Genomic DNA, 121,896 nt, shown 5'->3' with positions numbered 1-121,896 from the left:
TAGGGGTCTGAGCACTGAGACCCCCACCAATCGCTAAAACGAAGCGGCAGAAGTGCTCGTGTGTGCTGAGCCGCTTAGTTTCTGTTCGGCTTTTTCCGGAAAGCTGATGTAGCGGAGTACGGGCTCATAGACTTTCTATTGCGCCTGTAGATCACTACATTGATTTCCGTAAAAAGCTGAACAGAAAAGAAGCGGCTGAGCCCTTACACGAGCACGTCTGCCACTTCGTTTTAGCAATTGGCGGTGTTCTCAGTGCTCGGACACCCACCAATCAAAACTTCTGACATGTCACTATGACGTGTCAGAAGTTTGTTGAACGTTTAGTTACCACTTAATTCATCCCATTTTTTCCCCCACAATAGTATTAATTTTGTTATTACAACATGAATAAGAAAAACAAACATTTGTCAAATGGGCATTAGTGCAATTTTAAAATATACAGTTAGTGCAAATGTGTAACTTTTTTACATTGGTTACATCAGTTTTATTAACAGGGATGCATTTTCTTTGGTCCTGGTTTCTTGCCTGTAACGTAAACAGAAAATACAGTAAATTCTGTAAAGTTGTACAGTAAGTATTGTGGTGGTTAAGAAAGGAGTATTCCCACTTTAGACGTTTATGGCATATCCACGGTAGTATGTCATAAACGTATGATAGATGCGGTCCTAACTCTGGGACCCACACCTATCACGAGAACAGGTGAGGATGCAGCCGCATCCAGGCGGAGATTGAAGCGGCTCGACTATTTCCGTAAGGTCGAATTTAGACGACCATGGTATACATCCGTGTGACGGCCGTTAAAACAACGGTCGTCACACGGACGCATGTATTTCAATTTGGCCGTTCACATGGCCGTTGTTTCAATGGACCGTGTGAAGGGTCCGTTGAAAAATAGAACATATCTTATTTTGTTCTGTTTTCACAGATCCCTCGATAGACTCAAGTCTATGGGGATCCGTGAAAACGGGACCCGCACGGCAGTAACTCAGTCTCCCCACGTTCGTCTGAATTCGGCCTAACTTCCATAGGAATCAATGGAGAGTTCTCGAAAAAAGTGTGGACCCGGTGGAACCCACATCTAACAGACATTTATGGCATATCCCGTGGATATGCCATTAATATATCAGGTGGGAATAAGCCTTTCATATAATTTGCAAGCAACTATTTGTAATATCTTAGGAGAGGTTGTCATAGCACATTATATACGCAATCTACACATTTATGTTTGAGTTCATAAATTATTGTAAGGCTCCAGCTTTGTGCCATTAGATATTATATAAAGAATTGCAGAAATAGCAGTTCCCTATTATATTATAAACGATTCCCTACACTATCTTTGCAGCTTGGTCAGTTTATGGCAGCCTGTAGTCTGTCAGTGTACTGCAGACACATGTCATCACAAACCTGCCTGAATCTGCTGACTTATCTATGGAATCTAAAATTCACCACAGTCCGGCAGTTCATTACTGGGAATAAGGCCTAATGCCCACGACCGTAGTGGTTTTGCAGGCCAGCAAGACCACGGATCCGTTGTGGTCCATTTGTCTGCAAAAAAAACTTTTGTTGTACATCCGTGTGTCATGAGGATTCACAGATCCGCAACAAAAAAACCTGATGGAAACTTGATAGGTCTATTATGAGTCAATGTGGTCTGTCATGATTTGTTGGGATCTGTTTGATAATGTGTCAGGCAAAGCTGTCAAGGCTCCAAAAAGAACGGAAGTCATGACACTAATGTAAATATAGCACTAGCTGTAATTTTGGTTGTCACTGATGTGTACTGGTATCTTAAAGGAGAAGGAGTTTTCCAGTTTTATGTAAATAGAGATTGAGCACATTATAAATGGAAACCTGTGTGATTTTCTAACAGTACTTTCTGTTTTAGATCTCCACCATTTTCAAGATCCATGCTTGCTGCCAGTGAATTGAAAAATTATTGGTTACATCCAGGGACTGAAAACCTCTATGTCTCATTACTAAATGTTTGCTGCAGATGTATCTAGTCGAGACAATCCTATGTGAACTAAATACATCAGTAGCATAAATTGCCCTCCTGTCCAGTATTAGTGTAGCTAAGGCTTCGTTCACACCTGCGTCAGGTTCCGTCAGACCTTTCCATCAGGGGAACCCATGAATGGAAACCAAACGGACACCATAGCTTTCGGCTTGCATTACCATTCTTTTCAATGCTTCCGTTGCTAATAGTTTCCGTTTGTCTCCGTTCCATAAGGTTTCAGTTTTTTTGGTGGAAACAATAGAGCAGTCGACTACGCTATTGATTGCGCCCAAAAAAAATGGAATCCTTTCAGTTTGGTTTCCGTTCATGGGTTCCCCTGACGGAAAGGTCTGATGGAACCCATGAACGGAACCCCCGACACGGATGTGAACAAAGCATAAGATGTATCAGCCAAGAGTCCAAGCTTTTTAGCTGACAGAAGATTGCCCAGAGAGGAAACTTTGTAGGAAACTCTCAGCTGGTAAAAATATTAATTCTGCATGAGTTTTCTGGCTCTTACTATAAACGGGAATGTTTTCTTTCACTGGCAGCAAGAAGATCCTGAAAATTGTGAGGCATTTTAACCCAAAGTATACTAGAAATTTTTATAGCTTTTCATTATTTTATAAAACTGCAAAACCACCTTTAGGCTGTGTTCATGCTCTAATGTGACGCTGCACCACAACCACAGTGAAAACTACAACAACAAAAAAAAGAGGAATGGGGAAAGTACACTATAAAAAAAACTTGCAAGTAAATGTTCCCTTTTCTTTTTTTACAGGCAGTGCTAAGCGGTTGCTAAAGAAACTTTGGAATGCACAAGATATATTATATATATAATAAAACAGTTTACCTGATCAACCAATGAAAAGACAGCTGATTCGTGAATCTCGCTGCTGTAGACGCTGTAGAGTGGCATGAGGAATGGTCCTACTATACATCCTGCAGAGATACAAAATCACAAGACTGTATGAAGGGTCACAATTATTAATAATTTTTACTTTTATAGCATCGACAGATCTCTTTGTAGAGAACGTGCAGTGAAAAGAGATGCAGGGAGAACATACAAAGTGTAACCATATTTCACCCTAGTGGGATTTTTATCAAACCTTGTACTGCAAGGCATCACGGCTTGTTGCTGTCCTCCAATATTTTCTATCAGTGCGATAACTGTTTACTAACAAAATTCTGCGCTCACCAGACATACCGTTAGTTCAAAATCACAATCTACAAGCTATGGGATCATGGGGTAAAGGCTGGATTCACATGTTTTCTAGTTACGTCTTTAGTCGTTTTTTTTGTTACTAGAAATGCAGTGGGCAGACATTTGCTGGTAGTCAGTAGGAGAATATGAATTTCTCTACACCCAGTGTGTTTTTGTATATTCTTTTAGAAAAAAACTGCAACTGCTTGTGACCTGTATTCTAGATTTGTAACAGATTTTCATGGCATTTTTGGTGTGTTTTTTTCTCTCCCAAAGAAGAGGTGATAACTGTATGGTTGCTGGTGATCTCACCACTTATATGTCCGCAGTCACTAGTACAGAGGTCCTGAGTCCACTGTTCCTCTTAGACAGAACATCCACAGTAAGAGCCCCTCTGTGTTCTTATATCTGCCATACAGTTGTAAGGAGCGGCTGTGCACATAAAAAGTCCTCCTCACGAGGCAGCGTGGCTAGCGGAGCAACGGAGCGGACGCATCTGGAGGGAGCTCCGAGAATAAGTTACATACTTACCCCAATCACACGGAGAAAAAGGGTCTTCTAGCCCCAAAAAACGAACCGGAAAGGGTCAAGGAGTACATACCTGCTCCGAGGATACTTTTTAGAGCGGCCGAGACAGATTGTGCCGCCGCAGCCTAACAACGACCGGAGACCAGGGAGTAAATTTGGAGCCGCACTCGGCCGGAAAGCGTGCACGCAGCTGAAATAACAACAGGAGCTCCAGGACATCGCGCTTCTTGCCACATCTCAGCTCAGGAGAGCCCTCAGGTACCAATAAAGCCATTAGGCCTTTGGTAGAATCGCTTCAAGTAGAAGCCGGGGACTAGATTTGCTAAGAAAAAAAGAAAAAGGAGGGAGGAAGAGAGAAAAAAAAAACGAAAAAAAAAAAAAAACGCCTTCAGGCCGTTGGACAGGAAGTGCCTACTCTCCTGAAACAAAGGACTCAACTCAATATAAGAGCAAGGTGAAAGATACTCAACAGGAACAAAATACCCCTTGCATAAACATAAAGGCCTAACGGTATCTGAATGTACCTGAATATGAACATTCATACATAGATTTATAACCTTAAATAACAAGAAATAGCAAGGCTCTTCCCCTGCTAGACCACATACCTTCTGACTAACTACATAAACCAAACATCTGGATGCTAGTGTAATACTGCACTCAGGACTTGAATTAAAATACAATCTAATTGCACAAACCAATTAACATTTGGAACCTAATAACCCACAGCTCCGAAGGACATTACCTAAAAGAAACCCAGGTCATGTGTTGCTATAGGACTCCTGAAATGCCCTAATCTCATAATACCTTCTTCCAGCAAGTTGAATAAGGGGAATACAGATCACAATGGGGAAACCCATGAAAGGTCCAAATGAAGAACAAGCCAGGACTGGTAAAACTCCAAAAAAAGGACAAGAGGTTGAAACCACCAGTAAAAAGCTGACCTTTGAAGAAAATCCTAGCTCTAGATCGGAAAGGAAGGATAAAACTAAAGATAATTTCGCCATTTCAAGCTGGTCAGACAGTGAGGAAGAACAACCAACGACACATGATGCAGCTGACCTCAAAGAATATATAAAAGCACTATATACAACAGACTGCATAAGGGGACTATTTAAAGAATTCACCCAGACAGTAAAAGAGGAAATATCGGAAATGAGGAACGACGTCAAACAAGCCTTCACTAGAATACAATCACTGGAGGACACTTGTACTCAAGTCATCTCACATGCCAAAAGAATATCTGAGATACTCATTGATAAACAAAAAGAATCATATTTACAAAGGTTACATATAGATGACCTTGAAAATAGGTCTAGAAGAAATAATCTAAGAATAAGAGGTATTCCCGAAACAGTCGCAGACAAAGAAATCACTAATGTACTCACACATATATTCAACGAACTTCTGGGGAAAGAAGGAAATACCGAAGTAGGTCTTGAAAGAGCTCACAGGGTTTTTACACTCAGATCGGTTGGACCGGACAAACCAAGAGACATTCTTTGTTGCTTACAAAGCTTCAGATTAAAAGAGGAAATACTGCACAAAGCAAGATATGCGAGGAAAATAGAATACGAGGAATGCGAAATTGTCATATTTCAAGACCTCTCCAAACTAACTTTGGACCTAAGACGGCAATTACAACCTCTAACTAAAACACTAAGAGAGAGAAACATTCCATACAGGTGGATGTTCCCCTTTGGCCTTGCTATATCGCTACACAATAAAACACTGACCATCAAAACACCAGAAGACTTGGAATTTGTTCTCAACAAATTAGACCTCTCTCATCTACAAATACCAGACTGGACTCGCCCAGAAGATGAATTCAACTTCCCACAACTTCCAAAACAGGATAACTGGGAAACAGCTACCCCAAAGAAAACAAAGAAGATGAAAAAGACCGAGCTGGAAGCTGGGAAAACTCCGAAAAGATGAGGAAGATAGAAAATTACTTCAATATCCTTTTGCGAAATTTAATTGATATGGTTATATCTGTATGTTTATTATAATTCTTTAGACTTGCTGGAAGAATTTTGGTTCTAAAATGTAAATGACTTCTCTTGCTACGCAAACTTTTTCAGGTTTAGATACCACCCCGCCCCCGGGAAATTTGATTTATGCTATAAACCCCGGTCGAGATTGGAATGATTTCCAATAGATCTCCACCGGCAGCATATTTGTGTTGGATATATACAAATATATCAACAATCATACGTTCACCATATCTAAAACACACCCAATTGTTTAAGATGTGTTTAATTCTTGTTATCGTTATTACTGTTCTGTCTCTGCTGAATTTTACTATCATAACAAATTATATGTACTATTTAAATAATGGCTGAACTTAAAATAGCTACGTACAATGTTAAAGGCATCAATGTCCCTAGTAAGAGACTACAAATACTTCAATTCTTAGAAAAGGAGAAAATAGACATAGCATTTCTACAAGAAACCCACTTCAAAAAAGAATTATACCCCATTAACAAAAAATAAAATCTTCACGAAATGGTACAACTCTTCAACACCCCTTAAAAGATCTAAGGGTGTCGCCATCATCATTAATAAAAAAGTTCCCTTCACCTGTAAAGATGTGTTACTGGATACTGAAGGTAGATATGTTCTTTTGAAGGGGTATATACTTGGTAAAATATTCACATTCGCAAATCTATACGTGCCTAATAATAACCAAGAGAAGTTAATCAAACAATTGATGCAAAAATTGGAACAATTCAAGGAAGGTGAATTGATTCTAGGAGGCGACTTTAATATTCCACTCCAAACCTCAATAGACACTTCTAACAACAGTTCATCAATTTCATAAAAAAAACTTAAATGTATAAAAAAACTACTTGCAGAAGCTCACTTGGTAGACGCATGGAGAATTAAAAATCCTTCTAGCCGAGATTATTAATTTTACTCGGCGGTCCACAAAAAATATTCTAGAATAGACTACCTATTTGTACCTCACTCTCTTATCAACACAATAACGCAAGTAAAATATGGTTCTATCACACAGTCGGACCATGCTCCACTCTTGTTACTCCTTTCTTTCACCCAAAAACAAAATGGCAACTATTTTAATTGGAAATTAAACGACAGTTTGCTCACCAACAAAGAAGACAAAACCTACATACTCTCACGTATAAAAGACTATTTCCTAGACAACTGTCCAGACAACATATGTAACTCGAATATCTGGGAAGCTCATAAAGCCGTAATCAGAGGCTTTCTAATTGAACTAGGCGCTAGGGAAAAAAAAGAAACAAACAAACAAATTACAAACATTTTAGAAAAAATAAAAGTATTGGAATTGAAACATAAAAAATCATTATGTATAAAATCAGAAAAGGATCTATTCAAATTTCGTGCAGAACTGAAGGAGCTACTGAACTATAATACCGAAAAAAACTTCTACTTCGCGAAGTTCAAAAGGTACATGGCAGCAGACAAATGTGGAAAGAGACTACCCAATTTAATCAGAAAAGAACATTCAAATACATTTATACCTAAAATAAAAGATAAAAGAAACAAACTACTGCATACAACGGAAGATATATCCAGGGAATTCTGTGGCTTCTACTCAGAATTATACCACTTCAAAAACCAAGACCAAACACTGATCAAAAAAACGGATCTAATAAATAAACTACTCGACAATATAAACCTCCCTCACATTTCAGAGACTCAAAGTCAAGTACTAACCTCTCCTTTCACAAAACAAGAAATAGAGAACGCCATAAATAATAGCCCGAAAGGTAAAAGCCCAGGTCCGGGCGGGTACTCTATGGCATACTATAAAATATTTAGAGACACTATATCCCCCTTTCTGACACAGTATTTTAACACCATAGATCTTAATAACCCATTCTGTAAAGAGTCACTGACTGCTCATATTACCCTAATACCCAAAGAAGGAAAAGATCCCACCCTCTGCGGTAGTTACAGGCCCATCTCTCTGATAAATAATGATGTAAAACTTTTTGCAAAAATAATCGCAAATAGAATTAAACAATTTCTACCAAACATAATTAACCTAGAACAAGTGGGCTTTACACCAGGCAGGGAAGCTAAAGATAACAAAGTTAGGATTCTGAATGTGATTCAAATAGCCAAGAGTAAAAACGTTCCTATCGCTCTGCTGACTACTGATGCCGAAAAGGCATTTGACAGAGTAGACTGGTTGTTCCTAAAATTGACACTACAAAAATTTGGCCTTCCATCTACATTTATAGACAAAATTATGGCTTTGTACAAAAATCCATCCGCGAAACTCAAAATAAACGGAGAATTCTCACACCAAATAGAAATAAAGAACGGCACAAGACAAGGATGTCCATTGTCTCCATTGTTATTTATAATGACCATGGAAGTCCTGGCCCAAAAGATTAGGGAAAACAAGGAGATTACTGGACTTATGTGTAATAAAGTAGAACACAAGACCGCCGCATTTGCAGACGATATGTTAACCCCTTAAGGACGCAGCCTAGTTTTGGCCTTAAGGCTCAGAGCCCATTTTTCAAATCTGACATAATTCACTTTATGTGGTAATAACGTCGGAATGCTTAAAACTACCCAAGCGATTCTGAGATTGTTTTCTCGTGACACATTGGGCTTCATGTTCGTGGTAAAATTTGGTCGATATATTCAGTGTTTATTGGTGAAAAATTGCAAAATGTAGAGAAAATTTTGAAAAAATTGCATTTTTCAGAATTGAAATGCATCTGCTTGTAAAACAGACGGTTATACCACCCAAAATAGTTACTAGTTCACATTTCCCATATGTCTACTTTAGATTGGCATCGTTTTTTGAATATTCTTTTATTTTTCTTGGACGTTACAAGGCTTAGAACATAAACAGCAATTTCTCATATTTTTAAGAAAATTTCAAAAGCCTTTTTTTTAAGGTACCTCTTGAGTTCTGAAGTGGCTTTGTGGGGCCTATGTATTAGAAACCCTGATAAAACACCCCATTTTAAAAACTAGACCCCTCAAAGTATTCAAAACAGCAGTTAGAAAGTTTTTTAACCCTTCAGGCATTTCACAGGAATTAAAGCAAAGTGGAGGTGAAATTTGCAAATTTCATTTTTCTTGCTGAATTTTAATTTTATTCATTTTTTTTTCTGTAACACAGAAGGTTTTACCAGAGAAACACTACTAAATATGTATTGTCCAGATTCTGCAGTTTTTATAAATGTCCCACATGTGGCCCTACTGCGCTCGTGGACTAAAACACAAGCCCTAGAAGCAAAGAAGCACCTAGTGCATTTTGAGTCCTCTTTTTTATTAGAATATATTTTAGGCAGCATGCCAGGTTTGAAGAGGTGTTGAGGTGTCAAAACAGTAGGAATCCCCCAATAGTGACCCCATTTTGGAAACTACACCCCTCAAGGAATTCATTTAGGGTTGTTGTTACCATTTTGACCGCACAGTTTTTTCACAGCACGTATTTGAATTGGGCTCTGAAATGAAAAAAAATGTCATTTTTTCCAATAAAATGTCATTTGTGATCAAAATTTCTTATTTTCACAGGGAACAAAATACCCCATTTTGTTGCCCAATTTGTCCTTAGTGTGGCAATACCCCATTTGTGGTGATAAACTGCCGTTTGGGCCCATGGGAGGGCTCAGAAGGAAAGGAGCGCTATATGTTTGTTGGAGTCCAGATTTTGTTGGATTGGTTTTCGGGTGCCATGTCGCATTTGCAGAGCCTCAGAGGTATCAAAGCAATGGAAACCCACCAAAAGTGACCCCATTTTGGAAACTACACCCCTCAAGGAATTCATTTATGGTTGTTGTTAGCATTTTGACCACACAGTTTTTTCACAGCACCTATTTCAATTGGGCTGTGACATTAAAAAAATGACATTTTTTCCAATAAGATGTAATTTTTTACCAAAATTTCTTATTTTCACAGGGAACAAAATACTCAATTTTGTTGCCCAATTTCTCCTGAGTGCATCAATACCCCATTTGTGGCAATAAACTGCCGTTTGGGCCCATGGGAGGCCTCAGAAGGGAAGGAGCGCTGTGTGTTCTTTGGAGTACAGATTTTGCTGGTTTGGTTTTCGGGTGCCATGTCGCATTTGCAGAGCCCCAGAGGTATCAAAGCAATGGAAACCCACCAGAAGTGACCCCATTTTGGAAACTACACCCCTCAAGGAATTCATTTATGGGTAATGTGACCATTTAGACTCCATAGTTTCTTCACAGAACTTATTTGAATTGGGCTGGGAATTAAAAAAATATATATTTTTTCCAATAATATGTCATTTTAGCTCAAAAATTCTTATTTTCACAAGAAATAAAATACTCCATTTTGTTGCCCAATTTGTCCTGAGTGCGGCAATACCCCATTTGTGGTGATAAACTGCCGTTTGGGCCCATGGGAGGGCTCAGAAGGAAAGGAGCGCTGTGTGTTCTTTGGAGTACAGATTTTGCTGGATTGGTTTTCGGGTGCCATGTCGCATTTGCAGAGCCCCAGAGGTATCAAAGCAATAGAAACCAATCACAAATGACCCCATTTTGGAAACTACACCCCTCAAGGAATTCATTTATGGGTGTTGTGACCATTTTGACCCCATAGTTTTTTCACAGAACTTATTTGAATTGGGCTGGGAATGAAAACAAAATTATTTTTTTAAAATAATATGTAGTTTTGGCTGAAAATTTCTTATTTTCACAAGAAACAAAATACCCCATTCTGTTGCGCAATTTGTTCTGAGTGCCGCAATACCCCATTTGTTGTGATAAACTGCCGTTTGGGCCCATGGGAGGGCTCAGAAGGAAAGGACCACCATTTGGCCTACTGGGGATTTTCTAGTGCGAAGTCATGTATGCAGAAGCCCCTGAGGTACCAGTACAGTTGAAACCCGCAAGAAGTGACCCCGTTTTAAAAACTACACCCTTAAGGCATTCATCTAGAGGTGTAGTGAGCATTTTGACCGGAGACCTACACCCCATAAACTGTAATGTGGGTTCTCCCGGGTATGGCAATACCCTACATGTGGCTGTTATCAGCTGCCTGGACACACAGCAGGGCCCAGAGGGGAAAGACGAGGGGTGATAAGCTGTGTGGAGTGCATCAGGGTAAGTAAAATTGGGGTAAATTATAAACCAAGGGATGTATGATAAATTTTAAAACACTTTCATACAGAGCTCTGGTTATTCGGGACACGTGTCACATTGATATATTGTGTCATCCATTATCGCCCTCTTATAGCAGACTTTGCACCTCTTTTGACTTTTTCCCTTCTTGCCAGTTTGGGGAACTTCTCCTGGAAAGTGTTGCCCTGGTACGATGCGTGTGGGCTCGCTTCCAGAAGTACTGGGTGCCCCCCCTTCTTGGTCCCTAAAGATTAGGTTCTTGATAATCACCTCTTGAAATTCCAGGAAAGTTCCCGTCTGGCCTGCACATCGACGTAGCATGTACGCATTGTACAATGCCATCTGTATGATGTGCCCGGCCAGCTTCTTATACCACACTGCATGGCGCTGTAGGGCTTCAGGGCTTGATCTTACAAGTCCATCCCTCCCATGTACCTATTGTAGTCCAGGATGCAGTCTGGTTTGGGGGTGGCCTTTCCTTCATATATCCTAAACCTGTAGGTATACCCTGATGCACTCTCACAGCTTATACATCTTCACGCCATACCTTGCCCTCTTACCCGGCAGGTACTCGCGGAATTGAACCCTCCCTTTAAAATGTACCAGGGACTCATCAATAGAAATACACTTCTCGGGGGTGTATGCTTGGGAAAACCGGGCACTGGAACGGTCTAATAGGGGTCTCTGTTTATACAAACGGTCAAAACTGGGGTCATCTCGGGGTGGGCACGGCTCATTATCAGTATAATGTAAGAAATTAAGTATTGCCTAATTTATTTATTTTTTTAGGTTACAGTTCAGTTCTGAAGTTGCTTTGAGAGGCCCATATATTAGAAGCCCCTATCAAATACCCCATTTTAGAAACTAGACCCCTCAAAGTATTCACAACAGCATTTAGAAAGTTTATGAACCCTTTAGGTGTTTCACAAAAATTTAGAGCAAAGTAGAGGTGAAATTTACATTTTTTTTTTGTCAGAAAATCCTCTTTATACCATTTTTTTTATAACACAAAAGGATTTATCAGAGAAACGCAACTTAATACTTATTGCCCAGATTCTGCAGTTTTGAGAAATATCCCACATGTGGCCCTAGTGCGGTAATGGACTGAAGCGCCGGCCTCCGAAGCAAAGGAGCACTTAGTGGATTTTGAAGCCTCTTTTTTATTAGGCACCATGTCCGGTTTGAAGAGGTCTTGTGGTGCCAAAACATTGGGAACCCCCCAAAAGTGACCCCAATTTGGAAACTAGACCCCTTGAGGAATCCATTGTAGTTTTCTTGGGGTGCATGCGGCTTTTTGATCAGTTTTTATCCTATTTTTAGGTGGCGTGGTGACTAAAAAACAGCAATTGTACGATTGTTTTTTTTTTCTTTTTTTTTTTACGGCGTTCACCGTGCGCTATAATTGACATGTTCACTTTATTCTGCGGGGCGATACGATTACGTCGATAACAGATGTTTATGGTTTTTTTTTATGTCTTATGGCGTTTGCACAATAAAATACGTTTTGTAAACAATCATTCACTTTTTGTGTTACCTTATTCTAAGAGCCAGAACTTTTTTATTTTTCAATCAATAAAGCCGTGCGAGGACTTATTTTTTGCGTAACGAACTGTAGTTTCGATCAGTACCATTTTTAGGTACATGCGACTTTTTGATCTCTTTTTATTCCATTTTTTGGGAGGTGAAGTGACCAAAGAATTGTGATTGTGGTTCGGTTTATTATTATTTTATTTTACGGCGTTCACCGTGCGGGATAAATAATAAAATAATTTTGTAGTTCAGGCCGTTACGGACGCGGCGATACCAATTATGTATAGTTTATTTGTTTGTTTATATATTTTTACTAATAATAAATGACTGATAAGGTAAAAAGGGGGATTTTTACTTTTAAATCTTTTATTTTCTTATTTTTACACATCTTTTTTTAACTTTTTTTTAACTTTATTACTTTGTCCCACTAGGGGACTTGAGAGCAGGAGGCCCTGATCGCTATTCTAATACACTGCACTACATGCGTAGTGCAGTGTATTAGAACTGTCAGCTACTCACTGACAGCAAGCATAGTGGGTCCTGACGTTGTCAGGACCCACTAGGCTTCCGTCTATGGCATAGCCGGACGCCATTGTTTGGTGTCCGGTTGCCATAGTCACCATCGCCGGCCGCTGTCGCGTAGCAGGCCGGCGATGGCAGCTTAACCCCTAAAAAGCAGCGATCTCTATAGAACGCGGCTTTTAAGGGGTTAATCAGCGGGGACACAGCGATCAGTCCCCGCTGTAGGAGCTGTGACAGCTGCTGAACAAGACAGCAGCGTCACAGCTCCTGTATGTGTCGGGAGGATGGCCGAAACGGCCGTTACTCCCGAGACGTACTATTACGGCATGGAGCGCGAACGATACAGCTGCCATGACGTAATAGTACGTCAAGGAGCGGGAAGGGGTTAATCATCTTATCCAATCCAAGAAAATCGATTAAAGCCCTATTACAAGAGTTCAAAATATTTGGAGAGGTTTCTAACTTCAAAGTTAATACAACAAAATCAGAATTATTAAACATAAACATAGACCCCAAAAAGTGGAAGGAAATGTCTAAGAACTTCCCCTTTAAAAACAACTGTTCTCACATTACATACCTGGGTACGAAGATAAATAATTCCTATAAAGATCTCTTCGACTTAAATTACAAGCCACTGCTGGCTAAAATAGAAGCGGATTTGGAGAAATCGAATACCTTACCAATCTCGTGGTTCGGAAGAAATAACATTATAAAAATGGTAATACTACCAAAAATACTTTATCTACTACAAGTGCTACCAATTGACATCCCTTTGACATTTTTCAATAAACTGAAAAAGATAATAACGAAATTTATATGGCAAGCTAAAGGATGTAGAATTAAATATTCAACACTCGTAAAAAACAAAAATGCAGGTGGAATTGGCCTACCAGACATAGAAAACTACAAAAACGCTGTTCACCTATGCAGATATATGGAGTGGCAAAGCCCTACGAAACGCAAACTCTGGGTCGATCTCGAGCTGAGTTTACTAAAAAATAAAGTTGAAGATATCATATGGCCAACACCTTATAATAGATTCAAATATTCTGATATACTCAATCCTTTAACTAACCAAACTATCAGAATATGGCACAAATTGAACAAAAAACACCATTTTATACGTAATATAAGTATTCACACACCAATCTATTATCTGATACCGAATAAACTCAATAAAATTAAGAAGAAATTATCCACGAACACGAAAGAAGCTTTACTCTCAACAAGTAAATTTATTTTAAACAAGAAACTGATTACAATGGAAGAAATGGAAATTGCATTTCCTAACATTAAGTTGGATGAGCAGACATTCAATATAATCGCCGATTCAATTAAGGCCTTTCTGCCGTATATTCTGGATACAAATTCAGTTAGTTTGTTCACTAACTTTTACACCTCATAGATTGTTCCCAAAAAGGCAATTTCAAAAATTTATCAACTTCTCATTGCTAACTCGGAAATACCCTCATTCATGACAAAATGGGAAAGCGAATTAGGTAAAAAGTTCACTAAGGAACAGACAGACCGAATATTTAAAAACTCGCAGTCCACTTCCAGTTCTACAAAAATACAAGAGCTAAATTATAAAGTAATAGCACGTTGGTGCAAAACGCCAGAGCTTCTGAATAGAATAGATCCCAACCAAAGCCCAATATGCTGGCGCTGCAAAAAAGAAACAGGGAATCTGTCACACATCTGGTTTAACTGTGATCTAATCAAGCCATTCTGGGAGAAAATAGAAACAATCGTAAATACTGTTGAAGATATCAATATCACTTTGACATTAGACATTAGCAATCCTAAATCTGGACATGTCATACCGGATCATAAACCACAATTCCTTAATTCCCCACCTTCTAAATGCAGCAAAACTTATAATTGCTAGACACTGGAAGGAGACAGACACGCCATCCACCTCGGAATGGATTGCCGAGGTCTGTTCGGTACAGTCATTCGAAAAAACTAAATGGTCAATTGAACAAAATCTAGTTAAATATTACAGGACTTGGAATAGATGGATAGATACTCAGAACACAGATGCTTTGTATAACATAATGGGTTAGATCACATTACAAACTTTCAAACCAAAACTAAATTGGTAACATTAACCAAATATGCATAACTTGAAGTACATGTAAACTTATGTGGAGAGTATATATGTAGCTTTCTGATTTTGATATAATACAGCAGAGACAACCATTAAATGTTATTTTATTTCTTTGTATTTGCTTATTATGTTACCCCTGATCCCCATCCATTCCTTTCTGTACCCTTATCCCTCTTCCCTCCTTACTATGTCTCAAAAATGTAAACAAATAAAAAATGTACAAAAAAAAAAAGTCCTCCTTACTGCGGTTGTGCTGCTGATGAGGGACAGGGACTCAAGACCCCCAAACTAGTGACTGGGGGTTGACTCCCAGCTTTACCAAACACATATATATAACTAAGGAATACCTGGATGGTCCCACTGCTTTTGAAGAAACATTTATATCTAAGAAGATGGCTGAATAAATCGACTAATGACTCAAATGAAGAGAACTCAAGGATCTATGTTTAACGATAATTTGTTCATGGATTTTAACTTAATGCAATCAAACTTCTTTCCTCGAGGATCAGTCCAGGTATATCACACTTTCTCATTACACCTAATTCATGTAATGTTCATTTTATATACTAGAAATATGTCTCTGCATTATGTATTGTTAACAGTAGATGGCGCTATTTCCTTACACCACAATAACCCATGCACATACCTTAGACTTCTAATTTTAGGACACTTCTGAAGACTTGCTGCAAGATTTTCAGCTCCAGTACGTGTGATACTGTTGCAATCCAAACTTTATAAAAAAAATATATAGATATTAATATTCATATTTAAAACATTTGGGAAAATCAGACATATATTTAAATTAAGCACTGTAGTACGTTTAGTACATTTTCATTTTTCTTGCCGTGCTGCACTGTATAATTCTACTGTAATACGGAGGTCCCCATAAGCACAGTTATAATAGGACCATGTGCATAAACCCTAATAGTTTATAATAAAGTGTGTATCTAGTATATTGTATAGAATTTGGCATTTTTAGATGTACTGAAGAATGTAAAGCTAAACACTTCTTTGTTGCTATTGAGATCTATAGGGGGGAAGCCACCATACCAAGAACAAGTTGTGTCCTTCAACATCTGCCTGCTGCCTTCCTACGGTAGGTATAGATTTAGCACCCTAAATTATTGATCAGAGATTGCTCATTGCATCTCCTTCCTAAATTTTCAGTATACACTGATTTATGTTCTCTTCTCCGGAAGTAGAAGTTCCCTTTTACTGTTTTGTGTTGTAACTGCTAGTTCTCTCTTTCTCTATTGTTTCTGAAAACTATTGTATAAATATTATGTCTGCCAGTCACCCCAGATTACATGCTGCTGTACAGTGCTTAAAGCTATCCTCTAGTTAAAGAGAACCTGTCACAGACCTATTAAAACAATGACATCTGTGTGATGCCCTAATAGTTTTACTAGTGGATACAATTACACCAACTAAACAGCCCCCTAAAGTGGCAAACAGGGGTACCCAAAGGAAAGCACTTCCGGGCCCTGAGGAGTTACATTGTATATCTAATAATCCCTCTCAGCCGCTTATTGCTAGAACGAAGTGTCAGCAGCCTTGCAGCTCCACTCAGCTTTACCCAGATGCCATATTGTCTGCCATTGACTATAGTGGGATGACCATGCAGCCTCCAAAAAAAGCAGAGCTGAGCTGACCGGACACAAAAAGTGGTTCAACATTTTCCTAGCTCCCCTGCCACTTCATTCTAGCGATCAACAAGGGTTATAGCAGTTGGACACCCACCAATTGGAAATTGATGGCAGATCCTAGCGATATGCCACCAATTAAATCCCCTTTAATCATACGTGTTTTTGTCCCTATGTACTTACTCTAATGCCTCGAGTGATGTCATATCAGGAAATATATTGGCTAACTGTTCCGCTCCCATATCACAGACATTGTTATCAAATAGGCTGGAAATAATAAAAACAGCATTTTTTTATTTTTTTTACTTAACTCAATTAAAGAATGAAAGCCATTGTTAAACTTTTGAATCACCAAAACTTTACAAAGCAAAACATGTTCCTTGAGGTGTACCCCCAGTTAAAAAAAGAAAACGTCAACGTGCTCTTAAAGAGTTGTGTACAGTAACTTGTGGATCCTTTCCCTTTATGGCTGAGCTCTTCCTCCTAATTCACTAACATTAAGTTGTTATCAATGTTTGCCATGTTACAGATGCAGCCCGGTCCTGGTCACTGTTTCTACAGGCCTGCTTGCTCAGATTACACTTCCCCTTTCTCCCCCTCACACTGCAGAGAGAAAGTCTAACTTGAATCAATGCTGATGCTGCTGTGATCACATGACTTTATTAGCTAGCATGTGCTCTTTACAGACAGACAGCTTGTCATTCCCTTTTTGGGTAAGATATTCGAATTATTTTAGCTGTGACTCTCTTTTATCTAGCCATCTATTTCTCTCTGATCAGGGAGGAAGTTTAGGGCTGCAATAATTTGTTTCCACTTTTTACTGAAATGAATGGAGAGTGCAGCCTTCAAGTAAATAAACCTAATAAACAGCATATATCATTTAGCTTTTTATACTAGATTAGAAATGTAAATTTACACACTGAGATGAATATATTAAGCCTCTGAAGCGGAGTACTGGAGGTACTGTATAAGTTAATAAACCATAGACATCGGCCGATATTGACTCCCATGATTATTAACCAGTAATCTGTCAGACAGACCGATAATCTCTTTAACTTTTCTGATCTGTCATGTTAGGTCTTTTTGGCTAATAGTCGGCCATAACATGTATGATTAAGGGTTTTATTTTTTTACATGCTGCATTTTACTTTATATTTTACTGCATGTTGTAGTGGTATAGGCTGAATGTACAGTCAGATGACCAATTGGATAATAATCTGTCAGTCACTAGTAATATCATGTCTACAGCCGGCTTTAAAGCCATCCACCTTGCATTATACATCATTCTACAATGCAGGTGTACAATGATGATAATCTGCCAAAATAAATATTCCATCTGTTAAACGGTTTGTAAAATTTGTTATAACTGATAGCAAGGTTTTATGATATGTAAGCTCATTCTGAAAGACAGATACGGGAAATACAGTGTATCAAGTACTGGCATGTATAGAAATATGATTTGAAGGTTTCACAATGAATCATATAGAGAAGACTGCTCACTTTGACAGTTTACTTCATTCATTCTCCATTTACCTCAGTGTCTGTAATGAGTGCAGAGTTGGTAGAGCAGCTGCTAGCTTCTTAGCCCCCACACCAGAAATGTTGTTCTGTGACAGACTGGATACAACATATAGATTGTTATTTTATGGAATACAATGTTACAGATTTTATGGACATTTAGTCATGGATTTTTTATTCTTGTCAAACGATGATGAAACTATGCACTCAAACAGCTATTTCCTAAAACAAGTTGTGGTATTGCTTCCTTTTGGCAATGGGAACATTTCACATGCAACTTTTGCCCATATAGCTATCAGCAGACTCAAAGCTGCAGAATATGGCAGCCTGTAGTCTGTTAATGCAGGACCTGCATTTGGTAAAACAATCTCCATGGAAGATATACTGTATATGCTCTCAATGAATTTATCACATCCATATATGCTGCCTATAACAAAGTTAAGCACCAAAGTTACAGGGGGATACCTGGCAAATAGTCTGTGGGTAACAACAAACAATGGCGAGGAGTCAAACCATTTTTAAAAAGTGGGAGAAGGATTTAAGGTTTAGGGAGAGAAGTCAATATTTGGGGTCCTCCCCCATTGAGATTTCCATCAATGAATTTCACACCCTGTATACTGGTACTTCTGGGCATGCCCCCAATAGATAGAAGAACATTACAATATATCTAATTTTTACACAACCACATGAATGTTGCTAGATAACATTTCTATTTATATTCAAGTAACTACAGGAGAGGTAGTACAAAGTTCTGCTGGTAATTGTGTAGAAAAAGGGCTGTTACCCAAACAAAATAATATAATATATCTTCTTCCAGGGAGAAACTTTTCGAGCGAAACAGAGCTGCATACACTAAACTGCATCACCATAATTTTACATGACCTTGAAAATGTCACACCACTGGCCAAAGGCCCAAATCAACATCCCTTTCCTCTAGTTTTGTAAATTTTCGGAACACTTCCTCTCTCTTATTAATGATTCTCTAATACTTACTCCAGGGTTTGAAGACATTGCAGTTCTGGAAATTTCTCTGCCAGTTTCTCCACTCCTTTATCGCCAATGTGATTCTCTGTCAGATTGTTCACACTAGGGACATTTTTAAGAGAAAAAAAATAAATAATAATAATATTATTAGCACATGGACAATATGGTAACAAAGTTATTCTTGACATCTGTTCTTCACTGCTATTAACACATCACAGTCTACAACGTGATCATTTACTTCCTGATATTATCAGCTCGGAAGAAAGAATAACACATAACATCTCCGATCTATTCTGCACATGCCTGAGACAGCCTCATGTACTGTTCCTCCTTATTGCAAGTAAGCAAAGTCTGGTTTGTCCATAATAAAAAAAGCAAAGAAAACGTATGTATTTTAGAACACTGTTTCAACAAAGTACCCCCAACTCAAATAAATTACATCAAAATTCTCTCTAGGCTTTCATCATACACTGTACCCCACCTACTAAAAGAACAGCAGAAGGACAGTGTGAGTACCCCCAAGTGGGGTACACATACCACAGGTTGGGAACCTAGGTGTTTGACTGCGGGTGTCTGTATTAATAGTATGATTAATTGGTTTATGCCTTATATAACTTTTCCACTCAGCTGACCTGCATTCTATATGCACACTTTTGGTCAGAGCTTAATTTACCTATAGAACTGCCTAAAAGCAGCACTGGGGGAAGGGCATCTGCTGAAAGAAGCATTTACATATGAATAAAATGAAAACAGTATATTCATATGTATATTGTGGGTATGTTAATTAGACAGTACTGTACGAGTAAGAGGAGGATATCAAGGAAGGGACATTTGGAAAGCTGCGGAGGGTGCGTACTGCAATGCTCTCTATTATTTTGTAAAAGTAGACAAATTTTAAGGACATACGTGACTTAAGGTGTGGTCTTGTTGATGGGCAGAGTCTAAGGTGCCAGACAATCTGTGCCTACAAGCTTCTGAGATGTAAATCCAGTACTCCTTCTGCTCTGAGTTGTATAGATCATTATCGCTTACATTATCACTTTTTTTTCTGAGTCACTATACTTATCATTTATGGTGTTCAATGCCCAACTACAACTTTTTGATTCATACACACATTGTTTCCGTCACTGTACCTCTTTACGTATACTATTTAGATTCATTTTCCAGGACATTGTATTGCTTACTCTAAGTGTTGAAGAGCAGGTAGTTTGGGAAGTATTTCTACAAGTCTCAGGAAGCCATCTTGTCCATGTTTCTTGCCGAGCCTAAGACACATAAATATGGTCACTGAATTAAACACTGTACATAAATGGTTTAATTGAGTGTAGCAAAGCATGCAAGATTTTCTGGGCACCTTGATCACACCCCTAAAATGCTCCGATCCCGCAACATGCAGAACTGATTGTGATAATCATACAGGAACTAAGGATAATATAATTGGTGACTATCACTGTGAATCTTGGATACCCATATCTGAATAAGATAAGGAAAGGGATAACGTGATAATGGATAAAGAACAAAAGAGGATTTGGAAGCAAGAGAGAACACAGAACACGGATGATGGGGGTAAAAAATGAGGGATGACTACAGTCTTATAAGGACCACAAACAATGATGGACATCAGAAGCGAGTTTAAAAAGGGAAGTTTTACATAGTGAAGGGCAGCAGATAATATAAGGGAATTCAGGAAAAGAAAAAAAATTGCAAAAGGAGTAAAATAGTATACCCCTAGCCTCCGCTGCTGTGTCAATGATTCCCAATCCTATTACTACGAGGGAGCCCTGAACAATTTTTCCATTCCCAGGGAACACTTATGTCCATTCCTACCCTAAAGAACCTTGGTGTAGCGGCCAGTAAATCATTCTATAATTCTTGCGCACAAGTCCTGCATGTTCTGGTTTAGATGTGTTGACTATTTTGCCAACCATCTTTAAACCCTTCAGGACCAAGCCTATTTTGGCCTCCAAGACCGCAGGATTTTTTTTTTAGTTTTTACATCGCTGCGATCCGAGCGCCATAACTTTTACGTTTTCCCGTCGATGTAGCTGTATGAGAGCTTGTTTTTTTGCTGGATACGTTGTTTTTTTAACAGCACCATTTTGGTGTACGTATAACTTATTAACTTTTATTAACTGTTTCTGCGGGGGATAGAAAAATTCCAGCAATTCCACCATATTTTTGTCGTTATAAATTTTGCACCTTTATTCAATGGGTAAAAAATTGAGGGGGGTTTGTAGTGCCTCTGTGAGGTTCAGGGAAAAAAATCTAGTTAAAGGCTTTTTTTGCCACTACTAGGAAGAGTAGTAGTAGTAAATAGTTATAAAAGTATCAGGGACACCGGAGACATGTCCCCTGAGTTACTTTACAAAATCACAACATTTCTTCAACACTTTCTTAGAATGTTATATGAATGCTCATTTGAATGTTTATATAATCCCTTTGCTTTCCTCATCGCACAGTATGTACCAAACTTCATTATACACAACTCTGATAATTTGCTCATATTTTTTAGGCACAAGTTGATTTTAGATGACTCATGACACGACTACGAATAGTTACTTATAACGTGAGAGGCTGGAATTCACCCCCAAACAGAGGGCAGATATTACACAGCTTCCACAAAAAACAAGCACAGATTTGTTTCATGCTGGAGACTCATTTCAAACACCATCACACTCCTAACCTTACCATCTCGGCTTTCCTTATTTGGATAAACTGCAGGTCTCCATCAGCAGCCAGAATGGGAGTTAGTGTAGGATTTCACAAGAATTTGGATATATCAGTACTAGATCAGATTGTTAACCCGGGTGGCAGATATCTGTTTGTTAAGGGAGCTATTGACGACTAGCTCTACACCTTTGGGAATTTTTACGCCCCAAATATTTCCCAATTCACTTGGTAGAATCAGACTCTTAATAAATTCGGGGAATTCAGAGAAGGTACCGCTATAGTTGCAGGCAACTTTAACATAACTCTCAATCCCACAGTAGACTCGTGTTCAGATAAATCAGCACTGTCCTACATGACACTAGTATGTATTAAAAAGCTTCTCCACAAAGTCTCTCTGATAGATTCTTGGTGATACCTTAACCCCAAAAGTAAAGACTATATACACTACTCAGCACCCCACAACTCCTACCAATGCTTGGATTACATTTTCCTCCCCTCTCAGTGCCTGAGACAATGTATATATGTGTCCATATAACCTATGGTACACTCCGACCACTCTCCAGTACTTCTCCCTTTAGATTCACCCGCACAGACCTCAAAGTCCTATAATTGGAGATTAAATTAAACATTACTAGACCTCCCTGGAGTTAAAAATAGGATTAAATTTAGATTAGCCTAATTTCTCGGCAGATGCCTCGCCTCATATCCTGTGGGAAGCACACAAAACAGTTATACGAGGTGAACTCATAGCCTTGGCTTCATATCATAAGAAATTGAGGTAGAAGAAATCTGAAGATCTGTTAGACAAAATACATCACTTAGAAGCTCTACACAAAAGATTACTTACTGATACCCATCTTGTTCCAACTATGTACTTTGAGGGAAGAACTTAAGGATTTACTGAACTCCTACTCAGCCAAACTATATCTATCCACCTCACAGAAATGTTTTGCTCATGGCAACAAATTGACCAAATTCATGTTAAATAAACTGAGACAGAGGAAATATAAATCTAAGATCAAGTCGATTAAAGATAGGGATAGTATAGAGATATCAGAGGTCGATCACATTGCCAAGGTCTTTCTAAAGTATTACACGGACCTATACAATATCAATGAACAAGACAATGATGACATTATTGCTGAGAAAGAATCCGCTTTAACATCCTTCTTGGAAGGTTTAACTCTCCCCACTGTCACCGAAGCACATGCCTCGCACTTATCTGGTCCAATCACTCTGGAAGAACTTAAAGCCGCATTGAAAGCCTCACCTAGAGGTAAAGCACCGGGCCCAGATGGACTTCCTTTATATTACTATTCTAGCTTCTTTGAGACACTGGCACCACACACACACTGGCCTCATTTAACCTTGCTTTGGATGGTACACCATATTTACCCCAAACATTAAAAGCATACATTTCTTTGATTCATAAAACAGGCAAAGACCTTGCAATATGTGCCAATTATCGTCCCATAGCTCTGCTTAATCTGGATTTGAAATTGTATGCAAAGATTTTGGCTATTAGGATGCAATCCACTCTACCATACCTTATACATACAGATCAAACTTGATTTGTGCCAGGACCTGAATCTTTGCAGACATACAATAAAAATGCAGCTGGATACACCCGTGGGAAAACACCTCTCTGGACCAGATCACAGTTTGGCAGATTTAAAGGTCCTAATTCTAAAGGGTCATTTTAAAAAGAACAGAGAAAGCAAAATTTGGGAATTCAAGCTGATGATAAAATTCCAGGCATTGACACAAGGCCTCAATCTAACACCTGGATTTATAAGCCACTACATGGACACACATCACATCCCCCATCAGACTGACTCCAGATGCCTTAACTCCTAAGTCATCACCCCTATAACCTCAGTTTTATTGCCCCGGCTTCTCTTAATGATGTATCACCTCATGTGCTAATTTTCTTTGTGAAATATCTTAAATGTTGTGCTTTTTTCTAAGTCATTCATTTGTAAACTGCCTGAAGAAGGAGCCTGTGTGCTCTGAAAGCTGCATATAGAACTTTTATGGTTAGCCAATAAAGGTATCATACCTACTATACTTTTGTCTTTTTTGACACAAAAGTATTTTACATTACATATTGTTTCTGGCTAACACGGTGCTACACTATTTTTTACTGTACTTCGAGTCTCTTCAAAAAATATTAGCAATTATTGGCTGTATATCCAATTTTTTTAATTAATGCGTCTAAATCGTAAGCCTTAAATATATCATTAGCCCCTCACAAATAGAACCTTTAAAACAAAGATTTCTGTATATGTGAACAACTGAATCGATCAAATTCTTATGTCTTAATATCTCTCCTAATCCAGGACAGCTATATTCCCTTAACTATAAGAAGCTTCTAAAGTGCCTTCCCAATATCCTCAAATCTTGGTCTCCAGCCTTCCTATCGTGGATAGGCAGAACAAACATGCTAAACTGTCTGATCACTCTGAAGATAACTTATCTACTTCAAACTCTTCCTATCCACTTGCTAATCTTTGAAAGAAGTTTCATAGGTGTTGGAGCTTGTGTCCACAGTTCTTCGAACAAAGACATTTGTCTGTATTTCCCAGTGGGTGGGAGAAAACCGCGGATGTGTTTCATGATAAATGTGTTTTGAAGGATATTTAGCGAAGGACACTTTAAGATATTTCTCATGGCATCAGTGGATGGAAGGCACCTGTCTTGGTCCAAAAGTTCCGTAGGTGCACTTGTGCTGCGTTGCTATTGGTAAGGCGTGGTATGCTGGATCGAATGCTGGTAAACAGTCTCTTATTTGAATTAATGGAGAAGGAAGGGGCGAGCAGATAGATCTGAGATTTGAATCTTTCCAAGTTCTGAAAGTTGCCTGCATAATGATAACTGTAGAGAGGGAGGTATCAGTTTTGGGGTCTGACAGAAGAAGTTGACGTAGAGGCCTTTGTGCAATTTGTTCTTCCATAGCAATCCAGTGTTTGTGGGGGGGGGGGGGGTGGCGTAGTTGTCTGAACCAGTCAACAATTCTACTCAAGTGTACGGCAGTGTAATATTTGGTTACAGAAGGAAACCCAATTCCACCTTTGTTAGAGGGTAATTGAAGAAAAAAGAGCAAAAAACACTGCGCCACCTTGTGCGGGTCAATGGGTTAGATAGGTGAGGAGGAAAAACATTACCATGCTCACCTAGGCCAATTGTATAAATCGCAAAAGTAAGTCCACATGTGCTGCTGCCAGATCCGGACCGGTTCCCGAAGGGGACCGCTTAGCAAAACGAATTAAGGGATGAAAAGAAGTGGATCATCTAAAGGCGCTGCTGCTCGGTGAAATCAACGGAATAGCAGAGAGGTATGGTTCAGGTATAAAATATATTTTATTAGAACAAGACGTGGCTACGCGTTTCGAAGCTGAACAAGCGTCTTCCTCAGGCCATGTACACATTAGACTTCTGACCCTTATATATCAGAATGAATTAGAATTAGCAGGAACGAAAAAACCGCCAAGTCTGCCGGGGTCAGAGTGTGACCGTGACGTCACAACCGGTTCTTTTTAAAAAGCATTAAAACATTTTAAAAAGCATTAAAACATAAAACCACAATCAGAAGCACATTGATAAAACAAATACAATGAATGGTTTGTTTAGAAACATAAAAACTTGATGATAGTGATACATTAGAGTGATGCGTAAAACTAGTATTGTTTAAAAGACAGATGACGAAGATACAAAGGGAAATATATTCTCATATAGAACCAATTAAAACCAATTCAAACAAACATTTTATTATAAATGATTGATAAAACTTCTGATGTTGTTGAAAAGTTAAATTGACTTTAGAATGAACGTAATTGTGAAAGGTTGCTAGGTTACACAGAGGACGCTTGAACGCGTCTCTGTGACCTAGACAACCAATTGAGCTACGGAAGCCGAGGATGTTCATAACATCAGGTGAAAAGGAGCGTGATGGACCGCGAGGACTGCAAAGGGTAAGTTGCAGAAGAGGAGCTATATTTGTATGTGTATGTATTTACCTTTTACCTTTTATTAAATGAACAGTTTGTAGGCATGTGAAACATAGTTAATAGTACACATAATTAAATGAAAAACCTTTGTATAGCACACCAGGTAATTTAAATAGATCTTGACATTTATATATGATAATCAATATGTCAAACAGGAAGATATATACAATACCTATCAAAAATAGATATGTTTGAGACTAGTTCCTTTTTTCAAAAATAATATTTGCAAAATAGCATTTTAGTCTATCGACTGATGTGTGCAAGAAGGATAATGAAAAAAACTACTTTTGTTATTATGAATGCCTAAAATTGGGATACATTAGTCCAATGTAGACTCAGAAATATAATTAAGGCCCCCTGGGTGTAGTGTTTGCAGTCTGAATATCCAGTAGTTTTCTCTCTGTTTGAGTTTGCTAAACCTATTGGGAACATCTGGATGGATGTCTTCAATAGGGGTAATGTTCATTTTATTAAATTGGCAATTATGTACGTGTGCGCAGTGACGGGAAACGCTGTGTTTTAGAAAACCTGTATTAACGTTAAATCGATGTTTATTTATTCTGGAGTGCAGGCATTGTGTGGTCCTCCCTATATATTGTAATTGACATGAGCACTCCATAAGATAGATCACATAGGAGCTACTGCAGTTGAGGAATGATTTGATTGGAAATGATTCCTTAGTAACGGTAAATGTATAGGTATATTTCTTGTGGGTGATGCTGTTACAACAAAGACACCGTGAATGACCACACTTAAAGGAGCCATTTAATTTAGACAGAAAATTCGTATGGGGCAATTTCAATTTCCGAACCCTACTAGGAGCTAAAATATTTTTCAAAGTTAGAGAGCGTCTAAACGTAATGCTCGGTTGGGCCGGTATTATATCCTTCAGATATGGGTCATTTTTTATGATATGCCAATATTTGTGTAGAATGGCCCTAACCGCTTTGTTCCCTTTGTTATAAGTGGTGATGAAATTTGTATTGTGTTCCTTAGATTCGGGTTTCTTGTGTGTTGAATTTACACAGGAATCTTGGGATAACTCTATGGCTTTGCGGCGTGCACCTTTAATGAGATTCAAAGGAAAATTATTCTCTTTGAATCTTTTTTCCAGGATGTTACATTCTTTTTTGAAATTTTCCTCAGTACTACAATTTTTTCTGACCCTTCTAAACTGCCCAAAGGGTACATTTTTCAGCCAGGGGCGGTAATGTGCGCTCTTAAAATCAATATAGCTGTTGACGTCTACAGACTTGAAATGGGTTTTAGTGGTGAATTTGTTAATATTAGTGTCATAGCTGATTGTCAAATCTAAAAAGTCTATAGAGGTGGCGGAAATGTATGTGTGAAGGATAAATCATAATTGTTATTATTTAAGATTTCAATAAAACTGGAGGCTTCATTCTCATTTCCCTTCCACACAAAGAACAGGTCATCTATATAACGTTTGTATAGTAAAATATTGTTTTTAAAAGGATGTTCTCCATAGATGTATTCCTCCTCGAAGGCTCCCATATAGAGGTTCGCATATGCAGGTGCGAAATGGGTGCCCATTGCACAGCCTTTAATTTGGTTGTAAAAACTGTGATTGAAGCTAAATGTGTTATGTTGGAGAATAAATTCAATACAGTTAATTAAAAATAGGACCTGCCTATCGGGAATTAAGATATTCGATGATAAAAATGAATTGGCTACTTCTAAACCTCTGTCATGTGGGATGTTGCTGTAGAGTGCAGTCACATCGGCTGTCAGAAAATGTATTTGAGATATGGAGGGATCGACTTTCAAATCAAATAAATCTTTAATTAATTGGGTGGAATCTTTTAAATATGATGGTAGAGTGAGTACAAAGGGTTGAAGGTGCAGGTCTACAAAGTGGGAAAGGTTACGAGTAAGTGAACCTATACCCAAAATAATTGGACGTCCAGGGGGATTTGTAAGTGACTTATGGATTTTTGGGAGATGGTAAAAAAAAGGGCATATTGGGAAAAGGAACATACAAAAACCGCTTTTCTTTTTTCGTGAGCAGTCCATCTCGGGCAGCTGCCTCTATCAGAGTTTTGTATTCACATGTATAGGTGGGGAGTGGGTTCATAGCCAATTTACAATAAAAGGTATTGTCACTTAAAATTCTCAGTGTTTCCTCTAAGTATTTATTTTTATCTTGAATTACAATACCACCCCCTTTGTCTGCGGGGCGGATTACAATTTCCCCATTTTTTTGGAGTGATTTGATGGCCCTTCTTTCATGTATAGTGAGATTATCTGGATGATTGCGTGGGTTCTCTAGTGTCCTGAACTCATTGCTGACTAAGGTGGAAAAGGTTTCTACGAGGGAGCCTTGATGATGGGCTGGATAAAAATCAGACATAGAGTGAACATCCACTGAAATAGCAGTTAGAATTGGGTTAGTTGTATATTGATCCATTATAGGTGTTGGTGCTGTGATAGGTTTCTCTATGGCAAAATGTCTGATTAAAGTGAGCTTCCTTATGAACCTATTGAGATCCATAAATTGTTCAAAATTGTCTGGTGAGGCTGTGGGGCAAAAAGATAAACCTTTATTTAATAAGTTTGATTCATAGATATTTAAAGTGTATGATGAGAGATTAAAAAGTTTTATTGTCTGATCCGATTTCTCTTTGTATTCAGTGTTGGGAAATGATTTGTTGCGTTTTTTGCCTCCTCTCCGTCCTCTGTATCTGTATCTAATTTTCTTTTCGTGGATATTTTCTGAATTTTTGGAAAGAAGTTGGTAATTGTTTGTGCTTTTGGGCTGATAATGAATGGTATTAGTACATCGTTGCTGATGACTATAGGGGTTAATGGGGGTCTGGTCAGCTGAGACGGAAGACCTAAATAAGAAGTTGCCGCATAAGTGATATCTAAAGAAGATGTAGCTAAATCTGTTTTTGAGTTGGCATTGGTAAACCGTTGAGGTGTGGTTTGGCTCCAAAGGGGGCTGTTTAACAAACCAGTGGATAAAGGATGATTGGGAGAAAGTGGGGTATTATGTACTGACAACTGTAGTAAAGACGTCAGGCTATCTTCGATGGAGTCATTAAGTAGAAAAGTGGGAGAATCTAAAATGGGGGGAACTTCCATTGATTCTGATGTAGAAAATAGCCGAGAGAGGTGAGTTTCTAAGTCTGATGCCTTAAATGCATTCATAGGTACATATGAATTTACATGTATTAATGGTGAGGAATTAGTTTGTGCAGTGATGGAACGCTGGACAGGGGTATCATCTATACTTGTATAGTTGGATTTGGAAATTACTGTCCTTACAGGAGTGTTTGTCAAGCGACCTTTGATCGTGTCGATTTTGGGAGTCATTGCCAATGGTCTTTCATAGGTGGATTTATGATTAAATCTAAATTTAGAATTATTTTTGAAAGATCTACTGTAAGTAGTGACTTCATCAAGCGAGGCCCGGGATTTAGACGAGGCCATTGGTACAGAATGATTAGCTGAAACCACTGATTGATTTTTTTGAAAGGTACTATATTCGGATACGGTACTGTCTTTTTTAGATGTGTGGAGCGTATTGGATCTTCAATCTCCTAGGGTATTAAGGGCATAATCTGCACGATCACTTTTTAATTTTTTAGCTTTTTTTAAAATGAGATCTTTTTCATACAAGGCCAGTCTGTTACTGGTGGAGATCTCTAGTTTGTGAAAATCACAGTGATCAATAAAATATGATAGTTGTTCCTTAATTACGGAGATTTCCAAAATGAGTGATTTGCTTAAAGGGAACCTGTCACCAGAATTTCACCTATTGAACTTCACTTATCCCTCACTGGCCGCTGCTATCAAAAGTTCATTGCCATTATCCCCTCTCCTAAACTCCTCCCCCGACTGTAAATAACGGTCTGCAAACATTTTGCGCTTTTTATCGTAATAATCCGGCGTCCCTTTGTGCGCACACACCAGAAGAGGACATCAATGCACAAGCGCAGGATTTTGTGTGCTGGGGGAAGGCGACGAGCTGTCAATCAAAAGTAAGGAGGCCGGAGAAACGCGGAAAGACTTGAGGAATGAAAATATGACTTTTTTCAAACGAAAATTTGACTCTTTTCAAGAGAAGATCTGACTCTTTTCTGCTCATTAGCATACGGTGTGGGAACACTAAAAAGCTGAATACTAAAGCTACAGAGCCGACTAAGAAGAGAATTATAGGTTATATAGAAACGATTTTTCACCCACTACCACCAGGTATAGTCGGTTTAATAGGTGAAATGCTGGTGACAGGTTCCCTTTAATGCTGTGCGTTTATTAAGCAGCCTTTCCAAAAAGCCTGAGTGGCACTGATCCGTGAACTCTTTCCAATCAGTGCTAAAAATGGTGTCTGTGGGATAAGGATTATGGATTAGTAACCTTAAACACTACACCCAGGGGGCCTTAATTATATTTCTGAGTCTACATTGGACTAATGTATCCCAATTTTAGGCATTCATAATAACAAAAGTAGTTTTTTTCATTATCCTTCTTGCACACATCAGTCGATAGACTAAAATGCTATTTTGCAAATATTATTTTTGAAAAAAGGAACTAGTCTCAAACATATCTATTTTTGATAGGTATTGTATATATCTTCCTGTTTGACATATTGATTATCATATATAAATGTCAAGATCTATTTAAATTACCTGGTGTGCTATACAAAGGTTTTTCATTTAATTATGTGTACTATTAACTATGTTTCACATGCCTACAAACTGTTCATTTAATAAAAGGTAAAAGGTAAATACATACACATACAAATATAGCTCCTCTTCTGCAACTTACCCTTTGCAGTCCTCGCGGTCCATCACGCTCCTTTTCACCTGATGTTATGAACATCCTCGGCTTCCGTAGCTCAATTGGTTGTCTAGGTCACAGAGACGCGTTCAAGCGTCCTCTGTGTAACCTAGCAACCTTTCACAATTACGTTCATTCTAAAGTCAATTTAACTTTTCAACAACATCAGAAGTTTTATCAATCATTTATAATAAAATGTTTGTTTGAATTGGTTTTAATTGGTTCTATATGAGAATATATTTCCCTTTGTATCTTCGTCATCTGTCTTTTAAACAATACTATTTTTACGCATCACTCTATTGTATCACTATCATCAAGTTTTTATGTTTCTAAACAAACCATTCATTGTATTTGTTTTATCAATGTGCTTCTGATTGTGGTTTTATGTTTTAATGCTTTTTAAAAAGAACCGGTTGTGACATCACGGTCACACTCTGACCCCGGCAGACTTGGTGGTTTTTTCGTTCCTGCTAATTCTAATTCATTCTGATATATAAGGGTCAGAAGTCTAATGTGTACATGGCCTGAGGAAGACGCTTGTTCAGCGTCGAAACGCGTAGCCACGTCTTGTTCTAATAAAAGATATTTTATACCTGGACCATACCTCTTTGCTATTCCGTTGATTTCACCACGCAGCAGCGCCTTTAGATGATCCACTTCTTTTCATCCCTTCATTCGTTTTGCTAAGCGGTCCCCTTCGGGAACCGGTCCGGATCTGGCAGCAGCACATGTGGACTTACTTTTGCGATTTATACAATTGGCCTAGGTGAGAATGGTAATGTTTTTCCTCCTCACCTATCTAACCAATTGACCCGCACAAGGTGGTGCCGTGTTTTTTGCTCTTTTTTCTTCAATTACCCTCTAACAAAGGTGGAATTGGGTTTCCTTCTGTAACCAAATATTACACTGCCGTACACTTGAGTAGAATTGTTGACTGGTTCAGACAACTACTCCCCCCCCACACAAACACTGGATTGCTATGGAAGAACAAATTGCACAAAGGCCTCTACGTCAACTTCTTCTGTCAGACCCCAAAACTGATACCTCCCTATCTACAGTTATCATTATGCAGGCAACTTTAAGAACTTGGAAAGATTCAAATCTCAGATCTATCTGCTCGCCCTTTCCTTCTCCATTAATTCAAATAAGAGACTGTTTACCAGCATTCGATCCAGCATACCACGCCTTACCAATACCAACGCAGCACAAGTGCACCTACGGAACTTTTGGACCAAGACAGGTGCCTTCCATCCCCTGATGCCATGAGAAATATCTTAAAGTGTCCTTCGCTAAATATACTTCAAAACACATTTATCATGAAACACATCCGCGGTTTTCACCCACCCACTGGGAAATACAGACAAATGTCTTTGTTCGAAGAACTGTGGACACAAGCTCCAACACCTATGAAACTTCTTTCAAAGATTAGCAAGTGGATAGCTCTACCCGGAATCTCAGACACACTGTATTACATAACAGATTAGGAAGCAGACTTAAATAAGAAATTCTCCACTGCTGATGTAGTCAAGATGATGAGAGCTCCTAGATGGTATCTGACCCCAGTCAGATTAAATCGAATGTATAGTACTACATCAGATACGTGTTGGAGATGCGGTAGGGATTTGGGCACCTTCCTACATATCTGGTGGGAATGTCCTGACCTCTTGTTCTGGCAACAAATTTTTACACAAATAAATAAGTTCTGAGACAAGGGGAGATCCCAGCCTCTCCCGAAGTAGCTCTCCTTGCCTTGATTCTGCATAGCACACCTAGCTACTCTTTAAAGCTGATTCGGATACTTCTAGCTACAGCACGATTACTAATACCAATTCACTGGAAATCCCCATCTCTCCAACGCCGGTTGCACAAAGTTGACCAAATTGCTAGATTGGAGGAACTGGGAGCTTAGGACCCATCACTCTTAGATCAGACTTTGGAAGGGCTGGTGGAAAAAGAAATCCCAGATTTATGGTTTGGTGAGCAGTTGACCCCTCACATATTTTTGTTGCTGATCTGAAATAGTAGTGAATAATATAATGGCTTAATATCAGGTACATGTGAGCGCATAACGTTATACTGGTACATACTCGTTAAACACTTCTATCTGCACCCCCCGCTTCGGTTTCCCCCACCCCTCCCTCCTTTCTTCCCCTGGGTTACTATGTTTCTTTGGCTCACTGATACAGCTGGATTGGTGTTCTATTATGCACGGTGTCCATGGGATGATTCACAAGAGATTTTCCATTGGTCCTCTGAAATTCTGCATAGATTGTCCTAGATAATTTGCTCTGCTATGCTGGTCCTTTAATAGTCGTTCAATAATTATATTAACGATGAAACATTTCTAATCGAGGTTATCAATGGTTTGAATGTGCCATGCCTATGTACTATGTTTAAATGTACACCATCCATATAGAATTATTTTTTTTTGTAAATGTCAATAAAAAGATATTTGAAAAGAATAAAGTTAACATGTCATTTTTACTGAACGGTGGACGCCATAAAATTCCCCCAAAAAATAGAGGAATAGCTGTTTTTTTCCAATTCCACCCTACAAAGACTTTGTTTCAAGTTTCCTAGTACATTATAATACAATAAATGGTGCCATGAAAAACTACAACTCAACCTGCAAAAATCAAGCCCTCATACAGCTATATCGACAGAAAAATAAAAAAGTTAAGGCTTTTGGAAGGTCGAAACGAAAATCAAAGTCCAAATAATAGCTGCGGAGGGAAGGGGTTTAAATTTCCCTATGTAGTGAACTCCCCCTAGTGGTTGTTGCAGGAATACAGTTTTTTTTATTATGTTACACTATACCAGTGTTTCCAAAACTGTGGGTCGCAACCCCCTGGGGGGTCGTGAGCCACTCACTGATGGCCCGGGCCCACTGAGATGGTGGGGAAGAGGGCCATCTCCCCAATGGTGGCATGTCCTGGTTCCAACTGTATCTGGGTCCTCGGGACGCAGATGCAGTTGAATCCAATGCTGGAGCAGGGAGTTGACAGCTCCTTGCTCCGGCATTCACTATGTATTGCCAGCAGTGAACTGCTCGGCGCAGACAGGCGTGATGTAGTGTTGTCATTGCACCTGTCTGTGCCAAGCCACATACTGCCCAACCCGGAGGAGCAGAGGGAACTCCTCCACTCATCGTGGGAACAGGGATAGGTGACTTTTTTTTTATCAGCCACGAAATGGGGCTAAGTACGGTAGTGAGGGGTCCCAAACAAAAGTCTCGGCCATAACTGGGTGCCGGTCTCAGAAAGTTTGGGAATCACTGCACTATTCAATGCATTCGGAAAGTCTTCAAACCCTTTACATTTTTTCACATTTTGTTACGTTAAGGGCCTTGGGCTGAAATAAAACAAAAATTCATGTTTTTCCCTATTATTCTGCACTCAATATCCCATAATGACAAAGTGAAAACAGAATGTTAGTAATCTTTGCTAACTTATTGAAAAGGAAAAACGAAAATATTGCATTGACATAAGTATTCAGACCCTTTACTGAGTACTTGTAGTTGAAGCACCTTTGGCAGAAATAACAGCCTCAAGTTTTCTTGGGTGTGATGCCACAAGGTTTGCACACCTGGATTTGGGGATTTTCTGCCATTCTTCTCTGCAGATCCTCTCAAGCTCTGTCAGATTGGATGGGGAGCGTAGGTGGACAGTTATTTTCTGGTCTGTCCAGAGATGTTCGATCAGGTTCAAGTTAGGGCTCTGGCTGGGCCACTCAAGGACATTCACAGAGTTGTCCCTAAGTCACTTCTGTGTTGTCTTGGCTATGTGCTTAGGGTCATTTTCTTGTTGGAAGATGAACCTTCGACCCAGTCTGAGGTCCAGAGCACTCTGGATCAGATTTTTATTAAAGTGTAGCTAAACGTTTGATAAACTTATGACATGTCGTTTGTGGATGTCTTGACAATAAAACCACTTTGATGATTTGAAGACGTGTGCTGTTGTCCTACTACTTCTTTGAAATTTACATCATGCCGGAGTGGGTTTGCCTGGCTTGACAGCGTGCACCGCATCATACTCGGGATTAGTGCTGCTACAAAAATCCTTTTTCTCATGTCATAGTGACATGTCATAAGTTTGGATTGGTGGGGGTCCGAGCACTGAAAACCCCACCAATCGCAAGAATGAAGCAGCTGAAGCACTCGTGTGAGCGCTCAGCCGCTTCGTGTCTGTTCGGCTTTTTCCGGAAAGCCAATGTATCGAAGTACGGGCTTATAGACTTTATATTGTGTCCGTACACTGATACATTTATTTCCGGAAAAAGACGAACAGACACGAAGCGGCTGGGCGCTCACACGAGCGCTTCAGCTGCTTAGTTTTAGCTCGGACCTCCACCAATCCAAACTTCTGACATGTCACTATCACAAGTCAGAAGTTTGTCAAACGTTTAGCTACACTTTAAGAATATGTCTGTATTTTGCTCCATTCATTTGTCCCACAACCCTGACCAGTCTCCCTGTCCCAGACGCTGAAAATCACCCCCACAGCATGATGCTGGCACCGCCATGATTCACTGTAGGGATGGTATTTGGTAGGTGATGAGCAGTGCCTGGTTTTCCCTAGAAAATGTTGCTGAGAATTGAGGCCAATAATTTCAATCTTGTTTTTATCAGACCACAGGTTGTTGTTTCTTATAGTATTAGAGTCCTTTAGGTGTTTTTTTGCAAACTCCAGATGGGTTTTCATGTGTCTTTTACAGGAGAGTACTCTGCTACTCTGGACCAATGCACTTTGAAACGCCCCCCTGAAAATCCTGCATTTGCCCTTGTTCAGCCCCCTAGTCCTACATAAGTGACACATGACTGTTGTTAAAGTCTCCTCTCATGACTGAGAACAATGATTAAAGGGATTATCCCAAGATACACAGATTAATGGATAAATGTCTGATTGCTGGGGCCACGACACACCGATCCCTAGTATAAAAGTGATATTACACGGCCCAACGTAGGCCATGCAAACAAGCGCCGATCAACGACACAGCATGTCGATCTGCGGTCGTTTGCTCCTTTCACAAGGAACTAGTATGGGGACGAGCGCTCGTTACTCCGACCGCTTGTCCCCATACATTTTTATTATGTTGGCAGCGCATCTCCCTGTTTACACAAGGAGATGTGCTGCTGACAACCATAAGTTTAGGCATTTAAAATGATGCAATCAGCCAAGATCGTTGCCCTGTTTATACAGGGCAATTATCGGGAACGAGCATTCTGTGAATGCTCGTTTGCCTGATAATTGGCCAGTGTAAAAGGGCCCTAAAGCTGGTATTACACGGCCCGACGTGGGCTGTGTAAACAAGCGCCGATCAACGAGACAGCTCAATGATCGGTGCTCGTTTGCTCTTTTCACAGCGAGCTAGTATGGGAACAGGCGCTCGTTACTCCGATCGCTAGTCCCCATACCATTTTTATCATGTCGACAGCACATCTCCCTATTTACACAAGGAGATGGGCTGCCGACAACGATAATAGTTTAGGCATTTAAAACGATGCAATCAGCTGATGAACGAGCGTTTGCTCCTTCATCGGCTCTTCGTTGCCCTGTTTCTGTGAACGCTCATTTGCCCGATAATTGGCCGGTATAAAAGGGCCTTAAGGGTCCGGAGCCCCCCATTCCTCTGCACTAAACGTTCGCAGTGAGGAGTACCTTAAATGTTTGGTGCTGCTATATTGAAAATCTATGGGACTAACGAAGTGCAGCGCTCGGTTGTTCCTGTCAGCCCCGTACACATTGAATGGAGCAGCGGGTCGCATGGTCGATCGCCACTCCATTTAAGTCCCTCCTCCAGGAGGTGCCATTAGGAGGAACGAGTGCTCGGGACCCCATGTTCTAGCGATCTGACATTTATCCCCTATCCTGTGGATAAGTGATAAATGTGGAGACAGAAATTCAAAGCGCTGTCTCTCCTCCTGTGTTCTGAATATGACATCATTCCGCACACAGCAGGGCAGTCATGTGGAGACCCTGGGCAGTGAATTCCAGCTAATGTTTTACTATCTGTAAATATACAACCAAATCCAAATTTATGGGGAAAATGGTTTGCTTCAGGTGGTTAGCCATTAACTTGAGCATTACACAGATCTGAAAAAAACTGCAAATAATAAGGATATTTACTATTTGCTGTTGTCATTCGTTGCAGTTAATAAAGTTCATGAGTAATATTAGCCATCCCACATACAGTGGCACTATTTATATAATGTAATATACCAGATGTCCTTGAATCATTTCACCGACTTACCCAAATATGACGCTCTTCAGATTTTTCACAGCAGGAACTTCTTTAATATCAAGTGATGAATCTGGAGAGCTGGAAATAAATGTAATCGGTGCACCATTAGAAAGTGAAGGATTTCCTAATGGCACTATAGTTTGAAAGGAGTCTGTCAGCAGTTTTTACCCCCCCCCCCACCCCACCCCCAACCACTACCACTACCAGCGCTAGTTAGCTTAAGTGAAAAGCAGTGGTAACATATCTATGTTTATGATCCTAGTTCTTGCATAATCGCCTATGTAACATATCCAAATCAGCTTGCAAGTGTCCACCAAACTGGTAAGTGTCCTGCATCCTGAGCAGTATCCCATCCCCTCCCCTCTGCAGTTGACTGACAGCTCCACTGGTCTGGAATGATGTAGGACACCGTTAACAGTGAATAAACATTAACAGCAGGAACAATGAACTCTTTGTTTATCAAGTTTTAGCTGCTTTTTTAAATCGAATAGTCTGCCGTGCTACATTTGATTGTAAAAATAGACCCCCATATAAGTCAAAAAGAATTCGTTAGGATCCGTTACACAACAGATCCATCATGGCTCCTGTAATAACGGAACACAGCCTAATAGAAATTCTTACCAGTTACAAATGTCATTCTGAATGTCTACAAGGGTTATCAGATCAGTGACATCTTTAAGGCTTTCAACTTTGAAAGGTTCTAACGTGAATTTCCTGACGCACTTCTTAAGTAGTATATTCTGTCCATCAGCTAGCAACAGCTTCCAAAGGTTAACCGTATCACTCAGGGAGGCTCTGTAGACAAAACATAAAACAGAAGTTTGATAAATGTAATTTCTTGCTATCGTTCCTAGTGGTATATACAAAGCTCAAGTGCATATAAAGTGCAAAATTGAGACTGGTAAGTAAGTGGCACATATGTCTCAGTTTGGTGCTTACTGCTATACAGAAAACCTCAAAATATACTAAAGGAAAGGGGGAAGGGGTGAAAGTGTGTAACTTAAAGAGATAATGACAAATAAAAATAAAAAAGTTTTATTATTAATGTTGATTAAGATCCAATGTATTGTAACCGAGGAGTGCAGATGTCCCCTATTTCTGTACTCTGGACCGATACGTCCGTGTATAACAAGAACCCGTTTTATGAGGAGCCCCGTATATCTGTTGTGCCCCCTACCCTTTAACTCTGTACAGAAAATTTAGAGACTGTCTAATCAGTTCCTGTATATAAAGTAGACTGCACAAGTGCTATTGTATGAATAGTGGTCTATTATATAAACACTGGCACATGAACTCACCGTTTTCCACGTCCGCTGCACGGAGGTTCCGTGGAGCATGGCTGACGGCATTTAGGTCATCTCTTACCAGAGTTCTTCCGGTTCTCTCCTAACTGTTTTCTGGCCACCTTCTCACAACACTGCGGGCGGTGAGCTAGTTGTCATCTGTCGCGAGGTACGTCAACTGCTTGTTCCTATGCAGGTCCGAACACGGACGACACTTGTGATTGCGGTGCATCCTATCACTGTTCAGTGGGGCCTCTCCACTGCTGGGCTTTATTTTACAGCCCGGTGAAGAGACCTGGTTTCATAGCAGACACCAGTCGTACGTCCACTATGCATGATTCAGCACCGGACTTAGCAATCTATATAAACAGTTAACATGACATAGGCTTTGTACTCACATAGCACCCGTGTTTATATAATAGACCACTATTCATACAATAGCACTTGTGCAGTCTACTTTATATACAGGAACTGATTAGACAGCTTCTAAATTTTCTGTACAGATTTAAAGGGTAGGGGGCACAACAGATATACGGGGCTCCTCATAATACATTGGATCTTAATCAACATTAATAATAAAACTTTTTTATTTTTATTTGTCATTATCTCTTTCAGTCACACACTTTTCCCCCTTCCCCCTTTCCCTTAGTATATTTTGACATTATCATTGGTGGTGTACACCTAGTGTGACTCTTCTACTACAGTATAATTTAAATTGTAATTGATTAAAGGGCAGTTGCCTACTTTATCTATAGATATACAGAAAACCTAAATTGTGGAATTGTACAGCCTCTGGTATCCATTAGTGTCATGTATTATGTCAAGTATTTAGTAATGGAAGCCTGTGGCAATTCTAGGTTCGTCGCCCAATACAGGACACCAGCAACATCATTTTATTATCTATAACCCTTATTTCTCAGTCTTATTATTTCCAAACAAAACAGCACAAAAACTGGAGATGCAATGCCATATACAAATCAGCTCTAGGAGACGTGAAGAAGTTTGTGTACAGTACTGTGCAAATGTAATGGCAGGAAGGAGGTGAAGGGAAAGTGAGCCCTAATCTACCCACCGCCCTGTCCCTGCCTACTTGCAACGACCCGCCCTAGGCGACGAGGTACAACTGGGCGGCGGTCCCTACGCTGGCTAAGTGCACAGGAAGACAAACAGGGAACACGCAAGGGAAGGGGCAGTAGCCACGGAACGCCACGAGGAAACGGGGCGGCGAACGAACAGTCAGGACCAGGACGAAGTGAGTACACCCGAGCGGACACGGAGACAGAAGCAAGCCAGGGCAAGCAAAGCAGGTCAAGCAGAACTGCAGCAAGGCAGAAGCACGGCAGAAGCAGGCTGGAGCAAGCAGCAGTGGGGCCAGGAATCCAAAAGAATTACAAGCACTGAGGGAGAGCACAGGGCAGGTAATAAAGGGCAGGGGGCGGAGCTAACTCCGAGAGACCAGGCCGCGATAGGCTCTCCCACTCCTGAGCCTGCCACCCTGGTTGGTGGGAGAAGGTGTCAGTCGAACAGGTCTGGCCTCAGGTGTGGATTGATTAATCCCAGGAGTGTAGCTAGATGAAGTACCTGGCAGATCCCTAACAGTACTCCCCCTTTTATGAGGGGCCACCGGACCCTTACTAAGGGGACCCGGTTTAGTGGGGAAGAGGAGGTGGAACCTCCTGATCAATACCCCAGCGTGAACATCACGGGCAGGTACCCAAGTCCTCTCCTCCGGCCCGTATCCTCTCCAATGGACCAGGTACTGGAGGGAGCCCTGGACCATCCTACTGTCCATAATCTTGGCCACCTCGAATTCCACCCCCTCAGGGGTGAGAACGGGAACAGGAGGTATCCTCGAGGGGGACCAGGACAGGGAGCAGCGTTTAAGGAGGGAGGCATGGAAGACGTCATGTATGCGAAAGGATGGGGGGAGCTCCAGACGGAAGGATACAGGGTTGAGGACTTCAATGATCTTATAAGGTCCAATAAATCGGGGAGCAAACTTCCTGGACGGGACCTTAAGGCGCAAGTTCCTGGACGACAACCAGACCAAATCCCCGACGACAAACCGGGGGTTAGCAGAACGTCTACTATCCGCCTGAATCTTTTGTGCGCTCTGGGACGCCTCTAGGTTCTTCTGAACCTGGGCCCAGACAGTGCACAGTTCCCGATGAACCTCCTCTACCTCAGGATTATTGGAACAACCAGGGGAGACGGAGGAGAACCTAGGGTTAAACCCGAAATTACAGAAAAACGGGGAGACCCCTGACGAGTTACTGACCCGGTTATTCAGGGAAAATTCAGCAAGGGGAAGGAATGAGACCCAATCGAATTGACAGTCAGAGATGAAACACCTTAAATATTGTTCCAGGGATTGGTTGGTCCTTTCCGTTTGGCCATTGGTTTCGGGATGGAAGGCGGAGGAGAAGGACAGATCAATCTCCAACTTTTTACAAAAAGCTCTCCAAAATAAGGAAACAAATTGTACCCCTCTGTCAGAAACGATATTGACTGGGGCCCCATGGAGACGCAGGATGTGTTTCACAAACAAAGAAGCTAACGTCTTGGCGTTAGGTAGCTTCTTAAGGGGCACAAAGTGGCACATCTTGCTGAAGCGGTCGACTACCACCCACACCACCGACTTGCCCTGAGATGGAGGCAAATCGGTGATAAAATCCATGGAGATATGGGTCCAAGGTCTCTGGGGAATGGGCAAGGAACGTAGTAGGCCCGCAGGTCGGGACCTAGGGGTTTTGGACCTAGCGCAAACCTCACAAGCGGCGACGTAAGCCCTAACATCTTTAGGCAACCCAGGCCACCAATAGTTTCTGGTAATGAGGTGTTTGGTGCCCAAGATGCCAGGATGACCGGATAGAGCGGAGTCATGGTTTTCCCTGAGTACCCTCAGCCGGTATTGCAGGGGAACAAACAGTTTGTCCCCAGGGACGTTCCCGGGAGCTGCACCCTGATCAGCCGCGATATCAGAAGCTAAATCAGAATCCGTGGCAGAGACGATTATACCAGGGGGTAAAATACAAGCGGGATCCTTCTCGGAAGGAGGATTGGCCATGAAACTACGTGACAGAGCGTCAGCCTTAATATTCTTGGACCCAGCCCTATAGGTAACCAAGAAATTAAATCTGGTAAAGAATAGTGCCCACCGAGCTTGTCTAGGATTAAGCCTCCGGGCCGATTCTAGGAAAACCAGATTCTTGTGATCCGTAAGGACCGTTACCTGGTGTCTGGCCCCCTCCAGGAAGTGCCGCCACTCCTCAAAAGCCCATTTAATGGCTAGAAGTTCGCGGTTGCCAATATCATAGTTACTCTCCGTGGGCGAAAACTTCCTAGAGAAGTAAGCACAGGGGCGGAGATGGGTGAGGGAGCTGGTACCCTGGGACAGGACGGCCCCCACTCCCACCTCGGAAGCGTCAACCTCCACAATAAATGGCTCCTCTTGGTTGGGCTGAATCAGCACGGGGGCCGAGATAAAGCACTTCTTGAGAGTCTCAAAGGCCTGGACGGCCTCAGGGGGCCAATGGAGGACATCGGCACCCTTGCGGGTAAGGTCCGTAAGAGGCTTAGCGACGACCGAGAAGTTGGCAATAAATCTCCTGTAATAGTTGGCGAACCCTAAAAAACACTGTAACGCCTTAAGGGAGGCAGGTTGGACCCATTCCGCCACAGCTTGAACCTTGGCAGGGTCCATGCGGAATTCATGAGGAGTGAGGATTTGCCCTAAAAATGGTATCTCCTGTACCCCAAAGACACATTTTTCAGTCTTAGCAAACAGATTATTCTCCCGAAGGACCTGGAGCACCTTCCTGACATGCTCCACGTGGGAGGACCAGTCCTTGGAAAACACCAGTATGTCATCAAGGTACACAACAAGAAAATTACCCAGGTACTCTCTCAGGATTTCATTAATAAAATTCTGGAAGACAGCAGGGGCATTACACAACCCAAAGGGCATGACCAGGTATTCGAAATGACCCTCGGGTGTGTTGAACGCAGTTTTCCACTCATCCCCCTCTTTGATGCGGATAAGGTTATATGCCCCCCGTAGATCGAACTTAGAAAACCATTGGGCTCCCTGAACCTGATTAAAAAGATCCGGAATCAAAGGAAGTGGGTACTGGTTCCTTACGGTGACCTTATTCAGGTTACGATAATCAATGCACGGCCTAAGACCACCATCCTTCTTCCCCACGAAGAAGAAGCCAGCACCTACAGGAGAAGTCGAGGGGCGAATGAAACCCTTGGCCAGGCATTCTTGGATATACACCCTCATCGCTTCACGTTCAGGACATGAAAGATTAAATATCCTACCCTTAGGAAGCTTGGCACCAGGCACCAAATCGATAGCGCAATCGTAATCTCTATGGGGGGGCAACACCTCGGAGGCCTCCTTAGAAAACACATCGGCGAAGTCCTGAACAAACTCAGGAAGTGTGTTTACCTCCTCCCGGGGAGAAATAGAGTTAACAGAAAGACATGACATCAGACATTCATTACCCCATTTGGTGAGATCCCCAGTATTCCAATCAAATGTGGGATTATGCAACTGCAACCAGGGAAGGCCTAAAACCAGATCAGACGATAATCCCTGCATCACCAGTACAGAGCACTGCTCCAAATGCATGGAGCCAACCAGGAGTTCAAAAACAGGAGTATGCTGAGTAAAATAACCATTAGCAAGGGGTGTTGAGTCGATTCCTACTACAGGGATAGGATAAGGTAAATCAATACAAGGCATCTTTAGAGACATAGCAAATTCCACAGACATGATATTAGCAGATGAGCCAGAATCCACGAAAGCACTGCCCGTGGCAGACCGGCCAGCAAACGAGACCTGAAAGGGAAGCAAAATTTTATTGCGTTTCACATTAACGGGAAATACCTGTGCGCCCAAGTGACCTCCCCGATGATCACTTAGGCGCGGAAGTTTTCCGGCTTCTTATTCTTGCGCCTGGGACAGGTGTTCAGTAGATGCTTGTCGTCCCCACAGTAGAAGCAGAGACCATTCATTCTGCGAAACTCCCTACGTTGTCGAGGGGACATGGAGGCCCCGAGTTGCATAGGTACCTCCGAGTCCTCCGTGGAGGGGCGAGGAGACGGGACCTCGGGGGGAATCGCAGAAAAGTCAGAGGGGAGCACACTGAAGCGTTCTAGCTGACGTTCCCTGAGACGTCGGTCAAGTCGTACTGCTAGGGCCATAACCTGGTCAAGGGAGTCAGGCGAGGGGTAGCTAACCAGCAGATCCTTCAGGGCGTCAGATAATCCTAACCTAAACTGGCACCTTAGGGCCGGATCGTTCCACTGAGAAGCTACGCACCACTTCCTAAAATCAGAACAGTATTCCTCAACCGGTCTTCTACCCTGACGTAAGGTCACCAGCTGACTCTCGGCTAAAGCAGTCCTGTCAGTCTCGTCGTAAATGAGTCCGAGGGCAGAGAAAAAACGATCAACAGAGAAAAGTTCAGGGGCGTCAGGAGCCAAGGAGAAGGCCCACTCTTGGGGCCCTTCCTGGAGTCGGGATATGATGATACCCACCCGCTGGTTCTCGGAACCTGAGGAGTGGGGCTTTAGGCGGAAATACAGTCTGCAACTCTCCCGGAAGGAGAGAAACGTCTTACGGTCCCCTGAAAACCGGTCAGGTAACTTGAGGTCGGGTTCTAGAGGTGAGGTGAGGGGTACTACTAAAGCAGCGTCACCCTGATTGACCCTTTGGGCCAGGGCCTGGACCTGTAGGGAGAGGCCCTGCATCTGCTGGGTCAGGGTCTCAAGGGGGTCCATGATAGCGTCAGCGTAGGAGAAATGGTAGACTAGGTAAGGGCTTGTAATTATGTAATGGCAGGAAGGAGGTGAAGGGAAAGTGAGCCCTAATCTACCCACCGCCCTGTCCCTGCCTACTTGCAACGACCCGCCCTAGGCGACGAGGTACAACTGGGCGGCGGTCCCTACGCTGGCTAAGTGCACAGGAAGACAAACAGGGAACACGCAAGGGAAGGGGCAGTAGCCACGGAATGCCACGAGGAAACGGGGCGGCGAACGAACAGTCAGGACCAGGACGAAGTGAGTACACCCGAGCGGACACGGAGACAGAAGCAAGCCAGGGCAAGCAAAGCAGGTCAAGCAGAACTGCAGCAAGGCAGAAGCACGGCAGAAGCAGGCTGGAGCAAGCAGCAGTGGGGCCAGGAATCCAAAAGAATTACAAGCACTGAGGGAGAGCACAGGGCAGGTAATAAAGGGCAGGGGGCGGAGCTAACTCCGAGAGACCAGGCCGCGATAGGCTCTCCCACTCCTGAGCCTGCCACCCTGGTTGGTGGGAGAAGGTGTCAGTCGAACAGGTCTGGCCTCAGGTGTGGATTGATTAATCCCAGGAGTGTAGCTAGATGAAGTACCTGGCAGATCCCTAACAGCAAATGTTTTAGGCTGTTCAGGAAAAATGCTGCAAGGTAAGAATGCTTTCAAAAACAGAAGAAGTGATAATAGTTTTTTTAACAATTAACAAAACGCAAAGTGGATGAACAGAAGAGAAATCTAAATCAAATCAAATTCTGTATGACCACCCTTTGCTTTCAAAACAGCATCAATTCTTATAGGTATACTTGCACATTTTGTAGGATTATAGTCAGGTGTATGATTGACGATTTACAGGTGATAATGATAATCATTTTCATATGTAGGTTAAAAACATTCATTAACTGTAACAGAAACAACTGTGTAGGAGGCTTAAAACTGGGTGTGGAAGTGCCAAACTCTGCTACAAAGGTGAGGTTGTGGAAGACAGATTCAAGCCACAGGTCCACTATGGCATGACTGAGCACAGCAGCAAGACACAAGGTAATTACACTGCATCAGCAAGGTCTCTCCCAGGCAAAGATTCCAAAGCAGGCTGGGGTTTCAAGATGTGCTGTTCAAGCCCTTTTGAAGACGCACAATAAAACGCCCAACGTTGAGGACTGTAGACGCAGAGGTCGGCCAGAGAAACTTAGTGCAGCAGATCAAAGACACATCATGTTACTTCCCTTCAAAATCAGATGTCCAGCAGTGCCATCAGCTCAGAACTAGCAGAAACCAGTGGAACACAGGTACATCCAGCTACTGTTCGGAGAAGTCTGGCCAGGAGTGGTCTAAATAGAAGAATTGTAGCCAAAAAGCCATGCCTAGTTAAAATTTGAAATACTTGGCTGTAACAGAAGGCAGTTTGTTCTCTGAAGGGCTGGAGAGCCGTACAATAATGATTGTCTGCAGGCAACAGTGAAGCATGAAAGAGGTTTCTTGCAAGTTTGAGGCTGAATTTCAGCAAATGGAGTTGGGGATTTGGACAGGATTAATGGTGTCCTCAATGCTGAAAAATAGAGGTAGATACTTATCCATCATGCAATACCATCAGGGAGACGTCTGATTGGCTCTGAATTTATTCTGCAACAGGACAACGACCCCAAACATACAGTCAATGTCATTAAGAACTATCTTCAACGTAAATGAGAACAAGGAGCCCTAAAAGTGATGATGTGGCCTCCACAGATCTCTGATCTCAACATCATCGAGTCTGTCTGGAATGTCATGAAGAGTCAGAAGGATTTGAGAAAGCCTATGTCCCACAGAAGATCTGTGGTTAGTTATCCAAGATGTTTGTAACAACCTCCCTGCCGAGTTCCTTCAAAAACTGTGTGCAAGTGTACCTAAAAGAATTGATGCTGCTTTGAAGGCAAAGGGTGGTCACACCAAATATTGATTTGATTTAGATTTCTCCTCTGTTTATTCACTTTGCATTTTGTTAATTGATAAAAAAAACTATTAATACTCCTATTTTTGAAAGCATTCTTGCATTGCAGCATTTTTCCACAACTGCGTAAAACTTTTGCACAGCACTGTATACATACAATTCACACATGAAGCAGTAGAGTACAATCAGAAATGAACTATGAGATGTATATAGTTGTAGTGAAAACAGAAACATGAAAATGCTGCACTCTACAATAACCTAATATACTTTCATTAGTCCAATCACTTATACCAAAAGCAAAATTTTGCAGCTAGAGAAGGGAGGTCATGAGGTAAAGAAATTCCCTGCAGTCCCTCAACACATCTGACTTTTTAAGAAATTGTGAACTTGAAAATCGGAAGTATACTTTAAATGCTATTAGTAAAAAGTACAGTAATTTGAAATGTAAGATCTTAGTTAAAAACAAAATAACTTTTTTTTACAACTAGTTAACTTGGACGTGATGTCCCTATCTGGAAGACTGGCAGCGAGTGAAGCAATGGGCCGCAGTGCTGGAAACATTCTTTTTTCAAAGACTGTGGGTTCAAAATATTTTTGCTTCACTACATCCAGCACAGTTAAGGGGTTTTTCAAAATGCACCCGGATCTTGAAAAAATAAAATCTTGATGTGATGCTTGTTTAAATTGGCATACAATTGTTTTTTTTTGTTTGTTTTTCAGAATGAAACATAAAATAATCGAGACAATGAGATTCTGAGCTATAAGTAAAACAAATACTTTATTACCCCTAGAACATACCTGAAAGATGTGATGCTTTTTAAACGCACCAGTTCTTTTAAATCTTTCCGATCAATGCTCGTCTTCCGAAGGTCTAAGCAAATCTTTGCTTTTGACGTTTCCAAAACTTTCTTTAATACAAACACATCAGGTGGGGTAAGGCGGGTGTCCACAAATGAGAGTTTTTCATTCAGTGTTACAACCAAACAATGCATAAGACGTGGGTTATTTGTTCCATATACACAATGAAAAACTTCAAGCAGTCTGTGAGGGCAGAGCTCCGAAAACTGCAATGTTCGAAAATATTCAGTCATTTTCTTCTGTTTTTTTAAATGTTTGGTGAACTTTGTACTGGAACTTCCACTGTCATGAAACAAGAGACCAATCAGAAACCTCCGTACCATGTCTGGACAACTTTCTTGGTTTCGTCTCTTTTTATGGTCAAAAGAAACATATCTGACCAAGTTTCTGTCATTTATACTGTCAAGTATATGAAGTGCTGTAGAAAAGTTCTGGACCAGTGCATTGAAAGGCATATGCTGCATGATATTGTCAGAAGGTAGTTTTTGAGTTTGTAATTTTAATTTAGTTTTGTCAGATTCAAAATCAAGACCTGTGCAGTTTTGTATGGCTGCCCCTTCACCAAAACAAGAACCAGGAGCATGCAAGTTTTTCTGAAACAAGTCATAGTATAATGCAGCTAAAGACAAAGGTAATTCTTTGTTTCGAGTTTTTAAGTTTGCTTCTGCAAATAAGCACATCATCTTACACATAAAAGGAATATAACAGAAGCTGAACCCATACTGGTAATCTTTAATCCATTCTAGGGCATTACTGAAATCTGGCCTTTCCTTAAAATACTCTTTTATGTACCATTCCACCTGACTGGGAGAAAATCCCATCATCTCTATGATTTTGTCAACTTTTGCGAAGTACTGATTAAGTTTTTCTCTGACTCTTGCAGTTATCATCAGGGTGCACCCACGTAGTACCTTTTTCTGGAAAAGGCCGGTAAATAAGTCTTTTACTTTATTGGTTTTACTTGGTGATGAAGTAAAGGAACCATGAAGAAGACATTCTGGGTCCTGAAATTCATCAAAACCGTCAAAGATGAGGAGAACCTTCTCTGGATTTCTCAGAATGTACTGGTAGACATCAATGTTCTTCTCTGGAGCACAAGAAGACAACTTGAAAAGGAAATCTTTAAAACTGTACTGCTTATATACATCCAGATTTCTACACTCAAAATAAAAAACAAAGCTAAAACTTCCGAACTTCCCAGCTGACCATTCGTGGCAGACCTTCTTGACAAGTAGAGTTTTACCGATTCCTGATTGTCCAAGTAGTGCAATAATTTTAGTCTCCATTTCTTTTTGGTCTTTGTTCTGAAACAGATTCAATAGTTCAAGGGTCTCTCTTTTCTTTTCAGCCAAGTCATAATTGAATAATTCCTTCTCTGCTGTTTTGCTAACAACCTTTCCAGTTTTAGGATTGATCCCACTGTTTACAAGGTCAGTTTCAGTATACAGGAAATCCCTTTCCGATGCAAATGTTTTCTGGTATAATTGTTTCTGTGCTTCAATAAATGAGTTTACAAGTTCTGAGGGAAAGATAATAAAAATAGTGAGTGACATTAAACACGTGAAATTTATGTAAGGCATTTAAAGGGGTTGTTCCACAACACATTTTTTTTCCAAAAGCTCCCAAACACATACAAAAGAGCATATGAACTGTTTCAAGTATTCTACTTGAAAATACACAGTTTTTGGTTGCTTGCTGACTTCATTTCCCCCCTATGCACCTCACCGAACTGGAACAATTGTGGGAGGGATTCAGGATAGGCACACGTAATGGCAATAGACAGGCTGTTTACTAAAGTCCCATAAGTCATTATGTGTGCCCTTCCTTCATTGGTCCTCCACCAGCCTCTGAATCACAGCTTTCGCTGTCTCCTTCCACCCTAATGTGTTGCATACCAAACATCTATAATTGTAGCGTCTGCATACTGGTATAGCAGGGATCCCTTATTTTCTTTGTAATAATGACTGTGAGCGCTAATCCTCCCCCCACCAATGTTTCTAAAAGTCCATTTCCAAAAACATACTGGGGCAGGATTACTTTTGCCGCGGCAGAATTCTGGCTTAAGTTGTGCCTTTTTTTGGGAGCAAATCAACTTTATTGTTTGATTTGCGCCAAAAAGAACAGATGTTTGCGCCTCACTAGACACTTTTCAAAAGTGTCTATAAAAGAGGCGTGGACAAGCATAAATGGGGTGTCGCTTAAAATGTGCCATTGCACGTCAAAATGTTGACATAAAAAACTGGCGTGAACTAAGCCAACTAAGAGGTGGTATAAGGAAGGTGCACCAAATATATCATACAGCACACCCTCTCTCTACCAGTGCCTCCCCATACCCAGGTCACCACAACTACCTTAGCCTCAATACGCATTACCCAATGAATGCTCCTAGACATGCTGACACAGCTTCAGGGAAAGAAATACTGCAAATTCCAAAAGACTGACAAAACTATAAAGTCATAAAGGGTTTTTTATGAACACAATAACAAATGCAGATGGTTTTTAGCCAATGCCCTTAAGGTACAGTCACATGTGGCAGATTTTGTTGCAAACATCTTCTGTGACTGAAAATCAGTTCCATTTATCTGAATGGGGATGTATCTGCAGCAGGTGCATGGATTTCTGCAAGTTTCATTCAGATGAATGGAACTGATTTTTAGTGACAGAAAATTTCTGCAACAAAATCTGCCACGTGTGACTGCATCCTTTGAGTGAGATGATCCCAAACATACGTACATCTCAGAGATCAAGCTCCCTGTGCGCCACACCTTCACCACCCGTACAAAAATTGCTCTTGCTCAGCAGCCTTGTGCAACCTCTAGCCCTCCACACCATCCAAAATAGAGCTCACTAGGAAACATTTAAGATGTCAAGCTGTTCAATAAAATACTGATAAACCAGATTGAAACTACAACATTCTGATACTCCATACATTGATCAAGTGCTATTCTGAGAGGTTAGAGAAAACTCTAAAATAGCTCTCAGCCTTACTCCTGAAACCCCTTTCTATTCCTGTCCACAAGCACTAAATAGGTACTTTAGAAGGGTTAATTGGTATGGTGATAGTATAGATATTAAAAAATATTGGTCTCAGTCGTTGTTGCAAGTGCAGGACCGATGCCAGTGGTCAAGGTGCATGGATGGCTTTCTGACATATAATGCCACTCTTTATGGCTGTTCTGTGTCACCCCTTCTATTTATTCCTAGAGCTTTTCCTGTAGCCAGTGACAGCAAACTTGGATAACTCGGATCTTCAGACTGCTTATGCAGAAGACATCATTTTTTTCACGTCGCAATCTCTTAGCTAGTTACCAGTCCTAAAGGGAATTGAGTAGCAAGGCTACAATAAGTACAAAGAGATGGCGCTACACAATATTGACATGCTGGTAAAGAGTCTTCATGGTTGGCTAAATTTAGACACCCTACAAAAGTGAAGAGTAAAATGGAAGGACAGGTACACTTACTATACTTTTTGTTCTCCTGTTGTAGAGGTTGAACTTGTGTCTGCTTCCACAGGTCTGGATTCTCTGTAACCATTTCTAAGAATAAACATATTTATAAATATGTATTGTATACATTTTGAAAGTGTATCAGGGTTAGGTCCTGTTCACACCTACTTAGGAGGCTCCCGTTTGGGGCCTCGGCCTCGCAGATCCGGTCGAAAATACCGGAAGCAGAGCATGCTACGCTACTGTTTTAAAAAACCACAGAAACCCCGACGGAACCCATTAAAGACAATGGGTTGCGTCGGCAGCCGGTGGTGTCCTTGGTTCAATGGAATCGGCGTGTCCGGTTATTTCCTTGTTCTGCTCCTCTGACGGAGCTGAACAACAGAATTTCAAGCACAGGTGTGTACCGGCCTGACTGAGTAGAAAAAAAAAAGACAAAACAGTAATTCTGGAAGAAGCAGTTTTTTTTTTATAGTATTAAACCTGAAATCTGGTCAAGAAAACTATCAATGTTGATCTTTTTGTATAACCAATCTCTTACGTCCATATTAACTGTTAAATGGGTACTCGCATCTTAGACATTTATTCCATAGAGGTGCGCGACCACTTCTCCATTCATTTACACGTGGATGTGGCAGCTGCAGGACAGGGTCAAGGGGCACACTGTTCTGAAGATAGGTGCGGGTCCCAGAGGTCACACTCCTGTGGGTATGCCATATATGTCTATGATGGGAATAACCCTTTAACTATAACCAGCCTGCAGACTTTTTAAAATATATCAAAGCCAATTTCCAGCAAAAAAATAATTAACTGTTCAGTTTAAAAACGATGGAACCAAAAAATACCTTTTGTGGGGTAGTGGCACATAGAAGCCGCTTCTGGTGAGTTTGGCAAATCAGCTGCACTCGGTGCAAAAGGACTGCAGGAGCCATTCCTATCAGGAGACGGTGGAGTGCTTGTATTTGCAGAAAGTGCAGGGCACTCTAGGTCAAACAACAGACAACATATTCAGTTAGTGCTGTATTATTACAATAGACTTTGCATTACAGATATAAAAACAAAAGAAGTTTAGAAAAAAAATAGACTAGAACTGAGAGTTTTTCTCAATATTAAGGAAAGTATCTTATTTTGTCTTAGGGCCTGTTCACATCAGTGTTCGGTTTCCGTTGATGGGTTCCATCAGACCTTTCCGTCGAGGGAACCGATCTACGGAAACGCAAACGTAAACCATAGCTTCCCTTTGCATTACCTTTAATTTCAATGGTAATGCTTCTGTTGCTAAGGGTATGTGCACACACACTAATTACGTCCGTAATTGACGGACGTATTTCGGCCGCAAGTCCCGGACCGAACACAGTGCAGGGAGCCGGGCTCCTAGCATCATACTTATGTACGATGCTAGGAGTCCCTGCCTCGCTGCAGGACAACTGTCCCGTACTGAAAACATGATTACAGTACGGGACAGTTGTCCTGCAGAGAGGCAGGGACTCCTAGTATCGTACATAAGTATGATGCTAGGAGCCCGGCTCCCTGCACTGTGTTCGGTCCGGTACATGCGGCCGAAATACGTCCGTCAATTACGGACGTAATTAGTGTGTGTGCACATACCCTAATGGTTTCTATTTGTCTCCGTTTCATAAGGTTTCAGTTTCTTTGACGGAATCAATAGCACAGTTGACTGTGCTAGTGTTTCTGCCAAAAAAAATGGAAACCTTACGGAACAGGGACAAACAGAAACCATTAGCATCGGAAGCATTACCATTGAAATTAAAGGTAATGCAAACAGAAGCTATGGTTTCCGTTTGCCTTTCTGTTGATGGGTTCCTCCGACAGAAAGGTCTGACGAACCCATCAACGGAAACCGAACACTGATGTGAACAGGCCCTAAGCCCTATAGGATTTAAGGCCTCAGTAATGCGATATCACCAAGCTACATAGAAAGAAAAGCGCTAACTCAGGATTTACCGCACCACCTGTATTTACCAGAACACCAGTAACTCTTGCTGCTACTGGGTATTATGGTTTCAGAAAATAAAGCTTATTCTTTGTATAATGAATAGTTATACAATTTTCCAATACACTCTTTATGTAAGCCGTGCACTGGTGTGTCCATCACATAACCAGGACAGATTTTTATCCACTTGAAGTAAACAATAAATGTTTGTATTAAATGACAGCAAGCAAAGATCTTGAAAACCATGAAGAATTGATATAGAAAGTATATTAGAATTTTGTTAACTTTTCATTATACAAAGAATAACTTTTGCTGAAACAAACCATGATACCCATTTAATCTCAATTGCTGGGCAACCTCTGAGCATATTTTGGACATAAATAAAAGGTTTATTTTTATTTTTTTCATTAAATAATTGTACTTTTTTTTTTATTTTTATTAGCTGATCTGGTGAACCAAATGCTGGCAGCAAGAAGTCCCAGTATCCACATGGATACCAATAGATCAGTTACCCATTCACCTCTCTGTGCCTGGTCAAAGTGTCACACAGCGTCAAGTTCACCACAAGTAAACTAACACTAGTAAAGTAGAAAATCCACTTTTTTTGGGGGAATAGCTGCACAAGAGTTCTGTTAGGCCAATTTCATATACAGAGTAATGATGCATCTTCATTGGCGGTTTTTGTGCTTTTTTTGGGGTAGGGGGCAGATGGTAATTTATAGTTTATGGTAAAATATCAAAAACCTACATACACAGAGTTTTGGTTTGTGTAATTTTTTGGAGCATTTTTGGGGCGAGTGCCAGACAAAAAAAAAAACACACACAAAAGCCTTGTTTGAAGGAGGCCTGTTATTCATTTTTTTTGTATGATGATTAAATAGTAAATAGCTTAGATATCAATAAAAAAATAGAAACATAAAAGCGACAAACTAAAAAACACTGGTAATGTACACGATCAAAGAGATAGACCAGAACTAATGGGTTAATGATATCTAGCTCATGTTCTTCCTCCAGTTGCTGTCTTGGATATAAGAAGTTAAAAATGTACAGTCTCATTTGCACTCCATTGTAAATTGTACTATTATTATACTGTTAATTATTCAAATACAAACCCTCACCAAGTATGGGGGTGGGAGGTGTAGTTGGTACACATGCCAATACTGATCCGGGTGCAGGTGCTAGGAAGCAAATCACAAAACAACATATTTTAGACAAGTGTATGAATACCATGGCATTTGATATTGAATAATGTGAAGATCATTTGACGATTACTGATTTCAATACTATGAAATTCTTCTGGGCCCCCACTCTCACAGGGCCGCATTGTCCGCCTTTATGGTATGTATGTCTTTGGTCATCAGCGCTTCCTATACAGGGCTGATAGCAAGCTAAATCCCAATGTGTCCTGTGCTAACCTCGTACATAGCCAGGCTTTATTTATAAGAGCTGCGTGGGTTAATAATGATACTATGTTATTTACCCAATTATCAGTACTGTGTAGAAAGCATGATACAGGCAGATTAACCCCTTAATGACCGCCGATACGTCTTTTTACGGCGGTCATTAGTGGGCTTTATTCTAGAGCGCCGCTATTCAACGTCGCTGCTGTAGAATAAAGTAAACAGAGCAGGGAGCCGTGAAATCTCCCTGCTCTCAGCTGCCAGAGGCAGCTGAGGGCTGGGGGCGTCCCTGCTCTGCCGGGTGAGATCGATATTAGTATCGATCTCACCCGTTTAACCCTTCAGATGCGGTGCGCAATAGCGAGCACCGCATCTGAGTGGTTTTGGAGAGAGGGAGGGAGCTCCCTCTCATCTCACTGACACCCGGCGATAAAATCGCCGAGTGTCTGTGTCTTCTATGGCAGCCGGGGGTCTAATAAAGACCCCCAGGTCTGCCTGGAGCGAATGCCTGCTAGATCATGCCGCAGGCATGACCTAGCAGATGCCTGTCCGTTTTAAACGGACAGGCTAATACACTGCAATACAAAAGTATTGCAGTGTATTATAATAGCGATCGGAGGATAGTGAAGTCCCCTAGTGGGACTAGTAAAAAAGTAAAAAAGTTTAATAAAGTTAATAAAAAAAAAAAAAGTGAAACAAAAAAAATGAAAAACCCAGCTTTTCCCCTTACAAAATGCTTTACTACGGTATTAAAAAAAACTACAATAAAGCAAAAAAGTTACACATATTTGGTATCGCCGCGTCCGTAACGACCCCGACTATAAAGCTGTTACATTATTTAACCCGCACTGTGAACGCCGTAAAAAATAAAATAAAAAACAATGGAAAAATTGCTGTTTTCTGTTAATCCTGACTTAAAAAAAACGTGATAAAAAGTGATCAAAAAGTCGCATCTACTCTCAAATGGTACCAATAAAAACTGCAAGTCGTCCCGCAAAAAAACAAGACCTTATACAGCTATGGCGACACAAAAATAAAAAAGTTACAGCTCTTCGAATGTGACAATGGAAAAATGTAAAAAATGGCTTGGACATTAGGGCCCAGAATGCAAGCAGGGGGAAGGGGTTAATACATTGTTTTCAATAATGGGAGACCTGACACAGGTAATACTGGGAGTGGGGGTATTATTCTACAAAGTATTTTCAGCTTTGCATGGAAGTCAACAAACATGTCAATCATTTTTAATAAAACATCATAGGTTTGTTCACATTTTTGTGGTTCACAGAAAAATTCCACCTAAATAATATTCACACAAGGGTCCATTCATAGAAATAAACAATTGATTTATGTAAAATAGCTTGTAAATGTGTTTTGAATGATACTGAAGTCCATGGCTATTATCCTTTCTGCCAAGAGGCTGCATTTAAGTATATCTGAGGTTTGATGGCTGTGCTGCCCGGACTAGAAAAACTCTGTACCCCTCACTGCCATGACCAGGAAGGAAAGTGAAGTCATGTTTCAGTTCAAAAAAACAAAACAACATAAAATAATACATATATAATACATATTTTCTTGTTGGTATATACATTTTCGGCACCTACCACTGGCCAACCTCAATTATTAGTTGAATCCTAGAAGACTATATAGCTATTTAGAGACAACAGACAAAAACATGAATTACCTGGGCATAATATTACGTTTGCGATAAATTGAAAACTGGGAGCTGGAACCACAGGAAAAGGATGGCATGTGTTTCCTTAAAAAGAGAAAGAGGAAATTGCTTCATCTGAACGTAAGTAACGAATGAACGTTGTGCCAGTGTAACACTTACCTGGTCCTACAAGAGATCCTGCAGTGCTAAATAAGTAGGGAATTTTTGCTGAGCTTAAAGAATAGGGTGTTCCATTTCCAATGAAGCTTTCATTTAATGCTGGGGTTTCTGTTGAATGAATAACAGACCTACTTTACAGAATATACATACACATTTTTATATATATATATATATATATATATATATATATATATATATATATATATATATATATATTACAAGGTAGGATGGAGTCTGCATATTAATGTACAGTTCTCCACAGCCTATGAACATTATTTACATGTAACTAATATGAACTGATGTAATTTTCAGAAATCTTATGATACATCACTGTACTTATAGTGTGGTAGAGATGGACAAATGCATATGTACAGCTTGGAGTAGCCAGGCTGCCTAGTGTTATGTGTACTGTAAATGCAAATCACACTGTAATATACTTGTAAAATATTGTATGAAGCAATGGTGTTCTGTTGTTTGTAATAGACACACAATTAGATTCGGTAGTGCGCCTAGAAGACTTTGCACCAGGCAGCAACAAACTACACATTAGATCAGAACCTTGCTACTGAGATGTACTGTAGAACACGAAGAGCACACCTCTCATCATTGAATTCAGGTGCTTCATTCAGTCCCATTGCCACATGTATATAAAATCCACCACCTAGCAATGTAGTCTGCCTGTACAAACATTTGTGAAGAAATGGGTCGTTCTAAAGAGCTCACTGAATTCCAGCGTGGTGCTGTAATATAACAAGTGCCTCCTAGATATTCCACGATCAACGGTGAGTGTTATTATTGCAAAGTCCCAATCCTCCTCTGGTACGAACATCAGCACAAAAACGGCACCGGGAGCATCATGGCATGGGTTTCCATGGTGAGCAGCTGCATACAAACCTTACATCACCAAACACAATGTCAAGTGTCGGATGGAGTGGTGTAAAGAACGCCGCCACTGGACTCTGGAGCAGTGGAAACGTGTTCTGTGGAGTGATGAATCACGCTTATCTATCGCAGTCTGATGGACGAGTCTGGGTTTGGTGAATGCCAGGAGAACATTACCTGCCTGACTGCATTGTGCAAACGGTAAAGTTTGATGGATGAGGGATAATGTTATGGGGTTGTTTTTCAGGGGTTGGCCCTGGCCCCTTAGTTCCAGTGAAGGAAAATCTTAAAGCTTCAGGATACTAAGACATTTTGGACAATTGTATGCTTCCAACTTGTGGGAACAGTTTGGGGAAGGATCTTTTCTGTTCCAACTTGACTGTGCCCCCGGGCGCAAAGCAAGGTCCATAAAGGCATGGTTGGGTGGGTGGGTTATTTGGGTATGGAAGAACTTTACTGGCCCACACAGAACCTTGACCTCAATGACCTCAACTCCATCGAACACCTTTAGGATGAATTACAATTGAGTTTGAGAGCCAGGTCCTCTCATCCAACATCAGTGTCTGACCCCAAAAATGCTCTTGTAGAAAGCCTTCCCAAAAGAGTGGAAGCTGTTTTAGCTATAAAGGGGGGACCAACTCCATATTAAAGCCTATGGATTTAGAATGGGATTTCAGAAAAGCTCCTGTAGGTTTAGTGTGGAAGCGTCCCAATACTTCTGTCCTTATAGTGTATGTAAAGATGCAAAAATTAACCCAAATGATATGCATTAAAAGATATATTTAAAAATTATTTTAAAACGCACACGTCATCTGTTATACGTGTTTCTTCTACAGAATTTGTTTGTGTAGGTGAGGCCTTCATTATTCCGACGGAAACCTAAAGAAAACCTCCCTCTTGTGTGATAGTTACTTTATGTCACTTCTGATGCATCCAATATTCACCTGAACCTTTCTTCTTTCTCTTCTGTCTTGGTTTTTGAGAACGAGGACTTTTTATTTTAGGACCTTGAATAAGAATACAAATAATAATGTAATATGGGTGGCACAGTGGTTAGCACTACAGTTTGCACGGTTGGTTGTTCCTGCTTGCCAATGACTTTAGATTAATAATTTTGACTGCTGTGACTCCTAATACAACCAGTGACAAAATTGCATTTCTAACTTTTGATTCTTGACTCAATTCGGCTATGCTTTTCAATACAAGGGGATTCCTCATAACAATGTGTACTGCGTCATATACATTTTCTAAGAATTAAATAGTAGACATATGCAACTGTATAGGCATACAGTTGCATATGTCTGAGGCATACGTTCGCCAGCATACTTTAAATGTGCCTGGTAAGCAGTGTGCAAAGAGCCTTACTCGAATAACTGTAGACGTAAAATAATAAACAGCAGTTCCACCTGGCATTGCTGCATTAACCCCTTAATGACCAGCCTATTTTAGACCTTAATGATCGTCTCATTCAAAGAGCTATAACTTTTTTATTTTTGCGTCGACATAGCTGTATAAGGTCTTGTTTTTTTGCGGGACAAGTTCTAATTTTTAATAGCACCATTTTGGGGTACATAGAATTTATTGATCAACTTTTATTAACTTTTTTTTGGGGGGGGAAAAGAAAAAAAAACTGCAATTTCGCCACACTTTTTTGCGTCATAAATTTACGCCGTTTACCATGTGGTATAAATAACACAATAACTTTATTCAGCGGGTTGTTACGATTGCAACAATATCAAATTTATATAGATTTTGTATGATTTACTACTTTTATACAGTGAAAACACTTTTTTTTCAAAATTATTTGTTTTTGTGTCTCCATATTTGAAGAGCCATAACTTTTTTATTTTTTCGCCGATGTAGTTTTTTTTTTGCGGCACGAATCGTAGTTTTTATCGGTAACATTATGGAGTAAATGCGACTTTTTGATCACTTTTTATCACATTTTTTTTAAGGCAGGATTCAAAGAAAACAGCTATTTTTGCATTGTTTTCTATTTTACGACGTTCACCGTGCGGGTTAAATGATGTAATATCTTTATAGTGGGGGTCGTTACGGACGTGACAATACCAAACATGTGTAACTTTTTAACTTTATTTTGTTTTTAAATAATAAAGCAGTTTGTAAGGGGAAAAGGTGGAAAGGTGGGTTTTTCTTTTTTTGTTTCACTTTTTATGAAACTTTTTTTTTAAACTTTTTTATTAGCTCCAGTAGGGGACTTCACTATGCGATCCTACGATCGCATTTATAATACACTGCAATACTTCTGTATTGCAGTGTGTTATGCCTGCCCGTGCAAAACGGATAGGCATCTGCTAGGCCATGCCTCAGTCATATACTACAGGCAGACCTGGGGGCCTTTATTAGGCCCCCGGTTGCCATCGGAGACACAGACACGGGTGTCAGTGAGATGAGAGGGAGCTCCCTCCCTCTACCCAAAACCACTCAGATGCGGCGCTCGCTATTGAGCGCCGCATCTGAGGGGTTAAACGGGTGAGATTGATGCTTATATACCCGGTCGAGCAGGGATGCCCCAAGCCCTCAGCTACTTCGGATAGCTGAGAGCAGGGAGATTTAACGGCTTCCTGCTCTGTTTAGTTAATCTGAGGCAGCACCGTAAGAAGGCTATTGCATTGGAATAAAGCCCGTTAGTGGCCGCCGTAAAAACACTATGGGGCGATCGCTAATGGGTTAAATATTGATTGTGCAATGTGAAAGTGATAGCCCCAGAGGAAAAAAAGTGACAAACCAAATGAATGCCAAATTGTGAACATATACATTACCATTTACCTCATCTCACATATGATTAATGGGGAAGATAGAGCACCTAGCCAAGCAGAAGACTGGCTGAATTGGGAGCAATCTCCAAATTTGAAATATAAATATTATTCACCCCTTCCCGCTGCAGCCACTTTTGACGATTCTGACAAAGCCTTATTTTTCAAATCTGACATGTGTCACTTTATGTGGTAATAACTTTGGAATGCTTTTACCTATCCAAGCGATTCTGAGATTGTTTTCTCATTACACATTGTACTTTAAGTTAGTGGTAAAATTTGGTCGATACATTCAGTATTTAATTGTGAAAAACACAAAAATTTCGCGAAAAATTGCAAAAAATAGCATTTTTCTAAAATTAAATGTATCTGCTTGTAAAAAAGAAATAGTAATACCACACAAAATAGTTGCTGATTAACATTTCCCATATGTCTACTTTATGTTTGTTAAATTTTTTTAAACATCCTTTTATTTTTCTAGGACGTTACAAGGCTTAGAACTTTAGCAGAGATTTCTCAAATTTTCAATAAAATTTCAAAAGGCTATTTTTACAGGGACCAGTTCAGTTGTGAAGTTACTTTGAGGGGCCTATACAATACAAACCCCCATAAGTCACCCCATTTTAAAAACCGCACCTCTCAAAGTATTCAAAACAGCATTTAGAAAGTTTCTTAACCCTTTAGGCGTTTCACAAGAATTAAAGCAAAGTGGAGGTGACATTTACAAATTATTATTTTTTTTGCATAAATTCATATTTAATCCTTTTTTTTCAGTAACACTGAAGGTTTTACCACAGAAACAAAACTCAATATTAATTGCCCAGATTCTGCAGTTTTTATAAACACCCCACATGTGGCCCTAGTGTGCTAATAGACTGAAACACAGGTCTCAGAAGCAAAGGAGCACCTAGTGGATTTTGGGGCCTTCTTTTCATTAGAATATATTTTAGGCCCCATGTCAGGTTTGAAGAGGTCTTGTGATGCCAAAACAAAGGAAACACCCTAAAAATAGACCCTATTTTGGAAACTACACCCCACAAGGAATACATCTAGGGGTGTTGTGAATATTTTGACCCCACAGGTGTTTCATAGATTTTATTAGAATTTTAAAGTGAAAATGAAAAATAGAATTTTTTTTCAATTAGATGTCATTTTAGCTAAAAAAAAAAACATCAAATTCCACAAGGAATTAAGAAAAATAAGCCCCCTAACATTTGTAAGGCAACTTCTATGGAGTATGTAAATACCACATATGTGGACGTAAACTGCTGTTTGGGCACACGGCAAGGCCTAGGAGAGGGAGCGCCATTTGGCTTTTTGAGTACAGATTTTGCTGGATTGGTAGTTTCGGCACCATGTCGCATTTGCAAAGCGCCTGAGGTACCAGTAGAGTGGAAACTACCCAAAAGTGACTCCATTTACGAAACTACACCCCTTGAGAAATTCATCCTGGGGTGTAGTGAGCATTTTGACCTCACAGGTGTTTCATAGATTTTATTAGAATTGGGCAGTGAAAATGAAGCATGTTAACCCCGCAGGTGTTTTCCAGAAATTAGTGTGCACTCGATGTTACAGAGTGAAAATGGGAATTTTTCCATAGATATGCCAATATGTGGTGCCCATTTTTTAAATAAAAATGTGTATCAGTGTATTTAGCTGAACTTTCTAATTACTTTTATTAAAAATTATATTTACTTTTTGAGATACAGCTGCTTTGTATCCTCTATACATAGCAGCTGTATCTTGCGTTGAATACGGTATCCGTCAGGTCCACGGGACTGACGGGTTCAGTGTCAGCAGGTCCTGTGTGGAGAGAGTTTTCTTTTTAGATCACCTCTGATGCAGTATTTACTCAGGGATTCTGGTTGCAACACTGCATAAATACTATTTATTTAAAAAAATATACTTTAACTGCTACAGAATTCTGCAGTGGACGAACATCTAACCATTAGTTTGCAGATAATACAACACTTTTTTTACACTCACAATTTTTTCTTGATCGTTTGCTTGCTGGTTCTTCTTTATACTCTCCTGGTTCCGTTAATCTATCTGTAAATAAATATAATCATTACATATAGATAGATAGTATATTATTTTCTGGGTATAGCTTTCATCACTCAAATAAAAAAATAAAATAAACAAATATATATATATATATATACACACACACACACACACACACACACACACACACACACACACACACACACACACACACACACACAGTGCATTCGGAAAGTCTTCAGAACCTTTCACTTTTTTTTACATTTTGCTGAGACCTTGTGCTAAAAGAAAAAAAAAATCAAGTTGTTACCCATCCTTCTGCCATCAATTCCCCATAATGACAAAGCGAAAACAAAATGTTAGAAATGTTTGCAAATGTTTTCAAAATTATTAAAAATGAAAAACTAAAATTTTGCATGGACATAAAAAATTTAGCTCTGGGCATCTCATTTTTCCAGATCACCTTTGAAATGTTTCTTCACCTTGATTGGAGTCCACCTGTGGTAAATTCATTTTAAAGACATGATTTGGAGACACACCTCTGTCTATATAAGGTCTATCAGCTGACAATGCATATCAGAGCAAAAACCAAGCCGTGAAGAGCAAAGAACTGCCTCTTGAGCTCAGAAACAGGATTGTGTGGAAACACAGATCTGGAGAAGGGTACAAAAAAAATTCTGCAGCACTGAAAGTTCCCAAAAGCACAGTGACCTCCATAATTGCAAATAATGGAAGAACTTTGAAACAACCAGGACTCTTCCTAGAGCTGGCCGTCACACCAAACTAAGTAATTGGGGGAAAGGGCAATGGTAAGGTGACCAAGTACCCAATGGTCACTCTGGCTAAGCTCCATAGATCCTGTATGGAGATGCGAGAAAGTTCCAGAAGGTCAGCTATCACTGCAGCACTCCACCAATCTGTGCTTTATGGCAGAAAGTATCTCAGAAAGACACATGAAAGCCCACCTGGAGTTTGCACTCCTAAAGGACTCTCAGACTGTGAGAAACAAGATTCTGTGGTCTGATGAAACCATGATTTAACTTTTTTGCCGCAATTCTAAGCATCATGTCATGACAGGGAGACTTGTTGGGGTTGAGGGAAAGATGAATGAAACAAAAGTACAGAGATATTCTTAATGAAAACCTGATCCAGAATGCTCTGGATATCAGAATGGGCTAAAGGTTAACCTTCCAACACGACAATGACCCTAAGCACACAGCCAAGACAACACAGGAGTGGCTTAGGGACAACTCTGTGAATGTCCTTGAGTGGCCCAGCCAGAGCTTTGACTTGAAGACAATCGAACATCTCTGAAAAGACCAGAAAATGGCTGTGTACTGACGGTCCCCATTCAACCTGACGGAGCTTGAGAGGATCTGCAGAGAATAATGGCAGAAAATCCTCAAATCCAGGTGTGTAAACTGTGTGGCATAATACCCAAGAAGACTGGAGGCTGTTATAGCTGCCAAAAGTGCTTCAACTAAGTACTGAGTAAAGGGTCTGAATACTTATGTCCGTGCAATATTTTAGTTTTTCCTGTCCAAGAAATTAGCAAAGGTTACTAACATTCTGTTTTCACTTTGTCATTTTGGGGTATTGAGTGCAGAATGATTTTAGCACAAGGCCTCAACATAACAAAATGTGGAAAAATTGAAAGGGTCTGAAGACTTTCCGAATGCATTGTATATATTTATATATAATTCCTGATTTAAGAACAAAGCAATAAAACATTTTTTTTATAGCTTCAGTCCTATTTTAACAGATATTTCATGCTGATCGCATCCCTGTTTAAGTACCTTTTGAAATATGTTGTAGTCTGGCCTTTCAACTACATATTACAGTTTATCTTAATGTGTCTTACGCTTAAAAAGGTTGTAGAACCTAAAAAGGTCAGAGCTTTCTCACCAGGGGTAAATTATAATGGAGATTTCTCATAACCCTTCACATTATTCAGAGGTCCAGGACTTTCCCATTAGATCCCACTGAAATAAGAATAACCTTATGACCAAGTATTCTTGAAACTAAATTGTGTATAAAGCTAGTAGTGTGATGATGATGATGATGATAATATGTGTGTCAGCATGAATAGACAAGAATAGTGCTACAATAGCGCTTCAGATAAGGTAGGAAAATGATTGTTAAATTTCCCACCAGGGCTCTGAAAGTTACATTTTTCCATAGAACAACAATTTTTTTGTTTTTTCCAAAATCCACATAGTTAATGTAGGTAGTGGCTGCATCATTTATCCCACTAGATTCTGTGAGCGAGACAAAACAAACATGTTACATACATTTCAGAATATTTTAACATTTGCCCCCTTTAAGTTCAACTTACTCAGCAGATCATCCATATGATTATTCCCATCACCATTTGTGTAATTTACTAATTCTTCAATATCTGAAAAAGAGAAATATGTTAATATTATGTGAAGCACCAGGACATGAGTTTTACATGAATAGAGAGCCTGGAATCATTTCAATAGCACCTTGCTAAGATAAACACCTGGTAAAGTAAATCTAAAAATTATATGTCTGAAAGTGGACAACCATTAAGAACTGGAGAATTTGTCACTATGACCAAGAAAAATAAAATCCTATACATTAGTCATATCAATAGGCAGAGTATGTATATGTCCTAAGGGAACCCGTCACCCCTTTCTACTCTCCAAAGAACAGCATGTACAAGAAGGGAATGCATGCTGGTCCTCACAATCCATCGGCTCATTTACATATGATGCAGGAAAACGTTATAATACAATTGAAGAGGCGTTGTGCATCTTTCTATGGGATGGATAGTGAGAATCAACATGTATTCTATGTTTGTACATGCCAGTGTAAGTGGTTTATAGATTAGAAAGGAGGTGACAGGCTCCCTTTAATAAAAAAAAAATTCTGCTCGCGTAATATTTGACATTGGTTTATGCATATCTACAGCTGAACTTGAAAATTTTAAAGATACAGATATAAAGGCTATGGAAACCCTGGAACACCTTTAAATAAAACAATGTATTATGATGTTTTAAGCAACTTTGTAATTGTTCTTTATTAAAAAATCTATTTACTTTTTCAGGTACAGCTTCTATGTATCCTGGATACATACAAGCAGTATCCTACACTCAGAGCCAAATCTGTAATGTCAGCGGGACTGACGGCTTCGGTGACAGTGGGTCCACCTGTTTTCGATCACTTCTAAGTTTAATAAAAAAAACAATTACAAAGTTGCTTAAAACACCATAATACATTGTTTTATTTAAAATCCAAAAAAGAGAACGTGAAGCAGTACTCAAATAAAGTGAATTTCGTTGTGGTTCCATGTTGGATGAATAAATTCACTTTATTTGAGTGCTGCTTCACGTTCTCTTTTTTGGATATCTAATACATAAGGAGAGGTCACTCCTTTATTTTTGAAGCTTTGCACCAGCCTAGTCAGGCATTTGTTCACAGTGCTGCTCCAATCCTTTGCTTTTTTCTTGTTTTATTTAAAGGTGTTCCAGGGTTTCCATAGCCTTTAAATCTGTATCTTTAAAATTTTTAAGTTCAGCTGTAGATATGCAGAAGCCAATGACAAATATTACACGAGCAGAAAAATGTATTTAATAAAAAAAAAAAAAGTGTTCAAAGGTTTACATAGCCTTTAAGGCGATTCCCGTTGGCCAATTAACGTTATGATACGCTCATTTCCAAGTGATCCTAACATTAATTGGCCAGCATCTATGCAGATCTTGCGTAAACATGCTGCGGTAAAAATTGTTATCAGTGGCACGATTGGTAAGTGTAAATGCCACTCATAGTGACATCAACATTTACACACGGCATTCCTGCTTAGTGCACGCTCTTGTAAGAGCCATTGTTAGGCAACTAGAAAAGCCCCAAGGTGCCATCGTATAGATTCCATGACTTATCTGACATTTATTGACATGGTGCATTATTTGCATTGATGAAAATGAGATTTGTTGTTTTCACCACCATATTACATACAGCCTGTTGTCTCTCACTTTAAAAATACTTGATGGCTGTGAAATCTAGGGATCATGCAGGAAACCATGATAATAGCACCGATGGTGGACATCTTTGCTAAAAGTATCTATTACGGAATGGTTGGCATCACTCTGTTGATGTTGGAGACATTCATTTTTTTAAAGAGAAGGGTTTATCTAATACTTGATAAAACACGGTAACAGCTCTTAAAACTTTCTAGCTATCACTCTTCAAAGAATCTAGATAGTATTTATTGTATGTATCCAGACACAAACAATACTTATCCCTGGGTCACCAACTAGAGTGGAAAAAGAAATGTATCCTAAACTATCATTCTAAGGGCTTATTCACATTGTGTGGTCAAATCCCGGTTTCTTGCAGCGATTACCACAAAATTACGACAAAATGCACCACACCGTATAAATATACCCATGTTGCTTTTCCTGTAGTGAACTTTCCTGCTCAACCAATTAGAGAGCTAGTTGCACTATTTAAATCCCCTGTAAATAGTCTTTTGCACCCTGAACCTGGTTGTACTGACATCTTGTACCTGAACCTGTTCTACTTTTGTTAAGATTAGTTTGTTCTTAAACCCTCTGAACTGCAGACCTGGTTTTTCATTAGCTCTACATCACCGTTACCGAATCCTGAATTGCCTAACTCCCTTTCTGTTTACCACTTCTGTTTCACGTACCCAGTTTTACGACATCATCACTACCGAATCCTGAATGGCTGTTACCTGTAGCAACCATATCTTTAACCTTTCACATATTGGTCTGGTTCCCCTGTCGCATATCTAGAGAACTAATTACAGGGCAAGTTAGGGGCACCAAAGTCCTGGTGCCAGCGTAGTGCTTTATACCCAAACTGAAGTCAAGGGAAAAGGGGATGCTATAGGTGAATTGTGCCAACCAGTAGATTCTTTCTCTGGGTATTGTAACAGTTCCAAAATTATTAACCCATTCTGGTCTATTAAAAGCAAAACTAGACATTTTAATAGATAGCATTCCAGCTACGTCATACTCTCAATCCAATAACAAAAGCTTCCAAACAAAAACAAGAAAAAACAACTCACCCACTGTTGTCAATGTGCTTACAAAATCATCTGAAAAAGAAAATTTGTATCAGTTTTACATCATTCAGAGATTCAGTACTGACAACTGGAGAAGTATCCCCCCTATATAACTGAGAGGATATGTTGTACAATGACAGCCAAAAACAAAGACATGTTAATCATTAAGGATAAAATTTACGTCGCAGACCACCGCCATTCCTTACCTGGCAACGCCCGCTACCACAGTCCATTGACTTCCTGCCAGAGTCTCCCTCCTAGGAGATGCCAGCACTTGCGACTGGCAGGCCCTGCTCTTCCTGTTAAGGTGCGCACCCTCGACCCCGGCCTTAAAGGACTAGTGCGCGCGCACATGTAAAAAGTTCCCTAATTAAACCCTGTCCATCCTGGACTATGAGAAAGGCTCCGCCCTTACACTCCCTGCCTAAGCGTTGTTGTAGTTACCCCATGTCTGTCTTGCAAATAGTCCCTTGGTATTTTCCTGCTCCCAGTGTTCCTGTGTCCTGCCTCCTATTTACTGTATCCCATGCTGTGCCTTGCTCACGAGCCTGTATCGTACCTGAGCCGTCCCTTGCCTCACCTGGTGGAATACTCCACGTGTGCAGACGCCCGTATTCCGGGATACCATCCGCCACGTCTGGCACAACCCACCACCTCCAGCCCCATCTGTGCCAGAGCCCTTGCCGCCATCCGGACTATCCCAGGTCCCCTTCTGCTACACTCCTACCATAGACTATGTGCATAGACTGTGAGTTGGTCAGCTGCCTCTCCGCTACGACGGAGCGGCCTAGTGGGTCCACATACCCCTAGATCGTGACAATGTCCATACATAAACAACATTCTGTTAAACCAAATAGCAATTTCCTAGATCTCTTTTTATGATCCACCTAATTAGATTATTATTGGCAGTTTGCCTATTTTCCCAGCACATATAGACTATAGTTAGGTCAAGTGTCTGATATCAACTCCAACACTTCAACATACTGTATATGATTAATTTACGGTTGCATGCAGCAATAGTGAGTAATGTCAATCTTTAAAGCTAAACTCAGGTAGTGTTTGATGTTAACATTCTGATATATCGACAGATGAATGCAACTGTATGCTTGTACAGTTGCATATGCCATTCACTACCATTAAAAAGAAATCTATATTGTGTTGGAGCCGCGAGTTACCGGCATACTCTAACCAAATATATGCCAAATTGGCACCCTCTTTGCATATGTTTGCTCATTACATTCTACAGGCACGGCAACATTTATGTCAGCAGATTTTCCACGCGAACAAGGCAACAGTGCAGCACAGGTGTGGTGTGAATCGATCCTAAACTGTTCTGAGTAGTATTTGAAGCATGCATCAAACACAGCCTTAGATGCCATTAAATAGGTTTTCCCACTAAAGCAACCGTAGCTTGTTTAATATATAATGCAAAGTTAGCAAGTTTTACAAATATAAGTAAATACAAATTTTGTGACTGAGTGAACTTAGTATTTTTGGACTGCAACATGTTATTCAGATCCGGAGAACAGAGTAAAATATTCTATTGGCTACTTACCTGTGAAAAGGTCTTTACAGTCAGGAAAAATCTCAAAATCTAGAGGAAAAAATAGGTTAAATGTTAAAGAGACTTTGTCACCACATTATAAGTGCCCTGTCTCCTACATAAGGAGATGGGCGCTGTAATGTAGGTGACAGTAATGCTTTTTATTTAGAAAAACGATCTTTTTTCACAAAGTTAGGAGCGATTTAAGTTTATGCTAATGAGCTTTCTTAATGCCCAAGTGGGCGTACTTTTACTTTCGACCAAGTGGGCGTTGTACAGAGGAGTGCATAACGCTGACCAATCGGCATCATGCACTCCTCTCCATTCATTTACACTGCACTAGCGATATAGATATATCGCTATGTGCAGCCTCATACACAAACCCTAACATTACTACAGTGTCCTGATAATGAATACACATGAAATCCAGCCTGGACGTCATGTGTACTCAGAATCCTGACACTTATGACTCTTTTTTTGTGAGATTCCAGCAAAGGATATGAAATCTCGCGAGATCTTGGAGCTAAACGAGATTTGGTTTCACTTGCCGGAATCTCACAAAAAAAGATTCAGAAGTGTCAGGATTCTGACTACACATGACGTCCAGGCTGGATGGTCATGTGTATTCATTATCAGGACACTGTAGTAATGTTAGGGCTTGTGTATGAGGCTGCACATAGCGATATATCTATATCGCTAGTGCAGTGTAAATGAATGGAGAGGAGTGCATGATGCTGATTGGTCAGCGTCATGCACTCCTCTGTACAACGCCCACTTGGTCAAAAGTAAAAGTATGCACACTTGGGCATTAAGAAAGCTCATTAGCATAAACTTAAATCGCTCCTAACTTTGTGAAAAAAGATCGGTTTTTTTAAATAAAAAGCATTACTGTCACCTACATTACAGCGCCCATCTACTTATATAGGAGACAGGGCACTTATAATGTGGTGACAGAGTCTCTTTAATGTGTATTTGTCTTAGGTCTGTTCATGCTGCTAAAACCAATCTTCAGTTCCTGCATATAAGAAATAGACTCAATTTTAAAATAGACACAAAAAGTTGGTGGTCTAGGTTGCACCAGCGAAGCTTCAGCTTTTGTGTTAATGCATTTACATTCTGCTTTAAGTTAAACCGGTACTGCAGGAGATTTGGAGTATTATATGGCGGCCATACAAATTCATGGCTGTCTATGTAATACATGGATAGACCTGGTGCGCCACAGTTAGATCCACTCTATGTAACCAGCTCTCAGCCCATGAAGGGGTGTCCCAAGCAGGAGACACGTGTATGATATTCATATGCCCTAACTAAACCATCTCACTAAGACAACCCCTATGAAGATTATATTAAAGAAATGCATATAGAACTGTTCCCTGATAAAATGTTATTGGAGTCTTCCAATAATAAAGACCTGCATGACTACGATGATTTTCAACATTCCCCCTAAACCTCTGGCACCCAGCCAGAGGGAACTTTGAAGTCCATTACTTAACTTTTTTAAGCTGTTCACTGAAGAAGTTCAAAATCTTCACATAATAATGCAATTCTGATACCAGGAAGTTGGACTTGAAATATAATGTTTCCTCATTTTAACCACAGGTGTAATCATGATAAACACACGGTAGGTAAATAAAAAGTAGACTTTGTTCAGATTAAAATATATTTTAATTGTTTTGCTTATATCCACTCAAACTAGCAATTGAATATATCCTAAAATGCTACTGACCTTCCATATCCATGTCCTGTAATGGACATGCTATATCTATATCATCGTATAACAGCTTCAGGAAGCCCTCTGTTGAATGCAGGACTGATAATTCATCAACTGTAAAAATAAAGCATATAAAATACATCAATATCAGTGTTCATTTTAGGAATTCTATGCACAGTGTAAAGCGGACCTATCCTGTCGAACATGTTGTGCTACCTGCTAAGCAGCATGTTATAGAGCAGGATGAGCTGAGCAGATTCATATATATTTTTATGCAAAGAAAATCACTATGATTTTTAGTTTATTGATATAAATTTTTAGATCTGTTTTTCCCTCGCGTCCATATACAAAATAAAGATATTCCATTTGTAATAGAATCGGTTTTTGAAATGGTTCTAATATTCACCTGTCTTATCTTGTCCTTCAAGACCGGTGGACGGTCTAAGCAACAATAGCGCAGTATTAGCAGACGAGCTAAAAACAATAATCGTAAAAGCAGTTTATGACATCTTAACAGAAATCCTCTGGTTAATGGATCCGAAAGTCACAAAGCCACAGCACTGGTTCAACACTAATCACCTGATCAAAGACTTTTTCCGATCCATTACAGTAGCTCCCTCCAGTATCTGTGCAATTTTATACATTTCCATAACAGGTGAATAAGGCCAGCATTGGGCAATAAACATCTACAGCAGGCAGAGGTATCAGAGGAATAACACTTGTTCGGTAACTCTGGAGTGTAATGTAGTGCATGGTTTATCATGAACTGTGATATGTTGTGTGCATAGTTTAGGGGGACGTGCATAGTGCCCCTATGGACATTTTTCCAATTTACCTCCACAATCTCCCCTTTTTACCTTAGCCCATCTATTCTTACTCTTGTGGACGTGTCATTTATGAAAAACAGTCAACATAATTTTATATTAAGCAGATATCAAACCTTTTATTTTAATCTGCTTGCTCAATAATTTGTTTATTAAAAATTCTTTTGTCACAAATTTCAACTTATTTTAAAAAAAATTTAAACAAGTGAAATATTAGAATTAATAATAAAAAAAAGAAAAATTATATCAAATAACATCCAATAAGTTATGTACTCCCTCTATATTCTTAGCAGTATTCCATCTTAGCAATATTTCAAACTTTATGTTGTAGTTCATATCGTAAATATCTAATCGGTGGGGGACTGACTCTCAGAACCCCTGCCGATCAGCTGTTTTGAAAGGTCTGTGGAGCTCGTGCTAGCGCTGCTTGCCCTTCATCGATCAAAATGATCACTACTCTAAAACGCGGACACACGTATAGCGGCAGTTCACAGTATTACAGCCGTCTCCCATTCAAGGGATTGCAGAGGCTCTGAGGTCAAATAGTAAAACTATAAAAAAAAATCAATTTTGGAAACTACAGCCCTCAAGTCATTTATCAAGGAACGTAGTGAGCATTTTGACCCCACAGGTGTTTTCCAGAAATGAATGCACTGCGGATAGTGTAAAGTGAAAATGGCAGACATGCCATTTCAGTGCCCAAATATGTTGTGCCCAGCTGGTATCACCCCTAAAATTGTTAAGATGATTCTCACGGGTATGGTTATACCATATATGTGGATGTAAACTGCTTTTTGGGCACACTGTAGGGCCCAGAAGAGACGACGCACCATTCGGCTTTAGTAGCTCGGATTTTGCTTGGTAGTAGTTCTGTTTGGGGTTTTACTGGTATTAACCTTTTGTAAACACTCTGCACCTTTGCAGTTTAGGGAATTTCGCTGGGAAAGTTTTGCCCTGATACAATACGGGCACCCTCGCTTCCGATTTATGTGCTTGGGTCCTCCCCTTCCTGGTTTCCAAATATTAGGGCCTTGATAACCACTTCTTGAAACAGAAGAAATATTCTCTGGCCTGCACATCAGGATGTTTTTTCATCCCCAACTTACAGGAGCTATAACTGTTTTATTTTTCCGTTGACGCTCTGTGAGGGCTTGTTTTTTTGAGGCAACCAAAAAAACAGCAATTGTGGCATTGCTTTTTAGTTGTTGGCTTTTTTTTTTTTTTACAGCATTCAACGTAGGGAATAAATGACATTTTTATATTTCGGGTCATTATGGACACAGCGATACCAATTATGTATAGTGTATTTAACGTTTTCTTTTTCTTCCAATGTTAAAGGAGTTGATAAGGAAAGAGGCAATTTGTTATTTTATTAATTGAAACTGATTTTTCTAAAACATTTTTTTTATTTTTTGTTTAGTCACACTAGAAGGCTAGAAGGCCTGAGCCCTTGCGCGCACCAAGTATAAGTACTAAATACCCCTAAACTACTTTTTTCAATAAAATAATTTTTCTTAAAGGCATTATACGGGTTATTTCAATTGATGGCCTATCCTGGCCATCAAGATTAAATTCGTGGAGGTCCGACTGTCGGCACCCACACCGATCAGCTGTTTTAAGGGGCCGTGGCATTCGTACTAGCGGTGCAACCTCTTCATTGTTTCAAATTAATAGGACAGTGGTACGAGTGCTGCGGCCCCTTCAAACAGCAGATCGGCTGAGATGCTGACAGTTGTCCGCCGATCTAATATCGATGGCATATCTTTAAGAATAGGCCATCAATTTTAATAACCCAAATAAATCCTTTAAGCTTTTGAAATTGTACAAATTACAGACAAAATTAAGAAATCCCAACAATCCCCCCATGACTATAGCAGCAATAAAGTCAAAGCAATATCCCGTATAATAGTAATCATAATCACGCGTTACCCATCTGGAGGAGAAATAAAGCAGCAAACAGAAAGGAGGAGTCATACACCGTCCTTTGCCAGCTACACCTGTACCAATGAGAGTCCTACAAGCCGACCTCTAGCGAGATCAGATGAGTCTAACCACGCCCCCCATACATCATCAAATTCCTTGACACAATTACTTTTCAAATACACAAACATTTCCAGATGAAGATATAGATTTACTCTACAATGAATTCTGCCAAAACAGGCAGGTCTTGTGATTTCCAATGAAATGCACTCAATTTGTGTGCAAGTTATAGCAACCAGATAATGGCCAAGCGATGACTCTCCTGTACAGGTACTTCTGACACCACCCCGAGCATTGAGCTTAATTGAAAAAAACTCATATCTAACATCCATTACATCCACTTAGTTGCTCCGCAATCGCGGACAATTCCATACAAGATGAATCAATCCTGCCCCTGGCGATTGACATCTTGTACATAAATCATTGGATTAGAATCTATTAGAACCAGCAAAGCTGGGGTTCCGTGCACCCTATGTAATAAGTAAACTTGTGACAGTGTGTGAGCAGCTTCTCTGACCACTACTTTAGGGACATTTTAAAGAGCGTCATGCCCAGGTGCGTAACGAGGAAAAACTAGGCCCCATAGCAAACTTTTGACTGAGTTCCTCCTCCCCTGTGTGCCACACATAGCCCCCCTTGTAGATAGTACCCCCTGTAGATTGTGCCATACAGTCCCCCCTGTAAATTTTGCCATAAAGCTCCCCTTGTAGATTCTGCCATACAGCCCCCCTGTAGATTGTGCCAACAGCCCACCTGTAGACAGTGCTATACAGCCCCCTAAAGACAGTGTCACCCCACTCGTAGACAGTGCCCCCTTCCCCCTTGTAGAGAGTGCCATAAAGCCCCCCTGTAGACAGTGCCCCCTACCTCCCCCTTGTAGATGGTGTCATACAGCCCCTCTGTAGATAGTGCCCCCCTCCTTGTAGATTGTGCCAACAGCCCACCTGTAGACAGTGCTATACAGCCCCCTAAAGACAGTGTCACCCCACTCGTAGACAGTGCCCCCTTCCCCCTTGTAGAGAGTGCCATAAAGCCCCCTTGTAGACAGTGCCCCCTACCTCCCCCTTGTAGATAGTGCCATACAGCCCCCTGTATATAGTGCCAAAATGCCCCCCTTGTAGATAACGCCCCACCTCCCCTGTAGATAGCATCATACTCCACCCTGTAGATAGTGCCATACAGCCCCCCTGTAGATAGCTCCATACAGCCCCCTCTGTAGATAGCACCATACAGGCCCCCTGCAGATAGCGCCATACAGCCACCCTGTAGATAACGCCACACAGCCCCCCTGTAGGTAACGCCACACAGCCCCCTGTAGATAGCGCCACACAGCCCCCCTGTAGATCGCGCCATACAGCCCCCCATAGATAGTGCCATACAGCCCCCCTGTTGATATCACCATATAGCCCCCCCCTGTAGATAGCGCCTTCCAAACAAATAAAACATACTCACCTAGGCCCTGTTCCTGCAATGAACGGAGCTATTCCAAAGCATCAACGCCAATGGGATCCTTGCGTAGGCCGCCATGATCCAGTGACGTCATCATGCAGATACTATTGAATGTGGCATTGCTACCACTGTAAAAGCGATAGCGACGCCACTAGGCATGGTGCAGATGCCACCGGACAACGGCCCCTTCATGCCGCGAGACGTTTAGCAGCCGCTATGGCTTCCACAGCGGTAGTTAAACCACTGGTCATGCCGCTGATCCTCCAAGATTGTTACAAGCTTCTAAACTACATAAAGCTACCCTCCGGTCCCAGGACAACATTTTAAATATGATGAGTAATATTACATGGTGCCCTCCAGTTGTGCCCCTATGCCGTGGATCCGCTGTTTTAAGGTCCCCTCTGTACTGTCTCAAAATGGCTGCAGCACTTCTTTTTTTAATGTAAAGTTTTTTTATTTTCAATTTAACAAATAAACAAAAAACAGAGTTACAAATGTGTATCCAACATGTATATCCCCCCCCCCCCACAATTAATACCACCCGAGAAAAAAAAAGAAAAAGAAAAAAGAAGCCCATAACTCTTGTCAGGGATCATTACCATGTATATTATTTGCAAAAATATTATCCTCGCATATATGTATGTATATATCAGTATATTACACAAAGAACTGGAATCTAATAAATGGAGAATATATCAGGGGCACGCCTATGGAGACACCGCCCCTGGAATGCAGGAGTGTACAGATGAACTCACAGCTGAGGAGCCAATGGGGCTTAAGCACGTCCCACATCTCTAGGGAGGAGTTTTATGTTTCTTTTCTTTGTTCAATAAAAAGGTTCAGTTCACTTCCTACTTGACTGAGGGAAAGATGTCTACCAACGCTTGTCTGTCTGGTGTACTTTTTTCCATGCATGCTTTCAGTTTTCAATTTACAGAGGTGGTTATTCGGTGTGAGATAACAGGGGAAAAGGAAGTTTTACCCTGTAATTTGGCCCCCGCAGCGTGGGGCCATACTTGAGGGGATTTCGGAATCCGGACAACCGTCAATCACAGGGTGAAACAGACGACACAGGACTGCCCACTAAAGGAGCCTGATCACCTCCACAATAACACGGTAAGTCAGTTGATTTTATTAATATTCGACTTATCTGTGTTAGTGGACGGTCTTTTGGTAGTCTATAGAACCCTGGTCGATTGCCTGGATTATCTCAGGCGACAGAGGCGACATCCCCGCTTTGTGGTCACGAACCCGTAAGAAATTAGTCGCGCCCGACTAACCATCCTCTGGGTAATTAGGGACTAGATAGAAAATATAACCTGTTTTATACAGGTGCACGCGGGGTGTGTATAAACACTGATAAGTCGTGGATAGTATTATAACCTGTCTTATACAGGCGCATTCGGGCACAATACGTGTGATAAGTCGTGGATAGTATTATAACCTGTCTTATACGCGGGCATGCGGGCACGGTAAAATGTGTAAAATGTGCGATAAGTCGTGTGATAAGTCGTGGGACAGGCTCACGCGGGGTGCAACGCACTGATAAGTCGTGTAATAAGTCGTACGTAATATGTTGGCCAGACCTCGGTAAAACTAGAAGGTTGCAGACCAAAGGTGTTATATAAATTCCGTGTATAATATAGACTGTTAGAATGGATGGTTTACGGTCCATATTCAAATAATCAGGATCACCCGTACCCGCACGATCCTATTCGTATGATTTGGTGAAGCAAATGGAAGTTAGGAAAAAGAAAGGTATTGTATGTTATATGTATTAGAAACCACAGGACCAGCCGCCGCCCTGTAATGGCGTCCGTACCTCATGGTGAGTGTGTCGTCATTGTGGGCAGCAAAACCCCCCTCACAGCTGAGCACTGTGCTTCCTGTGGGAGAGGCTGCCCCCCCCCACCCCTGATGAGGTCACGCCCGGCCCAATCAAATCAGTATGAAATGATAGCCTTGTTAATTTTCTCATTTCCCTCAGTAACACATGCTGCAGTGTTTTTTTTCTATTCTAGATTCCGTCCCAGCTGTGAACTGGTGTAAAGACACGTCATCATAATATAGAGATAGTGGCCGACAGATTGGACACTGTTACAGATTATGTGGTTGATGTTTTGAACGTAGAAAATTCCTATACAATAGTGTGATGAATGATTGCAGATACGTACGTTGTTTTGCTGGCATTGAAATTGTTAAGAGTGTGAGAATAGAAGCTGTGAGGAGTGAGTGTGTGACCCCCTCCTGTAGAATTCGGTTGGAAGGGGGAGGGGGGCTGTGTGCTGTCTGCAGTGTGAAAAGCAGACTGAGGCCTCATGCACACGACCATAAAAACTCCCGTTATTACGGGTCGTAATTACGACCCGTAATAACGGGCTCATAGACTTCTATTGACCACGGGTACATTCCCGTTTTCTTATGGGAAGGTGCCCGTGCCGTTGAGAAAGATAGAACATTTCAGGCCGTAATAACGGCACGGACAGCCCATAGAAGTCTATGGAGCTCCCGTAATGACGGGTGGCTACATGTGTGCACCCGTCATTACGGCAGCGTTGCTAGGCGACGTCAGTAAATAGTCACTGTCCAGGGTGCTGAAAGAGTTAACTGCTGAAAGAGTTAACTGATCGGCAGTAACTCTTTCAGCACCCTGGACAGTGAATTCCGATCAGAATATAGAGCAACCTGTAAAAAAAAAAAAAAAAAAGACGTTCATACTTACCGAGAACTTCCTGCTTCTTCCTCCAGTCCGGTCTCCCGGCCGTTGCCTTGGTGACGCGTCCCTCTCGACATCCGGCCCGACACTCCTGGATGACGTTTCAGCCCATGTGACCGCTGCAGCCAATCACATGCTGCAGCGGTCACATGGACTGCCGCGTCATCCAGGGATGTCGGGCTGGATGTCAAGAGAGGGACGCGTCACCAAGACAACGGCCGGGTAAGTATGAATTTCTTTTACTTTTACCTCGGAAAGGGCTGCCCCTTCTTTCTATCCTGCACTGATAGAGAGAAGGGGCTGCCGATTAGTGCAGTGCAATTTTGCATCGAAAACGTGCCCGTAAATACGGGTGGAATACTGGTGACACCGGAACCGTATTTATGGGCACGGGTCCGTAAATACTGGTGCAAAACGGGTCGAATACGTGTGACACCGGACCTGTATTTACGCCAGTATTTACGGGTGGGAAAAAATACGGTCGTGTGCATGAGGCCTGACTGATATACAGGGCGTGAATGAGATGAGACAAGGGGATTACAATGTTGCACTGATTTTGGATCTAAATTGTATGCTCTTATTGTTAACAGAAGTAATGTCTAAAAACAAAAATTCTTAGTGTTTTAGGTATGGGGTTAAAATCAGTTTCTTTTTTTCTATGTACAGGAAAGTTTCTTATCATTGCGCATGCGCTGTTGTTGATAAAAGTTACTGTAAAGGATCTGCCAGACACAGCTTCTGTGTCAACGCCCATAGGTAATCAGTCTGTACCTGCTTCTATGTCTGTGAGACTGACTCCATCTTCCACCACTCAGGATAGCAGGCTTAGGAGTGGGAGAGCCTATCACAGCCTGGCCAGACGGAGCTAGCTCCCGCCCTCTGTCTATTTATACCTGCCTTTCCTGTTCCTCCTTTGCTTGTGATTCTTCTCTGCTGGTTTCCTGGACCTGCTGCAGCTTCTTGAACTACTGACCCTCTGCTTGTTAATGACGTTGGCTTTACTGACCACTCTACTGCTCCGCGTTTTGTACCTCGCTCATCTCCTGGTTTGACTCGGCTCGTTCACCTTGCTTGTTGCTCACGGTGTTCCCGTGGGCAACTTCCCCATTTCCCCGGCTTCTTTGTACCCTTGTCTGTTTGTCTGTCTTGCACCTATTGAGTGTAGGGACCGTCGCCCAATTGTACCAGTTGTCGCCTAGGGTGGGTCGTTGCAAGTAGGCAGGGACTGAGTGGTGGGTAGATTAGGGCTCACCTGTCTGTCTCCCTACCCCATCATTACATAATCACAAGCCCAGGTCCCTGACACTCTATGGACCCCCTTGAGACCCTGGCTCAGCAAATGCAGGGCCTCTCCCTACAGGTCCAGGCCCTGGCTCAGAGGGACAACCAGCCTGATGCTAGCCTGATAGTGCCCCTCACCTCACCTCTTGAACCCCACCTCAAGTTGACTGACCGGTTCTCAGGGGACCGGAAGACTTTTTTCTCCTTTCGGGAGAGTTGTAGTCTCTATTTTCGCTTAAAGCCCCACTCCTCTAGTTCTGAGAGCCAGCGGGTGGATATAATTATGTCCCGGCTCCAGGACGGGCCCCAAGAATGGGCCTTCTCCTTGGCTCCTGAACTTTCCTCCGTTGATCTTTTCTTTTCTGCTCTTGGGCTCATTTATGACGAGACTGACAAGACTGCCTTTGCCGAGAGTCAGCTGGTGACCTTACGTCAGGGTGAGAGACCTGTTGAGGAGTATTGTTCTGACTTTAGGAAGTGGTGTGTAGCTTCTCGGTGGAATGACTCTGCCTTAAGGTGCCAGTTTAGATTGGGTCTGTCGAACGCCCTGAAAGACCTGCTAGTTAGCTATCCCTCTTCTGACTCCCTAGATCAGGTTATGGCTTTAGCGGTACGACTTGACCGACGTCTCAGGGAACGACGACTTGAACGTTTTTGTGTTTTCTCCTCTGACTCCCCCATGATGCCTCCCGAGGTTCCGTTGCTTCGTTCTTCCACGGAAGACTCGGAGGTACCTATGCAACTCGGGGCCTCAGTGTCCCCCCAACAACGTAGAGAGTTCCGCAGGAAGAATGGTCTCTGCTTCTACTGTGGGGATGACAAGCATCAAGTGAACAAATGTCCTAGGCGTAAGAATAACCAGTCGGAGGAACTTCCGCGCCTAAGTGACCTTCGGGGAGGTCACTTGGTCGCACAGGTATTTCCCGTAAATATGAAACGTAATAAAATCTTGCTTCCCTTTCAGGTCTCTTTTGGTGGTAGGTCTGCTACCGGCAGTGCCTTCGTGGATTCAGGGTCTTCTGCTAATATTATGTCTGTGGAATTTTCTATGTCTCTAGCTATGCCATTGATTGATTTGCCTAAACCTGTCCCGGTAGTGGGTATCGACTCCACTCCTCTTGCTAATGGTTATTTTACACAGCATACCCCTGTTTTTGAAATCCTTGTTGGCTCCATGCATTTGGAGCAGTGCTCTGTACTGGTGAGGCAGGGATTATCGTCCGATTTGGTTTTAGGCCTTCCCTGGTTGCAGTTGCATAATCCCACGTTTGACTGGAATACTGGGGATCTTACCAAATGGGGTAATGAATGCATGACGTCATGTTTTTCTGTTAATTCTATTTCTCCCCCTGAGAAGGTGAACACTCTACCTGAGTTTGTTCAGGACTTCGCTGATGTTTTCTCTAAAGAGGCCTCCGAAGTGTTACCTCCTCATAGAGAATACGATTGCGCAATTGATTTGGTACCAGGAGCTAAGCTCCCTAAGGGTAGGGCTGGGTCTAAAAATATTAAGGCTGATGCACTGTCGCGTAGCTTCATGGCCAGCCCTCCTTTGGAGGAAGATCCTGCTTGTGTTTTGCCTCCAGGTATAATCATTTCCTCTATTGATTCTGATTTAGTCTCTGAAATTGCGGCTGATCAAGGTTCAGCTCCCGGGAACCTTCCTGAGAACAAGTTGTTTGTTCTCCTGCAATTCCGGCTAAGGGTACTTAGGGAAAATCATGACTCTGCACTATCTGGTCATCCAGGCATCCTGGGTACCAAGCACCTCATTGTCAGAAACTATTGGTGGCCTGTGTTGCCTAAAGACGTTAAGGCCTACGTCGCCGCTTGTGAATTTTGTGCTAGGTCCAAGACTCCCAGGTCCCGACCAGTGGGCTTACTATGTTCTTTGCCCATTCCCCAGAGACCTTGGACCCATATCTCCATGGATTTTATCACCGATTTGCCTCCATCTCAAGGCAAGTCGGTGGTGTGGGTTGTAGTAGACCGCTTCAGTAAGATGTGCCACTTTGTGCCCCTCAAGAAACTACCCAATGCTAAGACGTTAGCTACCTTGTTTGTCAAACACATCCTGCGTCTCCATGGGGTCCCTGTCAATATTGTTTCTGACAGAGGGGTACAATTTGTTTCATTGTTTTGGAGAGCCTTCTGTAAAAAGTTGGAGATTGATCTGTCCTTTTCCTCTGCCTTCCATCCTGAAACTAATGGCCAAACTGAGAGGACTAATCAGTCTCTAGAACAATATTTAAGGTGTTTTATCTCTGACTGTCAATATGATTGGGTCTCATTCATTCCCCTCGCCGAATTTTCCCTTAATAACCGGGTCAGTAACTTGTCAGGGGTCTCCCCCTTTTTCTGTAATTTTGGGTTTAATCCACGGTTCTCCTCCGTTTCACCTGGTAGTTCCAACAATCCCGAGGTAGAGGTCGTACATCGGGAACTGTGCACTGTCTGGGCCCAGGTTCAGAAGAACCTAGAGGAGTCCCAGAGCATACAAAAGATCTGGTGTGGCTATCGTCAAAAAATTTGCGCCTTAAAGTCCCATCCAAGAAGTTTGCTCCCCGGTTTATAGGGCCGTACAAGGTCATTGAAGTCCTCAACCCTGTCTCCTTCTGACTGGAGTTGCCCCCGTCTTTTCGCGTGTTTCATGCCTCCCTCCTTAAACACTGCTCCCCGTCCTTGGCTCCCTCGAGGAAACCTCCGGTCCCTGTTCTCACCCCTGAGGGGGTAGAATTCGAGGTGGCAAGATTGTGGACAGCAGGATGGTCCAAGGCTCCCTCCAGTACCTGGTCCATTGGAGAGGATACGGGCCTGAGGAGAGGACTTGGGTACCCGCCCGGGATGTTCACGCTGGGGTATTGGTCAGGAGGTTCCACCTTAGTTTCCCCAATAAACCAGGTCCACCTAGAAAGGGTCCGGTGGCCCCTCATAAAAGGGGGGGTACTGTAAAGGATCTGCCAGACACAGCTTCTGTGTCAACGCCCATAGGTAATCAGTCTGCACCTGCTTCTATGTCTGTGAGACTGACTCCATCTTCCACCACTCAGGGTGGCAGGCTTAGGAGTGGGAGAGCCTATCACAGCCTGGCCAGACGGAGCTAGCTCCCGCCCTCTGTCTATTTATACCTGCCTTTCCTGTTCCTCCTTTGCTTGTGATTCTTCTCTGCTGGTTTCCTGGCCCTGCTGCAGCTTCTTGAACTACTGACCCTCTGCTTGTTATTGACGTTGGCTTTACTGACCACTCTTCTGCTCTGCGTTTTGTACCTCGCTCATCTCCTCGTTTGACTCGGCTCGTTCACCTTGCTTGTTGCTCACGGTGTTCCCGTGGGCAACTTACCCATTTCCCCGGCTTCTTTGTACCCATGTCTGTTTGTCTGTCGTGCACCTATTGAGTGTAGGGACCGTCACCCAGTTGTACCCTGTCGCCTAGGGCGGGTCGTTGCAAGTAGGCAGGGACTGAGTGGCGGGTAGATTAGGGCTCACCTGTCTGTCTCCCTACCCCATCATTACAGTTACGCTGCATATTTATGTGTTATGATGTGATAAGATTTAATGTGTTTTGATACTAATTCAAATGTATTAACCTACAGATATTGTGAGACACTGGGTTTTGAAAATGTATGTACCCCCACTGTTCCCTATTTTTATATACAGTTTATTGGTTTGCAGTAATTAATATTACCAGATATAATAACAATGTCATGTTTACTGGCAATTGATAACTTTTTTTCACCTTGGGTGTAAATGGTGAAGAACAAATAACTCAAAATCAGTACAAGAAAAAATGAAAATCATTTACAAAGTTACTAGTCAACTTTTTAGATTTTAACTGCTGTTTCAAGTGATTATCTGCATTTCATTTACATTTTTGGGGACCTAAATGAGAAAATAAAGTCTAAACTACACTATACTTGGTTCTGAACAAGAAGTTACAGTCTTGCAAAGCTGCTTCAAAAGAAGAAAGGTATCAGTGTTATGTAAGTTACAAGTGTGACGGAGCAAAGGTAAGTCATAAATGTTACTATATTATTGTAAAGGATCTGCCAGACACAGCTTCTGTGTCGACGCCCGTGGATAATTTGTCTGTACCTGCTCCTAATACCTGGTCCATTGGAGAGGTTACGGGCCTGAGGAGAGGACTTGGGTACCCGCCCGGGATGTTCACGCCGGGTTATTGCTCAGGAAGTTCCATCTTTCGTTCCCCAACAAGCCAGGTCCACCTAGGAAGGGTCCAGTGGCCCCTCGTAAAAGGGGGGGTACTGTAATGGATTTGCCTGACACAGCTTCTTTGTCGACGCCCGTGGTTAATCAGCCTGCATCTGTGCCTAGACTCCATCTTCTACCACTCAGGCTGGCAGGCTTAGGAGTGGGAGAGCCTATCACAGCCTGGCCAGACGGAGCTAGCTCCCGCCCTCTGTCTATTTATACCTGCATTTCCTGCTCCTCCTTTGCCTGTGATTCTCCTGTTTCGTGGCTCTGCTGCTGCTGCTTGAACTATTTGTCCCTGCTTCATATTGACCCTGGCTTACTGACTACTCTCCTGCTCTGCGTTTGGTACCTCGTACACTCCTGGTTTGACTCGGCTCGTTCACTACTCTCCTGCTCTGCGTTTGGTACCTCGTACACTCCTGGTTTGACTCGGCTCGTTCCCTACTCTTGTTGCTCACGGTGTTGCCGTGGGCAACTGCCCCATTTCCCTTAGCTTCTGTGTACCCTTGTCTGTTTGTCTGTCATGGACTTATTGAGCGTAGGGACCGTCGCCCAGTTGTACGCCGTCGCCTAGGACGGGCCGTTGCAAGTAGGCAGAGACTGAGTGGTGGGTAGATTAGGGCTCACCTGTCTGTCTCCCTTCCCCATCATTACAATTATTATAAATATATAGATGCTAAGAGGGTTTTATGGGCCCTCGTTGTAATTATTGTACAAATAAATGAATCCAGTTAACCTTCAAATGTATTTATTTTGTGCAGCATCAGAGGTAGGTACTCATCTTTGAGTTTTGTCCAAACAACGTCTTCTACCCACAAACAATAATAAACTTTGCCATATATATAAATGCAATGATCCTTTAGATTATGTATTTTAGGAGAGAATCTAAACTCTTTGGTTAAAATGTGTGATTTTAGACTAATAGGAGACTAGAATAAAGTTGAGTATACAAATGAGATAGCTGTCGGACAAATTTCTGTTTGGCGAACAGCTTCCTCTTCAAACTGCATGCATGTTTATTTTATTGGGGAGGGGAATAAGCCACTGCCGTAGGACTCTGGCAGTGGCATATCCCATACAGAAATAAAAGATCAGGCATATTAAAATCCAACATTACGTATCCTTCTTTCCTTCAACATTTTCCACCGGGGGACAGTTGGGAAGCCCCCATACACACTAGACCATACACCAAACCGTCCAATATCTGTGTGTTTGGCTGACTTTATCTAATTTTTATGACCAGCATAAAGCTGGACAAGAGATCATGTGGAAATATCACATTTGATGTATGTTTGGTCCTATAACACCAATTTTATCCAATACCCCTATACTTCCAACAATCTACGGATAAAAATCATCAGATACAGGTAAACAAAGCATACTCTATTTTAACATTTAATCTTCAGATTACATCCAACTCCCAGAAGAAAAAATCACGGCAGATCAAATTTTCAGTTGTTATCAATGGATGAACAACTATAACAACAAAATGCCTACAGCCGTCCATTATGTTCGCTGTGGCTGACAGTTATCTAACATTTATGGCCAGCTTTATATGAGATGGTTTGGAGTTTAAACAGAAATGTGGGTGTTAACCAACAGATCCACTTGTCTAAATATCTAGCTTCACCACCAACGCAAGACTATAGAATTTTTTTTTTTCATATACCATAATAGGGAATTCTGAGTTGGAGGGGCCGTCTGTTCAGGATCCTCATCTCTTGGCCAGAGTGGAGACTGGTTGCAAAGAGTGTCTCTCGCTCTGGAGCACCTGCTATTACACAGACAACCCATTGATTTAGATGGCACTGTGTAATGCTTAATTTCCCCTGTGGTGGCTCTAAAGGGAAACTGAATTTTTACTGCCAGGTGTCCGCACAGACTACAGCTGATCGCTTGGGGTTCTTGCAGGGGGACAGGTTGTGATCAGTTTATTGTCAAGGGACACTTCAAACAAGTACCGATTGGCCAACCCCTTGAAAAAAAAATAGAACAGGTCTGTCATTTCTTTGAAGGGCATGCAACCATCCCAATTGTCTTCTTTTCACTGATCCAGAGTACTATTTTATCATGCTATCCATGGTGCACAGACTCAAGAGTAGACAGATATTCTAGGTTCTAATTGCCATATATAGTTCTGAATGGAAGATGTTATGCAAATGTTTCGTACATGTATTAAAACCTATGAAATCACATGAGAAAGTATCCACCATAGTATATTTTCCTACTTCCTTTTTCTCTCACAAGAACCTTGTTCAGAGTAAAATCAGCTACGGAAATCGATGTAAATTAAAAGTCTATAATCATCCAAGGGGGGGGAGGGGGGACGCCGACTATACAGTTTAGTGCAGCGATTCATCTGTAGAGGTCTATTGCAGGGTGGCTTACACAAATTGATCAATGTTTGTTAAAAACCTCTTTATAAGTATAGTGCCTCTTTATAAGTAAAGTAAAAATAGTATGGCAGTATTTCAATTTAAAATAATCATATACTGAATGCTTGCATTGATCTTAGTGCCCGCAGAGTACTGCTCCATCTTTGTGCTTGTTTGCTATGTCCTATTAAAAGAGTTACCTAGGACAATGTAGCTTAATGTCAGTGTCCACATTTTAACACCATGTCGTTTTTGGGTCCAACACCTTGTGCTGACACTTTTCATGCTATATCTTAATAGGGGTCTGATCTTAGTTTTTCTGATACAGAGCCCCAAATCCCTGCATAAACATATAGATAATAATACAATTTAGGCTGTCTATAGCCACCACTAGGAGCTTCCAGTATACTGTATATACCCTAAACCCAATAATAAAATAAAAAGTATGCAGTAAGCTCCTTAGGTAGTTTTAAGTTTGTCGCATAATTCAATATTACATTTCTCTGCTAGATCACACAAAACATATACATTTTTCAATTAGAATAATTTAAAAAAAAAAAACATCTCCTGTGTCTAGATATTGCTGTTGCAAACTTGTTATGGTGCCCCCTGGTGTTCTCTTGATTCCCTCTCAGAATGTTTAACGAATATGTCCAGTGCCGGTGAGAAGAAGCCACTCCTTGTGCGCCGATTCTTATAGGCTGTCCTGCAGAATAGCAGGAATCACTCTGCCACCCGTGTACAAGAGGATCCGTGCGATGGGACTGTTACTTGGCATGTGTGTTAACCGGCACTGGACACCTAAGATGGGTGTTTTGAGAGGGAATCAAAAGAACACCAGGGGGCGCCATAACAAGTCTATAACAGCAACCCAACCAGGGTTCGTTACAAACTAGTTACAATTTGATCTGGGTTCCCCAGAACACATCAGCAAGACCTGTCAATTTTATAGCAGAGATAGCAAACTGATTTTAGCCTGCTTAGCTTGAAAAAACAGTCAACACATCTAAACCAGAATATACTTATAGGCAAGAAATATAGAATGCTTTATTCACCCCTATACCAAGCTTCTCTGAGGTAGGAATGGGCATAGGGGTTCCCCAAAAATGGATATATGGGTTCCCCCTTAGTAATAGCATTGGGAATCACTGATCTAGACACAAGCGTTTTTTTTACATAGTTCCAATTTAAAAATATTGTTATGTGTTCATGATCTCACAGAGAACCGTTGCGGGACTATTCCTTTACCTCCATGTCTATGTAGAGGGTTTCATGCTCAGTTTAAGAAAAACAGAGCTCCAACCACTATAAAGATATATCAAGCACAGAATTGACGTTTACTGAGCCGAATATTAATCACCAATGTACAAGGTGAATATAAAAAAAACAGTTAAAGGGGTTTTCCAGGACTTTGCTATTGGTCACCTATCCTTAGGTGACCAATAGCAAAGTCATCAATATCAGATAAGTCATCAATATCAGATCAGTGGGGGCTCAGTGTTACATTCATTTGATCGTAAAACCAGTAGTACGGGCCATTTCTCTAAAGTGTCCCAGAGGAAGTTTTTCAACAGGTCAAAGCCAGGCCGCATGTTGCTCGTGCTACTGTGAGCAGCCTGCGTGGCCTAAACGTGCTACCATGGCCTACAGCGTCTCCTGACTTGGACTGGGTGCTTCACTGCCGTACTATCCCGGCCGCAATTATATGTGACCGCACTATGACCGGCCGATTCCTACAGCATCTGCTGAGTGGACCGGAAGTCACCTTCACTATGCATTCCTGAGATGCTCAATGTGATGACCTTTTACCGGGTGTGCCTTACAAACGGGGCCACAATAAAATAAATCACTGGAGTGTCTCTTTAAATCGTACTTATTGCAGACTTCTAAAACTACATCTTCTTATGTCCCCAATGATGTAATCACGGTGTAGCATAAAAAAAAATTCCTTCACCCCCCACCACCCCGTGGTTTCAGCAACCCTGCTTTATTATTTTCTCTACCACAAGGGGGAACTGGGGGAGTTGCAGATATGCTAATCTATCAGCTCAGTAGTGTCGATTTCCTTTCCCACAATAAAAAAAAAAATCACTGGAGAGTCCCTTTAGAGGAAATGCAATTTTGGCACAAAATTCAAAAGCATTATTTTTCTGTCTGAACCTTAAATTCCACATGACTTGTTAATGTTTAAAAGTCTGGATATATCTAAGAAAGGAATAGATATCTTCCTTGTAAAACACAACATACAGGGTTAGGGCGGATTCACACGAACGTGATTTGCGTCCGTGCAGCCCGCATGGTTTTCACGCGGGTCGCACGGGCCTATGCAAGTCTATGGGGCAGTGCAGACTGTCCGTGAGTTTTGCGCAGCGTGAGTCCGCTGCGTAAAACTCGCGACATGATCTATATTTCTGCGTTTTTCGCGCATCACGCACCCATTGAAGTCAATGGGTGCGTGAAAATCACTTACGTGGGACAAGCGTTATTCGCGCAACAGCAGTAAAAGAATGAATGAAAACAGAAAAGCACCACGTGCTTTTCTGTTTACAGACTTCCAAACGGAGTGTCATAATGATGGCGGCTGCCCGAAAAGCACGCAGCCGCGCATCCATATGAACAGGGCACACGGAGCTGTCAAGTGCCTTTTGCGCGCGCAAAACGCCGCGTATTTTGCGCGCACAAAAACGTCACGTTCGTCTGAATCAGCCCTTATTGGTATTAATGTAGACTGTTGAGCAAAAGATATGTCTGATTGCCAGCAGGGGTCAGGAAGCCATTTTTATCCACTTTATGGCGAATTGAGTCTTGCCATTCAGGGGTGATTTTTGCCTTCCTTCGGATCAACTGCACCAACACAGAGCGTGGCTCATTAACAGGTCTTGTGCCAAAGGGTTAAACCCTTTTATTACATGAAGATTTTGAAAAAAAACAACTTGTATTTGTTGTTGCATAATTAGGAAATGTATTTCTCTACCAACACCAAGCAGCAACGATAAATAGATCATGTGGTTACATTTATAATAGTTTGGAAACTACCTAAAATAGAAACAGAAACAATACTTGCATCTCTTGAAAAAAGATTTCTGAATGTTATCTGTTAAAATTGTATGCCAACCTCTATCATAAAGTTGTTGGAAGACAGGCCAAAGGGTAATGGCAGCTGACTTACTTGAAGGGATTTTCCACTGAGCCCTTTAAATTCACCCTGTCTTCCTAATAACTGTATACCTCCCCTGGGACCTATTTGGCAGCATACCAGTGTCTACGCATGTATAAGAAATTTGCTAAATACCCTTCTGATGAATATTCTGCCGACAAATGCCAACAAATGTTTGTTTTCTGTTTTTGAGCCAGATTTGTCTCATAATGGAGACAACTTTGACAGAGGTCCTGGCAACAGGTGAACACTAATAACCCACTAAAAAGCACAACTGTTGAGTCCCAGGGGAGGAACATGGGATGTGTCTGTAATGCTTCACTAGCAGTATGTCTACTTTTATATCTAGACCGGAACTGTTCTACCAAAGTGAAAGACAAACAATATTTGCAGCATGATTTAAAGGCTGCAGCTACAAATAACTTTCTTTTTCTACTGCTAGAAGTCAATGGAAATAATCTGCAACTGTGTTACTTTACATCAGATCTATAAAACGTTGTCACGAAGCAGAAACAACAAGGCTGCCATGTTGCAGACACAATAGGGCACATTTATCAACATGGTGAACATAAAAATATTGCCAACTGCCATGCTAAGAAGGCCAAAAGAGGAATTAGTTATGCCTCATGCCAAGTTCAGTTTTTTTCGTCAGGATGCTATCCGTTTTTTTAACTGATAGCACCCTGGTACATTCATTTCAATGGGGCCATGCACACTTCCGTTGTTTTAACTGAACCGTGCGGCTGTCCCGTCAAAAATGGAACAGGTCCTACTCCTGTCCGTTTTTGACGGAACAGTTTCTGCCTTTTCATTGATGTGGTCCGTGAAACAACGGACTGCACACGGAAGCCATCCGTGTGAAGTCCGTGTTTCACGGAACCGTCATTAGCGGCCGTACAATGGCCGACGGAACTGTGCATGCAGCCCAAACCAGATGCAAACAATGCGCCGGATTTACTAACTTGTAACATAACTATTTTTGTACACCATATTGTCATAAAACAATGACATTTAGAACATGGAATAAGTACACAATATTTTGAAGAAAAACTGGGTGCAAATAGCACAAAATCACTTAAATGGACAATAACTTTTAAAAAAAATGTATTCTAATCTATTAGAATACCTAATATAAATAAATGTAGTAATTTACTTACTGTTAAAATTTTGTTTTTTTATCCATGCAAATTCTGGTTGAAGTTACTGCCACTAGATGTCTCCCTTTCTGTTATCTGCTGTCTATCCCCTGTTGTCAAGCAAAATCCGTCCCTAGTCATAGAGCAGAGGAGATGGACCGCAGAAGGTGGGGGTGTGTCACTTCACTGCCTGCCAATGGAAGTCTATATAGAGGGATGGATGAAAAAGAAGGAGGGAGCAGGAACAGAGAGACACAAACACTGCCCATAGAAGTCTAAGAAGAGGAGAGAGCAAAGAGAGAATGAGTCAGAGACAGACACGCTGCCCATACAAGTCTATGGAGAGGGAGGGGGCAGGAGCAGAGTTAAAAAGAACCAAACAGATGTGCAGCGGCTTTATGATAAGTGTTATATCTCAACCCACTTCTCATTACTGCTGTATATTTTTTTTTAAAAGAGGTATTTCCAGAATCAACAATTATCACCTATCTACAGGATAAGTGATAATTGTCTAATCGCTTGGGGCCCCACCACTGGGATCCTTATCCATCGCAAGAACGGGGGTCCCGAACTCCCTTTTCCTTCTCACTGCTTGACTTCGGTGAGGAGAACATTGAATGGAGTGGCGGATAAGCATGTGTGCTGCCGCTTCTTTCAAAGTCTATTGGAACGGCCGAGTACAGAACTCGGCTGTTACTGTCAGTCCCATAGAAATGTAATTGAGCGGCGGGCTCCAAACGCCCAGATCTTCCTCACTTCAGGTGGTGCAGTGAGGAGGATCGCTGAATTCAATAGAGAAAACACGCAATATAAGAGCAGCGATTCCGCAGCATAAATTCACATGCTGCGGATTGTAAAACCGCACCGCAGGTCAATTTATGAACGGCTTCTTAGCTGATTTTTTCTGCTGTGTGTGGAGATTTGTTCAAATCTCACCCACCTTGCTGCTATTGTACCACGCTGCAGATTTTCCGCAATTAAATCAGTTGCAGAAAATCCGAAAGTATTTATGCTACGTGTGGACATACCCTTAACCCCTTAAAGGAACAGTGTCATCACAAATTATTTTTTTATATGTTAAAGATGTTAGTGCTTTATTAAAAACGTTTATATTCATTTGTGTGCTTGTGTTTTACTTTTTCTTATTTTTACACTTTTTCTTCCCTATGGGGGCTGCCATTTTTTGTTCCATTTCTGTCTGTGTCGATTAACGACACATACAGACATGGAATACGGCAGCCACAGTCCCATAGGGACTGCAAACGGCTCCCGTCCCATTGACTTCAGTGTACGGCGTCTGTGTGGGAACTGCGCATGCGCCGCTCCCACACAGTCCAATTCTAAATTGGCGCCGTCCGGCGCCATTTTCCTGTGGACCGGAAGTCGCGGCCGGACAGTAATATTACTACTTCCGGTCGCGGCTTCCGGATTTGTGCACTTGGACCAGCGGCAGCAAACGGAGCGGACGGGCCGGAGGGAGCCGCGGCGGCAGGAGCAGGTAAGAGATTTCAATGTATGTTCGTGTTTGTGTGTGTTTACTACTGTATGTAAACCTACTACGCTGTGTGTTAGCTCAAAAAATGGCGACACACAGTGTAGGAGGTTACACCGTTCAAACCCCTCGTTTATCCCGGCACTAGCCAGGATAAAGGAGGCAGGGATGCTGAGAGCTCACTAGAGCGAGGGCTTTTAACCCAATGTTGCAATGCTACAATTTTGGGAAATAGCTCCATCTAGTGACCAAAAATGGGTAGTATTATAAATTAGAAATATTTTATAATATTTCCTGACTCGTGAAAAAAATAAAAAAAATTTGAACAATGTTTAATCACCCACACACTAAATGTTTAATTAAAAAAAAAAAAACAACATGTTTTTCTGGCAACACCATGCCTTTAAAGTATTTCCGACATTGTTTTTTCGTCACATGTTGTACTTTATTTTAGTGGTAAAAGTAGACTGATACAATTTGCGGAAATTAATTAAAAAATAGAAAAATGGAAGAAATTTTGTAAAAATTTTTCCCTATTTTTAACTGCAATATGTCACATATGTACATACATACAATTTTTTAAATTAAATATATATTTCTATCTCTTTACTCTATTTTGGCAGCACTTTTGAAAAAATAAAATAAATTTTCAGCAATTTAGAGGACTTTTGAAGTACATTTTGTTTTCCTGCACCAAACCAGGTTTTCAGAGGCTCATAGGTGTCATAGTGATGGAAACCCCCACAAATGACGCCATTTAGTAAACTAGACCCCTTAAGGTATTTACCTAGGGGTATAGTAAGTATTTTGACCACACAGTTTTTTGCTAAATTTAATGCATAACAGGTGAAAAAAAAAAATGTCACTTTTTTTCATAAAAGTATCAGTTTGAAGACCAATTTCTTTGTAAAGCGACCATGAGAATGAAGAAACACACCACAAAATCTATCACCCTGTTTCTCCGGTTTTCAAAAATACCCACATTGTGGCCCTAATGCGCTGCCTGGACACACGGCAGGACCCAAAAGGAAGGGAGCACCCGGAGGCTTTCAGGACTCATATTTTGCTTGAAAATGTTTTAGGCCCCACTGTACATTTGGAGAGGCTTTGAGCTGCCAGAACGATAGAAAATCCCCATAAACGACCCCATTTAGAAAACTAGACCCCTTAACCCCTTCCCGCTCCTGGACGTACTATTAGGTCATGGCAGCTGTATCGTTCGCGCTCCATGACCTAATAGTACGTCTCGGGAGTAACGGCCGTTTCGGCCGTCACCCGACACATACAGGAGCTGTGACAGCTGCTGTCTTGTTCAGCAGATGTCACAGCTCCTACAGCGGGGACCGATCGCTGTGTCCCCGCTGATTAACCCCTTAAAAGCCGCGTTCTATAGAGATCGTGGCTTTTTAGGGGTTAAGCTGCCATCGCCGGCCTGCTACAAGACAGCGGCCGGCGATGGTGACTATGGCAACCGGACACCAAACAATGGCGTCCGGCTATGCCATAGACGGAAGCCTAGTGGGTCCTGACAACGTCAGGACCCACTATGCTTGCTGTCAGTGAGTAGCTGACAGTTCTAATACACTGCACTACGCATGTAGTGCAGTGTATTAGAATAGCAATTAGGGCCTCCTGCCCTCAAGTCCCCTAGTGGGACAAAGTAATACAGTAAAAAAAAAGTTAAAAAAAAGATGTGTAAAAATAAGAAAATAAAAGTTTTAAAAGTATTAAAAGTAAAAATCCCCCTTTTTCCCTTATCAGTAATTTATTATTTATAAAAATATATAAACAAACAAATAAACTATACATAATTGGTATCGCCGCGCCCGTAACGGCATGAACTACAAAATTATTTCGTTATTTATCCCGTACGGTGAACGCCGTAAAAGAAAATAATAATAAACCGAACAACAATCACAATTGTTTGGTCACTTCACCTCCCAAAAAATGGAATAAAAAGAGATCAAAAAGTCGCATGTACCGAAAAATGGTACGGATCGAAACTACAGTTCGTTACGCAAAAAATAAGTCCTCGCACGGCTTTATTGATTGAAAAATAAAAACGTTATGGCTCTTAGAATAAGGTAACACAAAAAGTGAATGATTGTTTACAAAACGTATTTTATTGTGCAAACGCCATAAGACATTAAGAAAACCTATAAACATCTGGTATCGCCGTAATCGTATCGCCCCGCAGAATAAAGTGAATATGTCATTTATAGCGCACGTGCACGCAGTAAAAAAAAAAATGACCACGCCACCTAAAAATAGAATAAAAACTGATCAAAAAGCTGCATGCACCCCAAGAAAACTACAATGGATACCTCAAGGGGTCTAGTTTCCAAATTGGGGTCACTTTTGGGGGGTTTCCAATGTTTTGGCACCACAAGACCTCTTCAAACCGGACATGGTACCTAATAAAAAAGAGGCCTCAAAATCCACTAGGCGCTCCTTTGCTTCGGAGGCCGGTGCTTCAGTCCATTTCCGCACTAGGGCCACATGTGGGATATTTCTCAAAACTGCAGAATCTGGGCAATACGTATTAAGTTGCGTTTCTCTGATAAAACCTTTTGTGTTATAAAAAAAATGGTATAAAGAGGATTTTCTGACCAAAAAAAAATGTCACTTTCACCTCTACTTTGCTCTAAATTTCTGTGAAACACCTAAAGGGTTCATAAACTTCCTAAATGCTGTTGTTAATACTTTGAGGGGTCTAGTTTCTAAAATGGGGTATTTGATAGGGGTTTCTAATATATGCTCCCCTCAAAGCAACTTCAGAACTGAACTGGAACCTAAAAAAATAAATAAATGAGGCAATACTTCGCTTCTTACATTATACTGATAATGAGCCGTGCCCACCCCGAGATGACCCCAGTTTTGACCGTTTGTATAAACGGCGACCCCTATTAGACCGTTCCAGTGCCCGGTTTTCCCAAGCATTCACCCCCAAGAAGTGTATTTCTATTGATGAGTCCCTGGTACATTTTAAAGGGAGGGTTCAATTCCGCGAGTACCTGCTGGGTAAGAGGGCAAGGTATGGCGTGAAGATGTATAAGCTGCGAGAGTGCATCCGGGTATACCTACAGGTTTAGGCTATATGAAGGAAAGGCCACCCCCAAACCAGACTGCATCCTGGACTACAATAGGTACATGGGAGGGATGGACTTGTAAGATCAAATCCTGAAGCCCTACAGCGCCATGCGGTGTGGTATAAGAAGCTGGCCGGGCACATCATACAGATGGCATTGTACAATGCGTACGTGCTACGTCGATGTGCAGGCCAGACGGGAACTTTCCTGGAATTTCAAGAGGTGATTATCAAGAACCTAATCTTTAGGTACCAAGAAGGGGGGGCACCCAGTACTTCTGGAAGCGGGGCCACACGCATCGTACCAAGGCGGCAACACTTTCCAGGAGAAGTTCCCCAAACTGGCAAGAAGGGAAAAAGTCAAAAGAGGTGCAAAGTCTGCTATAAGAGGGCGATAAGGGATGACACAATATATCAATGTGACACGTGTCCCGAATAACCAGAGCTCTGTCTGAAAGTCAGTTTTAATATTTATCATACATCCCTTGGTTTATAATTGACCCCAATTTTACTTACCCTGATGCACTCCGCACAGCTTATCCCCCCTCGTCTTTCCCCTCTGAGCCCTGCTGTGTGTCCAGGCAGCTGATAACAGCCACATGTAGGGTATTGCCATACCCGGGAGAACCCACATTACAGTTTATGGGGTGTAGGTCTCTGGTCAAAATGCTCACTACACCTCTAGATGAATGCCTTAAGGGTGTAGTTATTAAAACGGGGTCACTTCTTGCGGGTTTCAACTGTACTGGTATCTCAGGTGCTTTTGCATACATGACTTCGCTCTAGAAAATCCCCAGTAGGCCAAATGGTGGTCCTTTCCTTCTGAGCCCTCCCATGGGCCCAAACGGCAGTTTATCACAACAAATGGGGTATTGCAGCACTCAGAACAAATTGCGCAACAGAATGGGGTATTTTGTTTCTTGTGAAAATAAGAAATTTTCAGCCAAAACTACATATTATTTGAAAAAAATAATTTTGTTTTCATTCCCAGCCCAATTCAAATAAGTTCTGTGAAAAAACTATGGGGTCAAAATGGTCAGAACACCCATAAATGAATTCCTTGAGGGGTGTAGTTTCCAAAATGGGGTCATTTGTGGTTGGTTTCTATTGCTTTGATACCTCTGGGGCTCTGCAAATGCGACATGGCACCCGAAAACCAATCCAGCAAAATCTGGACTCCAAAGAACACACAGCGCTCCTTTCCTTCTGAGCCCTCCCATGGGCCTAAACGGCAGTTTATCACCACAAATGGGGTATTGCCGCACTCAGGACAAATTGGGCAACAAAATGGAGTATTTTATTTCTTGTGAAAATAAGAATTTTTGAGCTAAAATTACATATTATTGGAAAAAATATATTTATTTTTTTAATTCCCAGCCCAATTCAAATAAGGTCTGTGAAGAAACTATGGGGTCTAAATGGTCACATTACCCATAAATGAATTCCTTGAGGGGTGTAGTTTCCAAAATGGGGTCACTTCTGGTGGGTTTCCATTGCTTTAATACCTCTGGGGCTCTGCAAATGCGACATGGCACCCGAAAACCAAACCAGCAAAATCTGCTCTCCAAAGAACACACAGCGCTCCTTCCCTTCTAAGGCCTCACATGGGCCCAAACGGCAGTTTATTGCCACAAATGGGGTATTGCTGCACTCAGGAGAAATTGGGCAACAAAATTTAGTATTTTGTTCCCTGTGAAAATAAGAAATTTTGATAAAAAATTACATCTTATTGGAAAAAATGTCATTTTTTTAATTTCACAGCCCAATTGAAATAGGTGCTGTGAAAAAACTGTGTGGTCAAAATGCTAACAACAACCATAAATGAATTCCTTGAGGGGTGTCGTTTCCAAAATGGGGTCACTTTTGGTGGGTTTCCATTGCTTTGATACCTCTGAGGCTCTGCAAATGCGACATGGCACCCGAAAACCAATCCAGCAAAATCTGGACTCCAACAAACATATAGCGCTCCTTTCCTTCTGAGCCCTCCCATGGGCCCAAACGGCAGTTTATCACCACAAATGGGGTATTGCCATACTAAGGACAAATTGGGCAACAAAATGGGGTATTTTGTTCCCTGTGAAAAAAAGAAACTTTGATCACAAATGAAATTTTATTGGAAAAAATTAAATTTTTTTCATTTCACAGCCCAATTCAAATACGTGCTGTGAAAAAACTGTGCGATCAAAATGGTAACATCAACCATGAATGAATTCCTTGAGGGGTGTAGTTTCCAAAATGGGGTCACTATTGGGGGATTCCTACAGTTTTGGCATATATTCTAATAAAAAAGAGGACTCAAAATGCACTAGGTGCATCTTTGCTTCTAGGGCTTGTGTTTTAGTCCACGAGCGCAGTAGGGCCACATGTGGGACATTTCTAAAAACTGCAGAATCTGGACAATACATATTTAGTAGTGTTTCTCTGGTAAAACCTTCTGTGTTACAGAAAAAAAAATGAACAAAATTGAAATTCAGCAAGAAAAATTAAATTTGCAAATTTCACCTCCACTTTGCTTTAATTCCTGTGAGATGCCTGAAGGGTTAAAAAACTTTCTAAATGCTGTTTTGAATACTTTGAGGGGTCTAGTTTTTAAAATGGGGTGTTTTATCAGGGTTTCTAATACATAGGCCCCACAAAGCCACTTCAGAACTCAAGAGGTACCTTAAAAAAAAGGCTTTTGAAATTTTCTTAAAAATATAAGAAATTGCTGTTTATGTTCTAAGCCTTGTAACGTCCAAGAAAAATAAAATAATGTTCAAAAAACGATGACAATCTAAAGTAGACATATGGGAAATGTGAACTAGTAACTATTTTGGGTGGTATAACAGTCTGTTTTACAAGCATATGCATTTCAATTCTGAAAATGCAATTTTTTCAAAATTTTCTCTAAATTTTGCCATTTTTCACCAATAAACACTGAATATATCGACCAAATTTTACCACGAACATGAAGCCCAATGTGTCACGAGAAAACAATCTTAGAATCGCTTGGGTAGGTTTAAGCATTCCGACGTTATTACCACATAAAGTGAAATATGTTAGATTTGAAAAATGGGCTCTGAGCCTTAAGGCCAAAACTAGGCTGCGTCCTTAAGGGGTTAAGGTATTTACCTAGGGGTATAGTAAGTATTTTGACCCCACAGTTTTTTGCTAAATTTAATGCATAACAGGTGAAAAAAAAATTATTTCACTTTTTTCATAAAAGTATCAGTTTGAAGACCGATTTCTTTGTAAAGCGAACATGAGAATGAAGAAACACACCACAAAATCTATCACCCTGTTTCTCCGGTTTTTAAAAATACCCACATTGTGGCCCTAATGCGCTGCCTGGACACACGGCAGGGCCCAAAAGGAAGGGAGCACCCGGAGGCTTTCAGGACTCATATTTTGCTTGAAAATGTTTTAGTCCCCACTGTACATTTGGAGAAGCTTTGAGCTGCCAGAACGATAGAAACTCCCCATAATCTACCCCATTTCGAAAACTAGACCCCTTAAAGGGGTTGTCCGAGATTTTTTTTTTAAGTACATTTAGAAATACATTACACATATTAAAAATTGCATAATATACTTACCTGTGCAATCTTGCTTCTGTTCTCCGCTCTGGCTGCTTCTTCCTTCTGGTCACTTGAGCGCTGACGTCACCTTTTCTGCCGCCTCCACTGTCGTGTCGTATCCCGATCACATGGTCTCGCACCAGAGAGACCTCGGATGGTATACGACACGTCACTTGTCACGTGGTGTAGATCGGCTTCTTCTGCTTCACATGCAGTAACGCGCATGCGCTGTCACTGCTGTTCTCGCGGTCCCTGCTGTTCTCGAGATAACAGCAGGGGCCGCGCATGCGCATTACAACAGAACAAGCCGATATACACCACGTCACAAGTGACGTGTTGTGTACCCGGCAGGAATTCAAGATCAACAAAGCGGCAGAGCCGGAGCAGAGAGCGACGTCAACAATCAAGTTCCCGACGGCAGGATCTGGAAACGGGGCCACTTTGGAAAACGTAAGTATATTACAAATGTATTTATTTTTTTTAACTTAAATGATTTAATGGTGTTATTTAAAATATTATGTTATCTCGGACAACCCCTTTAAGGTATTTATCTAGGGGTATAGTTAGCATTTTGACCACACAGGTTTTTCGCTAAATATATTGGAATTAGTCTGTAAAAATTAAAATGTACTTTTTTTCTGAAACAACATATACATTTTTATTATTTACAAGGAATAACGAAGAAAATGCACCCCAACATTTGTAAAGCAATGTCTCCCGATTACGACAATACCCCATATGTGGTAATAAACTGCTGTTTGGACCCACAGCAGGGCTCAGAAGCGCCATTTGGATTTATGATTTTGCTGGAATGGTTTTCGGTGCCATGTCGCATTTGCAATGCACTGGAGGGACCAAAACAGTGGAAACCCCCCAAAAGTGACCCCATTTTGGAAAAACCTTCAAGGAGTTTTTCTAGGGGTATAGTGACCATTTACACCCCACGGGTCTTTTGCAGAGTTTATTAGAATTAGAGCGCGAAAATTAATATCAAAATTTTTTCCAATAAAATGTTTCATTTTCTCATTTTCACAAGGGATAAAGGAGGAAAAAAACAACCATTTTTTATAAAGCAATTTCTCCCGAGTCCGAAAATACCCCACATGTAGTCATACGTTTTTTCATTTTTTGCTTTCATATTTTAGATTTTCACTCCCCGCTTTCCAAGAGCCATAACTTTTTTATTTTTCCATCAATAGAGTGGTGTGAGGGCTTATTTCTTGCGGGAGGAGCTGCAGTTTTTATTGGTACCATTTTTTGGTACATAAAAAGTGATTTAAAAGTTGTATTACATTTTTTTTTCAGATCGCTGGTTTTGATTCTGCAGCAGCATCGGCGTTTGCAGGTAAGTCGATGTAGCTACTTACCTGCAAACGCTGATGCTGCTGCAGAATCAACTGTAGCCTCTGGTGCCGATGTGTCCTCGCTCGTCCCACACGATGCAGGACCTGGGGCAGGAAGTGAGTGACGTCACAGCGTGATCTCTCGAGAACACGCTGTGTCTGCACTGCCAGAAGCTGGGCGTTGTGTAGAGAAGTGGATGACACTTCTATACACAACGCCCAGCTAGTAAAAGAAGTAAAAACGCCCCGATGTAACGAACACAATACACGCCCAGTTGTACTTTTACTTTAAACACGCCCAGTTGTACTTCAGAAAGCCTCATTTACATAAATATAAAAATGGTCATAACTTGGCCAAAAATGCTCGTTTTTAAAAAAACAAAAAACGTTACTCTTATCTCCATTGCAGCGCCGATCTGCTGCAATAGGAGATAGGGGTTGCAAAATCTGGTGACAGAGCTTCTTTAAAGTACAGATGTAGCATTTGCCTCTGGATTTTTTTTGCAGTACTACAAGTTGATCAGTTTATCAGTCTCATTTTCTATTACACAGAGACATTGTTTACGATTACTCCAGCTGGTAACGCACATATTTTGGATGCCACTTTATTTATTCATCTATTGCACTATGCACTTTATTCTCCCTTCCAGTCATACCAGGGGCTACTGTATTGGGATTTGCTAGGTACCCTTTATGTTAGCAGAACAGTATATATGGTTACAATTTGTATGTGATGTGTTGTATATTGGATAATTATCTTGTACTTATTTCTTAATTTCTAGTCTTCTCTACCTTATTTTGTGAATGTAATGCGGAGATTCTTCTATATTAGAGAGGATCCAAGATTATGGTCTGTTTTTAAATGATTTTATTTTGTTGTATAACTTCATTGTGCTCTAATTAACCCCTTCCCCCTTTGGCCACTTTTGACCTTCCTGACAGCCTTAGTTTTCAAATCTGACATATCTCACTTTATGAAGTAATAATTTTGAAATGCTTTTATCAATTGAAATGCATCTGCTTGTAAGACAATTAGTTATACCACACAAAATAGTTGCTAATTAACATTTCCCATAAGTCTATACTAGATTGGAATCGTTTTTTTGAACATCCTTTCATTTTTCTAGGCTGTTACAAGGCTTAGGGTATGTTCACACGAGGGCATCCGTAACGGCTGAAAGTACGGGGATGTTTCAGCCTGAAAACATCCCCGTAATTTCAGCCGTAACGGCATGTGCAGGCGCTTGAACGCTGCGTCAATTACGGACGTAATTGGCGCTGCTATTCATTGGAGTCAATGAATAACGGCTCCAATTACGCCCAAAGAAGTGACAGGTCACTTCTTTGACGCGGGCGTCTATTTACGCGCCGTCATTTGACAGCGGCACGTAAATTACGCCTCGTGTGAACAGACAAACGTCTGCCCATTGCTTTCAATTGAGGCGCTATTTTCAGACGTAATTCGGGGCTAAAACGCCCAAATTACGTCCGTAGATAGGCCGTGTGAACATACCCTAAGAACTTTAGCAGAAATTTCTCCCATTTTCAAGAAAATTTCAAAAGGCTATTTTTTCAGGGACCAGTTCAGTTGTGAACTGGCTGAGGGGCCCATACAATACAAACCCCCGTAAATCACCCCATTTCAAAAACTGCACCCCTCAAAGTATTCAAAACAGCATTTAGAAAGTTTCTAAACCTTTTAGGCATTTCGCAAGAATTAACGCAATGTAGAGGCGAAATTTTAACATTTCATATTTTATTTTTTTTTATTTATTTCTAATAAAAAAAATTCTGAAACACAAAAGGTTTTACCAGAGAAACACAACTCAATATTTATTGCCCAGATTCTGCAGATTTTAGTAATATCCCAAACGTTGCCCTAGTGTGCTAATGGACTGAAGCATCGGCCTCAGAAGCACAGAAGCACCTATAGGATTTTGGGGCCTTCTTTTTATTAGATTATATTTTAGACACCATCTCAGGTTTGAAGAGGTGCCAAAACAAAAGAAACACCCCGAAAAGGACCCAATTTTTGAAACTACACCCCACAAGGAATTAATCTAGGGGTGTAGTGAGCATTTTGACCCTACAGGTGTTTCATAGATTTTATTAGAGTTTTGACGTGAAAATACAAAATTGTAAATTTTTCCAATAAGATGTCGTTTTAGCTTAAAAAAATCAATTTCCACAAGGAATAAAGAAGAAAAAGCCCCCCAACATTTGTAAATAAACTTCTCCAGAGTAAGGAAATACTTCAAATGTGGACATGAACTGCTGTTGGGGCACATGGCAGGGCTTAGAAGATAAGGCGCGCCATCTGGCTTTTGGAGCGCAGATTTTGCTGGATTGGTTTCTCGGCACCATGTCACATTTGTAAAGCCCATAAGGTACCAGTAAAGTGGAAACTCCCCAAAAGTTACTCCATTTGGGAAACTACACCCCTTGAGAAATTCATCTAAGGGTGTAGTGAGCATTTTGACCCCACAGGTGTTTTTATTAGAATTGGGCAGTGAAAATAAAAAAAAAATTTTTTTTCAAGAAGATGTAGTTTTAGCTCAAAATGTTTCATTTCCTCAACAAATAAAGGAAAAAAAGAACCTCAAAATTTGTAAACCAACTTCTCCAGAGTACGGAAATACCTCATATGTGGTTATAAACTGCTGTTTGGGCACATGGCAGAGCTCAGAAGAGAGGAAGCACCATTTGACTTTTGGAGCACAGATTTTGCTGAATTGTTTTTTTGGCACCTTGTTGCATTTGCAAAGTCCCCATAGGACCAAAACAGTGAAAACTACCCAAAAGTGACTCCATTTGGGAAACTACACACCTTGAGGAATTCATCTAGGGGTGTAGAGAGCATTTTGACACCACAAGTGTTTCATAGATTTTATTAGAATTGGGCAGTGAAAATAAAAAAAAATTCCAAAAAGACATAGCTTTAGCTCAAAATTTTTCATTTTCTCAACAAATAAAAGGAGAAACAGCCCCACAATATTTGTAAAGCAAATTCTCCCGAGTACAGTGACACCTCATATGTGGTCATAAACGGCTGTTTGGACACACGGCAGGGCTCAGGAGGGAAGGAGCGCCATTTGGCTTTTGGAGTACAGATTTTGCAGGATTGGTTTCTGGGTGCTATGTTGCATTTGCAAAGCTCCTGTGGCATTAAAACAGTGGAAACCTCCCTGAAGTGACTCCATTTTGGAAACTATACCCCTCAAGGTATTAACCTAGGGGTGTAGTGAGCATGTTAACCCTGCATGTGTTTTCCAGAACTTAGTGTACGTACACTCGATGTTGCAGAGTGAAAATGGCAATTTTTCTATAGATATGACAATATGTGGTGCCCAGCTTGTGCCACCATGAAAAGACAGCTCTCTAATTATTATGCTGTGTTTCCCGGTTTTAGAAACACCCTACATGTGGCCCTAATCTTTTACCTGGACATTTGACAGGGATCAGGTGTGAAAGAGTACCATACGAAATTGAGGCCTAATTTGGTGATTTACAAATTATTGCTTCACAATTGCTCAGATGTAAAATAATAAAAGAAACCCCTAAGAAGTGACCCCATTTTGGAAACTACACCCCTCCAGGCATTTATTGAGGGGGTGGTGAGCATTTTCACCCCACAAGTCTTTTCCATAAATGATTGTGTTGCGGATGGAGCAAAGTACAAATTTTAATTTTTCCCTAGATATGCTATTTTAGTGGCAAATATGAGGTGCCGAGCTTGTGCCACTGGAGACACACACCCCAAAAATTGTTAAAAGGGTTCTCCCTGGTTTGGCGATGCCATATATGTGGAAGCAAACTGCTGTTTGAGCACAATGTAGGGTTCAGTAGGGAGGCAGTGCCATTTGGATTTTGGAACGTGAATTTTGCTTGGTAGTAGTTTTGTTTTTGAGTTTTACTGGTATTTCAGTTTATAATCTAAGCTGGGCAGAATACATCGGGGGCATAGTCAAGTGGTATAATAATGTGGTAAAATAAAACAACAATGGTAGTTTTGTGTCACATATTTGTAGTTAATGTCATCTTTTTCTTCTCTTAGTGATACTATATGGCTGGATTCAGACATTGCGTATTTGTTGCAGATTTTGTTGTTCAGTATTTTATCGGAATCTGGAAAAATTAACCTTTCAAAATGTAACTTGTATATTTGGGCATGTGCAACAATCAAGAGTTTACTTCATTATTAGGCAAATACAGATGTGGTACCTTTTGCCTTGGTTTTATCAAAGGTGGAACACTTATTCTGCATGGATTGGCTTAATGCAGCGTTACAGAAGGAAACACTAACGAAACGATTCTTCTTGACTTGGCAAGAGTTTATGAATGCTCAGTCTTTAGGAATACGTAAATCTCTTCATGAATGCTTTAAATATACAGCATTGTATTCTTCTTTAGAACTACTACATGGGCAAACACCTATACCCTTGGTATGAGATTCCCTATACTTTACAGGTGGTGACATGGACAGGGGGGCTGGGAGTGGGTAGGGAGGGGATCAGTTGAGCGGGTTTCTAGATTGTTATAATTATACATTGATATGACATGTCTTACTGTATACTCTGACTTTTTCATTGGATAGAGGATTATGTTACTCCTCTTGTATTATATCATTGTGTATGTTTTAAAAACGAATAAAAATTGAGTATTCAAAAAAAAAAAAATGTAGGAGCTGCGTAAATTAACGATGCAGAATTTTTGCACACAAAGTTCGGACGGCAATTCTGCAACAATTTTGTCCTGTGTGCAGGGGGCCTTAGGGTATGTTCACACGGGTTTGATTTCCTGCAAACTCCACTGCAAATCCGACCCTGTGATTACGCTGTGATACGCTGCAGATTTTCCGTCTGCAAATCCGGACGGAAAATGTGCAGCAATTACGCTACATGGGAACGTAGCTTTACATCAACACATGTAGAACCCCGCTATATATAAATATATATCAGTTGTGCCCACTATTACTATTGAACATTTGTCTGTTGGTGAGATTACACTATTGATGAAATCCTTAAAGAGGCTCTGTCACCAGATTTTGCAACCCCTATCTCCTATTGCAGCAGATCGGCGCTGCAATGGAGATAAGAGTAACGTTTTTTATTTTAAAAAACGAGCATTTTTGGCCAAGTTATGACCGTTTTTATATTTATGTAACTGAGGCTTTCTAAAGTACAACTGGGCGTGTTTAAAGTAAAAGTACAACAGGTCCTGCATCGTGTCGGACCAGCGAGGACACATCAGCTCCAGAGGCTACAGTTGATTCTGCAGCAGCATCGGCGTTTGCAGGTAAGTCGATGTAGCTACTTACCTGCAAACGCTGATGCTGCTGCAGAATCAACTGTATTGTAGCCTCTGGTGCCGATGTGGCCGACACGATGCAGGACCTGGGGCAGGAAGTGAGTGACGTCACAGCGTGATCTCTCGAGAACACGCTGTGTCTGTGCACTGCCAGAAGCTGGTTGTTGTGGAGAGAAGTGCATGATACTTCTATACACAACGCCCAGCTACTAAAAGAAGTAAAAACGCCCCGATGTAACAAACACAATACACGCCCAGTTGTACTTTTAGGGTATGTGCACACACACTAATTACGTCCGTAATTTACGGACGTATTTCGGCCGCAAGTACCGGACCGAACACACTGCAGGGAGCCGGGCTCCTAGCATCATAGTTATGTACGATGCTAGGAGTCCCTGCCTCTCTGCAGGACAACTGTCCCGTACTGTAATCATGTTTTCAGTACGGGACAGTAGTTCCACGGAGAGGCAGGGACTCCTAGCATCGTACATATGTATGATGCTAGGAGCCCGGCTCCCTGCACTGAGTTCGGTCCGGGACTTGCGGCCGAAATACGTCCGTCAATTACGGACGTAATTAGTGTGTGTGCACATACCCTTAGGGTATGTTCACACGGCCTATTTACGGACGTAGATCGGGCGTTTTTGCCCCGAATTACGCCCGAAAATAGCGCCTCAATAGCGCTGACAAACATCTGCCCATTGAAAGCAATGGGCAGACGTTTGTCTGTTCACACGAGGCGTATATTTACGCGCCGCTGTCAAATGACGGCGCGTAAATTGACGCCCGCGTAGAAGAAGTGACCTATCACTTCTTTGGCCGTAATTGGAGCCGCTATTCATTGACTCCAATGAATAGCAGCGCTAATTACGGCCGTAATTGACGCGGCGTTCAAGCGCCTGCACATGCCGGTACGGCTGAAATTACGGGGATGTTTTCAGGCTGAAACATCCCCGTAATTTCAGCCGTTACGGACCCCCGCCGTGTGAACATACCCTTACTTTAAACACGCCCAGTTGTACTTTAGAAAGCCTCATTTACATAAATATAAAAACGGTCATAACTTCGCCAAAAATGCTCGCTTTTTAAAATAAAAAACGTTACTCTTATCTCCATTGCAGCGCCTATCTGCTACAATAGGAGATAAGGGTTGCAAAATCAGGTGACAGAGCCTCTTTAAAAGCTGATAACTCATGTTACAGTTTACAGTTTTTTGCCACGAATCGTAGCATAACCGCATATTTTGCTGCGATTCGTGGCAAAAATCACATTTGAACTGCGACATGAATTCTCACCCTAAAGAGGTACTCCCATCACATAACATTATGACATATTACTAGGATATACCATACAATTAAAAAAAAGTGGGAATGTGACCTCCTGAACCCTCTGGAAATCAGGTTTGGATCTGTCTCCAGAATGGGTATACTTTTATAATCTATTCCCGGTTTTGGCTAACACAAAGCAAAACTGCTCTGTGTGAACAAAGTCCAACAGTCATCACCAGATTAGCGATATGTCATCATCAACTATTAATATAGAGCTATTTCAACTTTATTTATATTGTCCCAGAGAATCCTTTTGAAGAGGTTGTCCGCTTTTAGAGCATATGGATATAATATAGGAAGGTCCCATGCTCAGGTCTCCCCTCTATTAGCCAGAGCAGAGAGTTTCTGCAGAGCATCTCTCCCTCTTGAGGACCTGGCACTGGCTATTGATTTTGACATAGCAGGGTTCAGGCATGTTTGACTTGCCAGCATTTAGTACCTCAGACAAAGAAACAGAAACACACATATTGGTTGTTAGGTCGGGGATCTTAGTGTAAGCAGACATTGGCGGTAGTGTTAGCAAACGGTGTAAGCAGACGGTGGGGTCTTTTATTGTGGCATCCGTGGCTGGCATACCAATTTGTGGCATCTGTGACTGGTACACCGTAATGAGGTCTTCCATGGCTGACACTGTAATGTCACTGTGTGCTAGTGGCTAGAGAGAGTCTGTGGCTATTGCACACATGACGTATATGGTAGTCAAAAACTTTGCAGCCGCCTAAAAAGGAAGGGCATGGGAAACACTTGCTGGGGCGCATGTACGGCGTTGCATATACCTGATGTTTATGTCCCACTAAAGGGGAGAGGGAGATTGGGGGTTGTACCTATTTTTGATATATAAATGTAGGAGAGTATTTTTTTTGCCATGTAAAATACAATGGAAACTTGCCAGGTTTTACAAAGAATTTTTACCAAACAAACATAATATTTCATAAGGGTTTCTTAAAAAATGACATATAACATATATAATACTTAAATATAAAAATGATACAGTAGTGAAAAATATATTACATCCCGCACATGTAAGACGACATCTATCAACTTATTTCCTAAGTCAGGCCATTTATAGGAAATCAGGTAGCAGCTTCCATGGCCATGGAAACTCCCCAAACTATTCCCTGGAAGGATGCCCAGACCAGGCTGTATACAACAAGCGGTGCCTTTCACTTTCATTTCAATTTGAAGCTGCAGCAGAGCTAAGAACAAAAGCTTCACACAAGCCCTTCACCTTTATGCAGCCCACCAATGGAAAAAATGCTCATCATCATCATATACCACAGCTAAAATCTCAACTATCACCCCCTCCATTGTGCGGCAGCTTATGGCATACACCACTATCCCCCAACATGTGCACCAGTTTTATGTGTTCCAATTTTATATGCGCCAATCTTATGTGTTCCAATTTTATATGCGCCAATCTTATGTGTTCCAATTTTATACGCACCAATCTTATGTGTGACAATTTTACACCTGGAATCAGAGCTTGAAAAAATTATAGTTCCACGCCACCCTAAGGCCAGGATCACACACACGCAGTTGTGATACAATTTTTGGTGCAATATTATTTGGCCAAACACAGAAGTGGACACAAAAGAAATGAGAAGCATTAGTATTTCCATTCTTTTAGATCCACTACTGGCTTTGGCCCAAAAAACTGAGCCAAAAACTGCATAAAAAAGCTCTAAGGGTATGTGCACACAAACTAGTTTCAGGCATAATGGAGGCGTTTTACGCCTCAAATTACGCCTGAAAAGACGGCTCCAATACGTCGGCAAACATCTGCCCATGGCTTGCAATGGGTCTTACGATGTTCTGTGCAGACGAGCTGTCATTTTACGCGTCGCTGTCAAAAGACGGCGCGTAAAATTACGCCCGCGTCAAAGAAGTGCAGGACACTTCTTGGCACGTAATTGGAGCCGTTTTTCATTGACTATTGAAAAACAGCTCCAATTACGTCCGTAATGGACGCAGCGAAAAACGCGTGCACTTGTAAAAACGCCTGAAATTCAGGAGCTGTTTTTGCATTTCGCGTTGCCGTGTGAACATACCCTAACAGTCGTGTGGTCTGCCCCTATGCCTGACACTTTTGCGGAATGCCGCCGTTCTTAATTAAAACTCATATTATAGTATCATAGAGAGCAGCATGCATATTATGTCTTTATACACGGAAGTACGTGTGTAAACAATGCCTTACCCCTTCCTCGCAGTCGCCGTCCCATATGAACATGGGGGGGGGGGGGGCAAATCTTAATAGCGAATAAATCCCAACGTTTTAATACATCTAGTGCTTTCAGTTTAACCCTTTCTTTTTAAAGTGAAATTACCGGAAGCAAAAGAATAGCACTGTACAATTTTAGGGTCGCACTTTGGAGTCACTATGACATGTTATAAAGCATTGTCACCCATTTGACCTACATGTAGAAGTTCTACAACCATTTAGAAGGCAGTTTTCCCCCGGGATGTAGCTACTACATAATAATAATAATAAATAATAAATGAGTCATATCTGTCAATGTGCAGAAAAGGGCTGGTAAATAACTTTATGCTAAAGAAAAGCAAAGACCTTCAATAAAACATGTTCAGGGGGTAACAAGAAGAACAGAAGTCAATAAGAACCACCTCTATGTATAACATTTACTGCAGGCAGCTCTCTGGCACACAAGGGGTGCACTAGACTGCACAGCCCGGCATAGTTGATGCATACATACATGATATCTGGCGGGTGGTATATTTCTGTGGTGAATAATATAATATAATATGATAGAGTTTAGTAACTCACCCTGCATGTTGCGCTGCGTAAAGTGTCTGAGCTCTGCGCGCTCCTCGGGTCTGTCTATACTAGTAACTATTAAGATGTTCGTTGTGCGCATGCGCGTCTCCTCATGGTAAACTGTGAGGGACGCGGCGGAGACTTTCTCAGTCCCGGGAGAGTCTGAGGACAGGAGCGTTCACACAGCTCTGTACCCGACACACGGTTTCTGAGCGGCTTACAATATAGTGTTTTATATAAACAAGGCAGGGACTCACCTCTTTCATTCAAAGCTTTTTTTTAGCTGCAGAAATATTTACTATAGAAAGTATCTGTCCAGTTTCTTAATGCACACCAGTTATCACACCGTTCTATAGGCTCTGTTCACATCTGTACGGAGCGCTATTCTAAACGTCAAAACGACAGACACCACGATGAAACCCGTTCGCCGGTAGTATCCGATCTACGATGGATCTGGCACTGCATTGTAAAAGGAAACCACGATGCAAATACAAACAGCCGAACTTGTGTCTGTCCTGCTGCTGTGAAACTACAACTCCCAGCAGGTTCCAACAGCATCTGGAGAGCAACCCACAGGGCCAGATTTATAAAAAATAATGTTATGGGCGCTTGCAATTTTTTTTATAAATCTTTCAACCCATATAGTGCCAAGCTAATTCTGCTGTATTGAGCAAACATAATATAATACCACCATATAGTGCCCAAATAATAATGCAGTATTGAAATAATACTACCTCAGACCTCCTTCACACAGATTTTGTCTGGCAATTTAGGCTATGTTCACACGGGGTATTTTGCAGAGATTTTTGACGCGGAAACCGGCCCGAAAATGCCTCCCATTGATTTCAATGGGAGGCGTCGGCGTCTTTTTCCCGCGAGCAGTAAGGGTATGTTCACACGATGAGAGGCATTTACGTGTGAAAAGACAGACTGTTAACAGCTGCCTCGTTTCACACGTAAATGCTCCTCGTAATTTACGAGGCGTCTGAGACGCTCGTATATCTTGAGCTGTGCTTCATTGAGTTCAATGAAGAACAGCTCAAATTACGTGGCAAAGAAGTGCCCTGCACTTCTTTGCCGAGGCAGTCCATTTACGCGTCGTCGTTTGACAGCTGTCAAACGACGACACGTAAATTACAGGTCGTCGGCACAGTACGTTGGCAAACCCATTCAAATGAATGGGCAGATGTTTGCCGACGTATTGTAGCCGTATTTTCAGGCGTAAAACGAGGCATAATACGCCTCGTTTACGTCTAAAAATAGGTCGTGTGAACCCAGCCTTAAACTGCCTCGCGGGAAAAAGAAGCGACATGCCCTATCTTTGGGCGCTTCCGCCTCTGACCTCCCATTGACTTCAATGGGAGGCAGAGAAAGCGTATTTCGCGCTGTTTTATGCCCGCGGCGCTCAATGGTCGCGGGCGAAAAACTCAGCGAAAATCGGCGTGCAGGGAGAGGAATATCTGTCTCAAACTTCCAAACGGAATTTTGAGGCAGATATTCCTCCTGCAAAATACCCCGTGTGAACACAGCCTAACTGCATTAAAAAAAAAACATTTAAAAACCCTAGTGTTATTAACTCCTAAGTCCAAGCCTATATTTTTATTTTTTTTCGTTTTTCCCTCCTAGCCTTCAAAGAGTCACACCTTTTTTTAAACGTTGTGGAATTTCCTCAACCAAATTCTGTGCGGAAATTCCAGCAGCAAATTGAATGTGATTAAGAAGATCTCATGCCCACGCTGCAGAAAAAAACCGCAGCGTAAACGTTAATAAATTGACCTGCGTCGTGGAATTTAATTCTTCAGCATGTAAATTTATGCTGTGGAACCGCAGTGATTACGCCGCAAAAATCGCAACTCCTGAAAGAAAAATACAGTAATTACCCAGAACTCCCTGCTTTTTCCTGCAGTCTGGCCTTCTGGGATGACGTTTCATCCCATGTGACCACTGCAGCCAATCACAGGCTGCAGTGTCACATGGCCTGCAACGTCATTGTAGGAGGCCGGACTACGCGCAGAGAAGCGGGAGGGGGTACGTATGGACGTGTTGTTTTTTTTTCTCCTACTCTCCCAATGACACACTGTGGTCCGGTTTTTCGGACGGAAGGTACTGCGGGTTCCAGGTTGGATACGTTGCGCAGTTTTTACGCAGCGTATCCAACCCGTGGGAACCCGGCCTTAGGCCTTATTCACACAGACGTGTCCGTTTTGCACGCGCAATAGGTCCGTGTGTCATCAGCATATGGTGCGTGGCTGCGTGATTTTCGCGCAGCCGACATCATTATGTCACTCTGTTTTTATGTTTACAAACAGAAAAGCAGAAGGTGCTTTTCTGTTTTCATTCTTTCTTTTAACTACTGTTGCTTCCGTGTGCCGAGCGCGATTTGCGCACATAGGCTGCGTCAAAAACACTGACAGTCTGAACGGCCCCATTCACTTACATAGGTCCGTGCGACACACGTGAAAATCATGCGCGTAGCACAGACGTATAACACGTTCGTGTGAATAAGCCCTTAGGGTATGTGCACACGATAACGTCAATTACGGCTGAAATTACGGAGCTGTTTTCAGGAGAAACAGCTCCGTCATTTCAGACGTAATTGCTCGTACTCGCGTTTTGCGAGGCGTCAATTACGGTCATAATTTGGAGCTGTTCTTCATTGAAGTCAATGAAAAACGGCTCAAATTACGTCCCAAGAAGTGTCCTGCACTTCTTTGACGACGCTGTTATTTTACGCGCCGTCTTTTGACAGCGACGCGCAAAATGACAGGTCGTCGGCACAGTACGTCGGCAAACCCATTGAAATGAATGGGCAAATGTTTGGCGACGTATTTGAGCCGTGTTTTCAGGCGTAGTTCGAGGAGTAAAACGCCTCGTTTACGCCTGAAAATAGGTCGTGTGAACCCAGCCTTAGGCTATGTTCACACGGAGTATTTTGACGAGTTATTTGACGCGGAAACCGCATAAAAAAACTCGTCAAAAACGGCCCGAAAATGCCTCCCGTCGATTTCAATGGGATGCGGGGGCGGTTTTCTCCCGCGAGCAGTAAAACCGGCTCGCGGGAGAAAGAAGTGACATGCCCTATCTTCGGGCGTTTCCGCCTCTGACCTCCCATTGATTTCAATGGGAGGCAGAGAAATCGTATTTCGCTGCGTTTTATGCCCGCAGCGCCCAATGGCCGCGGGCAAAAAACGCAGCGAAAATCAGCGCGCAGGGAGAGGAAAATCTGCCTCAAACTTCCAAATGGAATTTTGAGGCAGAAATTCTGCATGCAAAATACTCCGTGTGAACATAGCCTTAGAGTGGTGTAAAGGCTTTTTTTTGGGCGGGAGGAGTTGTAGTTTCTATTGGCACTAGGAAACTGAAATATTTTTTTTTGTGGAGGGGAATTGGAAAACTCGATTCCTCCTCTGCTGGACAATACGATTACAACGATACCAAATTGATATCGTTTTTTTTTTATCTTTTACTAGTTTTACAATGAAAAGATATTTGTTAAAAAAAACATTTGTTTTGTGTAGCCATATTCTGAGAGCCATAACTTTTTTATTTTTCCGTCAATTGAGCGGTGTGAGGGGTTATTTTTTGTAGGGTGAGCTGTAGTTTTTTTGGTACATATGACTTTTTGTTCACTTTTTATTAGATTTTTCTTAAAAGATAAGGTGACCAAAAAAAAGCAACCCTGGCGGTTTTTATTTTTTACGATGTTCATCCTGTGCAGTGGCGTAGCTATAGGGGTCGCAGCGGTCGCAATTGCGACCGGGCCCCGAAGCCAGGGGGGCCCACGGCCCCCTGCAACACATCAATAAAAAGTTACTATAGTAACTGACAGTACTTACCTTCCTGGTTCCAGAGCGCAGCGGAGGTCCTGAAGTCACAACGCTATGCGCCGCGCACAACATCGTGATCCTACATAGAGTCAGGACAGAACTTCCACCGCCGCTGAAGAGGAGGGTAAGATTAATATCCCTGTCTGCTGAAGCTGATTGGCGGGGTCCGACTCCCGGGAGCCGGCCAATCAGCTGTTTTGAAGGGGCCGCAGCGCTCGTACAAGAGCTGCTTCCTCTTCATTCCGGTCACTCGCTCACACTGTGAATCGCCGACACGGATTAACAGTGTGAGCGAGTAAGGGAAATGAAGGGGAAGCAGCTCTCGTACGAGTGCTGCGGCCCCTTCATTCCAGTCACTTGCTCACACTGTGAATTCGTGTCGGCGATTCACAGTGTGAGCAAGTGACCGGAATGAAGGGGATGCAGCTCTTGTACGAGCGCTGCGGCCCCTTCAAAACAGCTGATTGGCGTGCTCCCGGGAGTCGGACCCCGACACATCAGCTATTGATGGCCTACCCTGAGGATAGGCCATCAATGTTTAGGGACTGGACAACCCCTTTAAGCCTACGATGTAGCAGGCTTAGAGGGTCCATCAGACAGGATCACAGATTGTGTGATGCTGTCTGCTGGGCCCTGTATCTAAGCCAATCACATGGTAGGTTTAGATACAGGGCCCCAACACACAGTGATCTTATATTGTATAAGATTACTGTCTGCTGGACACTGTATCTAAGCCTACCTTGTGGTAGGGTTAGATACAGGGTCCCACAGACAGTATCACACATGGGCCCTGTATCTAAGCCTAACACATGTGTTACTAATAGTTTTTTGTGTGTTTTATTACAGGTTCGGTCGTTGGACTACGTCGTATTCCAGGACTACTTCGATGATGGGTTTTTTTTATTATCAATGAAATGTTTAATGAGGGTTGTGTGTGTTTTTTTTTATTTCAATAAAATATTTTTTCTATGTCTTTATGGTTTTTTTTTAAACTATATTACTACCGCCTTAGTAATGGCCGCCGGCTGATTGACAGCGTCCATTGCTAAGGCGGGGTATAGTGTTAGCCGGTGCAGAGGCTAACACTAACCCCCTTTATTACCCCGGTACCCACCGCCACCAGTGGTGCTGGGAAGAGCCAGGTACGATCCAGTACTTGACCATCTGTAGCGATGGTCGGCCACCGGGGTGGCCGCAGGCTGGTATTATCAGGCTGGGAAAGGCCAGAAACAGTGGCCCTTGCCACACTGGTAATGCTAGGCTGCTGCTGCTTTATTGTATCTGGCTGGTTATGAAAAATGGGGGGGACCCCATGTAATTTAAAAAAAATAAAATAGAAAATAATTGGAAAGAACGATTTGAGGTCCCCCCCAATTTTCATAACCAGCCAGATGCAACACAGCAGCAGCAGGCAGCATTACCAGGGTGGTAAGGGCCACTGTTTTTGGCCTATCCCAGCCTAATACTACCAGCCTGCGGCCGCCCCGGTTCCTGACCGTCACTACAGAATGTCAGGTACTGGTTCGTACCCAGCTCTTCCCAGCACCCCTGGTGGCGGTGGGTACCGGGGTAATAATGGGGGTTAGTGTTAGCCTCTGCACCTGCTAACATTAAGCCCGCCTTAGTAATGGCGGTTGTCAATCAGCCAGCGGCCATTACTAAGGCGGTAATAATAAAGTTTAAAAAAATACAAGCACATAGAAAAAATATTTTATTGAAATAAAGAAACAATCCCCATTAACCATTTTATTGAGAATAAAAAAAACACTGTCATTGAAGTAGTCCTAGAATCTGAAGTAGTCCAACAACCGAACTTGTAAAAAAACACAAACACACAAACATAATTAGTAACATAAAGAAGCAAAACAATTATTATTCTTACCTTTCCTGGGTCCAGCGCTGGAGCCGCAATGTCAGCGAGCTGGGCCCTATATCTAATACAATCATGTGTGATACTGTCTGCTGGGCCTTATATCTAATCCAATTATGTGTGATACTGTCTGCTGGGCCCTATATCTAATCCAATCATGTGTGATACTGTCTGCTGGGTCTTATATCTAATCCAATCATGTGTGATACTGTCTGTAGAGCCACTGTATCTAATCCTATCATGTGTGATACTTTCTGCTGAGCCATTGTATCTAATCCTATCCATAGTTTATAGGGTCGTAGTGCTATAGATATGCTATGCTGTCTTCTACACACACACACACACACACACACACACACTTTTTTGGGCGGACACATATGTATTGGGTCTATTTCCCCTGACATTTTAAGTCCTTAGTGACGCACCTGGCTGTTAGTGCTGCATTGTTGGGTCACTTAGGAGATCCAGCGATGCAGCTGAAAGCTGCGGACCGCCGGCCATGAGAAGTTTGCGAGGGGGGGGATAAGAACTCTTGCATCGGGGGCCCATGAGCCTTTAGCTACGTCCCTGATCCTGTGGGTTAATTAATAGTAATAGTTCTGACTTTTACAGACGCGGTAATGCCAATTATGTTTCTTTTTTATTTTTTTACACTACTTTAGAGCACACATGTCAAACATAAGGCCCGCCACCTGATTTTATGTGTCCCACGAGGTCTGCTGCATGTAAAAACCTGAATCAGGTTTTCACATGCATCGCCACAACAGCAGGACTTCTAAGTCTGCAAAAACAGGTGTTTTTTTCTGCTGGCCATAGTGTACGGCAGAAAAAAAGCACTGTCCGGGATTTAGTTCTCCCGGAACATTGCACTGCACATGTGCCAAAAAGGACATGCGCACTGCAAAGGGAAAAGAAAGTGGCCGCGGGCATATTTTCAATCTGAAAATATGCAGGCCGCGGCCAAGTGAGTAATTCTGAGTGAGGTAAGTGCCGGAAGTGAACCACTCCGGTCACCTGACCTGAGTCAGTGACGTGAGGTCAGGTGACTGACTCAGGTCAGATGACTGGACTGGTTGATTCCCGGGCCGGCACCGACCTTACTCAGACCACCGCCACGTGACCTGCTAAATGTGAGTCACGTCAGGCAGAGCGGTAGCGGTAAGCTATTGATCTCCGCTCTGGGTCCTATTTGGCCTGGGGCGCTCTGGGTCATATGTGTGGGACTCTCTACAAGGGGCGGACTGTGTGGCACTCTCCACAAGGGGGGCTGTGTGTGGCACTCTACAAGGGGGCTGTGTGTGGCACTCTACAAGGGAGGCTGTGTGTGGCGCTCCCTATAAGGGGAGCTGCGTGTGGCACTCTCTACAAGGGGAGCTGTGTGTGGCACTCTAATAGGGGAGCTGTGTGTGGCACTCTACAAGGGGGGCTGTGTGTGGCACTCCCTATAAGGGGGGCTGTGTGTGGCACTCTGTACAAGGGAGGGCTGTGTGTGGCCCTCTCTACAAGGGGAGCTGTGTATGGCACTCTACAAGGGGAGCTGTGTGTGGCACTCCACAAGGGGGGCTGTTTGTGGCACTCTTTAAAAGGGGGGCTGTGTGTGGCACTCTGTACAAGGGGGGACATTTATGACATATCCACAGAATGTGTCATAAATGTCAGATAGATGCGGGACATTTATGACATATCCACAGGTAATGTCACAAATCAGATAGATGTGGGTCCCCTGGGACCTGCACCTATATCTAGAACGGGGCCCCCTAAACCCTGTTCTAGCTTTGTCTGCTATCGCTCACTCCCGGGCACTTCCTGACTTCATGGTCGGGTGTTACGAAAACCGCATAGCTCGCTGAGCTACGGTGTTTCCGTAACTCCCATAGTAGTGAATAGCAGTTACGAAAGCAGCGTAGCATGCGAGCTATGCTGTTTCCTGTCGATATGTCATAAATGTCCCTCGTGGTAATACCCCTTTAAAGTGTAGCTGAATGTTTGACAAACTTCTGACATGTCAAAGTGACATGTCAGAAGTTTGGATTGGTGGGGGTCCGAGCACTGAGACCCCCACCAATGACTAGAACGAAGAAGCTGAAGCCCTCATGTGAGCGCTTAGCCACTTCGTGTCTGTTCGGCTTTTTCCGGAAAGCCGATTTATCGGAGTACGGGCTCATCGACTTTCTATTGAGTCCGTACACGTATACATTTATTTCCGGAAATAGCCGAACAGACACGAAGTCCCACTAGCGGACTTAAACCAGTGATCGTATTATCGCAATGTATCGCAGTGTATTTTCATTTTTACCGGCTCCTATTAAGCCCTGGCTCTGGCGGTGGCTATTGACCACGGCATCTAAGTGCTTAAACAGCCAGGAACAGAGTTCTCTCTGATCCTGGCCATTAATGTGAGGTGTCAGCTGTGATACACAGCTGACACACGCAGCGTATATATCAGACTCAGCCTGTGAGCCCGCTCCATACCTCAACCTCCGCCTCATGACGTACAGTGTCGTCATACTGCATCAAGGGGTTAAAAAGTAACATGCAGTCTGGACATAAATGAAGAGAAGTGTATGACGCTGATTGGTCAGTATCATACACGTCTCTTCACAACACCCACTTGGTCAAAAGTAAAAAAAAACGCCCAGTTGGGCATTTAGATCAAGTTAGCATAAAACTAAAAATCGTCATAAGTCAGTCAAAAATAAATGTTAAAAAAAATAAACTTGTTACGTACATTACAGCGCCTATCAGATTAGGTAGGAGGTAGGACAATTATAAACTAGTGACAGAGCCACTTTAATATTTCCCCATGGAGAAAAAAAGTTGCAACTGACATGGTTGAATTTTTTGATTACAAGGTTGCTTGTGATTTCTGAAGCTGCTGTGAAGTAATCCTCGGGTTTTACCGCAATCCACGGGCAACGTTATGTTGTTCTGGAGCCCTAGCCCAATTGAAATATTTTTTTTTCCTGTTAAATCTACCATGTGCATTTATAATACTGATGCCTTCTTGTGTAGCAGAGAGGACCTTGGGTCCCCTCAGATACTAGGGCTCAGCTGCGACTGCTACATCTGCGCCCCCTATAGCAATGCCTCTGGAGTCAGGTGCGTAACTTTTAGCTGCATTCTATTAGGCTACATGCACACATTTCGTATTTTGCTGTGGAAAATACGCAGCAAAACCGCAGGAAACCGCAAGACATTTGCAGCAAAAAAAAAAACGCACCTGAAGGTGCATTTTTTAAATGCGTTTTTTCGGTGCAGTATTTACATTTTGCTGCGTATTTCCCCAGAACTAGGGAGCTATAATTCGCAAGCGGGATAAATTGACATGCCGCGGTTTAGAAAATACACACCACGGGTCAATTTACGCACCGAAAAATACGACAGCGTGGACGTGAGATTCCCCGGAATCTGATTGCCTATGCTGGTACTGTATTACGCTGCGGTTGTGACGCACGCAAATACGCGCAGCAAAGCCGCACGTAATACGTATCGAGTGCATTGACCCTTAATGTCCCATCGATGCAGCATTTGCAGCCGGGGGGCGTTGCTATAGTCTTAAAAGATAAGGGGCACAGCACATATGTTTTGCGACACCCCCTCCCCCCAAAAAAAGTAATTTATTTATAAGACTGCGATAGGCTTGGATAGAGCAGCTCATAATATAGTATCACACGTAATAGGATTAGATACAGTGCCTCAGCATACAATATCACACATGATAGGATTAGATACATTAGCTCAGCAGACAGTATCACACATGATAGGCTTAGATATAGCGGCTCAGCAGACAGTATCACACGAGAGGCTTAGATACAGCAGCTCAACCAGACAGTATCCATATACGTATTTTTCTTGCTTCTGAGTGAGACGGACTGGTTCCTGACACCATTCAGCGGCAGGATGTTATGTGTGCCATGCATACAACGTCCTAACACTGAATGGCCTCAGGACCCAGCGCTACACCCGGAGCTGAAGAGGACCTGACTCAGGAGTTGCTACAGTAACTTTTGACAGATGTGGTGCTGGGGCCATGGGTGCCCCTGGCTTGAAGGCCCACTCAAAACTGCTACGCCTATAGCCAGGGGCATAACTAGGAAAGACTGGGCCCCATAGCAAACTTTTGACTGGGGGCCCCCCTCCCCTGGGTGTCACACAACCCCCCCCTTGTAGATAGTGCCTTTTTTACAGCCCCCCCTGTAGATAACGCCATACAGCCCCCCCTGTAGGTAACGCCATACAGCCCCCTGTAGATAACGCCATACAGCCCCCCCTGTAGGTAACGCCATACAGCCCCCCTGTAGATAACGCGATACAGCCCCCTCTGTAGATAGCGCCATACATCCCCCTGTAGATAACGCCATACATCCCCCTGTAGATAACGCCATACAGCCCCCTTTGTAGATATCTACAGAGGGGGCTGTATGGCGTTATCTACAGGGGGATGTATGGCGTTATCTACAAAGGGGGCTGTATGGCGTTATCTACAAAGGGGGCTGTATGGCGTTATCTACAGGGGGATGTATGGCGCTATCTACAGGGGGATGTATGGCGCTATCTACAGGGGGGACTGTATGGCGTTATCTACAGGGGGGTCTGTATGGCGTTATCTACAGGGGGGTCTGTATGGCGTTATCTACAGGGGGGGCTGTATGGCGTTCCCTATAGGGGGGGCTGTATGCCGTTATCTACGGGGGGGGGCTGTATGCCATGATCTACAGGGGGGTCTGTATGGCATTCTCTACAGTGGGGGCTGTATGGCATTCTCTACAGAGGGGGCTGTATAGAGTTCTCTTCAGTGGGGGCTGTATGGCGTTCTCTACAGGGGGGGCTGTATGGCATTCTCTACAGTGGGGGCTGTATGGCGTTCTCTACAGGGGGGGCTGTATGGCGTTCTCTACAGGGGGGGCTGTATGGCGTTTTCTACAGGGGGGGCTGTATGGCGTTCTCTACAGGGGGGGCTGTATGGCGTTATCTACAGGGGGGCTGTATGGCGTTATCTACAGGGGGCTGTATGGCGCTCTCTACAGGGGGGGCTGTATGGCGTTCTCTACAGGGGGGCTGTATAGCGTTATCTACAGGGGGGGCTGTATGGCGTTTTCTACAGGGGGGCTGTATGGCGTTCTCTACAGGGGCTGCTGTATGGCGCTATCTACAGGGGTGCTGTATGGTGTTATCTACAGAGGGGGCTGTATGGCGCTAACGCCATACAGCCCCCCCTGTAGAGCACGCCATACAGCCCCCCCCTGTAGGGAACGCCATACAGCATCCCCCCTCCCAAAAAAATGCGACCAAGCACGACCGGCGCTCCATTCATTTCTACGGACTTTCAGTCCCCCGTTCTCCCTATCAATGCCAGCGATCACACATGTATCCCCTGTCCTGTGGATAGGGGATACATGTTGTTTAATGGCAGAGCGGGGAGATACCTCCCTGATCTGCCGTAATGTTCAGTGGCGTCGCGCTGTAGCAGCCATAGCGGCAGCTAGCGGAGCCTACGGCCATAGTGGGGGCCTGGGCGACACGGGCCCCCTCATGCCGCGGGCCCCGTAGCAGCCGCTACGGCTGCTTTAGTGGTAGTTACGCCACTGCCTATAGCTACACCACTGTCTGGAGCTGTGTGTAAGGCCATACCTCCCAACCATCCCGGATTCCGGGCGGTGTCCCTCTGTCCCGGGCTTCTGGGGGTATGTCCCGCTGTCAAACTTATTCTAAAGCAGGGAACCATCAGCTCCCTGCTTCAGAATTAGTTCAGAGCGGAGGAGCAGAGGGAGCTCCTCTTCTCGCCGAGGACTCCGCGGCACAGCGCTACTGTAAGCGCTGTGCTTGGGAAAGCCCTTGATGTTACTGTCCATATGTGGACAGTGACATCAGTGGCTACTCTTGGAGTGGAATCCTCGGCCAGAGTCGGCAATAGGGATTCCGCTCAAGGAGTAGCCACCGACGTCCCTGTTCATATATGAAAGTACCGTGAAGGGCTTCCCCAAGCACAGCGCTAACAGTAGCGCTCTGTCTGCGGAGTCCTCGGCGACGGGAGGAGCTCCCTCTGATCCTCTGCTCTGAACTAATTCTGAAGCAGGGAGCTGATGGTTCCCTGCTTCAGAATTAGTTTGACAGCGGGACATACCCCCGGAAACCTGGGAGTATGTATTGAGCTTTGTTCTGGTGCTGTATATGTGTACTGAGCTTTGTTCTGGCGCTGTATATACAGAGGGCATTCTGGTATTATCTACAGAGGGCACTGTGGAACTATCTACAGGGAGCCATGTGGAACTATCTACAGGGGGCATCATCTGCAGGGAGCAGTGTGTTGAAATATCTACAGGGAGCAGTGTGTGGTAATATCTACTGGGGTCATTGAGGGGCACCATCTACAGGGAGCAGTGTGTGACAATATCTACTGGGGGCAGTGTGGAGCGCCATCTACAAAGGGCACTGAGTGCAGCAATATCTACACTGGTGTTTACGCTGCCATTAGTGGTCAACACATATCGCCTAGCCCTAGTGATAAAGTGAGACATTACCTACCTGTAAGCAACCAGATAACCACAGACATACCGGCCATCATAGTATATGTCAGCATAACTAGTGCAGAAAGTTTGTTCGTTTTTTTTGTATGCAGAAATTCTGGAAAGTCTCGCACCACTAGCTATACCCAGCAGATAAACCATGCCCCCATAAGACACACCCACCAAAGATGCCACACCCTAAGTGTCCTTGAAATAAAAATTCAAATGTTGACAACTATGAGACTCCCTACTGTCCGACAGATTGTATAGAAGGGATTATGCTAATTACTTAAATCCATGGTTCACAAATACTAGTGGAGGGGAAGACCAATGAGGGATTTCTGGGTAGCCATTAAGGAGTTGCTCTTGCTCTATGATTTGCATCCGTCTCTCATTAAAGGGAAGGTGTCATGATTTATTTTATTTTTTTATTATATTGCTTTTAATATAATGTAAACAAAAATTTTATTTATTTGTTTTGTCACTTTCTACTTTTTAATGTATTCATACTTTTACTTCTCTATGGGGGCTGCCATTTTTTTTTTTATCTCTGTATGTGTCGATTAACGACATATACACAGATGGAATACGGCAGCTACAGGGCATAGGGCACAAGGAACGTGAGCTGTTCATTGCTTCTGCTATCTGGCTCTGTACTGCGCAGACGCAGGTCAGAGTCACACAGCAGAGAAGCCGGTTTGTAGGGAGATAGCAGGCGCCATTATGAAGACCAGCTGCACTGCAGGTAAGGTGTGTGTCTCTGTCTGTCCCTCTCTCTCTTTCACAGACCCCCGCTCTCGTGACCCCCGATGGGCCCCCCCACCCGGCGGGCCCCCCACCCGATGGGCCCCCCCCCACCCAACTGGCCCCCCCACGACGGGCCGCCTCCCCCTGTCGCTAGATGTATTCTCAGTGTGGACGGTGTGCGGAGCTAAGCTTGTCAGATGTAGTAGAGCTGTGTGTGTGTCTGTGCAGTAGTGCTGAGTATGTATGTATGTATGTATGTATGTATGTATGTAGCAGTGCTGAGTGTGAGATGTATTCACAGTGTGGACAGTGTGTGGAGCTAAGCTTGTCAGATTTAGTAGAGCTGAGTGTGTGTGTGTGTGTGTGTCCGTGTAGTAGAGCTGAGTGTGCGTGTATGTATGCAGCAGTGCTGAGTGTGAGATGTATTGTCAGTGTGGACGGTGTGCGGACTTTGATCGGGTGAGGTATCCGTCAGCAGGAGGTCGGGGAGGAGACTGTCAGCAGCAGATGGTTATTCCTATCACAGAGTTGTGTGACAGTCTCCTCTACTGCGGAAGAGACTGTCAGCAATATTGTATGGGGACGATGGAGGAGACTGTCAGCAATATTGTATGGGGACGATGGAGGAGACTGTCAGCAAGATTGTATGGGGACGCTGGAGGAGACTGTCAGCAGTATTGGGTGGTGATGCTGGAGCAGACTGTCAGCAAGATTGTATGGTGATGCTTCCCCACCCAATCTTGATCACACTCTCCTCCATCATCACCCACCAATCTTGCTGACAGTCTCCTCCAGCGTCACCATACAATCCTGCTGACAGTCTCCTCCATCATCACCACCCAATCTTGCTTACAGTCTCCTCCAGCATCACAATACAATCCTGCTGACAGTCTCCTCCATCATCACCACCCAATCTTGCTGACAGTCTCCTCCATCATCACCACCCAATCTTGCTGACAGTCTCCTCCAGCATCACCATACAATCCTGCTGACAGTCTCCTCCAACATCACCATACAATCCTGCTGACAGTCTCCTCCAGCATCACCACCCAATATTGCTGATAGTCTCCTCCAGCGTCACCATACAATCCTGCTGACAGTGATGCTGGAGGAGACTGTCAGCAGGATTGTATGGTGACCCTGGAGGAAACTGTCAGCACTATTGGGCGGTGATGCTGGAGGAGACTGTCAGCAGGATTGTATGGTGACGCTGGAGGAGATTGTCAGCAGTATTTGGCGGTGATGCTGGAGGAGACTGTCAGCAGGATTGTATGGTGACGCTGGAGGAAACTGTCAGCACTATTGGGTGGTGATGCTGGAGGAGACTGTCAGCAGGATTGTATGGTGACGCTGGAGGAGATTGTCAGCAGTATTGGGCGGTGATGCTGGAGGAGACTGTCAGCAGGATTGTATGGTGACGCTGGAGGAGATTGTCAGCAGTATTGGGCGGTGATGCTAGAGGAGACTATCAGCAGGATTGTATGGTGACGCTGGAGGAAACTGTCAGCAGTATTGGGTGGTGATCCTGGAGGAGACTGTAAGCAGGATGGAGGGATAAAGACATTTAGCAGGAGAGGCATGTAAAATGCACATAAAAAACGTGTTAAAT

At 42.0% G+C, this 121,896-nt stretch overlaps 1 protein-coding gene across 1 annotated transcript; it reads right to left on the bottom strand.

Annotated features, from left to right (window-relative positions):
* Positions 1 to 336: 336 nt before the first annotated feature.
* CIITA (class II major histocompatibility complex transactivator) lies at positions 337 to 69,427 on the bottom strand. The gene is made up of 21 exons (XM_075831336.1): positions 69,342 to 69,427; positions 67,628 to 67,666; positions 66,076 to 66,105; positions 63,358 to 63,420; positions 61,005 to 61,067; positions 57,186 to 57,248; positions 55,360 to 55,467; positions 55,210 to 55,284; positions 53,247 to 53,306; positions 51,020 to 51,157; positions 50,190 to 50,264; positions 46,669 to 48,247; positions 37,480 to 37,653; positions 36,868 to 36,936; positions 20,323 to 20,403; positions 19,148 to 19,240; positions 18,170 to 18,253; positions 16,820 to 16,903; positions 15,640 to 15,723; positions 2,850 to 2,938; positions 337 to 525 (listed from the first exon to the last, which is right to left on the bottom strand). The coding sequence occupies exons 1-20, from the start codon at positions 69,352 to 69,354 to the stop codon at positions 2,854 to 2,856; spliced, it is 3,060 nt and encodes a 1,019-aa protein (XP_075687451.1). The 5' UTR covers positions 69,355 to 69,427; the 3' UTR covers positions 337 to 525; positions 2,850 to 2,853.
* Positions 69,428 to 121,896: the final 52,469 nt, after the last annotated feature.

Source organism: Rhinoderma darwinii, chromosome 6, assembly GCF_050947455.1.
Source record: "Rhinoderma darwinii isolate aRhiDar2 chromosome 6, aRhiDar2.hap1, whole genome shotgun sequence".
Lineage (NCBI taxonomy): Eukaryota > Metazoa > Chordata > Amphibia > Anura > Rhinodermatidae > Rhinoderma > Rhinoderma darwinii.
The sequence above is the reverse complement of the archived record's forward strand: the minus strand, read 5'-3'. Positions and strand labels throughout refer to the sequence as shown.

Coding starts and splice junctions, on each gene's coding strand:
- CIITA (XM_075831336.1), bottom strand. Junction 36,937..37,479: donor CAGAATGACATTTGTAACTG/GTAAGAATTTCT, acceptor ATTTATTTCCAG/CTCTCCAGATTCATCACTTG. Junction 2,939..15,639: donor CCTAAAATTAGAAGTCTAAG/GTATGTGCATGG, acceptor GTATCTCTGCAG/GATGTATAGTAGGACCATTC.